This window comes from Oncorhynchus tshawytscha, linkage group LG01 (genome assembly GCF_018296145.1).
Source record: "Oncorhynchus tshawytscha isolate Ot180627B linkage group LG01, Otsh_v2.0, whole genome shotgun sequence".
Taxonomy (NCBI): domain Eukaryota; kingdom Metazoa; phylum Chordata; class Actinopteri; order Salmoniformes; family Salmonidae; genus Oncorhynchus; species Oncorhynchus tshawytscha.
The window spans coordinates 70,657,031-70,778,926 of NC_056429.1; the positions used below are offsets into that span (position 1 = coordinate 70,657,031).

At 43.1% G+C, this 121,896-nt stretch overlaps 4 protein-coding genes across 7 annotated transcripts; 2 read left to right on the forward strand and 2 right to left on the reverse strand.

The window, feature by feature from the left end:
* Nucleotides 1-42,629: 42,629 nt before the first annotated feature.
* LOC112255950 (ribosomal protein S24) lies at nucleotides 42,630-48,989 on the reverse strand. Of its 3 annotated transcripts, XM_024428810.2 has the most exons (7): nucleotides 48,897-48,989; nucleotides 46,899-46,964; nucleotides 46,462-46,671; nucleotides 46,091-46,204; nucleotides 45,714-45,716; nucleotides 44,947-44,966; nucleotides 42,630-42,712 (listed from the first exon to the last, which is right to left on the reverse strand). In XM_024428810.2, exons 1-6 carry the CDS (start codon nucleotides 48,897-48,899, stop codon nucleotides 44,961-44,963), a joined length of 402 nt encoding a protein of 133 aa, XP_024284578.1. In that variant the 5' UTR covers nucleotides 48,900-48,989; the 3' UTR covers nucleotides 42,630-42,712; nucleotides 44,947-44,960. The 3 variants fall into 3 exon arrangements, with proteins under 3 accessions (XP_024284578.1, XP_024284586.1, XP_024284595.1); XM_024428818.2 differs by lacking the exon at nucleotides 45,714-45,716; XM_024428827.2 differs by lacking the exons at nucleotides 44,947-44,966; nucleotides 45,714-45,716.
* Nucleotides 48,990-73,983: 24,994 nt separating this feature from the next.
* Nucleotides 73,984-84,640, reverse strand: eif4ebp2 (eukaryotic translation initiation factor 4E binding protein 2). The gene is made up of 3 exons (XM_024428840.2): nucleotides 84,305-84,640; nucleotides 75,540-75,725; nucleotides 73,984-75,358 (listed from the first exon to the last, which is right to left on the reverse strand). Exons 1-3 carry the CDS (start codon nucleotides 84,441-84,443, stop codon nucleotides 75,327-75,329), a joined length of 357 nt encoding a protein of 118 aa, XP_024284608.1. The 5' UTR covers nucleotides 84,444-84,640; the 3' UTR covers nucleotides 73,984-75,326.
* Nucleotides 84,641-92,697: 8,057 nt separating this feature from the next.
* Nucleotides 92,698-107,919, forward strand: ppa1b (inorganic pyrophosphatase 1b). Its single transcript, XM_024428853.1, has 11 exons — nucleotides 92,698-92,876; nucleotides 93,717-93,781; nucleotides 101,686-101,739; nucleotides 102,620-102,739; nucleotides 103,026-103,112; nucleotides 103,464-103,590; nucleotides 103,918-104,045; nucleotides 106,329-106,414; nucleotides 106,681-106,756; nucleotides 106,944-106,983; nucleotides 107,590-107,919. The coding sequence occupies exons 1-11, from the start codon at nucleotides 92,816-92,818 to the stop codon at nucleotides 107,619-107,621; spliced, it is 876 nt and encodes a 291-aa protein (XP_024284621.1). The 5' UTR covers nucleotides 92,698-92,815; the 3' UTR covers nucleotides 107,622-107,919.
* A 484-nt stretch (nucleotides 107,920-108,403) lies between these two features.
* LOC112255980 (secretion associated, Ras related GTPase 1Ab) lies at nucleotides 108,404-121,531 on the forward strand. 2 transcript variants are annotated; one of them, XM_024428867.1, is made up of 7 exons: nucleotides 108,404-108,505; nucleotides 117,893-117,965; nucleotides 118,528-118,647; nucleotides 118,782-118,847; nucleotides 118,969-119,072; nucleotides 120,467-120,598; nucleotides 121,133-121,531. In XM_024428867.1, exons 2-7 carry the CDS (start codon nucleotides 117,908-117,910, stop codon nucleotides 121,247-121,249), a joined length of 597 nt encoding a protein of 198 aa, XP_024284635.1. In that variant the 5' UTR covers nucleotides 108,404-108,505; nucleotides 117,893-117,907; the 3' UTR covers nucleotides 121,250-121,531. The 2 variants fall into 2 exon arrangements, with proteins under 2 accessions (XP_024284635.1, XP_024284644.1); XM_024428876.2 differs by lacking the exon at nucleotides 108,404-108,505 and adding an exon at nucleotides 110,062-110,413.
* Nucleotides 121,532-121,896: the final 365 nt, after the last annotated feature.

Here is a 121,896-nt window from a genome sequence, read left to right on the forward strand (position 1 = left end):
TCTTGAGCTGCAGTATGCTGATGACTGTGCCCTTGTGGCCCACACTCCGAAGGACCTTCAGTCCATCCTTGTAATGGCTGTGAGGGTCTATAGCAGGATGGGACTGTCTATCAACACCACCAAGACAGAGGTTGTCTGCCAATGGAGATCCAGCACCCCACCCACCATACCTGTCTTCACCATTGAACACAAATCACTGGCAATAGTCCGGTCATTCAAATACCTGGACAGCATCCTCTCGGAAGACTGCAGCATCAACCCCAAAATTCAAAACAGGATCAAGCAAGCCTCAGCTGACCTTGGGAAACTCAGACGCAGGGTCTTCCAAAACAGGGATCGCCACCTCCACACCAAAGTTGCCATTTATCAAGCTGTCTGCATCACCACACTTCTTTACAGCTGGGTCACCTACAGTCGCCACATCAAGCAGCTCGCGCAATTCCACATAGGATGCCAGCAGCGCAACCTGGGAATCACCTGGCCGACCATGTGCCCCATACAGAAATACTGGCTAAGACCAGCTGCAAGAGTATGGAGGCCATTGTCACCCAACACTAACGGCACTGGCTCAGCCATGTCATTAGAATGTCTCAAGAGAGGAGCACAAAGAGACTCAGGAGACATACAGCCATGCCTGCCCACGCCAACACAGACTACACATGCCCCATCTGCAATAAATCTCTGATTGGACTCTACAGCCACCAAATAATTCACTGTAAACTCAGAAGTGGAAGTCATCACCGAACTATACAATGGACTACCATAAACTAAGCTAAGCGTGTGTGTGCTTCTGTCTGTACTGTACTGTACTGTAGGTCCAGATACTGTATTGTCCAACTGTATCATTCCATTTTGTATTTAGTTTCTCCTTCAAAGTGACTGCTGAACTGATAGGATTAGCTAGGTGAAAGCACTCAGGTGGAATGTCATCATGGAGACTCCACTGTAATATATGGTTGTGACTATATTTTGTCTGCAATCCCAGACAGAGCTTTTCACTTATGTTTCTGCATTATGTCTGAATATTGGAAACAGGTGTGCAAAGGAAATTAATCTTTGTAGTAGTTAGGAACGCAAAGAAAAGGTCCACATGAGTAGCCAACAAGAAGGAAGAACCATTCAGCCCTCATCACTGAATGAAACACAGCTCTGGTATCTCTTGCATCGAGTGAATTGGAGCATGTAGCTTTGTATTCTCATTGTAGTGTGTGTGTGAGTTCATACAGCTCTACTCTACCACTCTACCTACCTCATTGTAGTGGAGGTAGAAATCAATAGTTCCTGATCTTCCTGCTAGGTCAGTGTTACTTACATCCATAGAACAAACACCCACCCACCCACACACCTTGGTGTTAAATGATGTGGTAAAGGGTAATGGATAGGAATAAGCACTGTGCTGCCCTCTTTATAGACCTATCGAAGGCTTTCGATACTGTTGACCACTCTTTATTGATTCAAATATTTTCTGTTATCGATATGGATCAGGTGTCATGTAATTGGTTCGAAAATTACTTGACCGACAAGACAAAATGTGTTTCTTCTGATGGTGTTAAGTCAGATTTCCTTGATATTACAAAAGGTGTCCCACAGGGATCGATTTTAGGTCCTGTACTTTTTACTGTCTTCTCTATACAAACAATGTTGGTCTATCTGTCACATCTGCTCCTGCCACGCCCTCTAGTGCTCATCCTGTGTCTCCTTGACCTGCCGCCACTCACCCAGTGCTCTCTCCCTCTTCCAGAGCTCTTCCTATCTCTCTCTCTCTCTGTGTGTGTGTGTGTGTGTGTGCGTGTGTGTGTGTGTGTGTGTGTGTGTGTGTGCGTATGTGATTGTGTGGGCGGAGACAGGTGTGCAGGAGTCAGAGCAGATCCCCACCAGCTGCAACCTGTTCCATAATCAAGACCTCTACAAATACTCAGTCCGGCCACTTCCACACTGCCAGAACGTAATCTCTGCTCATTCTGCCCGCTTTGACTCTGGTCTCCGTCTCCAGTCCGACTTCTCATCAGTCCTGCTACTCTGTCCTGGATTCCCCACTCTACGCTCCCTTGGATTCCCCTCCGGACCTACTTACCCTGTCCCAACACCTCTTGCTCCAGCCTCAACACCTGGTGTCCGACTACCCGACCGAGCTTCCCCTGGCCTGCACTCAATCTTCCCCCCGTGTTTCAATAAATACCTTGGTTACCTCATCCCAGTCTCCTCGTCTGAGTCTGCTCTTGGGTTCATCTGTTCCGCTCTGCGTGACCACATCTGCATTTTTTTTTACATGCACCTGTATGCAGATGACACTGGCTCTATCGGAGCTTCAATCTGCCTTCAATGCCTTTGTTGAACTGAAATGGGTATTTAATGCAGGTAAATCCAAGCATATGTCATTCTCAAAATCACGTACAATTGTATCTGATGATTAATGCATATGTACATTGGATGGTGCCCTCATTGATCGTACCCCCGCTTATCTTTCGAAAAGCATGTTGATGAGTTAGTTAAGAAATTAAGAATTTAAATTGATTTATTTTATAGGAATAGGTCATGCCTTTGATTAAATAGCAGGAAAAAATATTCAGTCTCATTCATACTGGTTATAGACTATGACGATATTGTCTCTATGAATGCAGCTGTCACTGTATTGAAGCCATTGGACACAGTTTATCATAACGCAATACACTTCATTACGGGCGATAGGATCTGTACACATCACTGCATTCTGTATCAGAAAGTAGGCTGACCCTCTGAAGTCACGTAGATTGTTGCATTGCACTCTTTTCGTGTCAAAAACCCTCCTGCATAAACTTACTTCAGTGTTAAATAACAGACAAAGAATATACCAGACCCAGTGTCAGGAATGGCTAACTCTGGAGATCCCTTCCATCTCCACTGAGTTAGGTAAATCTGCTTTTAGTTTTCTTGCACCTTGTGGAATGATCTCCAAAGCTCTATAAAGTTGGATGAATTGGTGCCTCTAGGGCAATTCAAAAGGCTGATTAACCAGGTTTCAATCCAACCCTTTTATACAAGCAATTTTATTTAACCTTTATTTAACTAGGCAAGTCAGTTAAAAACAAATTCTTATTTACAATGATGCCATACCCTGGCCAAACCCTAACCCAGACGACACTGGGCCAATTGTGTGCCTCCCTATGGGACTCCTAATCACGGCCGGTTGTGATTCAGCCTGGAATCTAACCAAGGTCTGTAGTGCCACCTCTAGCACTGAGATGCAGTGTCTTAGACCACTGCGCCACTCGGGAGTAAAGTACATGTCTGATAAAAAATGTTATGACAAGCTTGATGGAAACAGCATATTTAACATTAAACTTTCCAAATATCGGCAAAACTAAATACACTAGACAATGTGGGATCTTTTTGTGTCTGTAAAATTCAAATATTGATATAATAACCGTCATATAAAAGTCAATTTAGTGTCACGCAATGATATGTTGTGTGGTCCTCCCACTACGACTCGGGAAAGCATGCAGTTTATCTTCTTAAAGCATTGTTGGTTAAGGGCTTGTAAGTAAGCATTTCACTGTAAGGTTGAATTCGACGCATGTGACAAATTTGATTTGATTTGAATATACTGTACATTATCACATCAATATTCACATCAATACATGAAAAGCAATACATAATCATAGAAAACAAACACATTCTTCAGGTAAAAGGTCCTCAGTAGCTAGGTTTCCATACAATTGCCAACAGATTTTCATGTGAATATTCTAAAATCTGCATAAAAACCATATGCACAGAGATGTGTTTCCATCAAATTGACTTTTAGTGGATAAAAGGCTGTACATGATGACGTAGTCCACATAAAATTGCTTTTGGGGTTAAATACAGTGTTCTGAATAAAAAATGGGTATTTTTCAACTGATGGTTTTGGCACAACAAATGTTGCGTTATATAGTGATTGTGCCCACTCTGAGTGTGGGTAGTGTATATACATTAAGAGAGTATTATGTGTAAAGGGCAACCAAGCATCGGTTAATATGTCACCAGAATATGACCCTCGATATTAATTGGAAAGGAGCATCAAGCTCATCACAGTGCACTCTCGCCACCCTGTGAAGTTTATCATAACTTATTTAATCTGTTGCCTATTAAGAAGAAACACATGTTAAGTAAAAAAAATAGATAAGTACATTATTATTATTTATTTTTTAATAAACAGCAGCAGTAAAATAACAATAGCAATTGTGAGGCTATATACAGGGGGTCCAGTACGGAGTCAATGTGCTGGGGCACCGGTTAGTCGAGGTAATTGAGGTAATATGTACATGTAGGTAGAGTTATTAAAGTGACTATGCATAGATAATAACAGAGAGATGAAGCAATGTAAAAGAGGGGTCTGGGTAGCCCTTTGATTAGCTGTTCTGGAGTCTTATTGCTTGGGGGGTAGAAGCTGTTTAGAAGCCTTTTGGACCTAGACTTGGTGCTTTGGTACCGCTTGCCATGCAGTAGCAGAGAGAACAGTATATATGACTGGGGTAGCTGGAGTCTTTGACAATTTCTTGGGCCTTCCTCTGACACCGCCTGGTATAGAGGTCCTGGATGGCGGGAAGCTTGGCCCCAGTGATGTACTGGGCCATGTGCACTACTCTCTGTAGTGCCTTGCGGTCGGAGGCCGAGCAGTTGCCATACCAGGTGGTGAAGCTATAGAACCTGTTGAGGATCTGTGGACCCATGCCAAAACTTTTTAGTTTCCTGAGGGGGAGTACACTTTTTCGTGCCCTCTTCAGGACTGTCTTAGTGTGTTTGGACCATGATAGTTGGTTGGTGATGTGGACACCAAGGAACTTGAAGTTCTCAACCTGCTACACTGCAGCCCTGTCGATGAGAATGGTTCGTGCTCGGTCCTCATTTTCCTTAGTCCACAATCATCTCCTTTGTCTTGTTCACGTTGAGGAAGAGGTTGTTCTCCTCGCACCACAAGGCCAGGTCTCTGACCCCCTCCCTATAGGCTGTCTCATCGTTGTTGGTGATCAACTGTTGTCTCATCTGCAAATTTGATGATAGTGTTGGAGTTGTGCCTGGCCATACAGTCATGATTGAAAAGGGAGTACAGGAGGGGACTGAGCACGCACCCCTGAGCGGCCCCCGTGTTGAGGATCAATGTGGCAGATGTGTTGTTACCTACCCTTACCACCTGGGGGTGGCCCATCAGGTTGTTCAGGATCCATTTGCAGAGGGAGGTGTTTAGTCCCAGGGTTCCTAGCTTAATGATAAGCTTTGAGGGCACTATGGTGTTGAATGTTGAGCTTTAGTCAATGAATAGCATTCTCAGATAGGTGTTCCTTTTGTGCAAGAGGGTAAGGGCAGTGTTGAGTACAATAGAGATAGCATGATCTGTTGGGGCGGTATGTACATTGGAGTGGGTCTAGGCTTTCTGGGATAATGGTGTTCATGTGAGCCATGCCAGCTTTTCAAAGCACTTCATGGCTACAGACGTGAGTGCTATGGGTCGGTAGTCATTTAGACAGGTTACTTTAGTGTTCTTGGTCTGGTTGAAACATGTTGGAATTACAGACTCAGCCAGGGACAAGTTCAAAATGTCAGTGAAGATACCTGACAGTTGGTCAGCGCATGCTCGGACTACACGCCCTGGTAATCCATCTGGCCCTGCAGCCTTGTGAATGCTGACCTGCTTAAAAAGTCTTGCTCACATCAGCTACGGAGAGCGTAATCACACAGTCGTCCGGAACAGCTGATTCTCTCATGCATGCTTCAGTGTTACTTTCCTCTTAGCGAGCATAGAAATAATTTAGCTCATCTGGTAGACTTGTGTCACTGTAATAGTTTGCAAGCCCTGCCACATCCGACGAGGGTCGGAGCCGGTGTAGTACGATTCAAAGAGTCCTGTATTGACGCTTTGCCTGTTTGATGGTTCGTCGGGGGGCATAGCGGAATTTCTTATAAGCTTCCGGGTTTGAGTCCCGCTCCTTGAAAGCGGCAGCTCTACCTTTTAGCTCAGTGTGGATGTTGCCTGTAATCCATGGCTTCTGGTTGGGGTATGTACGTACGGTCACTGTGGGGACGACATCATCGATGCACATATTGATGAAGCCAGTGACTGATGTGGTGTACTCCTCAATGCCATCGGAAGAATCCCAGGAAAATATTCCAGTCTGTGCTAGCAAAACAGTCCTGTAGTTTAGCATCTGCTTCATTTGACCACTTTCTTATTGACCGAGTCACTGGTGCTTCCTGCTTTAGTTTTTGTTTGTAAGCAGGAATCAGGAGGATAGAATTGTAGTCAGATTTGCCAAATGGAGGGCGAGGTAGAGCTTTGTACGTGTCTCTGTGTGTGGAGTAACTTCGTGGTTTCCAATTGGTAGTTACAGTCTTGTCTCATCGCTGCAACTCCCGTAAAGACTCGGGAGAGGCGAGAGCCGTGCATCCTCTGAAACACAACCCAACCAAGCCGCACTGCTTCTTGACACAATGCCCACTTAAACCGGATGCCAGCCGCACCAATGCACCAGAGGAAACACCTTACACCTGGCGACCGTGTCAGTGTGCACTGGGCCTGTCCGACCACAGGATTCACTAGTGCACGATAGGACAAGGACATCCCTGCCGGCCAAACCTCCCCCTAACCCTAACGATGCTGGGCCAATTGTACGCCGCCCCATGGGTCTTCCGGACACGGCGGCTGCGACAGAGCCTGGACTCAAATCCAGAATCTCTAGTGGCACAGCTAGCACTGCCTTAGACCACTGTGCCACTCAGGGATTTAAGTTTTCCTGCATTAAAGACCCCGGTCACTAGGAGCGCCGCCTCTGGATGAGCATTTTCCTGTTAACTTATGGCCGTATACAGCTCATTGAGTACGGTCTTAGTGCCAGCATCGGTTTGTGGTGGTATGTAGACAGCTACAAAAAATACAGATTAAAACTATCTTGGTAAATAGTGTGGTCTACAGCTTATCATGAGATACTCTACCTCAGGGTAGCAAAACCTCGAGACTTTCTTAGATTTTCGTGCACCAGCAGTTGATTACAAATATACATACACTACCGTTCAAAAGTTTGGGGTCACTAAGAAGGGTCCTTGTTTTTGAAAGAAAAGCTAGGTTTTGTCAATTAAAATTACAGGCTCAAAATGGCCAGAAACAAATAACTTTCTTCTGAAACTCATCAGTCTATTCTTGTTCTGAGAAATGAAGGTTATTCCATGCAAGAAATTGCCAACAAACTGAAGATCTCGTACAACGCTGTGTACTACTCCCTTCACAGAACAGCGAAAACTGTCTCAGAATAGAAAGAGGAGTGGGAGGCCCCGGTGCACAACTGAGCAAGAGGACAAGTAGATTAGAGTGTCTAGTTTGAGAAACAGACGCCTCACAAGTCCTCGACTGGCAGCTTCATTAAATAGTACCCGCAAAACACCAGTCTCAACGTCAACAGTGAAGAGGCGACTCCGGGATGCTGGCCTTCTAGGCAGAGTTGCAAAGAAAAAGATTAAGTTGTGCAAAAGAACACAGACTCTAGACAGATGAACTCTGCCTATATGGCCAGCATTGTTTTTCCTCATCAATCTACACAAAATACCCCATAATGACAAAGTGAAAAGAGGTTTTTAGAAATGTTTTCAAATGTATAAAAAATGTAAAACAAAAAAACAGTTTTCAGACCCTTTGCTATGGGACTTGAAATGGAGCTCAGGTGCATCCTTTTTCCATTGATCATCCTTGAAATGTTTCTACAACTTGATTGGAGACCACCTGTGGTAAATTGAATGGATTGGACATGATGGCACACACCTGATTATATACGGTCCCACAATTGACAGTGCATATCAGAGCAAAAAATCAAGCCATGAGGTCGAAGGAATTGTACGTAAAATTCTGAGACAGGATTGTGTCAAGGCACAAATCTGGGGAAAGTTACCCCAAAAATTCCTGCAGCATTTAAGGTCCCAAAGAACACAGTGGCCTCCATCATTCTTAAATGGAAGAAGTTTGGAACCAACAAGTCTCTTCCTAGTGTCACGGCTGTCTTCGTCCTCCTCATCTGACGAGGAGAAGCGAGAAGGATCAGAGGACCAATACGCAGCGTGGTAAGTGTTCGTCATTTGAATTGAAACAACTGAACACTACAAAACAACAAAATGACAACCGTGAAGCTAATAAACAATAGTGCTGACACAAACACTACACATAGACAATCACCCACAACCCCCAAGGTGCGGACTCCGGCCGCAAAACCTGAACCTATAGGGGAGGGTCTGGGTAGGCACCTGTCCGCGGTGGCGGCTCTGGCACTGGACGTGGACCCCACTCCACCATAGTCTTAGTCCACCTTAGTAGCATCCTTTGAGCGGCGACCCTCGCCGCCGACCTAGGACTGGCAACCCTGCTAAAGGGCCCCACTGGACTGAGGGGCAGCTCCGGACTGAGGGGCAGCTCATGACTGAGGGGCAGCTCAGGACTGAGGAGCAGCTCAGGACTGAAGGGCTCTGGCAGCTCCTGGCTGACTGACGGCTCTGGCAGGTTCTGGCTGACTGACGGCTCTGGCAGGTCCTGGCTGACTGACGGCTCTGGCAGGTCCTGGCTGACTGACGGCTCTGGCAGGTCCTGGCTGACTGACGGCTCTGGCAGGTCCTGGCTGACTGACGGCTCTGGCAGGTCCTGGTGTTAGGAGGAGGCACCTGAAGGACCGGGCTGTGGGGGAGGAGCTCTGGTGCGCAGCCTTGGCACCACTCCCCCAGGCTGGATAACTAACTCTAGCCCGGACCCTCCAGAGTGCAGGCACAGGTTGAACCGGGCTGCAGGTAAGCACTGGAGATCTAGTGCCTACTACGTGCACCTCTCCCTTAGGCTCCACTCCCATATTTGCCTGGCACGAGCGGAGCACGGGCATAGGACGCACTGCACCCTCCCAGCGCCCCGGAGACACTGCACGCAGAGCCGGCGCAGGATACCCTGGACCGAAACGGCATACCGGCGACCAGACACGGTGAGCAGGCACCATACGCCCTGGCTGGATGCCCACACTCGCATGACACTTTCGGGGGGCTGCCCTATAGCGCACCGGGCTATGGGCACGTACTGGCGACACCATGCGCTTAACCGCATAACACGGTGCTGACCAGTAACGCGCTGCTTATAATAAGAACGAGGACTGAGCTCAGGTCTGCTACCTGGCTTAGCCACACTCCTCGTGTGCTCCCCCCCCCCAAAAAATGTGGGGCTGCCTCTCGTACCTGTCGCGCTGCCGTGCTGCCTCCTCATATCGCCGCCGCTCAGCTTTTGCTGCCTCCAGCTCTGCTTTGGGGTGGCGATATTCCCCAGCCTGTGCCCAGGGTCCTTCTCCGTTCAAAATCTTCTCCCATGTCCAGGAGTCTTGTGATGCTGGCCGCTGCTGCCCGTTACCACACTGCTTGGTCAATTTGTAGTGGGTGATTCTGTCACGGCTGTCTTCGTCCTCCTCATCTGACGAGGAGAAGCGAGAAGGATCAGAGGACCAATACGCAGCGTGGTAAGTGTTCGTCATTTTGATTGAAAAAACTGAACACTACAAAACAACAAAATGACAACCGTGAAGCTAATAAACAATAGTGCTGACACAAACACTACACACAGACAATCACCCACAACCCACAATGACAAAACAGGCTACCTAAATATGGTTCGCAATCAGAGACAATGACTAACACCTGCCTCTGATTGAGAACCATATCAGGCCAAACACAGAAACAGACAAACTACATAGAATGCCCACTCAGATCACACCTTGACCAAACAAAACCTATAAACATACAAAGCAGACTAAGGTCAGAGCGTGACACCTAGAGCTGGCTGCCCTGCCAAACTGAGCAATCGGGGAAGAAGGGCCCTAGTCAGGGAGGTGACCAAGAACACAATGGTCACCCTGACAGAGCTCCAGAGTTCAACAGCCACACCATTCATTACCAGATTCAGCTGAGGTCAAGAGCTTAGGGAATGATTTGTACCAAATACGATGCTCTGAATTATAGAGATGTTCAGGACCAGTTTATTACTGGCCAACCATTCCAAGACAGACTGCAATTTTGTGTTAAGTGTTTCAGTGACTTCATTAGCTGTTGTTGCTGTTGGGTATATGGTTGAATCATCAGCATACATGGAAACACTGCATTGTCCAATGCCAGTGGCAGGTCATTGGTAAAAATAAAAAAAATTGTAGAGGGCCTAGAGAGCTGCTCTGCAGTATACCACATTTTACATGTTTGACATTAGAGAAGCTTCCATTAAAGAAAACCCTTTGAGTTCTTTTAGATAGATAGTTCTTAATCCACAATATGGCAGAGGTTTAAAAGCAATAACACATACGTTTTCTCAACAACAGGTTATGGTCAATAATATCAAAGGCTGCACTGAAATCTAACAGTACAGCTCCCACAATCTTCTTATTATCAATTTCTTTCAACCAATCATCAGTCATTTGTGTCAGTGCAATACATGTTGAGTGCCCTTCTCTATAAGCATGCTGAAAGTCTGTTGTTAATTTGTTTACAGAGAAGTAGCATTGTATTTGGTCAAACACATTTTTTTCCAACAGTTTCCTAAGAGCTGGCAGCAACCTGATAGGTCTGCTGTTAGAACCAGTAAAGTCCGCTTTAGCACTCTTGGGTAGCGGAATTACTTTTGCTTCCCTCCAGGCCTGAGGGGACACACCTTCCTCTAGACTCAGATTAAAGATATGGCAGATAGGAGTGGCCATAGAGTCAGCTACCATCCTCAGTAGCTTTCCATCTAAGTTGTCAATGCAAGTAAGTTTGTCATTATTAATCGACAACACATTTTTTTCCACCTCTCTAACACTAAGTTAACAAAGTTCAAAACTTGTAATGCTTTTCTTCAATTATTATAATTTGTTTGTATACATGAGTACGATGTCTCAATGTTCATTTTTGGCATTTCCTGCCTAAATTTGCCCACTTTGCCAATGATTTTGTGATGAATAAGCCATCTGATTCGATGAAAGATGGAGTAGAATGTGTCTTTCTGCCCATCATTTAATTTAATCTACTCCAAAGATTTTTCTATCATTCTTTATATCATTGATCTTGGTTTCATAATACAATTTATTTTTCTTTTGTTGAGTCTAGTTACATCATTTCTCAATTTGCAGTAAGTCAGCCAGTCATATGTGCAGCGACTTATTAGCCACTCTTTTTGCCCAATCTCTTTCAACCATACCGTTTTTCAATTCCTAATCAATCCATTGAGCCTTAACAGTTCTAACAGTCAGTTTCTTAATTAGCAGGCACATGTTTATCAATAATTGGAAGAAGCTATTTCATAAATTGATCAAGTGCAGCGTTGAATGCTCCTTATTATCAGATGAAACAAATATTTTTTTACATCATCCACATAAGAGTCACAGCAAAATCTTTTGTATGATCTCTTATACACTATTTTAGTCCCAGCTTTTGGAACTTTGGTTTTCCTGGATATAGCCACAATATACATTCAGCAGTTCATTAATAATTTGTGTGTGTGTGTGTGTGTGTGTGTGTGTGTGTGTGTGTGTGTGTGTGTGTGTGTGTGTGTGTGTGTGTGTGTGTGTGTGTGTGTGTGTGTGTGTGTGTGTGTGTGTGTGTGTGTGTGTGTGTGTTGTGTGTGTGTGCTGCAGGTTGAAGCTTTGAACCAATAGGCTTGGCTCTCTCATCCCTTCCAGGCTTTTGGGAGGGAGGGTGGACAAGAGTCATAGCGGATGTAAGCAATGTCTCCATGCGCTCTGGCAGCTTTCATGGCTGGGAAAAGTCCTTCCCTCTTCTGGCGCACAGCTTCAGGATAGTCCTCATTGAGGAAGATATACTGTACATTCCTCTCAAGTTCTTGGCTCTTTCCAGAACAGCTACCTTATCCTTGTGATCATTGCATCAAATGGGTATGGACACAACTTTAGAAGAAAGGTCTACAGTTCTACAGTATTAGTAAAAATGTGATCAATACATGTGGATGATCTTGGACCTGTTGTGTTTGTAAACACCCTGGTAGGTTTATTAATAACCTGAATCAGATTAAAGGCACTGGTTACAGCGAGAAGCTTCCTCTTGAGCAGACACATTGATGAAAACATGTCAATATTCAGTTCCCCAAGAAAGTAGACCTCTGTTTACATCACATAAACTACCAAGCATTTCACACATATTATTTAGATTCTGACTGTTAGCACTTGGTGGCCTATAGCAACACTCCAAAAGACAAGAATTTAGATGTGCCAGGTGAACCTGCAACCACAACACTTCAATAACACTTAACATAAGATCTTCTCTCAACATTACAGGGATATGGCTCAGAATACAGAAAATGCAGCAACACCTCCCCCATAAGCATTCCTGTCTCTCCTATACATGTTATATCCTAGTATTGCTAATGCTGCATCATCAAATTAATTATCTAAGTTAGTCTTAGAAATGGCTAATATATGAATGTTATCTGATGTTAGAAAGTTATTGATTTCACAAAGCTTATTTCTAAGGCTACATATATTCACATGGGCTATTTTCAGCCCTTTCCTGGGTAGCTTATTAGAGATATACATAATATGGAAAAGAGCAAACAAAGCAAGAGTAAAAAATATACATTCAGCAGTCCATTAATCAGTTGGTGTCTATAAGTGTGTGTGTGTGCTGCATGTTGAAGCTTTAAACCCATAGGCCTGGCTCTCTCATCCCTTCCAGGCTTTTGGGAGGGAGGGTGGACAAGAGTCATAGCAGATGTAAGAAATGTCCCCACGCACTCTGGCAGCTTTTATGGCTGGGATAAGTTCTTACCTTTTCTGGTACATAGCTTCAGGATAGTCCTTGTTGAGGAAGATATATGTTCCTCTCAAGTTCTTGGCTCTTTCCAGAACAACTACCTTGTCCTTGAACCTCAGGAACTTGACCACTATCGACCTGGGCCTGACACCTTGGCCAGTGGTGGGTGTTCCAGTTCTGTGGGCGCGCTCAACCTCAATCTTCCTGTGGTCCATCTTCAGACTCCATCCAGGTCTCATGTGAAGATTCTGCAATTCCGTCCACAATCATGTTGTTCCGAGTTTATTGTCCCTCGAGATGACATTGACAGATAAATAAGATTATCATGGATTCACATACAGAACTGATGTCCTCTCTCAATGACTTACAGATTGCTGTCATCTTGCTGTTCTCCTGTTTAAACTCATTGAGCTGACCCTAAGAGATCTACAAACTGTTCTACAGGTCCTGGACCTTTCTGGTCAGGTAGTCCATTCTTTTATTGGTTGACTCCACCAGTAATTGGGCAAAACACTTTAAGCTATTTTCTTGTTGTTGCAACAATTGCTTGTAGAACTCTTTTTGTTTGTTTAAAAGATCCTTCACCTGTGATAGAGACACCACTGTACTCAACAGTACTCCTGTGGCTTTGGTCTTTGTCATGGTAACAATGAAGGTTACGCTGTTACTCCAATCTGTTTCAGACAAGGCAGGTCGCAGAGACGATTGAAAACAACAACAAACAGCAGGGGTCTAGACAGCCACAAGCCTGGGAAAATCCACGGTCCCAGCCACAATGGCTAACAGCGCCATGGGCTGCGTTCAAGCCCCCAAGAAAACCCTGCTAGCTTGATAGACAGCTAAGAGAGCTGCTACATCAAATAGCTCTTCAGACCCAGCCTTGGTCAGCAGGATCACTGGAAAGATAGTAGCGGTCCCAGAAAATGATGCCAACCACATCACGGTATCCAATCATCATTTGCCTCATGCAGCGTGCCACATCTCCTTCGCGTAGAGTTGATCAGGCTGTTGATTGTGGCCTGTGGAATGTTGTCCCACTCCTCTTCAATGGCTGTGCGAAGCTGCTGGATATTTTACATTTAAGTCATTTAGCAGACGCTCTTATCCAGAACGACTTACAGGAGCAATTAGGGTTACGTGCCTTGCTCAAGGGCACATCAACAGATTTTTCACCTAGTCAGCTAGGGGATTTGAACCAGCAACCTTTCAGTTACTAGCCCAACACTTTTAACCGCTAGGTTAGCTGGCAGGAACTGGAACACACTGTTGTGCACGTTGATCCAGAGCATCACAAACTTGCTCAATGGGTTACATGTCTGGTGAGTATGCAGGCCATGGAAAAACTGGACATTTTCAGCTTCCAGGAATTGTGTACAGATCCTTGGGACATGGGGCCGTGCATTATCATACTGAAACATGAGGTGATGACAGTGGATGAATGGCACGACAATGGGCCTCAGGATCTCTTCACGGTATCTCTGTGCATATAAATTACCATCGATAAAATGCAATTGTGTTCGTTGTCCATTGCTTATGCCTGCCCATACCATAACCCCACTGCTACCATGGGGCGTTTCGGTTCACAACATTGACATCAACAAACCACTCACCCACACGACGCCATACACGTGGTCGGAGGTTGTTAGGCCAGTTGGACGTACTGCCAAATTCTCTGAAACGACATTGGAGGCAGTTTATGGTATAGAAATTAACACTATCTGGCAACAGCTCTGGTGGACATTCCTGCAGTCAGCATGCCAATTGCGCGCTCCCTCAAAACATGAGACACCTGTGGCATTGTGCTGTGTGACAAAAATGCACATTTTAGAGTTGCCTTTTATTCTCCCCAGCACAAGGTGCACCTATATAATGATTACGCTGTTTAATCAGCTTCTTGATATGCTCACAATTGTCAGGTGGAAGGATGGATTATTTTGGCAAAGGAGAAATGCTCACTAACAGGGATGTAACAGATGTGTACACATAATAAGATGCGTATGGAACATTTCTGGGATCTTTTATTTCAGCTCTTGAAATATGGGACCAAACACACTACATGTTGCATTTATATTTTTGCTCAGTGTAAAAAAACAACAACACACCCTCCACTGTCTCATCACCACTCAATACTAACAACTGGAGCTTAACATACACCTACTGTGGCCATCTCTATGACACACTCAACAAACTGGGATGTGTGTGGAGAATTAAGTTGGTGTCTAAAGCATTCATAAAAAATATATAAATACAGAAAATAGTGCTAACATTTACAACCAATGATATCCCCCAAAATGATATGCAGTGAATGTCCTTTCCAACATCCAACCAATGAACTCCCCACAGGGAGCAGTGGTGTCAAATAACAAAGTAAAAATACTTTTAAGTACTACTTATGTCGTTTTTTTCCTTCATTATTTGTACTTTACTATTTATATTTTGTCAACTTTTACTTCTACTCCACTACATTCCTAAAGAAAATATTTACATTTTACTCCCATACATTTTCCCTAACACCCAAAAGTACTTGTTACATTTCAAATGCTCAGGCAGGACAGAAATATGGTCCAATTCATGCACCTATCAATATAATGTGTTGACATTCCTACTTCCTCTGATCACTAAACACAAATACTGTGATTGTAAATTATGCCAGAGTTGGACTGTGCCTCTGACTGTCCGTACATTTTAAAAACAATACAATCGTGCCGTCTGGTTTGCTTAATATAATTTGATGTATAGCGTTTACTTTTACTTTGTACTTTTATTTAAGAATGACAATTTAGTACTTTTTCCATCACATTTAAAATAAGATACTTTTAGACTTTTACCCAAGTACAGTAGTATTTTACTGGATGACTTTTACCCAAGTACAGTAGTATTTTACTGGATGACTTTTACCCAAGTACAGTAGTATTTTACTGGATGACTTTTACCCAAGTACAGTAGTATTTTACTGGATGACTTTTACCCAAGTACAGTAGTATTTTACTGGATGACTTTTACCCAAGTACAGTAGTATTTTACTGGATGACTTTCACTTTTTCTTGAATCATTTTCTATTAAGGAATCTTTACTTTTACTCAAGTATGACAACTGGGTACTTTTTCCACCACTGCCAGGGGGTCTCTGTTGTCATTACAATAGAGTGTGGCGAGGTCACGTGACTGCTCTTTGGGTTCAAATACTATTTTCAAATAATTTCAAATTCATTAGCTGCACTTGATTGAGCTTGCCTGGCACAATGGAACCAATTTAATTTCCCAAAAACCCTGTCAAAACCAGCCCATCTGAAACTCCAGGCAGGCTAGAGCAAATGCTCAAAGTATTTGAAAGATTTAGAGTCGTATTTGAAGCCATGTCTGATATAACTATGTATTTGCAGACATGGACATTGCCCGCTGCCCTTGACAACATACTTAATTATCCATCCATCCTGAGACAGGAGCAGAATACTATAGGATGTGAGAGGCAATATGAGCAGATCGGCCTTTTTTATTCATGCCATTCCTCGTTTAATGAATCACTGAGAGATTATGTAACAAATGGCATCCTATACCCTACATAGTGCAATACTTTTGACTAGAGACTCTAGTCAGAAGTAGTTCACTATGTAGGGAATAGGGTGCCAATTTGAACGCAACCTGAGAGATCGCTCACACGGTTGCCATTAATCTAAGATATTTTCCGCAAGTGATTGAAGAGGATAATATGAACAGGAATAGCCAATGAGTGGTGGAGTGAGCTCCAGGTGTGTGTGTGTGTGTAATGATATAATAACACGGTTTTCATATGTGCAGTTTCTATCTTAATTTGATCACTCTCTTGTCGCAGAGAATTTTCCTAAATAGGCTTCTAAATATGTAATTTATTATTCAAAAGCACTGATACCAGCATTTGCATTGCAGTGAGAATTTTAGTTTGAGTAATTTTTTAGCAGAAGCTCTTAACCAGAGAAATTAGAAATTAGGGTAGAGCACCTTGCTCAACACCAACCACATCAACAGATTTTTCACTTAGTCAACTTGTGGATTCAAACCAGTAACCTTTTGATTACTGGCCCAACGCTCTTAACCGCTAGGCTACGTGTCACACTGAGATGTACCTAGTATCTAGTGTATCACAGCTACAGCTACCAAACACACAACGGACTGTCACAATCGACGATTAATATTCAAAACTGTTCAATTATAATTCTGTACATTTTGTTCATAATTAATGTTGTGTTTTGCTCTCCACAGTCAGAAACTATTAACAATTCAATTAAAATTAGATGCCTATGGGCCCTGTTCAAAAGTACAGCAGCACTAAATTGGGAATATGGTTCCATTTGGGACTCTGTATGTCTCCAGAACCAGCTTGAATTAATCATAGTAAAGGAAGCCACACACACACACACACACACACACACACACACACACACACACACACACACACACACACACACACACACACACACACACACACACACAGACACTGACCCACCCCACACACACTACAGGGCAGGGCAGGTTTTTCTCTCTTTACTTTCCTCACATCTGGAGGGTCATATTCTCCGCCTGCCTGCCTGGATCCCACACAACCAGGTAACTGCAATAACAGGAACCAAGAGAGTAGGAACATGTTGTGGGAGTCCCCAGAGAGCCAGAAGGAGTGGGAAGACTTTGGGGGGTGCACCGGGGGTCCTGTTATAGGGGAGCAGTGAGTATGTTTAAAATATATCATGTCTGGAACATGCACAGGAAATTGTGTGTAAGTGTACTAAGGCCTCTAAGCCTATCATACACAAATGCATGCACACAGTGAACAAGCAGGCATACACAACAACCTGGACTCATGGGTAAACGTAACATAGTTAAATGCAAATCCGGGACACAAAATGTACATTTGGTATGGTATTAATTTATGGATGTCCATCAGAATTTTGATATGATATGTTATGAATGCTAATGTTGAGATTCAAACATGCAACCTTTAAGTTGCTAGGCATTCGCGTTATACGTATTAATGGGCATTCTGAGTCTTTTTGGTGACCCGGCTCATTTGGCTCCGTTCTCTCAAGAGAGCCGGCTAATTTGGCTCCCAAATGGCTCTTCGCTCAAAATACTTAAAAATCTACGTAGAACCCAAATATCCAATGTAAAGTCCAAAAGGTATGCTACCATTATGTCAGATCATGAAATGCAGATTAACAATGTTTATACCTGGACAAATTATTAGATGGCTGCAAAAAAATGTTTTTTTTAATTTACACACTGAAAAAAAATCAGCGTGGACCAGATCGCACTCTCCTCGTTATTTATTGTTTCTGTAGTGAGGATTCACACTTTTTAGATATTTTTCTTTTTCTAACTTACCTGTAAAAAAAACATTATTTTGAGCTCAAAAAGCAGTAGTGGCAGAATACAAATCAGGGAGCCAAATGAACAAATGTTTTTAAATGTAATGTTTTATATATATATATATATATATATATATTTATAAGGCCATTTTAAAAAGGTTATTTTCAAACAATGGATGAGCTTTTCTTAGTAATCTACTTGAGAACCATTTAGGGTTCAAGTAAAACCTTTGAATAAGTGAAGCTTTTAGAGAGAGGTTTAGTGCTTTTATATTTAATAATCTCAACCCACCCAATTCATATTCATTATATAGATAGGCACGCATTATTTTGTCTGGTTTAGCGTCCCAGATAAAGTTACATATTTTTTGCTCATATGATTTGAAAAACAAATCATCAGGATTAGGCAGCGCAATAAGTAAGTGAGTAAACTGAGATATGACTAAAGAAATTCATCAGGGAAATATTTCCATAAATAAACAGGTATTTACTTCTCCATGGATGCAGGATCTTGGCTATTTTTACATTTTCTATTGAAATTCATTGTGGAGAGCTTATTTATATATTTTAGGAAATTAATACCAAGTATGTCTACTTCATCATCAGCCCATTTTATAGGTAAACTGCAGGATAATGTAAAAGTTGTATTTTAAAAAAATCCAATACATAATATTGTGCACTTATCATAAGTAGGTTTTAGTCCAGAGAGTACAGAAATTGATCTAGATCTTCAATGAGACATTGCAGGGATCTAGCTTGCGGACTTAATATAAAACTTGAGTCATCGGGATACATGGACACCTTTTTTAAGCTTTGGATTTCTAATCCTCTAATGCTGTTATTGGATCTGATTATAATAGCAAGCATTTCAATGGCCATAAGAAATAGATATGGTGACAGCGGGCACCCTTGTTTAACTCCTCTTGACAATTCAAAATTCTCTGAGAACTAGCCGTTATTTACTATTTTACACCTGGGGTTGCTATATGATTCTTTTTACCCATTTTATAAGAGAGTCACTAAAATCCAGTCTTACTTTATCAAATGCCTTTTCAAAATCTGCTATAAATACCAGGCCTGGCTTCTAGATGTTTCATGATGTTCTATTATTTCTAGTAGTTGTCGTATATTATCTCCAATGTATCGTCCATGTAAAAAACCTGTATGATCAGGATTTGCAATACCTGGTTAAACCCTTTTAATTCTGAGTACTATGCATTTGGCTAGTATTTTTGCATCACAACATTGAAGTGTAAGGGGCCTCCAGTTTTTTAGATAGACTGGATCTTTATATTTGGGTCTTGTTTTAATAATAGGGAAATCAGACCTTCCTGCTGAGTACCTGACAGACTACAATTTCTATAGGAGTAGTTAAAACAATCTAACAATGGAGCTTTTAGTATATCAAAAAAGGCTTGATATACCTGTACCAGTATGCCATCAAGCCCTGGGGTTTTTCCAGACTCAAAGGATTTCATTGCCTCAAAAAGCTCTTCCTCTGTAAGTTTGCCTTCGCAGTGATCTTCCTGTACATTTTTTAATTTTCCATTTTTTCCATTATTTGGAAAGAATTCCTTACCGTAATCTTCACTTGGTGGGAGAGGATGAGACGGAAAAGAGAACATCTGCCTAAAATATTTAGCTTCCTCTTTTAAAATATAATTCGGAGAATCATAGATGACTCCGTCTTCAGTAATGAGTTTCTGCAAATTCTTTTTGTTAGTGTTCCTGTATTGGAGATTCAGGAAGAATTTACTATATTTTTGTAATAGATTACATTAGATCGTTCTTGAATAAGTTCCTCAAGTTCTTTTTATTTTTCTTATAACTTATTTTGTATCTCTGTAGTATCGTTTTTATTGCTACCTAGCTGTACTATTAGTTCATGTATTTCCCCTGTTTGTCTTGTCTCTTTAGCCAGAAACAGCTTTTTTTTAAATTATGGATGAATATTGAATTGAATGACCTCTGAAGGTACATTTAAAGGTATCCCAAACAATATGGGGATTAGCTGAGCCTATATTATACTGGAAAAATTCAGTTGTAAATGATTTAGTCGTAGTTAAAAATAAGTTGTCCTCCGGTAAACTTTGATTAAATTTCCAATATCCCTGTCCACGTGGAAATTCTATAAGAGTTATGTGAAGACCAATTAGATAATGATCCGATCAAATCAAATCAAAGTTTATTTGTCACGTGCGCCGAATACAGTGAAATGCTTACTTACAGGCTCTAACCAATAGTGCGAAAAAAAGGTGTGTGTGTGTGTGTGTGTGTGTAGGTAAGTAAAGAAATAAAACAACAGTAAAAAGACATTTGAAAATAAGAGTAGCAAGGCTATATACAGGCACCGGTTAGTCAGGCTTATTGAGGTAGTATGTACATGTAGGTATGGTTAAAGTGACTATGCATATATGATGAACAGAGAATAGCAGTAGCGTAAAAAGAGGGGTTGGCGGGTGTTGGGACACAATGCAGATAGTCCGGGTAACCATTTGACTACCTGTTCAGGAGTCTTATGGCTTGGAGGTAAAAACTGTTGAGAAGCCCGGTTAGCCAATGTGCGGGAGCACTGGTTGGTTGCACCAATTGAGGTAGTATGTACATGAACGTATAGTAAAAGTCGCTATGCATATAAGATAAACAGAGAATAGCAGCAGCGTAAAAGAGGGGTTGGGGGGAGGCACACAATGCAAACAGTCCAGGTAACCATTTGGCTACCTGTTCAGGAGTCTTATGGCTTGGGGGTAAAAACTGTTGAGAAGCCTTTTTGTCCTAGACTTGGCACTCCGGTACGGCTTGCCATGCGGTAGTAGAGAGAACAGTCTATGACTGGGGTGGCTGGGATCTTTGACAATTTTTAGGGCCTTCCTCTGACACAGCCTGGTGTAGAGGTCCTGGATGGCAGGCAGCTTTGCCCCAGTGATGTACTGGGCTGTACGCACTACCCTCTGAAGTGCCTTGCAGTCGGAGGCCGAGCAATTGCCGTACCAGGAGGTGATGCAACCAACTCCTGGTAAAAATCTTTACACTCTCTTTGGATAATTCATTCCAATCATTTAAAAGTTAACAGCAGGTATTTTGCATGTAAGTTTAAGTATTTTGACCAGTTGCATTCTATCTCCTATTAAAACTTTTTTAACCTTTGATACAAGAAAGAAAGAGACAAGAAAGTAGTCAAGATGACTAGCTTGATTAAGTCTCCTCCATGTACATCTCACTAGGTTTTTTTGTTTTTTGTTTACAAATATCCACTATTTCTAATGTGTCCATAACATTTGTGATTTTCTTAAGGGCACAGTGATGATAGTTTGTAGGGTGATTTCCTTTACGGTCCATTGAGGTACTTAATACTGTGTTGTAGTTTACTACCATAATGATTTGATCATGTGTTGCCTGTAAATTCAATAAATTGGTATAAATATCTTCAAAGAAGAATGGATCATCCTGATTTGGACCATATTGGTTAATGAGCCAAATCTCTTTTTCATCCACTTTCATATTCAAAAAGATCCACCTTCCTTGCAAATCATTCCTGACTATTTGTACATTCAGATCGAAATTTTTGTTAATTAATATCATCACACCTTTTGAGTTTCTTTGTCCATGACAGAAAACTATTTCACCACCCCATTCCTTTTTCCACGCAACTTCATCTTGTCACGGTCGTCCTCCTCTTCATCTGAAGAGGAGAGGCGAGAAGGATCGGAGGACCAAAATGCGGCGTGATATGTGCTCATCATGAATTTTAATAAAGAAAACACTGAACACTACACAAAAACAGTAAACAAAATAACAACCGTGAAGCTAATGCGAGCTGCGCTGAAACAAGCCATCAACATAGACAACTCGTGACAGAATCACCCACCAACCAAGGACCAAGCGGCGTGGTAAAAGACAGCGACGACAGCAGCAGCAACAACAGCGGCCAGCATCACAGGACTCCTGGACATGGGAGGAGATACTGAACGGAGAGGGACCCTGGGCACAGGCTGGGGAATATCGCCGCCCCAAAGCAGAGCTGGAGGCAGCGAAAGCTGAGCGGCGGCGATATGAGGAGGCAGCACGGCAGTGCGACAGGTACGAGAGGCAGCCCCCAAATTTTTTTGGGGGGGCAGACGAGGTGTGGTACTAAGCCAGGTAGCAGACCTGAGCTCACTCCTCGTGCTTATTATAAGCAGCGCATTACTGGTCAGGCACCGTGTTATGCGGTTAAGCGCACGGTGTCGCCAGTACGTGCCCATAGCCCGGTGCGCTATAGGGCAGCCCCCCGAAAGTGCCATGCGAGTGTGAGCATCGAGCTAGGGCGTATGGTGCCTGCTCAGCGGGCCTGGTCGCCGGTACGCAGTTTTGGTCCAGGGTATCCTGCGCTGGCTCTGCGTGCTGTGTCTCTGGGGCGCTGGGAGGGTGCAGTGCGTCCTCTGCCTGCGCTCCGCTCGTGCCGGGCAAATGTGGGAGTGGAGAATAAGGGAGAGGTGCGTGTAGTAAGCACTAAATCTCCCGTGCTTACCCACAGCCCGGTTCAACCTGTGCCTGCACTCTGGAGGGTCCGGGCTAGAGTAGTTGTCCAGCCTGGGGAAGTGGTGCCAAAGTTGCGTACCAGAGCTCCAGTGCTCCCCCACAGCCCGGTCCTTCAGGTGCCTCCTCCTAACACCAAGCCTCCTGAAGGTGGTTCCTGTGGCAGCCCCACGCACCAGGCTGTCTCTCTGTCTCCTCCCTGCAGGTGGTCCTGTCTGTCCGGCGCTGCTGCCGGAGTCTCCCGCCTGTCCGGCGCTGCTGCCGGAGACTCCCGCCTGTCCGGCGCTGCTGCTGGAGCCTCCCGCCTGTCTGGCGCTGCTGCCGGAGCCTCCCGCCTGTCCGGCGCTGCTGCCGGAGCCTCCCGCCTGTCCGGCGCTGCTGCCGGAGCCTCCCGCCTGTCCGGCACTGCTCCCGGAGCCTCCCGCCTGTCCGGCGCTGCTGCCGGAGCCTCCCGCCTGTCCGGCGCTGCTGCCGGAGTCTCCCGCCTGTACGGCGCTGATGCCGGAGTCTCCCGCCTGTCCGGCGCTGCTGCCCAGAGGCGCCAGAGCCCCTCAGCCCAGAGGCGCCAGAGCCCCTGCCCCTCTGTCCAGAGCTTCCCCTCTGTCCAGAGCTTCCGCCCCTCTGTCCAGTGGGGTCATTGAGAAGGGTGGCCCTGGTTAGAAAGCCACGGAGGCGGACAATAAAGCGGACTAAGACTATGGTGAAGTGGGGTCCGCGTCCCGCGCCAGAGCCGCCACCGCGGACAGACGCCCACCCAGACCCTCCCCTATAGGTTAAGGTTTTGCGGCCGGAGTCCGCACCTTTGGGGGGGGAGTACTGTCACGTTCTGACCTTTATTTCCTTTGTTTTTGTATTCCTGTTATTTGGTGGTGTTCATGAGTTTTATTCTCCGGACAATTCTGGTCCTGCTTTGGATTATTCACCCTGTGTGTTGGGTTGACCGTTGTTTTGTGCACCGGAGAATAAACTGTCTAATAATTGAAACCTGCTCTCTGCGCCTGATTCCACCCACCTTAGTAACTCGTGACACATCTAAGGATGTAGAGTAAGTTTCCAGTAAACAGTATATGTTATATTCCTTTTATTTTAGCCACATAAAGACTGATTTTTTAAAATAATCTGCTAAACCGTTACAATTATAACTGGCTATACTTATTTCAACCCTTAACCTAAAACTAGATAATATTCTCAGTCTAAATGAACCATAATTAGTGATTGTAAAGTTACTGCCATCAGAGGTATTTATGACAGTCATAATTAGAGCTTTCAATTGTCTGATATTTAGGATTCAAGAAATAGGTCCTAGCAATATTTGTTTTATTCCCTTGCCTGTTTGCCTGTGAGTCAATGCCACAGATGTTAGAAAATTGAGACAAGATATTATGTGTGTAGCAAATCTGACTAGGTTGATGTGTATGATATTGAATGTTATTTAGTGAGAGTGTGTACGATGTCTGTATAAAAGTAAGACTATAATGTGTGCCTTGCAAATAAATAATAACTCTGCCAATTTGCATGGTTGAGTGTCTGTGTGTAACATGTAGTGCGTATAGCCTTAATATTCATGATGATAATTGTAATCCATATCGTATCACCGTCATTGTTGCATCATAATTACCTTTAACATCATTGAAAAACACATCCCAGCATTTCCATAGCAATTGACGTTTCACATGATCATGAAAGAGACCTTGCATTACTTTTGAGACAGCTTCACTACAGTACAAATGTATTCCGTATAATATGTTATTATTCCCCAATGCTCCTATTCTGATACCTTCCCCTTGCTTTTTGTAAACATAAACTCAGCAAAAAAATAAACGGCCCTTTTTCAGGACCCTGTCGTTCGAAGATAATTTGTAAAAATCCAAGTAATAACCACCACACTACCTGCCACACTACCTGCCAGGCATTCATCGTCGGGTAGCAGGAAGTGTGGTGGTTCATTTCTTTACTATCAAATGAGGAGAGACAAACTTATCACACAAGTCAGAGTTACACTTAAACTAAATCTTTAATAATGAGAGCTTTGCAATAGCAATGACTTGTCAACGATTCACCGGTTCTACTGATCCGTTGAGGGTGGCGAGACAAAAGTACAAAGGTCTTTTATAGCCAAGATACACCCCTTTCAACCTAGATGACGAACAACAGATACATAGAATGGGTCACAAGGTGAGACTTTTTAAATGAGAAAGGAGTATCCCGTATCCAGATAGCATTCGCTATAAATGATCTTTTAGTTTGGTCCCTAAGACGAGGTTCCTATCTCGTTCCTGTTACTCCTAGCACAAAAACACCAACTCGACCAATGGCATAAATCAATTGTCAACTCCAGACACTACCACACATAGGTAAAGACACATTCACATATGAAGACAATGTTCCCTCCTGTCCTCTTCCCTTTCTGATATTCTGCAGAGCACAAGGGACATGTGAAAGACAAGCCTGACCTCTCCCCTCTCTGGGCCCCAGGTGACTGAGCCCCAGCTGAGGGAAGAAGTGCAACTGCCAACACCAGAGTCCGAAGGGATACATTCTAATAACAAGTATATCACATAAGCATATTGTGCAGATAAGACATCTTAATTATCTATGTTACACAAATAATTCTGATTCATTCGCCACAGTAGCCTAGTGGTTAAAGCGTTGGACTTGTAACCGAAAGGTTGCAAGATCGAATCCCCAAGCTGACAAGGTAAAAATCTGTTGTTCTGCCCCTGAACAAGGCAGATAACCCTCTGTTTCTAGGCCGTCACTGAAAATAAGAATTTGTTCTTAACTGACTTGCATAGTAAAATAAAATTGTAAAGGGGTTAAACACTGTTTCCCATGCTTGTTCAATAAACAGTTAATGAACATGGAACAGTTGTTAAGACACTAAAAGCTTACAGACGATAGGTAATTAAAGGTCACAGTTATGAAAACTTAGGACATTAAAGTGGCCTTTCTACTGACTCTGAAAAACACCAAAAGAAAGATGTCCAGGGTCCCTACTCATCTGTGTGAATGTGCCTTGGGCATGCTGCAAGGAGAAATGAGGACAGCAGATGTGGCCAGGGCAATAAATTGCAATGTCTGTACTGTGAGATGCCTAAGACAGGGAGACAGGATGGACTGTTGATCATCCTTACAGTGGCAGACCATGTGTACCAACAACACACAGGATTGATTCATCACACCTGCGGGACTAGTACAGGATGGCAACAACAACTGCCCGAGTTACACCAGGAACACACAATCCCTCCATCAGTGCTCAGGCTGTCCGCAATAGGCTGGACTGAGGGCTTGTAGGCCTGTTGTAAGGCAGGTCCTCACCAGACATCACTGGCAACAACGTCACCTATGGGCACAAACCCACTGTCGCTGGACCAGACAGGACTGACAAAAAGTGCTCTTCACTGATGAGTCGTGGTTTTGTCTCACCGGGTCGGATTCGTGTTGATCGTCGAAGGAATAAGCGTTACACCAAGGCCTGTACTCTGGAACGGGATCGAGGTGGAGGGTCCGTCATGGTCTGGGGCGGTGTGTCACAGCATCATCGGACTGAGCTTGTTGTCATTGCAGGCAATCTCAATGCTGTGTGTTACAGGGAAGACATCCTCCTCCCTCATGTGGTACCCTTCCTGCAGGCTCATCCTGACATGACCCTCCAGCATGACAATGCCACCAACCATACTGCTTGTCATGTGCGTGATTTCCTGCAAGACAGGAATGTCAGTGTTCTGCCATGGCCAGCAAAGAGCCCGGATCTCAATCCAATTGAGCACGTCTGGGACCTGTTGGATCGGAGAGTGAGGGCTAGGGCCATTCCCCCCAGAAATGTCTGTGAACTTGCAGGTGCCGTGGTGGAAGAGTGGGGTAACATCTCACAGCAAGAACTGGCAAATCTGGTGCAGTCCATGAGGAGGAGATGCACTGCAGTACTTAATGCAGCTGGTGGCCACACCAGATACTGACTGTTACTTTTGATTTTGACCCCCCCTTTGTTCAGGGAAACATTATTCCATTTCTGTTAGTCACATGCCTGTGGAACATCTTCAGTTTATGTCTCATTTGTTGAATCTTGTTATGTTCATACAAATATTTACACATGTTAGGTTTCCTGTAAATAAAAGCAGTTGTTAGTGAGGGGACGTTTCTTTTTTTTCTGTGCTTATATAAACATGTAGACAAATACACAAAAAAAGATAGACAAAAAGAAACACATTAAATGATAAAACAGTTCTCGACAATAGAGAAAGAGGTGAGAGGGAGAGAAGAGAAAAGAAAAAAACAGAAGAGAGAGAGAGTGAGAGAAAAGGGCGAGATAAGGTGTGTATGTGTACTGTTTGTATAAGTCTGTATGTGTAAGCGAGCATGTAATTGAGTGCGTGTGTGTTCATATCCACTTCATAGTGTTCAGATATTTTTACAGTTCCCATACTTTCTTTTTTTCGTAATCTGAAGTCCCTGTAGAATTTAGTACATCCATGGTGTTATGAAGCTGTCTCGGAATAGCTGTCCATCTATGAAGAATTTGTCCACAATGAAAAAGGCACGCTTACCCTTCTCCCTTTGTTGCCTTTGTACCGGATACAGTCTCTTACGACGTTTGTTTATCTCCCGTGGAAATTGGTAATTGGTCCCTTTAAGTTCTCTTCCTTTGCTTTTGATCAGCTCCTTTGTTGGTAGTGTTCAAATTTTGCAATGATCGGTCAGGGACCCTTGGTCTTGTGACTCCGAGCTCCAAGTCTGTGTACTTGGTGGAAAATCACCTTCTTTACAGTCTCTATAGGAAGTTTCAAGGCGGATTGCATGAATTCTCTGATCGCGCCCTCTGAATTATTGGATGTGTCCTCGGGAATCCAAGAAAAACAATATTTTCACGCATGCTTTGACTTTGTATGTCTAGTAGCGACTCCTTCATCACCCTATTTTCCCTGAGTAGACAATCTATGTTGAAATCGTGGATTTTTACCTTGGCTGTGAGTGCCATGTTCTCTCCTTGGAGCGTGAGAATTTCACTCGGGCTGAACTACAAACTCCCCCTCAGCCCTGCTACCTCCTCACACACATTTTCCAGTGTTGCATGGATTCCAGCCAGAGCACTAGCCTCTACTTCAATGGTAAGTCAATTGTCCGCGTCAGTAGATTAATCTGTTTTTCTTTTTTTTGTCGGGTTAAAGTTATTTTGTGAGGTAGTCGGATCTTCCATGATGGAGTATGTTATTCCTACAGAGCATAAAGCTGTTGGTATTCGGCGATTTCCCTCAGGATCTTGTTAGTATCCAGGTTGGCTCTTCACTGCAACCAGTTGTTTTACAAAAAGATAACAATGAGTCTTTCCCACGACGACGACAGGTGTCTGTAGTACAGCCAGCGAGCACTGGAGGAATCCACGCAAAAACACGTTTGGTATTCGGATGATAGCGGATTTGTTTGAATCGAAACTAACAAACCGAGTGTTTTACAGCATACAGTGTTCAACTGTGCACTCTGATGATGTATCTTACAATCAATACTCTGTTTCTGAACACCTCTTTCACCGATGCAATTCGGTTCCCAACGTTCACAATAAAGATCAATTCAAAAGTAGCCGTTTGGTTGGGGTGGATGGGTGGGTGTATAACAATCAACCACCCTCCCTCCTTTAGTTTTTACCTTATGTAACCTTCTGTCCATAAAAAATGTAACATATCATACTAATTTGAGGGTCCAGGATTTTTTGTTTACTATGTTACGTCTAGTCAATGATACCAGGCTGTACACACACGTGTATGCACACGCAATCACCATTCCCTGGTGACTGCCCACACACACCTCCCAGTCCATCATACTGTCACTCACATCTGCTGCCTCCTCATTACCACTCCCTCCCTTACTCGATTTCCCTTTCTCCTCCTCCACTACCTCCCTTTTCTACACTCCCTCTCTCCATTCCTTACCCTTCCCTTTCTTCCTTCCCTCAGTTTCCCTTTCTCTTACTCCTCTATTTCCCCTGTTCTCCTCTCCCTAACACACTTTCTCTCTCTTCTGTTGCCTTCCTCCTCCTCCTCCTCCTCCAGCCCTTCATTCCCAATCACTATCCCTCTCTTTCCCCTTCTCCTCCTCTACTTCCCTGTCTCTCCCAACCATATCCTCCCCCTATATCCCCCTCTCACTTCCCACTCCCTTCTCACCCCCTACCTTTGGAAGCACATCCTCCAGAACCTCTGAAGGTAGAATACAAATAACACAGTGCACTACTTTTGAGCAGATAGAACGTAACATTAAAATAACAATTCTCTACTGTTTTAGCTGTTGGCTGAAGCTAGCTGACATACTGTAGCTCAAATCAAATAAAAATGTATTTGTCACATGAGCTGAGTAGAACAGGTGTAGACTTTACCCTGAAATACTTACTTACTAGCCCCTTCCCAACAAAAAGTAAGAAAAAATGAAATAATAACATTAAATAACACTATAAACAAGGAGTGCCGAACAAGGAGTCAACGTGCAAGGCTACGAGGTAGTTGAGGTAATATGTTTGTGTAGGCAGGGGTAAGGTAGCTGCAGGTAGCCTAGTGGTTAGAGCATTAGCCCAGTAACCGAAAGGTTGCTAGATCGAATCCCGGCGCTGACAAGGTAACAATCTGTTGTTCTGCCCCTGAACAAGGCAGTTAACCCACTGTTCCTAGGCCATCATTGTAAATAAGAATTTGTTCTTAACTGACTTCCCTAGTTAAATAAATAAATAAAAAAGTGACTAGGAAATCAGGATAGATAATAAACAGAGTAGCAGCAGCAACATATGTGAAGAGTGTGAAAGTATGTCTGTGGTGTCAATGAGCATATGTAGTGTGTGTGTGTTGGAGTATCAGTATAGTATGTGGGTAGAGTCCAGTGAGTGTGCATAAAGCTGATGCAAGAGAGTCAGTGCAATTGAAAAGAGGGTCAGGGTGGCCGTTTTATGAACTATTCAGCAGTCTTATGACTTGGGGTCGAAGCTGTTCAGGTCCCAGACTTGGAACTCTGGTACCACTTGCCATGAGGTAGCAGAGAGAACAGTCTAGGACTTGGGTGGCTGGAGTTCAGGTGGGCCTTCATGCTTCAGCAAACAAAGGAAAAGGAGGGGTGCTCGACAAAAATCACGAGAATGGCTTACCAAGAAAAACTTCCAAAAGGACTAGTTTGAGGTAATCCATTGTATAGGATTCAAACAGGTGAGTGTCCTGACCATTTCACTTAGCTCCTATTTAAAGCCTCGTGGCTAATTGAGAAACAACAACATAACAAAATTATAACGATAATATGTTTCAAGGTAAATGGCAAATTAATGGACAAAATATAAAGATAAATAGTGTATCTCGTTAATCAATAGGCCATGTCAAAATATACAACGGTGATATTTTGGTGTCCATGAATCCGGAGACACAGAGACCCCAAAAATCAAGGCAACAACATTATAGAAACAAGGACAGTGAAAAATCATTGTTTAGCCCCTTTGGATCCACAGGGTCTAAGGAGTACTGCCAGAATGCCTCTGTTTTAGTTTATGTACGACATGACTTCCTCTTGGTAAAATGTGGATATGTTCTCTGGCTACAAAGCGCATGGAGGAATGTGAACCATGTTTTGCTTTGATGCAGTGGTGCGTAATAGCATAGTCCGTGTTTTTATTTAAAATAGAAGTCTTGGCCTCCTGAGTGGCAGTGCGGTCTAAGGCACTGCATCACAATGCTTGAGGCATCACTACAGACCTGGGTTCGATCCCAGGCTGTGTCACAGCCGACTGTGACCGGGAGTCCCATAGGGCGGTGCACAATTGGCTCAGGGTCATCTGGTTAGGGGAGGGTTTGGCCGGGGATGCTTTACTTGGCTCATTGCTCCCTAGCATGTCCTTGTGGCGGGCCGGGCGCTTGCAGACTGACGGCGGTCATCAGTTGAACTGCGTTTCCTTTGACACATTGGTGCAGCTGGCGGGCGGGTGTTAAGAGCACGGTTTAGCAGGTCATGTTTTGAAGAATGCATGACTCGACCTTCACCTCTTCCAAGCCTGTTTGGGAGTTGCAGCAATGAGACAAGATCGCAATTGGATCACAATTGGATATCATGAAATTGGGGAGAAAAATATAGTCAAATATAAAAATCGCAGCCTTACCTTCTGCAATGCGAAATTTCAATGGGTTAGCGTTGGGCTAGTAACTGGAAGGTTGCGAGTTCAAACCCCCGAGCTGACAAGGTCCAAATCAGTCGTTCTGCCCCTGAACAGGCAGTTAACCCACTGTTCCCTGTTTTTTTAAATGCTTGTTTAGTTTGACCAATATAAGCAGCCCTGCAGATGCAAGGGATTAAAGTGAGCAATAACAAATTAATCTCTGCCTTTTTTTGTTGAGTGCTCCAACTCCTTTTTACCTCGAATTCGTCCTTTTGGAAGTTTTTCTTGGCAAGCCATTCTCATGATTTTTGTCATTGTTGTTGAGCACCCCTCCTTTCCTTTGTTTTTCTTGGTAATCCATTCTCTTGGGTAGCTGGAGTCTTTGACAATTTTACGGCCTTCCTCGAGTGGTATAAAGGTCCTGGATGGCAGGGAGCTCAGCCCCAGTGATGTACTGGGCTGTATGCATTACCCTCTGTAGCACGTTATGGTCGGATGCCAAGCAGGTGCATAACCAAGTGGTGATGCAGCCAATCAAGAAGCTCTGTGCAGCTGTATAGCATTTTGAGGATCTGAGGGCCCATGCCAAATCTTTTCAGCTTCCTGAGAGTGAAGAGGTGTTGTCGTGCCTCCTTCACGACTGTTGGTGTGTCTGCACCATGATAGGTCCTTAGTGAGCAGCATACCACCCTGCAACCCACTGCTGGCTTGCTTCTGAAGCTAAGCAGGGTTGGTCCTGTCAGTCCCTGGATGGGAGACCAGATGCTGCTGGAAGTGGTGTTGGAGGGCTAGTAGGAGGTCTAAAAAAATATCCCAATGCCCCAAGGCAGTGATTGGGAACATTGCCCTGTGTAGGGTGCTGTCTTTCGGATGGGATGTTAAATGGGTGTCCTGACTCTCTGTGGTCACTGAAGATCCCATGGCACTTATTGTAAGAGTAGGGGTGTTAACCCCAGTGTTCAGCCTAAATTATCAATCTGCCTAAATTCCCAAAATGTCACCTAATCATCCTCAGTTACAATTGTCTTATTCATCCCCCTCCTCTCCCCTGTAACTATTCCCCAGGTTGTTGTTGTAAATAAGAAAGTGTTCTTAGACAACTTACCTGGTAAAATAAGGGAAAAACAAAAGTGATGTGGACAGTGAGGAAATTGAAGCTCTCGACCTACTCCACTACAGCCGTGTGGAAGGGGGTGTGATCGGCCTTCTGTTTCCTGTAGTCCACAATTAGCTTCTTTGTCTTGAGAGGTTGTTGGCCTGGCACCACACTGCCAGGTCTCTGACCTCCTCCCTATAGGCTGTCTGTGATCAGGCGTATCATCTGCAAACGTAATGATGGTGTTGAAGTCGTGGTGGGTGAACTGTTAGTACTGGTGTGGACAAAGGACGCATCTCTGAGGGGCCCAGTGTTGAGCGTCAGCACAGTGGATGTGTTGTTGCCTAACCTTGCGGCCTTTCAGGAAGTCCAGGATCCAGCAGAGGGAGGTGTTTTGTCCCAGGGTCCTTAGCTTAGTGATGAGCTTGGAGGGCACTATGGTGTTGAACACTGAGTTGTAGTCAATGAACAGCATTCCCATGTAAGTTTTCCTTTTGTCCAAGTGGGAAAGGGCAGTGTAGAGTGCAAGATTACGTCATCTGTGGATCAGTTGGGTCGGTATGCAAATTGGAGTGGGGGGTCCAGGGAGTCTGGGATGATTGTGTTGATGTGAGCCATGACCAGCCTTTCAAAGCATTTCATGGCTACAGATGTGAGTGCTACGAAGCGATAGTAATTTAGACAGGTTACCTTGGCGTTATTGGGCACAGGGACAATGGTGGTCTGCTTGTAAGATGCAGGTATTACAGACTGGGTCTGGGAGAGGTTGAAAATATCAGTGAAGATCCTTGCCAGCTGGTTAGCACATGTTCTGAGTACACGTCCAGGTAATCAGTCTGGTCCAGCGGCCTTGTCAATGTTAAGCTTTTTAAAAGGTCTTACTCACATCGGCTACGGAGTGCATGATCGCACAGTCATCTGGAACAGTTGGTGCTGTCATTCATGGCTCAGTGTTGCTAACATTGAAGTGAGCATAGAAGGCATTTAGCTCGTCTGGTAGGCTTGTGCCACTGGGCAGCTCGCGGCTGAGTTTCCCTTTGTAATCTGTGATAGTTTGCAAGCCGTGCCACATCCGACGAGCTTTAGAGACGGTGTAGTACGATTCGATCTTAGTCCTGTATTAACGCTTTGCCTGTTTGATGGTTTGTCGGAGGGCGTAGCAGGATTTTTTTATTAGCGTCCAGATTGGTGTGGCGCACCTTGAAACAAAAGCTCTAGTCTTTAGCTCACTGCGGATGTTGCCTATAATCCATGGCTTCTAGTTGGGATATGTGCGTACGGTATTTGTGGGGACGACATCATCGATGCACTTTTTAATTAAGTCGGGGGATTGATGTCTTAAACTCCTCAATGCCATTCGATGAATCCCAGAACATATTCAAGTCTGTGCTAGAAACAGTCCTGTAGCTTCGCATCTGCTTCATCGGACCACTTCTGTATTGAGCTCATCAGTGGTACTTCCTGTTTGAGTTTTTGCTTGTAAGCAGGAATCAGGAGGATACAGTTATGGTCAGATTTACAAAACGGAGGGCGAGGGAGAGCTTTATATGCGTCTCTGTGTATGGAGTAAATGCAGAAATGAGGTAAAACAGATTTCAGTTTCCCTGCATTAAAATCACCAGCCACTAGGAGCGCTGCCTCTGGGTGAACATTTACTTGTTTGTTTATGGCATTACACAGCTTGTTGAGTGAGGTTTTAGTGCCAGCATCGGTTTGTGGTCCCTACAGGTCGTTTTCCTCTCTCCCATTTTCAGAGAGGATAAACTGCAGCCCGATGGCACACGCACACATAAAACAGAGAGAGTGCGAAATTGAGAACGAGAGAAATAGAGAACGAGACAGCGAGAGAGAGCGAGAGAGAGAGAGAGAGAGAGAGAGAGAGCGAGAGAAAAAAAAAAGAGACACACACCACTCACATACATACATACAGACCCACACACACACCGGCCCTGATGGAGGTTGTGAATGATATCTGGCCTGAGGTGCGGTGAGGATGATTAGGATTCACACCAAACTCAGCTTGCCCTCAATAGCAAATCACATCCCTAGTGCTCTGGGGCCACAGAAGAGGGGATCAGCTTACATATCAGCTCCTAGAAACTGCCAGCTGTACTGTACTGAAGAGTATGGCTGCATCTCAAATGGCACCCTTTTACCTATAAAGTGCACAACTTTTGATCATAGCGCTCTGGTCAAAAGTAATGTACTATGTAGAGAATAGTGTACATTTGCGATGCAGAGTATCTGTCTGCTTCTGGGACTGATACTACTGCTGGTGGGACTGATAGGCTGCTGCAGGACTGCAGGATGAGCAGAGATAATCCGTTGACTGAGGGGAACTCAACAGCAGTAGGTTACCTTATTATAAAATACACCACTGCTACACTGTTAAAAATGACTGTTGTCATTTAGCTACAGCCCAAAATATGTGCACTGTTCTGACAAGAGTGACTTTACAATTAATTGTACAATCATTCATGAAATAATTTGTTGGCATCAAGCCTGGCCTGATAAATCCAAGTACATCATGTGTCTAATAAACACACAATGGAAGGATAACAGCTCTATTTAGACACACACCAGCACCTAAGCCACATCCAAAAGAAGTACATTTGACAGATGCCTTTCTCCAACATTGTCTAATGTCTCATGTAGTGAGAGAATGAAGACCTCTGGAAAACATTTTAATGAAACTCTCTCTCTTTATATTGCTTGTGTTCTTTTGGCCCCTGGAGGCCTTTGGCACAGCTCCACCATCTGGTGCTGGGGGCCCAGTGAGGCAGAAAAGAGGCCCAGATGACAGAGGCCATATCCCAGCCCAGACTCCTGCATCAGCCCCTTCTCTACGTCCCTGCACCCCTCTTTCTCTACGTCCCTGCACCCCTCTTTATCTACGTCTCTGCACCCCTCTTTCTCTCTACGTCCCTGCACCCCTCTTTCTCTCTACGTCCCTGCCCCCTCTTTCTCTCTACGTCCCTGCCCCCTCTCTTTCTCTCTACGTCCCTGCCCCCTCTTTCTTTCTCTCTACATCCCTGCCCCCTCTTTTTCTCTACGTCCCTGCCCCCTCTTTCTCTCTACATCCCTGCACCCCCTTTCTCTCTACGTCCCTGCCCCCTCTTTATCTCTACGTCCCTGCACCCCTCTTTCTCTCTACGTCCCTGCCCCCTCCCTTTTTCTCTCTACGTCCCTGCCTCCCCCTCTTTCTCTACGTCCCTGCCCCCTCTTTCTCTCTACGTCCCTGCCCCCTTTCTCTTTCTCTCTCTCTACGTCCCTGCACCCCTCTTTCTCTACGTCCCTGCACCCCTCTTTCTTTCTCTACCCCCTGCTCCCCTCTTTCTCTACGTCCCTGCACCCCTCTTTCTCTACATTCCCTGCACCCCTCTTTCTCTACGTCCCTGCACCCCTCTTTCTCTACGTCCCTGCACCCCTCTTTCTCTCCCTGCACCTCTCTGCCCTGCCCTCTTTCTCTCTACGTCCCTGCACCCCTCTTTCTCTCTATGTCCCTGCACCCCTCTTTCTCTACCTCCCTGCACCCCTCTTTCTCTACCTCCCTGCACCCCTCTTTCTCTACGTCCCTGCACCTCTCTTTCTCTCTATGTCCCTGTACCTCTCTTTCTCTACGTCCCTGCACCCCTCTTTCTCTACGTCCCTGCACCCCTCTTTCTCTACGTCCCCCCTGCACCCCTCTTTCTCTACGTCCCTGCTCCCCTCTTTCTCTACGTCCCTGCTCCCCTCTTCCTCTACGTCCCTGCACCCCTCTTTCTCTACGTCCCTGTACCCCTCTTTCTCTACGTCCCTGCTCCCCTCTTTCTCTACGTCCCTGCACCCCTCTTTCTCTACCTCCCTGCACCCCTCTTTCTCTCTACCTCCCTGTATGCCTCTCTCTCTCTCTCCTGCATCCCTCTCTACCTCTGTACATCCCCCTCTCTCTATCTTTTTTACCAGGGGAGAAGTTAAAGAGCAGTTAGATAGAGGGAGAGAGGGAGGGAGGGACAGACAGCGTGAGACAGAGGGCTGTTTAATATGCAGCACCAGAGAGAGGGATGCAAGGAGAGAGATAGGGAGGGGGAGAGAGAGAGCGGTGCAGGGATGCAGAGGGAGAGAGATGGAGGTAGAGATGAAGAGTGTGAGGTAGTGAGGAAGAGATTGTGCAGGGACAAAAAAGAGACAAAAGCAGGGAGGTAGAGAATGTGAGAAGCAAGGAGAGAAAGAGAGAGAGAGAAAGAGAGAAAGAGAGAGGGAGGGCGGCAGAGACAGAGATATGCTCCTGGGAAAGAGTGACAGAGAAAGGGCTGCTGCCTGACTGGATGGCTGCATAGATGAGCGTCATTTCCCAACGCCATCTGTTACCAGTCCCTGCGCGACCACGCAGTCGTGGGTGAACAGGGAGTACAGGAGGGGACTAAGCACGCACCCCTGAGGGGCCCCTTCACTGGAACTTTCTGTTTGAGCTTTTGCTTGTAAGCAAGAATCAGGAGGATAGAGTTATGGTCAGATTTGCCAAATGGTGGGCGAGGGAGAGCTTTGTATGCGTTTCTGTGTGTGGAGTAAAGGTGATCTAGAGGGTTTTTTTTGCCTTTAGTTGCACACGTGACATGCCGGTAGAAATGAGGTAAGACGGATTTCAGTTTTCCTGCATTAAAATCACTGGCCACTATGAGTGCCGCCTCTAGATGAGCATTTTTTGTTTGGACCTCGCTTTGTGCATGCTGAAACAGGAAAGGGCCTTCCCCAAACTGTTGCCACAAAGTTGGAAGCACAGAATCGTCTAGAATGTCATTGTATACTGATTGTATAAGATTTACCTTCACTGGAACTAAGGAGCCTAGCCTGAACAATGAAAAACAGCCCAGACCATTATTCTTCCACCACCAAACTTTACAGTTGCCACTATTCATTCGGGCAGGTAGCATTCTCCTGGCATCCGCCAAAACCAGATTTGTCCATCGGACTGCCAGATGGTGAAGAGTGATTCATCACTCCAGAGAACGAGTTTCCACTGCTCCAGAGCCCTTGGCGGCGAGCTTTACACCACTCCAGACGACACTTGGCATTGCGCATAGTGATCCTAGGCTTGTGTGCGGCTGCATTTCACTGTTCGTCTACACCTGTTGTTTACGAAGCATGTGACGAATAAAATTAAATGTTTGAGCTGAAAGCTCCACTTATGTCGAACTTCCCACTGCCACACAGGCAGAACACAGCAGAGACACTGTGCATAACTAATGAGTCTACATGTGGTCATGTACTCTCCTTCTATCTCTCCCTCTCTCTATTTGTTCTTTCACTCAGTCTCTCCTGCCTCTCTTCACCCCTTTCTCTCCCTCTTCTCTCTCTCTCTCTTTGTCTTTCTTTGCTTTCTCTCTCTTCATCGTACAGCAGCTCACAGTCTTCACCCACCCACTCAGTGTCAACCCGACGCTGTGATTTAAACAGTGGGCATAACCCAACACTTTAGCAGTACACAGCTGAGATAAATGAAGCTGCCAACCTGTTTGTAGGTCACCCAGTAAGACTAAAGTCTGTGTTGTACTGCCTTGTGGAAAAGCATGTACATACAGAGGTATTACAGTGTTTGATGTAATATTGTGGCTATATAGGAGCATGTTGTTAATGGAATTAGTCTGAGGGAGTAATTTATTGTGTAAAGTGGATGTAAAGATATTTTAAACGGTTGCATGGTCTCCTGTGTTTTCTATGAGTTTGAATTGAGATCCAGGTTTCATATTCATAAAGCATCTTGAGGGGTGATCTAGGATCAGGTCCCCCTGTCCATATAATCATATCACTTATGATCTAAAGGCAAAACTGGTCCTAGATCGAAACTCTTTCTCTGAGACGCTGTATGAACACAGGCCCTGATTTACAGACTTTGTTTAATCTTGGTTGGACAGCATTTATTGAAGATTAGCCCACATAGGGGAAGCCATGGTGACCTACTGGGAATTCTGGGAAGGAAATTCAGTGCTCAGAAAATGTGTCAATGACTGTGCCTCCAAGACACTGTTTCTTCTCTCCACACACACACACAGACACACATTTCTTTTCTCCACACATCTCAGAGGACCAGACAGTAGGGGAGGACACTTTACTTGGAGAGTTGTCTGAATGGCCTACATTCAGAGTTTGTTAAGGCGTGAAAGTGTGTCAAATCCCTGGGTTTGAGACCAAAAATACAACCTTGTGGTTGAGTGCAGTCCCTAGGTGCAATGGTATTATTTTAAAGCCTGCCACCCAAGGATAGGTGTAGGACGATGCAGGTTGATCATGCTGTTGGAAATATACTATCCTCTTGCAACCTTTAGATAACTTGAATAGATTCCATTAGGTCAACATTTAGTTGAGGCACAATGTAAAACTTTTAATTAAGTAAATTGTAGTAACTCTCTTTAGATGGGAAAATACATTTCATATTTCACTAAATAACAATGAGAGAGAGAGAGACCTTGGCCTAAACATCAGCGCCACATGTAACTTCCACAAAGCTGTGAACAATCTGAGAGACAAGGCAGGAAGGGCCTATGGCATCAAAACGGAACACCAACTAATGCATGCAGAGAAGAATTAGGCCGATACCTGCTAATTACCAAAATCCAGAAAAGAGCTGTTAAATTCTACAACCACTTAAAAGGAAGCGATTCCCAAACCTTCCATAACAAAGCCATCACATACAGAGAAATGAACCTAGAGAAGAATCCCCTAAGCAAGCTGGTCCTGGGGCTCTGTTCACAACACAAGCAGACCCCACAGAGCACCAGGACAGCAACACAATTAGACCCAAACAAATCATGAGAAAACAAAAAGATAATTAATTGACACATTGGAAAGAATTAACAAAAAAACTGAGCAAACTAGAATGCTATTTGGCCCTAATCAGAGAGTAGACAGTGGCAGAATACCTGACAACTGTGACTGACCCAAATTTAAGGAAAGCTTTGACTATGTACAGACTCAGTGAGTGTAACAGTATAACCTCGCCCATACCCGGGCGCGAACCAGGGACCCTCTGCACACATCAACAACTGACACCCACGAAGCATCGTTACCCATCGCTCCACAAAAGCCGCGGCCCTTGCAGGGCAAGGGGAAACACTACTTCAAGGTCTCAGAGCAAGTGACGTCACCATTTGAAACACTATTTAGCGCGCACCACCGCTAACTAGCTAGCCGTTTCACATCCGTTACATGAGCATAGCCTTGCTATTGAGAAAAGCCTTCGTAGGCAGACCTGGCTCTCAAGGGAAGACAGGCTATGTGCACACTGCCCACAAAATGAGGTGGAAACTGAGCTAAACTTCCTAACCTCCTGCCATATTAGAGACACATATTTCCCTTAGATTACACAGATCCACAAAGAATTTGAAAACAAACCCAATTTTGATAAACTCCTGCCATCACAGCAGCAAGATTTGTGACCTGTTTCCACAAGAAAAGTGAAGAACAAACACAGAACCCATATTTATGTTTATTTATTTCCCCTTTTGTACTTTAACTATTTGCACATAATATGACATTTGAAATGTCTTTATTATTTTGGAACGTTTTTGAGTGTAATGTTTACTGTAAAAAAATGTATTGTTTATTTCACTTTGGTTTATTATCTATTTGTAACCTTTATTTAACTAGGCAAGTCAGTTAAGAACAAATTCTTATTTACAATGACGGCCTAGGAACAGTGGGTTAAATGCCTTGTTCAGGGGCAGAATGACAGATTTTCACCCTGTCAGCTCGGGGATTCCATCTAGCAACCTTTCGGTTACTGGCCCAACGCTCTAACCACTAGGCTACCTGCTACCCCATTTCACTTGCTTTGGCAATGTAAACATGTGTTTCCCATGCCAATAAAGCCCTTAAATTGACATTGAATTGAATTGAGAGCGAGAGACATTGATCCCCCGGTACTATAATCACTTTATTTAGATTCTCCTTCTCTCTCTCCCAGGGTATTTCAATACAACTTACCACAGAAAGGTCACACTAAAACAAAGGAGATGTGTTCTGTTCCAAAGACTGGCTACGTCCCAAATTGTACCCTTTTCCCTATATAGTGCATTACTTTTGGCCAGAGCTCCAAGTCATTGACAAGGATGATAATCCAAAGCAACGCATCGCTCAATCCAGACAAGTGGCATATTTTCCAATTTACACAATAAACTGAATGAAAACTAAGAGGGACAGACAGGGCGTCAAGTCAAATGACTGCAGTCAGACATTAGAGCGTTACCAATCAGCATTTACACGTCTCACCTCGCTTCTCCTCTTATGTCTGTCTGTTGTGCAGCCGTCACAGACCCAGGGTGCATCTCAAGTCTAGCACGGCTAGCATGGCTTCTTCCCCTCATCTCTTCTCCTTATGGCTTCCTCTCTACTCCATATGGCTTCCTTTCCTCATCTCCTCTCCCTCTGCATTTATCCATGAACAAAGGAATGGTGAAAGCAATATAGTGTAAGCCTACTGGGAAGGAAAGGAGACAAGAGAAGGAGATTAAGGACAGGAGGCAACTTTAGACTATAGAGTGGTACCTCTCCCAAGTGTGTCAAACTGTGGGTGACTGTGCAATTGCTCAATATATTATTGACTGAGGCTTCAGAAAATTGCTGCAGTGACACTGTGGATGTAGGTATTTCTTCGTACCACAACCCTGCCCCCATTCTGTCCTTTCTCTGCTATTCCTGAGGATTGCCATGCATATTGAATCAAGCCTGCCGCTGGGAGGGAGTGTTCGTGTGTGTCTTTTGCAAAAGTATCAACACTTGACAGATAGGGAAAGAGAGCACTCGTGTGGCAACTTCTGTTACTACAACCTGTGCGTGTTGTTATGAACGCTACCCGCTCTACGTTAGTGTTTCTCAATCCATTCCTAGCCTGGCTAGGGTTTGCACATGTATGTGCTAGCCAAGCACTATAATTCAACTCATCGAGGGCTGGGTAAGCAAAAAAACGGATATCCTGTTAGAACCCACAGGAATGGATTGCACACCTCTATTACAAACCACTAAACACAGGAGTTCTACTCGGTCTATGATCAACTCAGTTTGCGCTGCATCTTTTGGCTCGTTCAAATACATTAAAATCCGCTTTGCAAGTGCCTTTGTAACTGGGCCCACACTAGTCTTTGTAAGGTGGATGTTATAACGATAATTATTATGCGCTGCAATCGGTAGTGGGGGCATCTGCTTAGACAATAAACATTGGCTGTATCCCAAATGTAATGCAATGCAAACCTCGGAGGTCCTGAGGGGATATGTGTCACTAACTGCACTGATTATGTGCATATTTGATTAGTGTTTACTGCTATGCTAATGATGAAAGTAAATTCAATGCCTCCAAAGAGAAGTCTATCGGGTCATTCAGAGTCTCATAATGTGGTCTAGCTACACTCAATGTGTGTGGTGCCAGAAGACGTCCAGGGTGCCCTCTCATGTTTAATTAACTGCAGATCATATTCTTCACCTTTTTGTTGAAATTACGAAAATGTAAGTGGTTGGGTGCTGGTTAGAAAATGGTATCCTGTTTTCATAACCTGATTATCAGCGAATCACTCATTTACTTTATGTACTGGTTGATGTATATCGTGTTTGCCAACGTTAGGTGGCGAAGGTCTGGGCGCTCCTGTTTTCATAACTACCCAGTTATACCAAAAACTAGCATCGTTAACCTAGCCTGATATAACAAGATCATGTTCTGTTTCACGTCACGTGTCAAATTTATAAAAAGTGCAGAGATTAAATATAAATGTACAGGTTGAATCTCGTTGACGCATTAGTCTCTGCATCAGTTTGGCTCTGAACACAATAGGGTGTCGCCCAAGGTCAAACAGGTTTTTCGTTTTTCATAACAATGGAGTTTGTCAACAGTGACGGAGGTCTAGGAGCTGGCAAGCTTCCCCCAGGAACGAATAGCAGTGCAATATTGTTTAGCTCGAGGTGGTGGGCCAACATCAGAGGAGATGTCTGCCAGGCCAGCCACACAGAAATCCTATCTGCGAGAGTTGAGTGCCATCAGCGTAAGTTATGAGGCTGAGGTAGTGATAGAAGGACCAGGTGAGTTTGTCGGAGACGATTCAGCGTGAGTTGCAGCAGTAGTCTATCGTAGCACCATTGGTTTGGCTCTGAGCTCACAGTTTTTTTTTGTTTGGACACAATGGAACCCATTAGACAGGGCACTTCATTGAAGTCTTATCATTGTGTGAAAATGCATTAGAAATATTCAGGTCATATGCTCTTAATTAATGTCTACAAATAGAAAAACACAGGACCGGCATATGAGACTATCATCACAGGCAAAACACAACTCACCTCAGTAATTCACCATTTAATGTATTTGGTAACATTGGTATTCACACTGTTTTAATGGGAACACCATCCAACATTATTGAAAGGAGAATATAGCCAGTCAACAATAGACGTCTGGTCAGGAGGCCTTTGATGCAAGATTCGCTAAAATTAAGGGGATGTATTGATTGGTTCTCAAATGTTTTTCTTGTGGGATTTGATAAACCAACAGTTGTGTAATGCAAGGGGCGGTGCGTGGCTGTTTGCGTGAGAAGACAGAAGCAACCATTAAAAGCACAGCCACCAATGACGCATCGTGCCAACTGCATCAAAACAGCCTTTCCAGACTGAAGTCGGGAGGACTTAAGACTTTGGTATGAGGTATACGCCAGACTACCAATATCCCAAAAACAACTTTGAACATAACAATATTCAAGCACACTGCAAATGTAAGTGTACAGATAAACATGTCAAATATACATGTTTTTCAATCCAGGACATCTAGAGGAAATGACAAACATGACAGTAACTTTTTTTCCAAAGTTTTTTTTATTCGATGACAATATACAAGAACATCTTGAGCACGAGGAACATCCCTGATTCTCCAGGCTCACTGTAGGAAAACACAGAGGAAGAGAAGTTAGTTCACCTGCAAACAGAAATACACCATCTACACTTACAACTCTACTCAGGGGGGGGCGCACCTCAACTAGAGGAAGGGGGGTAATTGGGCTGATGGTCCAAAGGGTAATAGTAGAGATGGAGCTCAACCTACATGTTGTTTTTTAAAATAGTAAATGCAGTTAACTGACATTTTCCAGCTCAGTGAGGAATTTATTTAGTATATAGTATATATCAAATGACAGTTGAAGTCAAACTCAAAGTTTTTCACAATTCCTGACATTTAATCAGAGTAAAAATTCCCTGTCTTGGGTCAGTTAGGATCACCACTTTATTTTAAGAATGTGAAATGTCAGAATAAAATAGTAGAGTAATTTATTTTCACTTATTTCATCCCATTCCCAGTGGGTCAGAAGTTTACATACACTCAATTAGTATTCGGTAGCATTGCCTTTAAATTGTTTAACTTGGGTCAAATGTGTCGGGTAGCCTTCCACAAGCTTCCCAGAATAAGTTGGGTGAATTTGAGCCCATTCCTCCTGACAGAGCTGGTGTAACCGAGGCAGGACTGTAGGCCTCCTTGCTCACACGCGCTTCTTCAGTTTTGCCCACAAATTTTCTATAGGATTGATGTCAGGGCTTTGTGATGGCCACTCCAATACCTTGACTTTGTTGTCCTTACGCCATTTTGCCACAACTTTGGAAGTATGCTTGGGGTCATTGTCCATTTGGAAGACCCATTTGCAACCAAGCTTTAACTTCCTGTCTGATGTCTTGAGATGTTGCTTCAATATATCCACATCATTTTCCTTCCTCATGATGCCATCGATTTTGTGAAGTGCACCAGTCCCTCCTGCAACAAAGCACCCCCACAAACTGATGCTGCCACCCCCATTCTTCACGGTGTACTTCGGCTTGCAAGCCTCCCCCTTTTTCCTCCAAACATAGCGATGGTCATTAACAGTTCTATTTTTGTTTCATCTGACCAGAGGACATTTCTCAAAAAAGTACGATGTTTGTCCCCATGTGCAGTTGCAAACCGTAGTCTGGCTTTTCTATGCCGGTTTTGGTGCAGTGGCTTCTTCCATGCTGAGCGGCCTTTCAGGTTATGTCGATATAGGGCTTGTTTTACTGTGGATATAGATACTTTGTACCTGTTTCCTCCAGCATCTTCACAAGAGACAGAACGCATCTCTTTCGCCAGCGGTATGACAGCTGCGTGGTCCCACTGTGTTTATACTTGCGTACTATTGTTTGTACAGATGAACGTGGTACCTTCAGGCGTTTGGAAATTGCTCCCAAGGATGAACTAGACTTGTGGAGGTCTACAATATTTTTTCTGAGGTCTTGGCTGATTTCTTTTGATTTTCACATGATGTCAAGCAAAGAGGCACTGAGTTTGAAGGTAGGCCTTGAAATACATCCACAGGTACACCTCCAATTGACTCAGATTATGTCAATTAGACTATCAGAAGCTTGTAAAGCCATGACAATTTTCTGGAATTTCCCAAGCTGTTTAAAGGCAGTCAACTTAGTGTTTGTAAACTTCTGACCCACTGGAATTGTGATACAGTGAATTATAAGCGAAATAATCAGTCTGTAAACAACTGTTGGGATAATTACTCGCGTCATGCACAAAGTAGATGTCCTAACCGACTTGCCAAAACTATAGTTTGTTAACAAGAAATGTGTGGAGTGGTTGAAAAACAAGTTTTAATGACCCCAACCTACGTGTATATAAACTTCCGACTTCAACTGTATATTGTATTAAATGAAACTAGGAAAAGTCGTATGAGTAGGCATGTGGTTCAGTTGTTTCGCACCGAGACATTGGGCTATAAATTATTATCCTAGACATGCTTTAATTAATAAACAACCACCAAAGGTCACCACTCATAACGCATGTTAGTATAACTGTACTGAGCGTTTGATCAATACATAGTCATAATAAAATAGTTTAATAGGAGAATAAGAATGGTAATCGTTTAGAAGCAATTAAATAGTTTTTTTGTTGATATTATAATATTTGTCAGAGAATAAGTACCACCAGCCAGGGTAGGTTTAGAAGTTTGGGGGATGGAAGATGGGATGAAGTAGTAAGGATGCGTGCTTGTAGATAAGGTTGTTGGAAGACTACAGGTGAGATCTCTACAGGTGAGGTACCAAGAGAAGATTCAATGTGCAATTCAACACAATATAGCACACCATGCCCTGTTTTCTTTATACCTGTAACAGACACCTCATTTCTGTAAACAAAAATCCATGAGGGGCAAAATAAAAGACAAAAGGATGAAGAAAGTAACGTTAAACTCTTGAAATAATTCACACTCCTATACTAGATCTCTGAATGGCATAAGATTTGAGCCATAGATTCATTTAATTCAGTTGGGGCCCATTTCCACCCAGGAAAATAATACAAAGCCAAAACTGAATGCTGAGCACCAGATGCGGACATGTCAATAAATGCACACAAATGCAGCTTCTAGATACGTCCCTCAATACATTCCTGCAGGATTCCTGGGGATGCACATGTGTGTTTTAGCCCAGCACTGAGACTTGATTAGTTGAATTATGCGTGTTAGTGCTGGGCTAAAACAAAAATGTGTACTGCATTGGGGTCCTTTAGGGAATTAATTGAGAAACTGCTCTAGTTCCTAGTCTTTCAGAGATCCACTAGGCAACCTACTGTTGAGTAGGGACCACACTATACGGTTCAACCTGGAATCTAAACCACTATTAGTGCTCAGTTCACACTCGCCAACATTAGTGTCATGAGTTAGAATGAGCAGCTAAGTATCAACTGGTAGGTACCTGAACTGAAACCCAATGTGGATCAACCCAATGTAAATCCACATGTAAAAAGGCACCGTAGCTTTTTTGGTTATATAATGGGAAGATTGGGATGAAGTCTAACAGGATTTAGCTAGGAACATCACTCCTAAGTAGTAGTATCTGCACACAGCAGTTAGTCTACTGATGAAAACAACATTTACCTTCTACAGTCCCGAAGAACAGTAGATAAGAGAAGATGACAATGTATATTAAAACAGTAAGAACGTATAAATAAAGACAGCACTAACAGACTTGGGAAGAAGGAAAGATATGCATGTAATTAATGATTAACTAATACGAAATAAGTTCAACTTGGGGTGCGTTCCAATAGTCTCAAGAAGTTCCCTATTCCCTCCATCTGCAATGATGTGAATTTCGCTTGGGTGAAAGCAGCCATCCAGTATTATGCATTTACCAACTCTGCTGATTTACAGTGCAGATGAAGGAGAATAAATGGAGCTACTGTAAAAATGTGACTATTGAAATGCACCCACCCTTGAACAAGAGGAATGTACCATAGGGAGAATGGCCACATTACCTTTTTGCCAGCAGCGCCCACACTGGCTTTCTTGGTGCCTCGTACTTTCTTCATTCTGTTCTTGCGTTCCTTGCGCTGTTTTCTGGAGGACTTCTTCTTCTCATAGAGACCGTGCTGTGAGAATCGAGAAAACCAAACATTTTAACCAAACAGCACTGCTTCCATTGTGTGTGGGTTATCTTTCCATTAGTCAGTATCAATGTGGGTATCACTGGCAGACAATACTTGATAATGATGGTACTCATAGAAACTATGTACAGACGTGGTGTCATACAAATAGAGAATATTGCCTAAAAACAGCTATATCCATTCAATTGGTGCATTCCACAAGCAAAGCCCCACTTGTTTCCATTTTTCCAGCATCTACTTACCCTGGCCAGTCTGTGCTTGGGCTCGTTTTTCTTAGCGTAGTCGAGAGAGTCATAGACCATGGCGAAGCCCGTCGTCTTGCCGCCACCAAACTGGGTCCTGAAGCCGAAGACGAACACCACGTCAGGGGTGGTCTTGTACATTTTGGCCAGCTTCTCCCGGATCTCAGTCTTGGGGACTGTGGCTTTGCCCGGATGGAGGACATCGACAACCTGGAAGCGGAGACAATGGACAAAAGTTTAAGACCATGCAGCACTAGAAAACTAGCACACTGGTGATCTTGATGCTTCCTAACTTTTAACAGATAATTTAATCAATAGACCATCAGGGCAGATCATGACGGTCTTTTGATCTACTGATAGAGGTCAGCTGAACACTCAGTATGAAGAGATGTTTTGTTTTGGTGGTATACAGTGGTAGGAAAAACATTTAAGCTTACCATTTGCTTCCTCTGAAGCAGCCGGTTTGTCATGAACTTCCGGGTTCTGACTGTCACTGTGTCGTTCTGAAAGTAGACGGGGAACAGAGTTTAGGAACCCTACACACATCTAGATACTATACACACACATAGCAAGACAAGTAGTATACATCAACACAAGTATTTAAACAAAACGTTGGCTTTGTCAGGTAGCAAGTTAGTTGGCAGGCCATAAAGAAAAGTTACTTATTGCATTACAATTACACATCCGATCACAAATCAACTGTTACTCTAAAAGTGAAATGCTTAATTACAGGCCCTTCACAACAATGCAGAGAAAGATGGGAATTTTTTTTTGAAACGTAATAAAAAGGTAAAACAATTAGTAACAATAACGTGGCCATATACACACACAATACCAGCACCGAGTTGATGTGCAAGGGTACGATGCAGTTGAGGTAGATATGTACATATAACTAGGAATTAAGTGACTAGGCAACAGGATAAACAGTGCATGTGACGAGTCAAAAAGGTTAGTGCAGAAAGGGTCAATGCTGATAGTTAAATAGTTTACCTAACAGTTACCCGGACAAACTATTTAGCAGTCTTATGGTTTAAGGTTAGAAGCTGTTCAGGGTCCTGTTAGTTCCAGACTTGGTGCATCGGCACCGCTTGCCATGCGATAACAGATAACAGTCTTTACTTGAGTGGCTGGAGTGACAATTTTTAGGGCCTTGCTCTGACACAGCCTGGTATAGAGGTCCTGGATGAGTCTGGCGGCAGTGATGTACTGGGCTGTACGCACTACACTCTGTAGCGCCTTGTAGTAGGATGCAAAGCAGTTGCCATACCAAGCACTGAAGCAGCCAGTCAAGATGCTCTCAATAGTGCAGCTGTATAACTGAGGATCTGAGGGCCCATGTCAATTCCTTTCAGCCACCTGAGCGGGAAGAGGCTTCTGTCATGCCCTATTTTCAACTGTCTTGGTATGTGGTCCGTGATAGATCCTTAATGATGTGGACAGAGAGGAACTTAAAGCTCTCGACTCGTTACACTACAGCCCAGTCGATATGAATGGGGGAGTGCATGGCCCTCCATTTCCTGTAGTCTACGATCAGCTCGTGTCTAGCTGTTGAGGGAGCTGATATTGACTATCCCTACAGGCTGTCTCATCATTGATCAGGACTACCAGAGTCATGTCATCAAACGTATCATGCCATGCAACAAGAGGTAGCTAGCGAACTACATTACTTGGATTTAGCTACCTACACAAGTAACATTTAGTAGCTAGCTAGATACACGAGTGACACGTCCAATATATACTTTCGAGGAGAAAGTCCTAAACCAAAATCATACCGATAGGTTACTGCATCAATAACTAACATCCTGGCTATCTACTGTAGCCAACCAAGCAAGTTAACTAGCTAAGTTAGCTTCCATCTACTCAAATCATGTAAACGAACCACTTCAAACACCGGAGCACTTCTGGACGGATTGACTACAAGGTACACGACAAAAATCATGCATTTGTGGTAACTTAGCGTTAGTTATCGTGTCGGAACTAGCTAAGTAGTTTCCAGAATCCTAATACGACATTACAAGTGACATACTGTGCCAGGGAGGCTCACTAGCCACAGCAGTCGAGGACACCTTGCTAGCACATACCTTAGCATGTAGCTAGCCATATTGCCTGTGCTGGTCAAATAATAGTATTATACAAGACTGGACAAAACAATGTAGCCGCCAACACATAGTGGTGGAAAATAAGAAGCCATGTGTTACAAAATGATTACTGAATGGCTTGTACAACTGAACAGGTCCAACAGCCGAGCGCTCGTCTAGGCCACCGAAATCCATCAGTTCATAAAAGACTAAAAACTACTTTTACCATTTAAATGTTCTAATATTCCTACAGGGATGGCTTATAAATGTATTTGGACTTCGTGATTTTAACAACGATGAGAGGATGGTGAAGATAAACAAAGAATTTAATTCTAGATTTTATGCCACAAGACTCACCATCTTGACATCAGCCTCTCAGGGACGAGGAAAAGGAGGAAGGACCCGATACCGGCCAACCAAACGCCTGAATGGAAGCCTTGCGACCTGAATACTTGCCTGAATTAAAAGTAAATTCAAATTATTTGAGAGACCACATAGGGAAATAGAACGTGTCGTTTTTGTATTGTTTTATGTATTATTTTGTTCAAGTGTATATGACTTTAGAGCAAACGTCACACAATCAAATACATGCCCATGTAATTTTGGCACATGAATGTATGCAATACAGTATGAATAACATGTTTGTTCATTACAAATATATGAATTGATGGCATTTTATTCATCTAGCAGCAACACAATCATGCCCTTATGCCATTTTTCCAAAAGTAGCGCACCACAGTATTATATAGTATATATGTATGTATAATTTTGTTTATTATTGAACGACGTAAGTATTTTTATTCACATGGCTCATGGAAATGGACGGTAGTAGACAAAACATAGAGCGCAATTTTTGAATTTGTATTTATTAGGGATCCCAAAAGCTGTTGCCAAAGCAGCAGCTTTGCTTCCTGGGGTCCAAACACATTAAGACACTTACAGTACATATAAAACAGTACATCATATAACATTATTACACCACTACATATCTACAATACAAAATGTGTGGAGTGTGTATGCTAGCGCTTGTGTGCGTCGGTACATTTGTGTGCGTCTCTTCACAGTCCCCGCTGTTCCATAATGTGTAATTCCTACCGGTACCGCTAGATGTCAGTAAAGTAATGCCAAAGATTTATTTAACCTTTACTAGGCAAGTCAGTTAAGAACACATTTCTATTTACAATGACGGCCTATCCCGGCCAATCCCTCCCCTAACACGTACGACGCTGGGCCAATTGTGCGCCACCCTATGGGACTCCCGATCACGAGCGGTTGTGATACAGCCCGGGATCAAATCAAATCGTATTAGTCACATGCAGTGAATACAACAGGTGTATTACAGTGAAATGCTTACTTACGAGCCCCTAACCAACAATGCAGTTAAAAATAATAACACGAATAAGAATAATAATTCAAAAGTAACAAGTAATTAAAGAGCAGCAGTAAAATAACAATAGTGAGACTATATACAGGGGGGTACTGGTACAGTGTCAATGTGCGGGGGCACTGGTTAGTTGAGGTAGTTGAGGTAATATGTACATGTAGGTAGTGTTATTAAAGTGACTATGCATAGATGATAACAACAGAGACTAGCAGGAGCGTAAAGGAGGCGGGAGGGGGGGGCAATGCATATAGTCTGGGTAGCCATTTGGTTTGATGTTCAGGAGGCTTATGGCTTGGGCGTAGAAACTGTTTAGAAGCCTCTTGGACCTGGACTTGGCGCTCCGGTACCACTTGCCATGCGTTAGCAGAGAGAATAGTCTATGACTAGGGTGGCTGGAGTCTTTGACAATTTTAGGGCCTTCATCTGACACCGCCTGGTATAGAGGTCCTGGGTGGCAGGAAGCTTGGCCCCAGTGATGTACTGGGTCGTACACACTGGTCTGTAGTAATGCCTCTAGCACTGTGATGCAGTGCCTTAATCCGCTGCGCCACTTGAGTGATACTTTTAAGGAGATGGAAAGCTCCATTTGAATCATATTAATACCCACTGTGGCTCACACGTCACAAACAAGATCTTCTCCTCTGCATAAGATGAAGCTGTGTTTAGCTGTGAGGTACCATTCTCAATCCCACCAGTCTGTGTGCTGGTGGTCTGTACAATACTGTCTCCCAAATTGGCCGCCTCTTGTCGGTCCCTCGGCCTAGTAAAACGGACATGTAGTTTGGACCTGCTGGTGACGTCAAGAGCTCCAACCCTCTGGTGTGGCAGTCGGCAGCACTGGGAGAAGGTGAAGACAAAGTTCTTCTGAACGTTCTCGTTCCTAAAGGCATAGACGATAGGGTTGTTGAAGGAGTTGGAGAAGCTGATGGCCTGGGCGACGGCCATGATAATTTTCACTGTGATGTCGTTGAACCGCTCATCCAGGTAATCTGAGGATGGGAATGATAATGTGGGATTTTAGGTGTGATTGGTGGGTTTTGGTTAGATAACGTGGTATAAGTGAGTCTTGGTTAGATAGGTGGGCTTTGGTTAGATAACGTGGGATAGGTGGGTTTTGGTTACATAACGTGGGATAGGTGGGCTTTGGTTAGATACCGTGGTATAAGTGGGAGAGGTGGGTTTTGGTTAGATAACGTGGGAGAGGTGGGTTTTGGTTAGATAACGTGGTATAAGTGGGAGAGGTGGGTTTTGGTTAGATAACGTGGTATAAGTGAGATAGGTTTGCGTCAAACAACAACATTGACAAATACACTGATTCGGTGAGCGAGTTTATTAGCAAGTGCATTGGCGTTGTCGTACCCACAGCAACTATTAAAACATTCCCAAACCAGAAACCGTGGATTGATGGCAGCATTTGCGCAAAACTGAAAGCGGAACCACTGCTTTTAATCAGGGCAAGGTGACCGGAAACATGACCGAATACAAACAGTGTAGCTACGCCCTCCGCAAGGCAATCAAACAAGCTAAGCGTCAGTATAGAGACAAAGTAGAGTCGCAATTCAACGTCTCAGACACAAGAGGTATGTGGCAGGGTCTACAGTCAATCATGGATTACAAAAAGAAAACCAGCCCTGTCGCGGACCAGGATGTCTTGCTCCCAGACAGACTAAACAACTTCTTTGCTCGCTTTGAGGACAATACAGTACCACTGACATGGCAAGCTATCAAAACCTGCGGACTCTTCTTCACTGCAGCCAACGTGAGTAAAACATTTAAACGTGTTAACCCTCGCAAGGCTGCAGGCCCAGACGGCATCCCCAGCCGCGTCCTCAGAGCATGCGCAGACCAGCTGACTGGTATGTTTACTGACATATTTAATCAAACCTTATCCCAGTCTGCTGTTCCCACATGCTTCAACAGGGACACCATTGTTCCTGTTCCCAAGAAAGCTAAGGTAACTGAGCTAAACGACTACCTCCCCGAAACACTCACTTCCGTCATCATGAAGTGCTTTGAGAGACTAGTCAAGGACCATATCACCTCCACCCTACCTGATACCCTAGACCCACTCCAATTTGCTTACCGCCCCAAAAGGTCCACAGACGACGCAATCGCAACCACACTGCACACTGGCCTAACCCATCTGGACAAGAGGAATACCTATGTGAAAATGCTGTTCATCGACTACAGCTCAGCATTTAACACCATAGTACCCTCCAAAATCGTCATTAAGCTTGAGACCCTGGGTCTCGACCCCGCCCTGTGCAACTGGGTATGGGACTTCCCGACGGGCCGCCCCCAGGGGGTGAGGGTAGGTAACAACATCTCCACCCCGCTGATCCTGAATACTGGGGCCCCACAAGGGTGCTTTCTGAGCCCTCTCCTGTACTCCCTGTTCACTCACGACTGCGTGGCCACGCACGCCTCCAACTAAATCATCAAGTTTGCAGATGACACTACAGTGGTAGACTTTATTACCAACAACGACGAGACGGCCTACAGGGAGGAGGTGAGGGCCCTCGGAGTATGGTGTCAGGAAAATAACCTCACACTCAACGTCAACAAAACAAAGGAGACGATCGTGGACTTCAGGAAACAGCAGAGGGAGCACCCCCCTATCCACATCGACGGGATAGTAGTGGAGAGAGTAGTACGTTTTAAGTTCCTCGGCGTACACATCACGGACAAACTGAATTGGTCCACCCACACAGCGTGGTGAAGAAGGCGCAGCAGTGCTTCTTCAACCTCAGAAGGCTGAAGAAATTCCGCTTGTCACCAAAAGCATTCACAAACTTTTACAGATGCACAATTGAAAGCATCCTGTCGGGCTGTATCACCGCCTGGTACGGCAACTGCTCCGCCCACAACCGTAAGGCTCTCCAGAGGTTAGTGAGGTCTGCACAAAGCATCACCAGGGCAAACTACCTTCCCTCCAGGACACTTACACCACCCGATGTCACGAAGGCCATAAAGATCATCAAGGACAACAACCACCCGAGCCACTACCTGTTCACCCCGGTTATCATCCAGAAGGTGAGGTCAGTACAGTTGCATCAAAGCAGGGACCGACAGGACTGAAAGACAGCTTCTATCTCAAGGCCATCAGACTGTTAAACAGCCACCACTAACATTGAGTGGCTGCTGCCAACATACTGACTCAACTACAGCCACTTTAATAATGTAAAGATTTATGAAAAATGTATCACTAACTACTTTAAACAATGCCACTTAATATAATGTTTACATACCCTACATTACTCATCTTCTATGTATATACTGTACTCTATACCATCTACTGCATCTTGCCATCTTGATGTAATACATGTATCACTAGCCACTTTAAACAATGCCACTTTTATATGTTTACATAACCTACATTACTCATCTCATATGTATATTCTGTCACCGATACCATCTACTGCATCTTGCCTATGCCAATCTGTACCATCACTCATTCATATATTTTTATGTACATATTCTTCATTCCTTTACACTTGTGTGTATAAGGTAGGTGTTTTGAAATTGTTAGGTTAGATTACTCGTTGGTTATTACTGCATTGTTGGAACTAGAAGCACAAGCATTTCGCTACACTCGCATTAACATCTGCTAACCACGTGTATTTGACAAATAAAATTTGATTTGATTTGAGTGGATAGGTGGGATTTGGTTAGATAACATGTTATAAGTGGGAGAGGTGGGTTTTGGTTACATAACATGGTATAAGTGGGATAGGTGGGTTTTGGTTACATAACATGGTATAAGTGGGAGAGGTGGGTTTTGGTTACATAACATGGTATAAGTGGGATAGGTGGGTTTTGGTTACATAACATGGTATAAGTGGGAGAGGTGGGTTTTGGTTAGATAACGTGGTATAAGTGGGAGAGGTGGGTTTTGGTTACATAACATGGTATAAGTGGGAGAGGTGGGTTTTGGTTAGATAACGTGGTATAAGTGGGAGAGGTGGGTTTTGGTTAGATAACGTGGTATAAGTGGGATAGGTGGGTTTTGGTTACATAACATGGTATAAGTGGGAGAGGTGGGTTTTGGTTACATAACATGGTATAAGTGGGAGAGGTGGGTTTTGGTCAGTACAACTCATAAAATAAAGCATTTGTCTTAACTTCTTTCCAGTCTCCCCTATGATGTTTCTTTTCATAACTGCAATAAACAAACAATAGGATGCAAAGTATCCTCTCCATGCTCCCTGGGGCCTCCCTTGGGCCTCCATCTCAGGGTCTCACTTCCAATCACATGAATCCATAATTTAAATCAACTTTCAGATCAACTGAAGGATGCAAAGGAGATAAGTCTGTTATAGCTATTGCTATTGGCTACTCAGACAGACTTTCTGTACTCAGAGAGAATGGGGACCGTGTGGAACGGTGCCCAGCACACAGAGAACAGCACCACAATGGTAATCAGCATCTTGATGGCTCTCTTCTTCCTCCTATCTCCATCACACCAACAAAGAAGACAAGAAACATCAGCTATAATCACATACACAGATTAGGAAATGTTAAAGCAGGGGCAGCGAAATGTTCGTTTCTATCTCCAGCAGTGCAGTAAGTGTCTAACAGTACCATACTAATTTATAAACAAGATATTTATAAATTCCCGAACGAGCAATAGCAGAACAAGCAATGTCCGAGTCCGGAATATAAATATGTGGTGTGTACAGACGGTATGGACAATACGTAAGTAGGAAAAGGTATGTACAGTAGTAGTAGTTATATAGGAGGAGCTATGTCAAGAATACATTATGTACATGTAACCAATTAGCTTAATTTCTCAGAGATCATATTCAATTCCAACAAAATAATGTTGCAGGATTGCTTATATTTTCTGTTTCTAACTACAGAAACAATTTCAGAACAATAAACATTAGGGCGCCGAAGACGTGGACGTCGATGAAAGCACTCCCACGCACCTCTCTGATTCTCACAATGCAGATAGTCCAGTTAACCAATGTGCGGGAGCACTGGTTGGTCGGCCCCATTGAGGTAGTATGTACATGAATGTATAGTTAAAGTGACTATGCATATATGATAAACAGAGAGTAGCAGCAGCGTAAAAAGAGGGGTGAGGGGGTTGGTGGGGGCACACAATGCAAGTAGTCCGGGTAGCCATTTGATTACCTGTTCAGGAGTCTTATGGCTTGGGGGTAAAAACTGTTAAGAAGCCTTTTTGTCCTAGACTTGGCACTCCGGTACCGCTTGCCGTGCGGTAGTAGAGTACAGTCTATGACTGGGGTCTTTGACAATTTTTAGGGCCTTCCTCAGACACCGCCTGGTGTAGAGGTCCTGGATGGCTGGCAGCTTAGCCCCAGTGATGCACTGGACTGTACGCACTACCCTCTGTAGTGATTTGCAGACAGAGGCCGAGCAATTGCCGTACCAGGCAGTGATGCAACCAATCAGGATGCTCTCAATGTTTCAGCTGTAGAACCTTTTGAGGATCTCAGGACCCATGCCAAATCTTTTTAGTTTCCTGAGGGGGAATAGGCTTTGTCGTGCCCTCTTCACGACTGTCTTGGTGTGTTTGGACCATTCTAGTTTGTTGTGGATGTGGACACCAAGGAACTTGAAGCTCTCAACCTGCTCCACTACAGCCCTGTCGATGAGAATGGGGACATGCTCGGTCCTCCTTTTCCTGTAGTCCACAATCATCTCCTTAGTCTTGGTTACGTTGAGGGATAGGTTGTAATTCTGGCACCACACGGCCAGGTCTCTGACCTCCTCCCTATAGCCTGCCTTGTCGTTGTCGGTGATCAGGCCTACCACTGTTGTGTCGTCTGCAAACTTAATGATGGTGTTGGAGTCGTGTCTGGCCATGCAGTCGTGGGTGAACAGGGAGTACAGGAGGTGACTGAGCATGCACCCCTGGGGAGCTCCAGTGTTGAGGATCAGGTGGCAGATGTGTTGCTACCTACCCTCACCACCTGGGGGCGGCCCGTCAGGAAGTCCAGGATCCAGTTGCAGAGGGAGGTGTTTAGTCCCAGGATCCTTAGCTTAGTGATGAGCTTTGAGGGTACTATGGTGTTGAACGCTGAGCTGTAGTCAATGAATAGCATTCTCAAATAAGTGTTCCTTTTGTCCAAGTGGGAAAGGGCAGTGTGGAGTTCAATAGAGATTGCATCATCTGTGAATCTGTTTGGGCAGTATGCAAATTGGAGTGGGTCAAGGGTTTCTGGGATATTGGTGTTGATGTGAGCCATTACCAACCTTTCAAAGCACTTCATGGCTACGGTCTGTAGTCATTTAGGCAGGTTGCCTTTGTGTTCTTGGGCACAGGGACTATGGTGGTCTGCTTGAAACATGTTAGTATTACAGACTCAATCAGGGACATGTTGAAAATATCAGTGAAGACACCTGCCGGTTGGTCAGCACATGCCTGGAGCACACGTCCTGGTAATCCATCTGGCCCTGCATCCTTGTGTATGTTGACCTGTTTAAAGGTCTTACTCACGTCAGCTACGGAGAGCGTGATCACACAGTCGTCCGGAACAGCTGATGCTCTCATGCATGCCTCAGTGTTGCTTGCCTTGAAGCGAGCATAGAAGTGATTTAGCTCTTCTGGTAGGCTCGTGTCACTGGGTAGCTCGCGGCTGTGCATCCCTTTGTAGTCTGTAATAGTTTGCAAGCCCTGCCACATATGATGAGCGTCGGAGCCGGTGTAGTATGATTCAAGCTTAGCCCTGTGTTGACGCTTTGCCTGTTTGATGGTTTGTCGCAGTGCATAGCAGCATTTCTTGTAAGTTTCCAGGTTAGAGTCCCGCTCGTTGAAAGTGGCAGCTCTACCCTTTAGCTCAGTGCGAATGTTGCCTGTAATCCATGGCTTCTGGTTGGGGTATGTACGTACAGTCACTGTGGGGACAACGTCCTCGATGCACTTATTGATGAAGCTAGTGACTGATGTGGTTTATTCCTCAATGCCATCGGAAGTACACCGGAATATGTTCCAGTCTGTGATAGCAAAACAGCAAATCAGGCCTACCACTGTTGTATTGTCAGCAAACATGAGGATTGAGTTGAAGACGTGTGTAGCCACGCAGTCAGAAATGTAGATTCCATGAAAACAAAAATCTGACATTGATTGATTTATCATGATGAGTCCCGTGCTTGTCTCAAAGCAGCGCGATAACACTGTCCCAATCATAACGTAGCTGAAATTATGGTTGACCACACACAGCTATTTCTTTAAAGTATTTAAACCTTTTGGATGGCCTTGTGAGTTTCAGAAAGCAACAATATGATAAATGTCTTCAGTGGTATTAGCCTACTTTTTCCAATATTTTTGTCATTCAGTGATATTCATTTCCACAGTAATTATTGATTTAAGTTGTGGTTAAGAAAACATGCATGAATAGTGGTAGGCTTTGTGAAGTCTTGTGCGAAGCGACATGCCTCACAATGTTAAGAACTGCCACTAGGATGGTAACATCCTAGTAACTGGTGCTGCCTATCAACCATCATTATGAAGCATAAATCTTGTGAATGCGTTGCTTACGCCAGACTTAACTACGACAAGTCTTATTTTTTGGTTGGTACAACAGGTATAAATTCAGATCCCAAAGTCGGACGTAGCTATGCCCGAACTAGCATTAAAGACTAACTTTTTACCCCTAGCTGGTGCAACCTGAAGAAATCAGAGAAACACACATGTACTGCCAGTTCCTTAATATGTTGGATCTATATGTAATAGCAATTAACACTTAGGAGTGACAGACAGAGTGACAACAGAGGAGCACAAGGAGAAGCAAAGACAGGCAGACAGAGTGACAGGCAGACACTAAAACAGACAGACAGAGACAGTGACAGCAGAGAATATATGCAGAGAGAGACGGAAAACAGGGAGGCAACGAAGTGTCCGGTTATAGTGGTGAGATGAACGGAGGAGGACTATGCTTCACCGGTCAATGATACAGTAAAAGTTGAGGAACACTGTACTATAGTGTACTGTCTAAGTTACATATCAGTAGCATTACTGCCTGTGTTACATGTCAGTAGCATTACTGCCTGTGTGTGTAACTAGCATGGGGTGCAGGTGCGCATGAGGTGATGTGGGCTTGTATGGCTAAAATTAGTGACGTATTCCACTTATTTAATTTGCTGTATACAGGGTTATTTTTTTCATTTATTTAGGCAGGGTGGAGTCCTTATTTGAGACTTATTGAAGCGATAGGCCTAAGTCGAGATCATATCCCTGCTGTGTCCCATGCATTACCGGAGACGTATGCGTAAATACGTGAGTATAGCCTATTCCTCTCTCAGTGTGGAGACACTCCAGTTGTGCTACTAGCTCTCCTTGACCACTCCGCTGTATCGCAAGCTGGCATGTTGCATCATCACTCAAGCATCATTAGGCTATAGGTCGTTGATAGGAGAACATTTAACCACTTCATATAACCTAGAACTGCAATGAAATATTGATGATGATGGGATAGAAAGGAGTGGCTATTTAGGGTTCAAGGACGGTGTTATATCCCATCCTGTCTCAGAGCATTTCGTATTATTCTGTATGTAAATCCGAGACACTCCAGTTAGTATGACATGTTATGTTTCATGTGGTATGTATTCATTTGTGGATGTCCATCAATCATTCGATGTGATATGTTACAAATTACAATTCGTAAAATACAGTACCAGTCAAAATATTTGTCCATGAAGGCCTAATTCACTCAGTCTCCTTTGAACAGTTTATGCTGAGATGTGTCTCTTACTTGAACTCTGAGGCTGGTAACTCTAATGAACTTATCCTCTGCAGCAGAGGTAACTCTGGGTCTTCCTTTCCTGTGGCGGTTCTCAGGAGAGCCAGTTCATCATAGCTCTTGATGGTTTTTGCGACTGCACTTGAAGATCCTTTAAATGTTCTCGAAATGTTCAGCATTAACTGACCTTCATGTCTTAAAGTAATGATGGGCTGTTCTTGCCATCCTGGACATGGTCTTTTACCAAATAGGTCTATCTTCTGTATACCACCACTACCTTGTCACAACACAACTTAAAACTTTCACTGGATGTTTCAATAACACTTTTAAAGGGTAGGTAGCATAAATGTAACCAATGCAAAGTTTTCTATTTTTGGAGTTATTACATAAAACCGATCAGAATTCCAAATAAGTCATGTCAGAAAATGTTTTTCTGGGGTGTGATGTAATATGGAGGACCCGGGAAGCCAGCCTATTCCCTTCAACAGAAATAACTTCAAATGTATCACTTCAAATTAAACCAAATCGTTTGCACTCATAACTACTGGTTTCAATATAATTTTCAACCAACTTACAAGCAAATACTTTATGAATTTAATGTTACAAACTTGTAAGGTTGCTAGCCAACTAGCCTGATAATGTTAACCCTACTAGCCTGCTAACTTTAGCCCTACCAGCCTGTTAAACGTTACATTAACACCGAATGAGTCAGACAGTTTCTATCAACACCTAGCTTACAGGTACATTAAAGTAAACCAAAGTTTGAGAAATGCGTAATGCCATCGAACCATATATCAAATAATGTTAGCTATATGCAGGTATCTTAGTCAGCAAGCTAGCCAGCCAGCTAAAAAAAGGCAAGCCAGCAAGCCAGCCGGGTAATGTTAGCTATTTTGCCAACTAATGTTAGCTATTAGCCTAGACAACCAGCACGGCTATGATCGGCATGCTAGAACCAAACTACTGGTGATCAGTTAGATTACAACTAATACAACACAACTGAAACCTAACCGCAGATCATAAGAGCAGAGATTGAGGGGTGGGGCCTGTCATGCCAAATAGTGTCCCCCTGTGCATCACAATGGGATTCGATGAGTTCTAACTACTGTTGCTAGGGCTGTTGCTAGAACTTGCAAAATGCTGACTGGATTATGTAATGAACCAAAGAGTCTGTTGCAATGCTGGTTGCTTGGCTCTATTTTTACCTCGCAGTGGTTGCGAAGGAAGGAGGATGCGGGCAGTTCTAGTTCACCGACAAACACTTTTGCGGTCCTCATATATTTTTAGGCAAGTTAGTTAAAAACACATTCTTATTTACAATGACGGACTACCGGGGAACAGTGGGTTAACTGCCTTGTTCAGTGGCAGAACAACAGATTTTACCTTGTCAGCTGGTGGATTTGAGCCAGCAACCTTTCAGTTACTGGCCCAACGCTCTAACCACTAGGCTACCTGCTGCCCCTATCTACCTATGGGGAAGGATGGCCAGCCACACAGAAGGGTGACTTTTACTAAGGAGGAGAAGGAGGCTGTGCTGACCCGAGATGCCTACTAGCCATTTCGGAGTGAAGCGCATGATTGCCAAAATCAAACTCCGCTTCTTCTGACGGGGAAGTGGACAGCTGGGCAAGTGAAATAACCTTTTTTTATCAATCACATTATATTATATTAGAAATTATTATGATTTCAATGAACGTCATATCAGAGAGCACACAATGTTTCAACATGTCACTTTTTGCTTAAAGGTCAGCACCCTGTCTAGCCTGCCAGCCTGTCTAGCCTGCCAGCCTGTCTAGCCTTTCCAGCCTGTCTAGCCTTTCCAGCCTGTCTAGCCTTTCCAGCCTGTCTAGCCTTTCCACCCTGTCTAGCCTTTCCACCCTGTCTAGCCTTTCCACCCTGTCTAGCCTGCCAGAAGTTTGAGAGGCAAAGACTGTGTCAACAGAGTGATAAGTTGTTTTGTAATGGCTGCTTTATTTGACCACAGCAAAGTTCAATATTATAGAGTGTGTGTGTGTGTGTCAGTATCCTTACAAATATGAAAATGTGCCGACTGTATGACACATAAGGGTTTAAATATTATGGGCGGACCTCATCAGACTCGTCACGAAATCCAGGAATGGCAACAACTGGTGTCTGATGGCGACCGATCACTTTACCAAGTGGGTGGAGGCAATACCCATTAAGGCCAGTAAAGGAAGAGTATGTGCTTAACTCTAAATTCCCTTCTTTAACCCTTAAAAAGGGTGCTTGGAAGCAAAAATAGATTTGTTTTGTATGATACCTACCAAGGACGAGACTGACGAGGCCACCTCCAAGGCGATGGTGGACATCTTCAACACCCACGGTTCTCCTGAGGTCATCTTGAGTGACCGAGGTCATGAACGCTGGAACTAGGTACGGATGTTATAGGTTATATTCTGTCACCAATGGTTTGTTTTATTTATTTTTTTACAATTTTTGTTTTTCCATGGTACATAATCCGACATATTTCAATATCTTACATTGTCAATAGATATCACTTTCCTAACCTCTCCTTCAGGTTTGGTGAATGGACCAACCAGACCCTCAAGATTGCCATGGGCAAGTCCCTTGATTGGTACAAGGAAGGATTGGAGAACAACCTGAAGGTAATTAGCTTTGCACAAAAAGCAGTATCCAGGCCTCCACCCAGTACGGACGGGAACCGCAGCTGTTGACTGAGGTAAACAATGCAATTGTGTATATAATTATTGCATATATTGTATTCTTTAAAATGTGTGATTGACTTAGTGTTGTTGTTTGTCTATTGCTATTTTTGTATAACGTACTTTCAGATCACTGAAACCCCACCTGATGTGGTGAAAGTTGTCGAACCAGATCAGAACGCCTTCGAGGACCACCTTCAGGCACGGACTGAGAAGGATGTGGAAGTTTTTGACCAGGTAAAAATTATTGTCCACTGTCAATTTATTTTCTGACCCGCCAAGAGATATGTAAGAAATGTATTTGTAATATGAAATATAATTGCATTTATTCCTGTTATCAATCAAGGTGAAACTTGAACATGGACAAGGCGCAGGAGGAACATAATGAGAGCTACCGTAGCAGAATCAAGAAGACCAAGTGCTATGACATCCGGGCAAATGACTTGGTTTGGAAAAAGGACGAAAGAAATGCGAGACCTGGGAAACCTTGCTACTCTTTCGCTCCTAGCTGGGGTCACCATCTGTTAAAGTGAATATAAAAAATGATTTGCACACAAAATAACCTGAAGCTAGTACTAGTTTCCCTAACACTGATATTTTTCGATTTGTCTTCCTAGGCTTACCTCGTTGGTGGAAGCCAACAATCTTCTACAGTTGGCGCAGTTGGACGGTCGACCACTGAAAGCACTGACACCCTACACTTCAGTGAAGCCCAATAGACAAAGTATGTTAAGCTGTGGTTGACATTTGATAATGCAAGAAATTGTAGTTATGCTGAGCTTATAAAAAATGTACCTCTTCAATTTACCTCTCCCAATGACTTTAGGACCATCGACTGTCCGAGCCCCCCAGGAGGTATGCAATCCACCAGAACCAGGGAGTTCAGATCAGTCTGATTCTATGTACCCAGAGTCGGAGGGGGACCAGTTTGAGTTAGGCTATACCTTCCAAAAGTGTTGAAATGAAATATATCTCCCATTTAAAACACTGCAATAATCCATCAAATTTTCTCACAGTAAAGTGCAACCTGTGTATTTGCTTGTTTATGTCTCTTTCTCCTACCCTGTTCCCTTTAACTATGCTCCTGTTCTCCAGGATCTAGGGGTTCTGCCCAACACCCAGACGTGGATCCACCTGATGTCCTCCATTACCAACCACCTTCCAACCTTTCATTACATCATCTACAGCTACTGTTGTCATGTTGTCATTATCTGCTAAGAAAGTTGTTTTGCTCTATCATACTGGGCACATAATATGTGAGATACACAGATTAACTAAAAACACTACCATTGCAAACACTCAGAACAAAGCAAGCAGCAGTGCCTGGACTTTGCAGTCTGCCTCTTCAAGTCTCCCTTCTGAGACTGGCTGCCTGTTGAGAACAAGTGACAGGCAGAACCTCCCACCCACACAGCAACCACCTCATCTATTTTCCACACACCAGAATGCAGTATTTTAGTCTACGGTTGCCATGCGAGTGTACAAAAAAAATCTGTGAAAATAAATTAACTGTACCAAAAACTATCAAAGTTTATGTATTAATCTTAAATATTGCCAGGTTTGTTTTCATAGCTGTTTCACAAGGTGTTCATTATAGTAAGTTGTATCCTTTGATGGTATTTGTTTGTTTCACATTATTCATTGTTGTATCCTAGGACCTACAATAGATGAATATATACTCAACCATGAGGGTGTACTAATGAGCTATGCGAGATAGAAAACAAAATCATAATAGAGGACTACTGAAATGATATTATTTCAGTGTAGATAAGGGAAGGGCAGGTTAAAATACAAACATGACAGCCAGACAAGCCAGTGTATGAATCAAATGGATTTGCATATGAATGGAGTGGATATTAGTCGACTTCGTGATCTGTAAGGTAAGTAACTTTAATGTGTCAAGCAGATTACAGGTTCTCTTTGCCATTTCCGAAACGTAGCAACGTTTAAGACATGGATTTCATGTTGTAATGTTAACAAGGTACCCAAAAGTAGTTTGAATTCATATTTTAATTTTATTAGCTAAACAAAACTTGTTTAAACAGCAAAATTGTGGCGGAAATCAGCCTTGTTTGCATAGCGATGATGAAAATAACATCATTTAGGCTGTAATGATCTCCAGAATTTGAATAATCATGTCTTCACACCGTTGATATAGCAACAGACGCTAATAGTTTACCCTGCCGATGTATTTCAAGGCCTACCTTCAAACTCAGTTCCTCTTTGCTTGACATCGTGGGAAAATCAAAAGAAATCAGCCAAGACCTCAGAAAAAAAATTGGGAGACCTCCACAAGTCTGCTTCATCCTTGGGAACAATTTCCATACGCCTGAAGGTACCACGTTCATCTGTACAAACAATAGTATGGAAGTATAAACACCATGGGACCACGCAGCCATCATACCACTCAGGAAGGAGACGTGTTCTGTCTCCTAGAGATGAATGTACTTTGGTGCGAAAAGTGCACATCAATCCCAGAACAACAGCAAAGGACCTTGTGAAGATGCTGGAGGAAACAGGTACAAACGTATCTATATCCACAGTTAAACGAGTCCTGCACATAACCTGAAAGGCCGCTCAGCAAAGAAGAAGCCACTGCTCCAAAACAGCCATAAAAAAGCCAGACTATGGTTTGCAACTGAACATGGGGACAAAGATCGTACTTTTTGGAGAAATGTCCTCTGGTCTGATGAAACAAAAATAGAACTGTTTGGCCATAATGACCATCATTATGTTTGTTGGAAAAAAGGGGAGGCTTGCAAGCCGAAGAACATCATCCCAACCGTGAAGCACAGGGTGGCAGCATCATGTTGTGGGGGTCCTTTGCTGCAGGAGGGACTGGTGCACTTCACAAAATAGATGGCATAATGAGGGAGGAAAATTGTGGATATTTTGAAGCAACATCTCAAGATATTAGTCTAAAACATGGTCACATATGGGTCTTCCAAATGGGATTGACCCCAAGCATACTTCCAAAGTTGTGGCAAAATGGCTTAAGGACAATAAAGTCAAGGTATTGGAGTGGCCATCACAAAGCCCTGACCTCAAGCCTATAGAAGATTTGTGGGCAGAACTGAAAAAGCATGTGCGAGCAAGGAGGCCTACAAACCTGACTCAGTTACACCAGCTCTGTCAGGAGGAATGGGCCAAAATACACCTAACTTTTTGTGGGAAGCTTGTGGGAGGCTACCCGAAACATTTGACCCAAGTTTTAAACAATTTAAAGTCAATGCTACCAAATACTAATTGAGTGTATGTAAACTTCTGACCCACTGGGATTGTGATGTATTTGGCTAAGCTGTACGTACATTTCCGACGTCAACTGTACATGGGACAGCAGCGTTGACTGTGTGAGTGTGTTTGTGTGTGTGAGTTTGTGAGTATGGGCGTATGTGTGTGTGTGAGTGTTTCTATGTGAGAACAGGAGTCTGCATGTGTATAAGGTGTTTGTGTGTGTGAGAGAGAGAGCTTGTGTGTGTGTTTTGTGTAAGTGAGTCTATCTTTGTCCGTTAGTACAGGAATGCAATGACTGTCTGATGGCCTGGAGATAAAAGCTGTTTTTCAGTCTTTCGGTCCCGGCCTTGATGCACCTGTACTGTCTGTCTGCTAAATGGAAGCAGAGTGAACAGACCTTGACTCAGGTGGCGAGGTCGTTGATGATCTTCTTGGCCTTCCTTTGACACTGAGTGGTGGAAATGTCCTGGAGGGCAGGCAGTGTGTCCTCAGTGATGGGTTGGGCTGACAGCACTACCCTCTGGAGAGCCATTCTGTTGAGGGTGGTGTTTGCAGAATCAGTAAGTGGCGCTTTTCAAATGCAATCCATCTATCATTGTAGTGTGCTATCACAGACATAAACACAGTCTCTGGTTTTGAATCAGGTATTGTACATGGATACTGCTAGAGCCTTGTGTGGAGACTCTTAGCCTTGAGAGGCAGTCATAAAGGTTGGGAAGCTTCATCCCAAATGGCACCCTATTCCCTACATAGTGCAATATTTTTGACCTGTCGGCCCTGGTCAAAAGTAGTGCACTGTATAGGGAATAGGGTGCCATTTGGAACACAACCTCAGTGAATGAACTGTCACTCAGAGATAAAAGCTCCTTTATTTCAGAGCTCCTTTGTTCATTTAGTTAATTTAGTCTGGGCCCAAACACTATGCATAAAGCATAAAACATGAATATATTCCTTCTGCTTTAATTGACCTGCACAATAATATAGGCAATATAGATGTGTCTGCAATTCATCATTAGCAGACATCAACGACGACAGCGAAATGTCTCTCTACATTACTTTGTTATGCACTTTGCTGTCTTCAAACCTAGACTAATCATATTTGAAAATATGAAATGTGATATCCCTCCTTCTGCATATGAAAACTATGGAAAGTTTGGGGTTTTAATCAAAAGTTGTCTCGGTCTAGTTGACACTTTGTTGTACACATTTAATAGGATTGTCTGTCTTCGTAGAATGCACTTATTATCTCCACTTGGAGAGTTAGTTTTCAAACTTTACTGATCTAGAATTCTGATAGTGTTTTGTTGTTTGGACAAACCCCAGGGAACCCCAATTTCACTGCATTGATTTTGTCCCCAGTCCTTTCCTATGTGGGCAGACTCCCAGGCATTTATAGATTCAGTTGTTGTGCCAATAATTTTCACTGCGCTTCACAAAACTAGACAACAGTTTAATTTGAAGCTAGAAAACAGTTTCATCAAAATAGAATGAATTTACAATTACCCAACACAGTCATATTGTTGTTTGGTGGCTTTAGAACACTTTTCGTACCCTCTACGGGAGACCACCTGTGTGTGTGTTTGTGTGCCAATGCACTAGTATTCTCAGGCCTTGTCTTAGGGGCCAGGGAAGACCTACTCGTCCGATTATGCCTGTTATAAACAAGGTTTCAGCAGGAGGAAAATAACAATCTGTTTCTTTCTGTAAGATTGGGTGTAATCATAGTCTCATTCCAAATCACCAGATGTGTCTAGTACTGCCTGGTCTCTTAGGGTGGTGAACAACAATAATATTTGGTTTTGTTTTACTTGGAAATGTATGTATAGGAGCCTCAGCGGACTAAAGTAGGCTATGTTCATGTTTTAAAACTTCCTCATCCATCCCAATAGCTCAACCTCTAAAACCAACACACCAACAGTCTTCTACAGTCTTACCACCTTCTCGGCTGCCTATAGCCTACACTTTCACTAATGATTAATTGAGCACTAACCAGCTGTCTAGCTGTGACTGTGAAAATTATTTCAGATCATGAAACAGACATAGCATTATAACTATGTTCGCTCCTTTCATTTTTCAGAACTGATTTATTAATTGGATAGATTGTGGAATGTATTTGAAAATGTAATCTCTGTTAATAAATGTGTAATATTGATTTTATATTTTCTGGATGAGATCAAAGCACAGTGGACCTATGGAGCGGTCGAGGCTGGAAACGTGTAAGTGTGGACTCAAATCTCATTTCACCAGATTAGGTTCATGGTTCGGTCAAATACCTTGTATAAATGTTTTGGTCTTTTAATGATCAAATTGTATTCTAAGCCCCTTTTCCCGGTGAGTTTTTCTCCTGAACGTAGCTTTACAGTACTTGACTGTACAAAGGGAAGCACAGCCAAGAGCTTCCCAGTGACACGAGCCTACCAGACGAGCTAAACTACTTCTATTCTCGTTTCGAGGCAAATAACACTGAAACATGCATGAGCACCAGCTGTTTCGGACGACTGCAGCCGATGTGAGTAAGACCTTCAAACAGGTCAACATTCACACAGCCGCAGGACCAGACGGATTACCAGGACGTGTACTGCGAGCATGCGCTGACCAACTGGCAAGTGTCTTCACTGACATTTTCCCTGTCCGAGTCTGTAATACCAACATGTTTTAAGCAGACCATTATAGTTCCTGTGCCCAAGAACACAAGGTAACTTGCCTAAATGACTACAGACCTGTAGCACTCAGGTCTGTAGCCATGAAGTGCTTTGAAAGGCTGGCCATGGCTCACATCAACACCATTATCCCACAAACCCTAGACCCACTCCAATTTGCATACCACCCTAACAGATCCACAGATGATGCAATCTCTATTGCACTCCACACTGCCCTTTCCCACTTGGACAAAAGGAACACCTACAGTATGTGAGAATGCTATTCATTAACTACAGCTCAGCATTCAACACCATACTACCCTCAAAGCACATCAATAAGCTAAGGACCCTGGAACTAACATGCTGACCACACCGCTCGTGTCGCATGCGTGAGCGTTGCAAAATAAATGTACACATACCTGTTATTGCACCCACACTACTCGTGCGCGCCAACGAGCGTCTGCATTACCAAGCTCTAAAATAGAAGTCAGTACTATTTGTGATGCTGAACCGGTGCAGGTCCTGCCTCTCCCATCTCCTCATTGGTTTATAGAAGCATATACCCACGTGCCATCTCCTCAGTGGTTATACCCATGTCGGGGATTTGAAAGATGAACAGAGGTCGGTCAGTCGGTTGTAGTAATACACCTTATTATGAAAGTTCGATGCCAATCGCCATATAATGTCCAAAGAAGAAAAAGCCTGGAAGGAGGAGGGATGACTAGAAATGATTCTGTTGACCGTTTTAAGTGTGGATTAATTGTCGGAGTAGAGGACCTTCTGCATTTCAGGTAAAATAACAACTCAATGTTTATATCCCAGGACAAATTAGCTAGCAACAGCAAGCTAGCTAAATAGGACAAATTAGCTAGCAACCGCAAGCTAGCTAGCTAATATTGCCATAAATGTTTAATGCTTTTCGACCTGTCCCCAAAATAACATAATTGTTTCGGAGTTTGTTTTGATATTTCAACCTACGTGTCGTGATCGCGTTTGGTGTGGGGTGGACAAAATCAATTTGCGCTCGATGGCGCACGCAGACTTACGCGCCCGTCCGGTTTGGGCATGGTGTAAACACCTCCCTCTGCAACTGGATCCTGGACTTCCTGACGGGCCGCCTCCAGGTGGTAAGGGTAAGTAACAACACATCCACCACGCTGATCCTCAACACAGGGGCCCCTCAGGGGTGCGTGCTCAGTCCAATCCTGTACTCCCTGTTCACTAGGGACTGCATGGCCAGGCACGACTCCAACACCATCATTAAGTTGGCCGATGACATAACAGTGGTAGGCCTGATCACCAACAACGACGAGACCGCCTATAGGGAGGAGGTCAGAGACCTGGCCGTATGGTGTCAGGACAACAACCTCTCCCTCAATGTGATCAAGACTAACGAGATGATTGTGGACTACAGGAAAAGGAGGACTAAGCACGCCCCCATTCTCATCGACGGGGCTGTAGTGGAGCAGGTTGAGAGCTTCAAGTTCCTTGGTGTCCACATCACCAACAAACTAACATGGTCCAAGCACACCAAGACCATTGTGAAGAGGGCACGACAAAACCTATTCCCCCTCAGGAGACTGAAAAGATTTGGCATGGGTCCTCAGATCCTCAAAAGATTATACAGCTGCACCATCGAGAGCATCCTGACTGGTTGCATCACTGCCTGGTATGGCAACTGCTTGACCCCTGACTGTAAGGCACTACAGAGGGTAGTGCGTACGGCCCAGTACATCACTGTACAGGACCTATGTACCAGGCGGCGTCAGAGGAAGGCCCTAAAAGTTGTCAATGACTCCAGCCACCCAAGTCATAGACTAGTATCTCTGGTACCGCACGGCAAGCAGTCCCGGAGCACCAAGTCCAGGTACAAAAGGCTTCTAAACAGCTTCTACCCCCAAGCCATAAGACTCCTGAACATCTAATCAAATGGCTACCTAGACTATTTCATTGCCCACCTCCCCACCCCGTCTTTCATGCCGCTTTTACTCTCTGTTACTATCTTGGGCTCCCGTGTGGCGCAGTGGGCTAATGAGAGGCGCAGTGGGCTAACGAGAGGCACAGTGGTCTAAGACAGTGCATCTCAGTACAAGAGGTGTCACTGCAGTACTTCGTTTGAATCCAGGCTGCATCACATCCGGTTGTGATTGGGAGTCCCATAGGGCGGTGCACAATTGGCCCAGCGTTGTCCGGGTTTGGCCGTCGTTGTAAATAACAATTTGTTCTTAACTGCCTAGTTAAATAAAGGTTACATAAAAAATCTATGCATCGTCACTTTAATACCTCGACTAACCGGTGTCCCCACACATTGACTCTGTACCGGTACCCCCTGTTTATAGTCTCGCTCTTCTTATTTTGCTGCTGCTCTTTAATGATTTGTTAATTTATTTTGGATTGTTATTCATATTTTTTAAACTGCATTGTTGGTTAGGGGCCTGTAAGTAAGCATTTGGATGTTCCCCTGGAGCTAGTTTAGGGGTCTTCCACTGGTAAGCACCTTTTTTAAGGGCACAACAGCAGGAGATGGTATAGGCTATCTGGTATCTGAAACCATCAGTTTTCTGGTTGCCGGCAGTACATAGGCCTGTGGAAAAACTACTTAAAGACTGACACTAGCAAAGCCAGTGCCTGACACAAATGCTGATATCTATGCTTCAGAGTACTGATGTACTTTGTTGTATACTAATCCTGTCTCCATACAGTAGTTATCCCGTTTCAGGTAAGACCCAAATGCAGACTGTGCTGAAGTAACAATGTGTATTACAGCAACAGGGGCAGGCAAACGACAGGTCAAGGCAGGCAGGGGTCGATAATCCAGGGTAGTGAGGCAAAGGTACAGGACGGCGGGCAGGCTCAGGTTCAGGTCAGGCAGAGGTCGGTAATCCAGAGTAGGGGCAAAGGTACAGGGTGCAGGCAGGCAGGCTCAGGGGCAGGCAGGTGGGTTCAGAGTCAGGACAGGCAAGGGTCAAAACCAGGAGGGCGAGAAAAAGAGAGACTCGAAAAAGCAGGAGCTGAGACAAAACGCTGGTTGAATTGCAACAGACAAACAGAGAACACAGGTATAAGTAGCCAGGGGAAAATGGGGAAGATGTGCAAGCACAAGGACAGGTGAAACAGATCAGTGTGTGATAGTCTTCTGTAAAGCCTTATTCTCCCCATGTCTTTTCAACGGGATTAACTAATGATGAATCAGAAAAGGTCAGTTTCTGAATTGCTCAATGACCTTCAGATTTTACGTAGACACACCCATACCCACGCGTTGATCATCATGTTGTTATTGTCAGAGGATGTAAAACAAGAAGAACACCTCAGTGGAAAGATACAATTAAAACATTTGTAACTTCCTGTCATCAAACATCATTTAAAATGACCTCAGTCTTCTCAGGAAAGGCTGACCTGAACTAGCCTACAGTAATTAGGAAATTCAACACCACAATTTTGAGGCTCTCTTCTCTTCATGACTTCCTGTCTTCAAACATTCAAACGTTTTTTTTTTTGTCGTATCCGCCAATCAGCATTCAGGGCTTGCACCACCTGGTTCATAATTAAGCAATAAGTCCTGGGGGGTGGGGTATATGGCCAATAGGGTTAGGGCTGTTCTTATGCACAACGCAACGCAAAGTGCCTGGATACAGCCCTTAGCCGTGGTATATTGGCCATATACCATAAACCCCTGAGGTGCCTTATTACTATTATAAAGTGGTTACAAACGTAATTAGAAGAGTAAAACATTTTGGTGTGTCATACCTGTGGTATATGGTCTGATATACCACGGCTGTCAGACAATCAGCATTCAGGGTTCTAACCACCCAGTTTATAATGCCCATTATAAACTGTGTGGTTTGAGCCCTGAATGCTGATTGACAAAACATGTATTTTTACTGCTCTAACTACGTTGGTAACCAGCTTATAATAGCGGCTAAGGGCTGTATCCAGGCACTACGCGTTGCGTAATGTCTAAGAACAGCCCTTAGCCTTGGTATATTGGCCATATACCACCACCCCCTTGGGCCTTATTACTTAAAAATACAACACCTCCTCAGGCCTTACTGCTTAATCATAACGTGTGTCAATAGACTGTGGGATCCAATGACTTACAAGGTCGTTTGGACAAATCATGATTTCGCAGGTGTTCAAAACATTCAAATTCCGATAGGGGAGGGGATATTTCGCCCATAGACTTGACTGTAACTTGGGAACAGATGGGGGTGGAGCTACCGCCCTGTATCTGTTCCTCATTGTAGTGTCCTTTTCTAACACGTCTTCCCCTAGGACTTAATCTAGCATCTGGCGCAATTACGTAAGATTTTAGTTCTGTGTTTCAGAGATTATGTTGCTACAGACAGTGGCACATGCATGTGCATGCTCACGGCCACATAAAACACACACAGCCACATAAAACACACACACACACAGCCACATAAAACAGACATGCACAAACACACACACAGCAAAATAAAACACACACACGCACATCCACATAAAACACACTCACATCATTTGGATATATAATATATATACAAAAGTATGTGGACCCTTCAAATTAGTGGATTTGACTATTTCAGCCACATCCGTTGCTGACAGGTGTATAAAATCGAGCACACAGCCATATAATCTCCATAGGAAAACATTGGCAGTAGAAGGGCCTTACTGAAGAGCTCAGTGACTTTCAAGGTGGCACTGTCATAGGATGCCACCTTTCCAACAAATGTATGCCCTGCTAAAGCTGCCCTGGTCAACTGTAAGTGCTGTTATTGTGAAGAGGAAACATCTAGGAGCAACAATGGTTCAGCTGCGAAGTGGTAGACGCCACACAAGCTCACTGAGCGGGACCGCCGACTGCTGAAGCGCGCAGTGTGTAAAAAAATGTTTGTCCTCGGTTGCAACACTCACTACCGAGTTCCAAACGGCCTCTGGAAGCAAGGTCAGCACAAGAACTGTTCGTCGGGAGCATTATGAAATGGATTTCCATGGCCGAGCAGCCGCACACAAGCCTAAGATCACCATGTGCAATGCCAAGTGTCAGCTGGAGTGGTGTAAAGCTTGCAGCCATTGGACTCTGGACCAGTGAAAACGCGTTCTCTGGAGTGATGAATCACGCTTCAACATTTGGCAGTCCAACAGACAAATTTGGGTTTGGCGGATGCCAGGAGAACGCTAGCCAGACTGCGAGCCAGGCCTAATTGGTGGAGGAGGAATAATGGTCTGGGGCTGTTTTTCATGGTTTGGGCTACGCCCCTTAGTTCCAGTGATGGTGAATCTTAATGTTACAGCATGACATTCTAGACGATTCTGTGCGTCCAACTTTGTGGCAACAGTTTGGGGAAGGCTCTTTCCTGTTTCAGCATGACAATGCCACCGTGCACAAAGCGAGGTATATACAGTATTGATTTGTTGAGATCGGTGCGGAAGAACTTGACTGGCCTGCACAGAGCCCTAACTTAACCCCATCAAACACCTTTGGGATGAATTGGAAAGCTGAACGCAAGCCAGGCCTAATCACCCAACATCAGTGTCCGACTTCACTAATGCTCTTGTGGCTGAATGTAAGCAAGTCCCCGCAGCAATGTTCCAACATCTAGTGGAAAGCCTTTTCCAGAAGAGTGGAGGCTGTTATAGCAGCAAAGGAGGGACCAACTCTATATTAATGCCCATTATTTTGGACTGAGATGTTCGACGAGCATGTGTCCACATACACTACATGACCAAAAGTTTTTGCTGTACTTGAAACACTTAACATTGCACCCCACCTAGTGGTCAAAACAATATCCTACACCAGGGCTATTCAATAACTGACCCTAGGGCTGGGGAACTACTACCCATATAGCCGTAAGGTGTCATATTTGCAGAGGACTTGTATTACTATTAAAATGTCCGTTATTTAATTATTGGTGTCTTCAAGACAACTGGGAACTAAAAAATGAGGTAAAATCATGACGCCAGTGATCTTCAAACCGGAAAGTCAGAGCTCTAGAAAGAGGCAAGAGTTGCCGACTTTCCGAGTTGGATGACCGTTCAAAATTATTTTTCTTCGTCGGAGCAACATTTTTTTCAAGTTCCCAGTTGTCTTCAACACACTGAAGTCGGAGATTTCCGAGTTCCCAGTCGTTTCGAACGCGACAAACCCAAGCATGTCTGTTTTTCCAGAGGATGATTCGGACGTGATTAAACTGCCCCATGTTAACTCTTTAATTTTTTTTTTTACCGTTATGACTGAAGCCTTGAGGCTTTTCTATGCTGCATCAAAACAACTGGGTACTTGTAAATCTCTGACTTCAAACTTCAGTGCATTCAAGACAAATGAAAACTCCGGGGGAAAAACGAGCTCCGACTGGGACTTTTTCTTTTAACGATCATACAAATTGGAATAGTCGGAAACACAATCTCTAGAGCTCCGACTAGAAGATCACTGACTACCTTGGTTTTTTTTTCTCAGAAAAAGGATCTAAAGAGAAGATTATCTCTGTGACTGTGATTAAAAAAGAAAAGGAAGACTCTTCAATGTATGCAGTGTCCCCAAGCCTGACATTAAACACACCTGGGAAAATAGATTGCAGTATGTGGAGTCTTTCTTTTCTTTTTATTGAACACTGTGTACACTCTAATCTCCAACACCTGCTCAAAGCAACTGGATGTATGGATATTCCTCTCTGTGTTTATCTCGGTCTTTTGGAGGGGTTGGGAATGGGATAAAGCAGAAGACAAATTTGTTGGACATTCATGTACTTTTGTTATCAATGTGATCACAACCATTGTGCAACCATGTGTACAGACAAAACAGGCAGAACAGAATAATCCTCATCATAAGGAACTTTATTGATCTTGCTGTAACAGTGTCCACTGGCATTGAAATTTCTCGAAAAAAATGAAGATAATTCAAATTAGAACAGCAGTTAGGTTTGTAGTTTCAAATCTCTTTTGCGACAAAATACAAACCATTCATGTAGCTAATTCAAATGTATTTAGTCATTATCAGATTATGTATAACATTTAGAATAGCCTGAAATAATGTATAAATTCATTTTCTCCTTTCATTTTGCAAATCTATCAAACCATCACCACAAACGGAAAGCCAAAGTTTTCCAAATGGTAAATCTTCATAAAATCCTTTACCAGAAAGACCCAAAACGCAACATAAAGTCAGGCTTGTATTGGTGATGGATAGATATTCAAGGCTTGGAATGATGATGAAATTCTCAGCTAATCAGAATTTAATCAGTCACATCATCCCTTATGAGTTTAATTGCTGGTAACTAACGGACTACAAAACAGGCAGGTAAGAGCATATCCAGTATTTTGTTTTTTATGAACATTTTACCCAAACAATGACAAAGGTTCTGAAAAGGACAAGTAATATCAATCTAAGGCCAGTACTTTGCTCTACAAAGTAGTACAAGTAGTAGATGTTGTACAGTTTCTTAGGCCCCATTATAAAATGTCTAAAGCAGTAAAGACAGCTTTGTTAACAGTGTGCTCTGGCATTAAGGACACATACAGAAATACAGAATGGTCCGTTTAGATTACTGCATTGACTTGGGCGTCTACATTTTGTTAATGGTTAAGAATATCTCTGGTTACCTTTAGACCCTTTTCCTTGTTGTGTGGCTGAAGTACATACAATACATATACGGCAGTTGGTAACCCTGAGACCTATTCAAATAGACCTGCAGAGTCTTCCGCTAGGTCTCAGGGTAAGCCATAGCCTGGTAGCCCAGTCAGTTTGTATTGTAGCCAACTCCTCTTTTTGTTGTTTCATTGTCATGCCAAACTATGGCTTGACAACGATAGATGAGTTGGCAACAACACATGCAGGCTACATTCCAATATCCACACTACCATACCACTTAGGATGCATGTCAAATACATTGCTTCATTCTAAGTGGTATGCTAGCATGGACATTGAAACAGAGCCACAGTATGGGGCCAAGTTGGCCGTACAGTTAACGTATTACATGGTATAGTTTATCTGTTTATACATCACACCCAGTGACGGCGAGACAGAGAGCGAAAGAAGATGGCTGCTGTGAGTGATGTGAGAGCTCACAACATTGGTTTCTACAAGCCAAGCCACTGGCACACAGCACAGGAACCAGGTTTGTTTCTTCTTCTGTTGTTCCGGTGTGGTTCCTCAGGTGAGGTCAGATGTCCATCTCAAACTGAGCATCCTCACCTTTAAAACACAAGAACACAAATACAATGTCATCTGTACTCTAAAGCAAGGGGTGTAATACCTTTGTTATTACTAATTTGACTCAGGGGTTCCATGATAAAACATGGTTGACATGGACTACAGAGAGAGAGCATGTTGTATGGCATGACAACAGTAGTCAGAGGATATGGCACCCACTGACCGGTGGCTGTCTTGCCATGACTGTTGTGGGGTTTGATGTGGTTGTTGGCCTCGTTCCTTCTGTTCTCGGTCAGGACGTTGAGGCTGGTCACCCCGGGGATGATGGGCAGGTGGGCCGGGGGGGTCTGGGCGATGGGGGAGTTACGCCGGTCCAATAGGAACTTACGGTCATAGATGATCCTGGTCCCTATGATAGAGGAGAGTGATTATTTAATAACATCTTTGATATATTAGTTACAACCATTGAATGTATAGAAATGCAGTAACAACAGATATATTACAAACCTGCTTTAAAGAACTGGCAAACCATCATGTCGATAATAACATGCTGATTATATTGCATCGGTTACTTTATGTGTAGATTGAGTCGTTGTCGTTTCCTTCAACTTACAATGTTGTTCATTTATATGAAACATGCAATAGTGAAGCACTGTGCAGCAGTGCAAAAATAGGCAAATCAAGGTCAAATTTCATTCATCTGTTTTCTTGTTTTTGCAAATGTCATCATTACAATGGTGGCAGCAAACAAACAAAATGATGCACCAATTCACTAATCTGTGAATCGAAATGGGAATAGCATAAACCTGTTTAGTTCGTTACATATTTACTGTAAATACCCATTTTAATCAAAAGATGGCGTGTCATGTACAACATGGCCTAGGCATCTACATCAGATGCTGGGATAATTGTTTACAGTATCGTCACAGTATCGCCAAAAAAAAGCTGTAAACAAAAAGCAGAGGCCTTAGCTTTCTATAAACATTATTTCAATAAAAGTGCAATATTTGGGGCGTCAGGGTAGCCTAGTCGTTAGAGCGTTGGACGAGTAACCGGAAGGATGCAAGTTCAAATCCCCGAGCTCACAAGGTACAAATCTGTCGTTCTGCCCCTGAACAGGCAGTTAACCCACTTTTCCTAGGCCGTCAATGAAAATAAGAATTTGTTCTTAAGAGACTCCCACGCTGAGGTCTGTCCAACGCTGGTCCGACCAAGCTGACTCCACACTCCAAGACTGCTTCCATCACGTGGACTGGGATATGTTTCGTATTGCGTCAGATAACAATATTGACGAATACGCTGATTCGGTGTGCGAGTTCATTAGAACGTGCGTTGAAGATGTCGTTCCCATAGCAACGATTAAAACATTCCCTAACCAGAAACCGTGGATTGATGGCAGCATTCGCGTGAAACTGAAAGCGCGAACCACTGCTTTTAATCAGGGCAAGGTGACTGGTAACATGACCGAATACAAACAGTGCAGCTATTCCCTCCGCAAGGCTATCAAACAAGCTAAGCGTCAGTACAGAGACAAAGTAGAATCTCAATTCAACGGCTCAGACACAAGAGGCATGTGGCAGGGTCTACAGTCAATCACGGACTACAAGAAGAAATCCAGCCCAGTCACGGACCAGGATGTCTTGCTCCCAGTCAGACTAAATAACTTTTTTGCCCGCTTTGAGGACAATACAGTGCCACTGACACGGCCTGCAACGAAAACATGCGGACTCTCCTTCACTGCAGCCGAGGTGAGTAAGACATTTAAACGTGTTAACCCTCGCAAGGCTGCAGGCCCAGACGGCGTCACCAGCCGCGCCCTCAGAGCATGCGCAGACCAGCTGGCCGGTGTGTTTATGGACATATTCAATCAATCCCTATACCAGTCTGCTGTTCCCACATGCTTCAAGAGGGCCACCATTGTTCCTGTTCCCAAGAAAGCTAAGGTAACTGAGCTAAACGACTACCGCCCCGTAGCACTCACTTCCGTCATCATGAAGTGCTTTGAGAGACTAGTCAAGGACCATATCACCTCCACCCTACCTGACACCCTAGACCCACTCCAATTTGCTTACCGCCCAAATAGGTCGACAGACGATGCAATCTCAACCACACTGCACACTGCCCTAACCCATCTGGACAAGAGGAATACCTATGTGAGAATGCTGTTCATCGACTACAGCTCGGCATTCAACACCATAGTACCCTCCAAGCTCGTCATCAAGCTCGAGACCCTGGGTCTCGACCCCGCCCTGTGCAACTGGGTACTGGACTTCCTGACGGGCCGCCCCCAGGTGGTGAGGGTAGGCAACAACATCTCCACCCCGCTGATCCTCAACACTGGGGCCCCACAAGGGTGCGTTCTGAGCCCTCTCCTGTACCCACTGTTCACCCACGACTGCGTGGCCACGCACGCCTCCAACTCAATCATCAAGTTTGCGGACGACACAACAGTGGTAGGCTTGATTACCAACAACGACGAGACGGCCTACAGGGAGGAGGTGAGGGCCCTCGGAGTGTGGTGTCAGGAAAATAACCTCACACTCAACGTCAACAAAACTAAGGAGATGATTGTGGACTTCAGGAAACAGCAGAGGGAACACCCCCTATCCACATCGATGGAACAGTAGTGGAGAGGGTAGCAAGTTTTAAGTTCCTCGGCATACACATCACAGACAAACTGAATTGGTCCACTCACACAGACAGCATCGTGAAGAAGGCGCAGCAGCACCTCTTCAACCTCAGGAGGCTGAAGAAATTCAGCTTGTCACCAAAAGCACTCACAAACTTCTACAGATGCACAATCGAGAGCATCCTGGCGGGCTGTATCACCGCCTGGTACGGCAACTGCTCCGCCCACAACCGTAAGGCTCTCCAGAGGGTAGTGAGGTCTGCACAACGCATCACCGGGGGCAAACTACCTGCCCTCCAGGACACCTACACCACCCAATGTTACAGGAAGGCCATAAAGATCATCAAGGACATCAACCACCCGAGCCACTGCCTGTTCACCCCGCTATCATCCAGAAGGCGAGGTCAGTACAGGTGCATCAAAGCTGGGACCGAGAGACTGAAAAATAGCTTCTATCTCAAGGCCATCAGACTGTTAAACAGCCACCACTAACATTGAGTGGCTGCTGCCAACACACTGACACTGACTCAACTCCAGCCACTTTAACAATGGGAATTGATGGGAAATGATGTAAAATATATCACTAGCCACTTTAAACAATGCTACCTTATATAATGTTACTTACCCTACATTATTCATCTCATATGCATACGTATATACTGTACTCTATATCATCGACTGCATCCTTATGTAATACATGTATCACTAGCCACTTTAACTATGCCACTTTGTTTACATACTCATCTCATATGTATATACTGTACTCGATACCATCTACTGTATCTTGCCTATGCTCCTCTGTACCATCACTCATTCATATATCCTTATGTACATATTCTTTATCCCCTTACACTGTGTATAAGACAGTAGTTTTGGAATTGTTAGTTAGATTACTTGTTGGTTATTACTGCATTGTCGGAACTAGAAGCACAAGCATTTCGCTACACTCGCATTAACATCTGCTAACCATGTGTATGTGACAAATAAAATTTGATTTGATTTGCCTAGTTAAATAAAGGTAAAATAAAACATGTTTTACTTAAATGCAAAAGCACTATCTAAGAAATTTAATTCAGATACAAACCAGCCATGCATGTATGAATACATTGTAACTACCTACAGTGCCTTCAGAAAGTATTCACACCCCTTCACTTTTTCCACATTTTGTTGTGTTACTACGGAAGTCCAGGGAGATCATCTGATTTTTTTTTTTTAAATACCCCCGTTATGTTGAGATCCCAACTTATTTATCTCATGATCAAGACATCACAAAAGTTGTTTTTGTCAAGATCACAAGATTAACTCTATAAATAGGAATAGACACATTGATGATAGATTGACAGTATGGCTGAGGAGGCAGAGCCCATGATGCATCAGCGCATGTTTTTATTGATTGCTACACTAAGGGATGGTACATTTCATCCTAACACCATGCTTTATTTGTGTTTGGCGCTCATTATCAGTTTATAAGTTACAATGTTAACAAGCTAAATGTCCCTTATCTTGAGCCAAGAGCTCATGGGGCATTTAAGCCTTCATGGGGCAATTAAGCCCTAAATGATGCCTAACAGGCAGCCCTGTCTCCCAGGCTGTATGCCACCCCCAAGACCACAGCCAACCGCATGGAAGCAACAATGCAGCTAACTTGGTTAGTCTTGTGAGTGAGCTGCATTATCTAAATGATCAAGACGGGGTGCTCTCTATTTCTGACAGGCTGATCAGATTCATTAGAAGCCTCAGAGGCTGATAAGTCAGGATGCTACCTAGTAGGCTGTCTGCAAGGAGCCTTACACATGAAACAGCCTACAAGGCAGTATCCTGACATCAGCCTCTGAGGCTGCTATTGAATCTGATCAGCCTGCCAGGAATAGAGCTCATGCCCTGGATCAGATATGCATATGGCTATAAAGCACTTTCACAGCTAATCTACAATAAGCCTTGCCTATAAAAACAGCCTATAAGGCAGCTTCCTGGCTGAAATTTAATCGGATAAGCCTGTCAGGAATGGAGCTCACCCAATGTAAATATTACCCACAAACATGAAGCATCCCTTATAATTATACACATATCAGTCATGCAAGCTAACAACTAGCATAGAGAACAAGCTAGCTACAGTGGGGCAAAAAAGTATTTAGTCAGCCACCAATTGTACAAGTTCTCCCACTTAAAAAGATGAGAGAGGCCTGTAATTTTCATCATAGGTACACTTCAACTATGACAGACAAAATGAGAAAAAAAATCCAGAAAATCACATTGTAGGATCTTTAATGAATTTATTGGCTGACTAAATAATTTTTTGCCCCACTGTATCAAGACTATCTAGCTAGCTCACAATACTAGCCAGGTTAGCTCTGTAGTTCCTTGCATGCGATTGACTGTGGTCTTGGGGGCGGCACGCAGCTTGGGAGACAGTGCTGCCTGTCAGGTATCATTCAGGGCTCAAATGCCCCACATTGCACTCAACAAAGCCATAGGGCTCCTTGATGAAGTTGTTATTTTGCATCTGAACAAATTAATGGATGATGCGTGGTACTTTTGATTATCTTGTGATCTCGACAAAACAACTTTTGTTATGTAGTGATCATAAGATAAATGCGGTGTGATCGACATAACGAGGGAACAATTTTTTAAATTAATTTGTCCTTGCTGGCCTTCCGCGTGTTACAGTCTGAATTTAAAATGGATTAAAATGAGATTTTGTGTCACTGGCCTACATACAAGACCCCATAATGTCAAAGTGGAAATATGTTGTAAGAATTTTTTACTAATTAATAAACAATGAAATGTTGTGAGTCAATAAGTACTCTTTGTTATGGCAAGCCTAAATAAGTTCAGGAGTAAACACGTCCTTAACAAGTCCCATATTAAGTTGCATGGACTCACTCTGTGTGCAATAATAGTGTTTAGCATGATTTTTGAATGACTACCTAATTTCTGTACCCCACACATGACATTTTCTGTAAGGTAAAAAAAAAAAGCTTTTATGAACTAACGATTGCACTTGACTCTTTTCCCCCTTACTAGCGCTGACTTTGCTGATAGCTACTTTATTGAGGAACATTTTTACTTACTATCACTGAGATTCTCCCACTTAGCTGTCTTAAGATTAATGCACTGTAAGTCGCTCTGGATAACAGCATCTGCTAAATGACTAAAAATGTAAAAAGGTCCTGAGTCAAGCATTTCAACCACAAAGACCACGGGGGTTTTCCAATGCCTTACAAAAGACACCTATTGGTAGATAGGTGAATATTTTTGTTGTTGTTGCAAACATAGACTATCACTTTGAGCATGACGAAGTTATTAATTCCACTTTGGATAGTGTATCAATACAGGCAGTCATGACAAAGATACAGGCGTCCTTCCTAACTCAGTTGCCGGAGAGGAAAGAACAAGCTCAGGGATTTCACCAGTGGTGACTTTTAAACAGTAAGAGTTTAATGGTTGTGATAGGATAAAACTGAGGATGGATCAACAACATTGTAGTTACTCCACAATAATAACCTAAATGACAGAGTGAAAAGAAGGAAGCTTGTACAGAATTTTTTAAATTCCAAAACATGCTTCCTGTTTGTAATAAGGCACTAAAGTAAAACTGCAAAAAAAGGTGGCAAAGAAATTAACTTTGTCTTGAATAAAAAGCGTTATGTTTGGGGCAAATCCGAATACGTCACTGAGTACCACTTCATATTTTCAAGCATGGTGGTGGCTGCATCATGTTATGGGTGTGAATGTCATCGACAAGGACTAGGGAGTTTTTTAAATGATAAAAATAAATGGAATAGAGCTTAGCACAGGCAAAATCCTAGAAGAAAACCTGTTTCAGTGTGCTTTCCAACAAACACAGAGACCATTGTTCCTGTTCCCAAGAAAGCTAAGGTAACTGAGCCAAACGACTACCGCCCCGTAGCACTCACATCTGTCATCATGAAGTGCTTTGAGAGACTAGTCAAGGACCATATCACCTCCACCCTACCTGACACCCTTGACCCACTCCAATTTGCTTACCGCCCAAATAGGTCCACAGACGATGCAATCTCAACCACACTGCACACTGCCCTAACCCATCTGGACAAGAGGAATACCTATGTGAGAATGCTGTTCATCGACTACAGCTCGGCATTCAACACCATAGTACCCTCCAAGCTCGTCATCAAGCTCGAGACCCTGGGTCTCGACCCCGCCCTGTGCAACTGGGTACTGGACTTCCTGACGGGCCGCCCCCAGGTGGTGAGGGTAGGCAACAACATCTCCACCCCGTTGATCCTCAACACTGGGGCCCCACAAGGGTGCGTTCTGAGCCCTCTCCTGTACTCCCTGTTCACCCACGACTGCGTGGCCACGCACGCCTCCAACTCAATCATCAAGTTTGCGGACGACACAACAGTGGTAGGCTTGATTACCAACAACGACGAGACGGCCTACAGGGAGGAGGTGAGGGCCCTCGGAGTGTGGTGTCAGGAAAATAACCTCACACTCAACGTCAACAAAACTAAGGAGATGATTGTGGACTTCAGGAAACAGCAGAGGGAACACCCCCATCCACATCGATGGGACAGTAGTGGAGAGGGTAGCAAGTTTTAAGTTCCTCGGCATACACATCACAGACAAACTGAATTGGTCCACTCACACAGACAGCATCGTGAGGAAGGCGCAGCAGCGCCTCTTCAACCTCAGGAGGCTGAAGAAATTCGGCTTGTCACCAAAAGCACTCACAAACTTCTACAGATGTACAATCGAGAGCATCCTGGCGGGCTGTATCACCGCCTGGTATGGCAACCGCACCGCCCTCAACCGTAAGGCTCTCCAGAGGGTAGTGAGGTCTGCACAACGCATCACCGGGGGCAAACTACCTGCCCTCCAGGACACCTACACCACCCAATGTTACAGGAAGGCCATAAAGATCATCAAGGACATCAACCACCCGAGCCACTGCCTGTTCACCCCGCTGTCATCCAGAAGGCGAGGTCAGTACAGGTGCATCAAAGCTGGGACCGAGAGACTGAAAAACAGCTTCTATCTCAAGGCCATCAGACTGTTAAACAGCCACCACTAACATTGAGTGGCTACTGCCAACACACTGTCAATGACACGGACTCTACTCCAGCCACTTTAATCATGGGAATTGATGGGAAATGATGTAAATATATCACTAGCCACTTTAAACAATGCTACCTTATATAATGTTACTAACCCTACATTATTCATCTCATATGCATACGTAGATACTGTACTCTATATCATCGACTGCATCCTTATGTAATACATGTATCACTAGCCACTTTAACTATGCCACTTGGTTTACATACTCATCTCATATGTATATACTGTACTCGATATCATCTACTGTATCTTGCCTATGCTGCTCTGTACCATCACTCATTCATATATCCTTATGTACATATTCTTTATCCCCTTACACTGTGTATAAGACAGTAGTTTTTTTGGAATTGATGGTTAGATTACTTGTTCGTTATTACTGCATTGTCGGAACTAGAAGCACAAGCATTTCGCTACACTCGCATTAACATCTGCTAACCATGTGCATGTGACAAATAAAATTTGATTTGATTTGAGAGACAAATTCACCTTTCAGCAGGACAATAACTTAAAACACAAGGCCAAATATACACTGGAGTTGCTTACCAAGACGACATTGTATGTTCCTGAGTGGCCTAGTTAAGGTTTTGGACTTAAATCAGCTTAAAAATCCATGGCAAGACATACAAATGGCTGTCTAACGATGATCATCAACCAACTTGACAGAGCTTGAAGAATTTGCAAATATTTTACAATCTGGTTGTGTAAAGCTCTTAGAGACTTACCCTGGAAGACACACAGCTATAAATCGGTGCCTAAGGTGATTCTAACATGTTTTGACTCAGGGGGTTGAAATCTTATGTAATGAATATATATTAGTTTTATTTTTCATTATAATATGTATATATAGTTATTTTTTATATTCGAAATTGAATTCCACTTTAACAGAGTATTTTGTGTGGATCGTTGACGAAAAATTACATTGAAATCCATTTTAATCTCACCTTGTAACAATTATATTTGAAACAGGCAAGGTGATTGAATACGTTCTGAAGGCACTGTAATAAATAACATATTGCATTGTTACAAATGTAGCCACCATGATTCAGAATCATTGCGTTGAACACCAACCAATCACATTGCCAAAGGTGACGGCAGAGTCCGGGCAAACCTTTGTTTTTGAACGCTTGGGGATGCCTTGGCATGCTAGCTACTGTAGGCCACAATGCACGACAGTACATAGCGAAATGACGACAGTTGCTGAAACACACATCATATCAGTAATAAGGTACAATTTATCGCTTCGGGCTGATTTTTACCTCCCGGAGTAGTTGAAAATAAAGTGCCACCAGGGGTGGTGCAATAATCATGAGGTAGCTGCGTTCTATCGTTGATCAACACCGTCCTGGTTGGAATGGCCCTGCTTTCGCTAAGCTGACGACTGGTAGACGACGACATTTCACCCCCGGTTTAGTGACTGGTCAGACGGTGTTGCAATCTGTAGATGGTTGATGCCTAACCTGACGGACGGTGGAACCCAGGACCTTTTCCCTTTCTATCTTATCTCTTCCCAAGGCTTTCTTGTCGCTCCTCTCTTCCTCCCAGCCGTCAGTACATCCCCACTCCCTCCGCCAGGCAGGAAAAACAACAACACAAGCAGACCGGATATGACAGCCACCACACGTGTTTAGAAAGAAAAATATTATATTAAAAAAAAAAAAAAGTTATTTGATGTAGGTTGAGGCCATATAGACCATGGTTCGCCAACTGGCGGCCCGCAGGTGATTTTATTGGGCCCCCAAAGTATATATATATATACAAATAAAAATAAATTGGGGGGGGGGGTAAAAGACTGTAAAAACATCAGCAAATCAGCTTCAAGTGATTTTAAGTTTGGAAATCTGTTCTAAAATATTCCCACACATAATAGAGAGATATATGTCAAGTGAGACATCTGTGGCATTGTGTTGTGTGACAAACTGCACATTTCTGGGATATTTTATTTCAGCTCATGAAACATGGCACCACGACTTTACATGTTGGGTTTATATTTTTGTTCAGTGTAGTTGATGATTCTTGCCATAGACTGTAAAAATAATTGTTGAGGCAAAGTGCATCTTCTTCTCTGGTTCAGGGCAATGTTGCTTTACCGTAGCACGTGATCTACATTTAACAAACTAAAGTCTGATTTATGGCAGAAGAAGAACGCAGAGTTTTAGTGGATTCATATGTTATCAAGATAGAACATATCATGATATCTCCCATATTGAAGAAAATGTACAATATAATGGGTTGGAGACCTAACTTATATTCAGCTGGTTTGCAAAAAGCCTATGGTTACATGCATACAATAATGCTATTATTGTGGATAGCAGGGGCATAACTTTCACTGGGGAAAGGAGGGACATGTACCCCCCACATTCTAAAATTGCATTTTTGTCCTGGTAGTGTAGGCTGTTTGGAGTGTTTATCCTACGGGATAAAAAATAAATAATAATGTCCCCCCCACTTCTAAAACCAAAGTTACGCCCTTGGTGGATAGTCCGATTAATATAATAGTTTGATTAAAATGTTTACATGCTTTCCCGAATAATTATGTTTCCATGGACACATCTGAAATCAGGCTACCTGATGGCACTTTGATGAATGCAGAAAATAATCAACTCAAATGAACGTTCTACCACAGCGACCATATTATTTTTGGGAGGCATATTTTATTCCGAGTTCAGACATAGACGTAGTTTTCGCATAGAAACGTTATACAACGCATACATTCAGTTGTTCTGAACTAATTTCATTCACGCTAAAGAGGGAGGCTCGCTCGGTTGGTGCTAGCACATGCACCGATGGAACGCATGTCCTAATAGATCAGAAAACCAGGCAGGTGTTTTGTGCTTACTTCAATTGAGATTTTACGCCGATTAAGATAAACAGAGTATGGTGTTTATATTACTATTGAATAAAATGCCTACTTTCAAAATCAGTTTAATGTCTAGTTATTACTGTGCATGTAAACATACTCATTGATAAACTCTTACAAATGAACTGCAGTATCAGTACTTACACACTAATAATTCAATATAGATATTTTTATAAATAATGTTTTGTTACATTTAACTGCCGGAAATGCTGTTATCGGGGTCTCCACCGGCTGTAGTGGAGCTGGTCAAGAGGTTTAAATTCCTCGGGGTCCACATCACTAAGAAATTAACATGGTCCACATACACCAACACTGTCGTAAAGAAGGCAAGACAACACCTCTTCCCCCTCAGGAGGCTGAAAAGATTTGGCATGGATGGGCCCTCAGATCCTCAAAAAGTTCTAAAGCTGGACCATAGAGAGCATCTTGACTGGCTGCATCACCGCTTGGTTTGGCAACTGCTTAGCATCTGACCGCAAGGCACTACAGAGTGTAGAGTGTACAGGCCAGTACATCACTGGGGCCGAGCTCCCTGTCATCCAGGACCTCTATACCAGGCGGTCTCAGAGGAAGGGCCTAAAAATGTTGAATGATTCCAGCCACCCAAGTCAGAGACTGTTCTCTCTGGTGTCGCACAGCAAGCAGTACCGAAGCACCAAGTCTGGAACCAATAGGACCCGACCCTGAACTTCTACCCCCGAGCCATAAGAATACTAAATAGTTAACCAAATAGCAAATAGCCAATAGATGCATTGACCCTCTTTGCATTAACTATTTTTACTCATCACATATGCTGCTGCTACTGTTTAGTATCTATCCTGTTGCCTAGTCACTTTACCTCTACCTATATGTTCATATTTACCTCAATCACCTCGTACCCTGCACATCGACTCGGTACAGGTACCCCATGTAAAGCCAAGCTATCATCAAAGACCATACAATATGAAGATAGGCAGAAACTGCTTCTCCAATAGAAATCCCCAATCACGCTTGTTGGCTATGTAATGGTGAAGTTGGCAAGCTAAGCTCATGTGCAGAAACACTTCATCAGGTCTAATGGTTGCCTCGCGTTGATCTGAGCATATGCAGGCCCTCAAATCAAAGGCACTCCTTCCATATAAAGTTGTTTTTGAAGAAATTCAAACATGTCAGTTTGTCATTTTCATGAAGTTGGAGTCATACCATGTTAAATTACTGAAGAGAAAATGAACAAATAAGGAATCATTTTTCACTTCTCTCATTGACTTCTTAAACCCCAAATCGGTATAGGGACAAAGTGGAGTCACAATTCAACGGCTCAGACACTAGAAGAATGTGGCAGGGTCTATAGGCAATCACGGACTACAAAAAGAAAATCAGCCATGTCACAGCTCCCTCCTATTTAAACGAGTTAACCCTCGCAAGGCGGCCGGCCCAGACGGCATCCCTAGCCACATCCTCAGATGTGTTTGAGAGACAAGTCAAGGGTCATATCACCTCCACCTTACCTGCCACCCTAGACCCACTTAAATTTGCAAACCACCCCAATAGGTCCACAGACGATGCAATCGCCATCACACTGCACACTGCCCTATCCATCTGAACAAGAGGAATACCTATGTAAGAATGCTGTTCATTGACTACAGCTCAGCATTCAACTCCATAGTACCCTCCAAGCTCATCATTAAGCTTGATGCCCTGGGTCTCAACCCACAGGCCGCCCCCAGGGGGTGAAGGTAGGTAACAACATCTCCACATGGGGCGGCCCATCTCCACTTCGCTGATCCTCAACACTGGGGTCCCACAAGGGTGGGTGCTCAGCCCCCTCCTACACTCCCTGTTCACCCATGACTGCGTGGCCATGCACGCCTCCAACTCAATCATCAAGTTTGCAGACGACACAACAGTAGTGGGCTTGATTACCAACAACGACGAGACAGCCTATAAGGAGGAAGTGAGGGCACTCAGAGTGTGGTGTCAGGAAAACAACCTCTCACTCAATATCAACAAAACAAAGGAGATGATCGTGGACTTCAGGAAACAGCAGAGGGAGCACCCCCCTATCCACATCGACGGGACAGCATTGGAGAAGGGCGGCAAGTTTTCAGTTCCTTGGCATACACATCACAGACCAAGTGAAATTGTCCACCCACATAGACAGTGTGGTGAAGAATTCACAACAGCACCTCTTCAACCTCAGGAGGCTGAAGTTTGTCACCTAGAACCCTCACCATTTTTTACAGATGCACAATTGCGAGCATCCTGTCGGGCTGTATCACCACCTGGTACGGCAACTGCACCACCCACAACCGCAGGGCTCTCCAGAGGGTGGTGCGGTCTGCACAACGCTTCACCGGGGGCAAACTACCTGCTCTCCAGGACACCTACTGCACCCGTTGTCACAGGAAAGCCAAAAAGATCATCAAGGACAACAACCACCCGAGCCACTGCCTGTTCACCCCACTATCATCCAGAAGGTGAGGTCAGTACAGGTGCATCAAAGCTGGGGCCGAGAGACTGAAAAATAGCTTCTATCTCAAGGCCATCAGACTGTTAAACAGCCGTCACTCACACAGAGAGGCTGCCTACATACAGACTTGAAATAAATTGGCCACTTTAATAAATAGATCACTAGACACTTTAACAATGCCACATTAATAATGTTTACATATCTTGCATTACTCATCCCATATGTATATACTGTATTTTTATACCATCTATTGCATCTAGCCTATTCCACTCGGTCATCGCTCATCCATATATTTAAATGTATATATTATCATTCCATCCATTTACTTAGATTTGTGTGTATTAGGTAGTTGTTGTGGAATTGTTAGATTACTTGTTAGATATTACTGCACTGTCGGAACTAGAAGCACAAGCATTTCACTACACTCGCAATAACATCTGCTAACCATGTAATGTATCAAGGCGCTGGAGAAGATGGCTGACGTTTTATGTGCTCCTAACCAACTGTATTTTTTTGTTTGTTTTTTTGCGTTGTTTAAAAAAATATGTAATTCTTCTGTATATAATGTTGCTGCTACCATCTCTTATGACAGAAAATAACTTCTGGACATCAGAACAGCAATTAGTCACCACAAACTGGCAGAAGCTTTCTTTCCTTTAACGAGTCCAACGAGCCCGACGTGAAGGACATACTGCTTCCTGGAAACAGGCCCAAATCCACGTTATTTGCATGAAGAGAAGACGGAGAAAAAGAGGACGGAGGTCGGGCTGCCTTCTGAGAATTCGTAGGCGATCGAATAAATCCCCACTGCCTTCTGTTCTACTAGCTAACTTGCAATCATTGGAAAATCAAATTTACGCTCTACGAGGAAGATTAAACTACCAACGGGACATTAAAATCTGTAATAACATATGCTTCACAGAGTTGTGGTTGAACGACGACATTATCAACATACAGCTGGCTGGTTATACGCTGTATCGGCAGGATAGAACAGTGGCATCTGGTAAGACAAGGGGCGGCGGACTATGTATATTTGTAAACAACAGCTGGTGGACAAAATCTAAGGAAGTCTAAAGGTTTTGCCCACCTGAGGAAGCTGTAGACCACACTATCTACCTAGAGAGTTTTACCTAGAGAGTTTTCATCTGTATTTTTCATAGCTGTCGACATACCACAACAGACCGATGCTGGCACTAAGACCGCACTCATTCCCCCATAAGCAAACAGGAAAACGTTCATCCAGATGCGGCGCTCCTAGGGGTCGGGGACTTTAATGCAGGGAAACTTAAATCTGTTTTACCAAATTTCTATCAGCATGTTAAATGTGCATCCAAAGGGAAAAAACTCCAGACCACCTTAGACCTCTAGACCACCCTAGACCACTCTAGACCTCTCCACACACAGAGACGAGTACAAAGCTCGCCCTCCATTTGGCAAATCTGACCATGATTCTATCCTTCTGATTCCTGTTTACAAGCAAAAATTAAAGAAGGAAGCACCAGTGACTCGGTCAATAGAAAAGTGGTCAGATGAAGCAGATGCTAAACTACAGGACTGTTTTGCTAGCACAGACTGGAATATTTTCTGGGATTCTTCCAATGTCATTGAGGAGTCCCCACAGTGACTGTACGTACATATCCCAACCAGAAGCCATGGATTACATTCGCACTGAGCTAAAAGGTAGAGCTGCCACTTTCAAAGAGGCGGACTCTAACCCGGAAGCTTGTAAGAAATCGTGCTATACCCTTCAACAAAGCATCAAACAGGCAAAGTGTCAATACAGGACTAAGATCGACTCGTACTACACCGGCTCCGATGCTCGTCAGATGTGGCAGGGCTTGCAAACTCTTACAGACTACAAAGGGAAGCACAGCCGCGAGCTGCCCAGTGACAACGAGCCTACCAGACAAGCTAAATTACTTCTATGCTCGCTTCAAGGCAAGTAACATTGAAAAATGCATAAGAGCATCAGCTGTTCTGCATGACCGTGTGATCACGCTTTCCGTAGATGTGAGTAAGATCTTTAAACAGGTCAACATTCACAAGGCCGCAGGGCCAGATGGATTACCGGGATGTGTATTCCGAGCATGAACTGACCAACTGGCAAGTGTCTTCACTGACATTTTCAACCTCTCCCTGTCTGAGTCTGTAATACCAACATGTTTCAAGCAGACCACCATAGTCCCTGTGCCCAAGAACACTAAGGTAACCTGCCTAAATGACTACCGACTCGTAGCACTCACGTCTGTAACCATGAAATGCTTTGAAAGACTGGTCATGGCTCACATCAACACCATTATCCCAGAAACCCTAGACCCACTCCAATTTGCATACCGCCCTAACAGATCCACAGATGATGCAATCTCTATTGCACTCCACATTGCCCTTTCCCACCTGGACAAAAGGAACACCTATGTGAGAATGCTATTCATTGTCTACAGTTCAGCGTTCAACACCATAGTGCCCTCAAAGCTCATCAATAAGCTAAGCACCCTGGGCCTAAACACCGCCCTCTGCAACTGGATCCTGGACTTCCTGACGGTCCGCCCCCAGGTGGTAAGGGTAGGTAACAACACATCCGCCATGCTGATCCTCAACACAGGGGCCCCTCAGGGGTGCGTGCTCAGTCCCCTCCTGTACTCCCTGTTCACCCATGACTGCACGGCCAGGCACGACTCCAACACCATCATTAAGTTTGCTGACAACACAACAGTGGTAGGCCTGATCACCGACAATGACGAGACAGCTTATAGGGAGGAGGTCAGAGACCTGGCCATGTGGTGCCAGGACAACAACCTCTCCCTCAACGTGATCAAGACAAAGGAGATGATTGTGGAATACAGGAAAAGGAGGACCGAGCATGCCCCCCTTCTCATCGACAGGGTTGTAGTGGAGCAGGTTGAGAGCTTCCAGTTCCTTAGTGTCCACATCACCTACAAACTAACATGGTCTAAGCACACCAAGACAGTCGTGAAGAGGGCACAACAAAACCTATTGCCCCTCAGGAGACTGAAAAGATTTGGCATGGGTCCTCAGATCCTCAATAGGTTCTAAAGATGCACCATCAAGAGCATCCTGACTTGTTGCATCACTGCCTGGTTTGGCAACTGCTCAGCCTCCGACCACATGGCACTACAGAGGGTAGTGCGTACGGCCCAGTACATCACTGGAGCCGTGCTTCCTGCCATCCAGGACCTCTATACCTGGCTGTGTCAGAGGAAGGCCCTAAAAATTGTCAAAGACTCCAGCCACCCTGGTCATAGACTAGTCTCTCTACTACCGCACGGCAAGCAGTACGGGAGCGCCAAGTCTAGGTCCAAGAGGCTTGTAAACAGCTTCTACCCCCAAGCCGTAAGACTTCTGAACATCTAATCAAATGGCTACCCAGACTATTTGCATTGCCCCCTCCCCTTTTACTCCGCTGCTACTCTCTGTTAATATCTATGCATAGTCACTTTAATAACTCTACCTACATGTACATATTACCTCAATTACCTCAACTAACCGGTGCCCCTGCACATTGACTCTGTACCGGTACCCCCTGTATATAGTTTCACTTTGTTATTTTACTGCTGTTCTTTAAATTCTTGTTTCTTTCATTTATTTTATTTCTTATTCTTATTTGTATTATTAAACTGCATTGTTGGTTAGGGGCATGTAAGTAAGCATTACACTACACCTGTTGTATTTGGCGCAAGTGATTTGATCCTGGCCTGGTCTGTTTGGTCTGCCAGATGTCTTGCGATGTTGCACCAAACAATTGGCCCAGCATCGTCCTGGGTTTATTCTTAACTGACTTGCCTAGTTAAATAAAGGTAACGTTTTGAGTGTGGCAACTCAGAACCTCAGTTAAAGTTTGCATGTGTTTTTTTGTGTAGCGCTTCCTAATGGTTCATTGATACTTTCCAAGTGGTAAACCCAGACCTTTCTTCAACGAGTTTCCAGTTAATAATCACAGAGTTTCTGACTTCCGAGTTGTCTTGAACGTTGCATCAGGGATGATAGAAGAGTTTCCCACTAGTAACTATCAGTTGGAGGGGCATTTAAGTGGATTTTTCAGTCGTTAAGTGGACTTCCCACTCGGTTAAGAACACAGCATAACATTTTGTTTGTGATGCTGCGTTAATAGGCAACTCAGATGTGCTAGTCAGAAATAGGAAACGCAGAATGGGAAACTCGTTGTAGAAATATAATACCCACTTGAAAGGTATCAGAATCAACCAAATAGAAAGCTCAAAGTAAATAACTAGGTTTATTTTAACTCGGAGGTTCTGAATTTTGATAGCCCGTGAACACTCCATCATGCGTTTATGATTATTCATTATGCGCAGTTGCAGCACACTTTCTAAGCTTTCTGTCTAGAAATGCGCATGTGCAATACAGTTCTAGGTGGATTTATTTGCAACACTCAGTACACTAGCCATCACTGCATCCTCGGCAAGAGCCCAACACAGACTAAACATGAGCTTCACAGTCGAAGAGAGGGGAAACCCCAATACATTGAGCTACCGTTTGTTTTTCAGTAAGTGTGGTCCACATTTGAATGAAAATATAGCTTAAACTAGCTTAGTTAATAGCTAGCTATAATACGGCAAGGGTCGAGTCCATTGTGGATTTGCCGGTTTACTAGTGGGATCGGGCCCCACCTCCCACGTGTCACTTATTTATTAATTTTGCGTTGGTTTTATACTCCTAATGTCAAGTTCAAGTGTAGATTTCACAGGTATTTGCACGTAGTTAGCATCGTTGAGTATATGCATACATCAGCGCTTTGACCTTTGCTCCCCATTTGAGTTGAGCAGACATACAGTAACTAGCAATTGCATGGACCAGTTTTGCCGGTTTGCTGGACATGAATATGACTTACCGGTATCAAGATCCAATTCAGCTGTTTTAGTGTGTTAAAGTTACCCTGTCATTGTGGTATTTCTGACATTAGTTAGCTAGTCTTTTTGGGATTCCACACCAGCAACCTCGATAATATTAGTTAGCTAGTCTTGTTGGGATACGACACCAGTAACCTCGATAAAATCATATTTTAGCTACTGTACGTGTGGGTTACGCCCAGTTTCAGTTTCTAAGATCAAGACTAGGCATTAAGACCTGTCAAACAAAAGGTGTTTCTCATGTAACCAGTGTTAGCCTGAATGTATCATTGTTCAAAATGTGATGTAGCAGTCTTTCATATTTGTTGCGTACAGTGCAGCCTTTATGATTGCGCATTTAAATTACCATTACACTGGGGGTTAATTGTATCATGTGTAAGTGGTTGATTTCTTACTTTCATACATTTACACACACTAAACTTAAAGGTCACTCATAATCTCCCATTCTCATGATGTATGTTGTCTGTTCTCTTTAGAAAATGCTGATGGAAAGTATGTCTCCCCATTCCATGACATACCTATGTATGCTGATGAGAGCCAGGTATGTCACCTTTATCCTGCTACAACGCCCCATTACATATCACACACACACTGAATGGAGATGGGATATCAATTCAACTGCTTCTTTATAGAAAGATACCCACTTAGTCTAACTTTTGACTCATTGTTAAATCTGCAATATTACACTTTTTGGGTGACCTGAACAAATGCACATAGAAATGTGAGTTGTAGATATGTCATTCTCATTGAAAGCAAATCTAAGAAGTGGTATATGTTTTTATGTTCTCTATTTCTATGCTTCTCATTCTTAAGTTTAATTTTTGCATATTTTACTTTTGGTTTTGTACACCAGCTCAAGCAAACATTAAGTGGTGCAGCGGTCCAAGGCACTGCATCTCCGTGCTAGATGCGTCACTACAGACCCTAGTTTGATTCCAGGCTGTATCACAACCGGCCGTGATTGGGAGTCCCATAGGATGGCGCACAATTGGCCCAGCGTCATCCGGGTTAAAGGAATAGATGTATGGAAAGCAAATTAGCTATTTGGGCAGATTTGTTGCCATTCAAGACCGTTTTGCGTGGCTGATTGGGCTGCACTACGAGTCGATACTAAGCTGGCGGGGTGTTGTGCTTCCTAATGGGTAACATTATTATTGTGTCGCCGGCAGTAGCTACGTGGAATTGTATTTCAAGTAGGATAGCGGAGTACACAAGAAATAACTAATATTGATACTAGGGTTGCAAAGGGTCGGAAACTTTCCGGTAAATTTTCCATGGGAAGTTAAGCCTGGGAATTTTGCTTAAATTCATCAAAAAGGTTAGCTTATAACAGTGATGCTATTTTGTGAGATACACATAAGGCAATTCTAGGTCTTGTGGCATATTTTCCCCAATTCAATGGAATTGCAACCCTCTGCATGCACAGTGCATTCTTCCATCACATGTACAGCTGATTCTCAAGGTCTTGCACACTAATTGAGATGCTTTGAGCCCACACTACTACACTGTCTGAGCCAATGACTACATGCTTTCTGGTAAGTTTTGATTACAATACTGTGTGGGCTGAATATACACTGCTCAAAAAAATAAAGGGAACACTTAAACAACACAATGTAACTCCAAGTCAATCACACTTCTGTGAAATCAAACTGTCCACTTAAGAAGCAACACTGATTGACAATAAATTTCACATGCTGTTGTGCAAATGGAATAGACAACAGATGGAAATTATAGGCAATTAGCAAGACACCCCCAATAAGGGAGTGGTTCTGTAGGTGGGGACCACAGACCACTTCTCAGTTCCTATGCTTCCTGGCTGATGTTTTGGTCACTTTTGAATGCTGGCGGTGCTTTCACTCTAGTGGTAGCATGAGACGGAGTCTACAACTCACACAAGTGGCTCAAGTAGTGCAGCTCATCCAGGATGGGACATCAATGCAAGCTGTGGCAAGAAGGTTTGCTGTGTCTGTCAGCGTAGTGTCCAGAGCATGGAGGCGCTACCAGGAGACAGGCCAGTACATCAGGAGACGTGGAGGAGGCCGCAGGAGGGCAACAACCCAGCAGCAGGACTGCTACCTCCGCCTTTGTGCAAGGAGGAGCACTGCCAGAGCCCTGCAAAATGACCTCCAGCAGGCCACAAATGTGCATGTGTCTGCTCAAACGGTCAGAAACAGACTCCATGAGGGTGGAATGAGGGCCCGATGTCCACAGGTGGGGGTTGTGCTTACAGCCCAACACCGTGCAGGACGTTTGGCATTTGCCAGAGAACACCAAGATTGGCAAATTCGCCACTGGCGCCCTGTGCTCTTCAGATGAAAGCAGGTTCACACTGAGCACATGACAGAGTCTGCAGACGCTGTGGAGAACGTTCTGCTGCCTGCAACATCATCCAGCATGACCGGTTTGGCGGTGGGTCAGTCATGGTGTGGGGTGACATTTATTTGGGGGGCCGCACAGCCCTCCATGTGCTCGCCAGAGGTAGCCTGACTGCCATTAGGTACCGAGGTGAGATCCTCATAACCCTTGTGAGACCATATGCTGGTGCTGTTGGCCCTGGGTTCCTCCTAATGCAAGACAATGCTAGACCTCATGTGGCTGGAGTGTGTCAGCAGTTCCTGCAAGAGGAAGGCATTGATGCTATGGACTGGCCCGCCCGTTCCCCAGACCTGAATCCAATTGAGCACATCTGGGACATCATGTCTCGCTCCATCCACCAACGCCCCGTTGCACCACAGACTGTCCAGGAGTTGGCGGATGCTTTAGTCCAGGCCTGGAGGAGATCCCTCAGGAGACCATCCGCCACCTCATCAGGAGCATCCCCAGGCGTTGTAGGGAGGTCATACAGGCACGTGGAGGCCACACACACTACTGAGCCTCATTTTGACTTGTTTTAAGGACATTACATCAAAGTTGGATCAGCCTGTAGTGTGGTTTTCCACTTTAATTTTGAGTGTGACTCCAAATCCAGACCTCCATGGGTTGATAAATTTGATTTCCATTGATAATTTTTACGTGAATTTTGTTGTCAGCACATTCAACTATGTAAAGAAAAAAGTATTTAATAAGAATATTTCATTCATTCAGATCTAGGATGTGTTATTTTAGTGTTCCCTTTATTTTTTTGAGCAGTGTATTTTATGACATACATTATTTTTTTAAACTAGTAAATAGTAGCCTACAGCAAAGTGTGTTTTTAAATCATTTCTAACTTGTTAACAATTTCTGCAAGTTAGTTTTTGCTACCATGTGGGTTTTAACTTGCTTGTGCCTGCTAACTGAGTGTTAATTCACCGGTTTCCATACATGTTTCATTTTAAAACATGTATCTTACAAAGGAGTTATTTAATCTAACTGCTTAACTATTTATCTGTACATGGAATTGTATTTTTTATTTTTACAATTATATAATCTTTACAGGAAAATGCCATGGGCACTCTGATGTGTGGAGACATTTCACTGCAGCTAATGTAGAAGGAAAAGCTGTGTACATTTGCAAATACTGTGCCAAATCATATGTGAAGAATGCAACAAAGATGCAGATTCAACTGGCCAAGTGCATAAAGTCCCTCAGCGCTTTCAACAAACAACCTCTGACAAAAGTCCTTCTACTTCATTTGAGGTGAAAAGGATGAATCAGATACCTTATCGATAGTAACAGCTCATGGTCCTCCTGAAATCAGAAGTTTTTTTGACACAATGGAGGAACATAGTCAGAGAAATGCTGATGAATGTCTTGCTCAAGCTGTGAATGCAACTGGTTCAACTCTGATGCTCACAGGCAATGTGTATTGGAAGAGATTTCTGAATGTTCTCTGCCCAGCATACACCCCTCCAACCAGACATGCTTTATCTACTCATTTGCTGGATGCAGAGATCAAGTGAAGGTCATGCAAATCATAGAGAAAGCAGACTGTATTGCAATCATCTCTGATGGGTGATCAAATGTTCGTGGGCAAGGAATAATTAACTACATCTCCACTCCTCAACCAGTATTTTACAAGAGCAGACACAAGGGACAACAGACGCACAGGCCTCTATATTGCAGATGAGCTGAAGGCAGTCATCAATGACCTTGGACCACAGAAGGTATTTGCACTGGTGGCAGACAATGCTGCAAACATGAAGGCTGCTTGGTCTAAAGTGGAGGAGTCCTGCCCTCACATCACATCCATTGGCTGTGCTGCTCATGCATTAAATCTGTTCCTCAAGGACATCATGGCACTGAAAACAATGGATACAGTCTACAGGAGAGCCAAGGACATGGTTAGGTATGTGAAGGGTCATCAAGTTATAGCAGCAATCTACCTCACCAAGCAAAGTGAGAAGAATAAGAGCACCAAATTGAAGCTGCTCAGCAACACCTGTTGGGGTGGTGTTGTCATCATGTTTGACAGTCTCCTGGAGGGGAAGGAGTGTCTCCAAGAAATGGCCATATCACAGTCTGCCGATATGGACAGCCCCATCAAGAGGATCCTCCTGGATGATGTGTTTTGGGAGAGAGTGGTAAGTAGCCTGAAACTCCTGAAACCTATAGCAGTATCCATTGCACATCCTGTCTTATCTTCAGACTCTGCTTGCAGATGTAAGATAAGAAATCCGCATTGCCCTGCCCACTTCACTGTTGCTCCAAGCAGAGGAAACTTCAGTTCTGAAATACATCAAAAAGCGTGAAGACTTCTGCCTGCAGTCCTGCGTACATTTTGGACCCCAAGTATCCTGGCAAGAGCATCCTGTCTGGTGCAGAGATCAGCCATGCCTATGGTGTCCTCACTACAGTGTCTCGCCACCTTGGCCTGGATGAGGGCAGGATTCTTGGCAGTCTGGCAGAGTACACTTCCAAGCAAGGGCTTTGGGATGTAGATGCAATATTGCAGTCGTGCCAACATATCTCATCAGCCACCTGGTGGAAGGGACTTTGTGGATCTGAGGCTTTTTCCCCTGTTGCCTTCAAATCCCACAAACCATCAGCCGCCTCAGAGCGCAACTGGTCCTTGTTTGGGAACACACACCAAAGCACGCAACAGGCTGACCAATACAAGGGTTGAAATGGCCCTATCACAGTCTGCCGGTATGGACAGCCCCATCAATAGGATCCTCCTGGATGATGTATTTTGGGAGAGAGTGGTAAGCAGCCTGAAACCTATAGAAGTAGCCATTGCACAGATTGAGTGAGACAATGCCATCCTGTATGATGTTCAGACTCTGCTTGCAGATGTAAGAGAATAAATCTGTACTGTCCTGACCACTTCACTGTCGCTCCAAGCAGAGGAAACTGCAGGCTTGAAAAATTGGTGGCCATCTGGGCTAATTTGACCCTTTTTGAGCCTGACAACAAGCCATCCTCAACAAAGTTGGATAGTGAAGATGATGCCTCAGAGTCTGATGTTCAAGAGGTGGACATTGAGGAGGTCTAGGGAGAAGTCATGGAAGCCTGAGAGGGAGACAACCAAAGCTTTAGTTTCTAGACTATCATTTTACAGATGTATGTTGGAAACGTTTTTGGGAAATGCGATGGATCATTGGGGATCATTCAATGTTCCCTTTTGTTCAATGTGAACATTCATCTCATTTAATCAAAAAATTCGTAACTAAATTGTTTTTTGACTTCTATTGGAAGGATTTGAATCATTTGCAATTATGTCTACTTATGATAAGGTTAAAGGTTTATGTTTCTGTCTCCATATGATATGGTAAATATATCCAATGCAAAAAACATATACATTTAAATGGTATTAATTTGCATATATTTCCATTAATTCCCACAAAGTTTCCAGCTCTGAATATTCCCCAAAATGTTCAACCCTATTGATAACCATCTAGATGTCACCTTGGTTACATGCATGCATACATAGTCAACTACTCAATGGTGAGGGCCTGAACAGCAATAATACAGTAACCACATCGGGACTCAGTGCCCTATGCTCCCGCTCGACGAGTACCTAATAGCCAATATCATGGTGACAGTCATAGTAAGCACACACATGCAACGCATGAAACAACAGTACACCCATCATCAATAATTCTAATAACTAATAAAGTCATCAGTTTTATAACAGAAAATATACAATTATGTGTGAAACTAACAGTAAAATATGACTCGTCCTCGGACTTAAAAACAGAAGTCCTGACTCTCATGGTACGGTAGTTCAATATATAGTAGTTGCCTGGGGAGAAAACTACTGGTGGGGAGTCGACTCCAAGTATCAAATCCCTGACTCCTTGCCCGTCGACTCCTATTTCTGTGTGTCAAGCTTCGACTCTTAAGATTCTGTATTTTTTGCAACGCAGAAAACAATTTTCCGTGGTCTACTTGGAGAACACAAACTCATCTTTCACAGCAAAGAAAGACCGAGCTAGCGAGGGGAGAGATGGGAGGGGCACAGCCAGGCATGTCGGCCACCAGGCAGACATTCAGAACAGTGCATTGGTAATCAAAAGATGTAGGCTATAGGCTATCGCAATGCTGTATTTTGCAATTTCTTGGATTTCAAGGTCTTGAGCAAGTTCACTTAAGTAGGGGCTATCAGTGAGTATGCTGAGCTATTCTACACTTAACAGACCAAAAACAGAACACATACTAGAGTTTTTCATAGCGAACAGAAAGGGGAGCAGGTGAGTGAGTTCGGATCGGGGCAGGCAGAGAGACTGTCAGAACCGTGAGCACAGGCTATACCAGTGGTTCCCAACTTTTTTTGGTTACTGTACCACTAACTGAATTTTGCTCTGCCCGGAGTACCCCTGAAGTACCCCCTCATGTACATTTTACCAGTAAGCCTATGGTCTCATGAGTTCAAGTACCCCCTGCGGATAGGACAAGTACTCCCAGGGCAGGGGTCCTAGAACCACTGGGCTATACTGTATCTTAGTAATCTGTATGTATCATCCCATAAGATATCGCTTAAATAGTATTTATATATTCAAACAAAATGGGCCTTTCTATAGGCAAATGGGCAGCATCATGCTCATGTCAGTCCTCTTGAACACATTGGCTTCCTAGTAGGACTGCAATATATGAGATGGTGTGTATGTGTGCGCGTATTCGTTTCTGCGTGTTTTGGGAGTCGAGCAAGAGTCGACTCCTGCGACTACCTACAGAAGTCAGAGCCGACACCAAAAATCCTGAAGTCATTCACCACAAAAACATCTCACTCAAAACCGTCGAACCTATAGCAGAGCGGTTTCGATACACCCACTCGCCCATACACCAATCAAAATGAAATGAAAATATATTTCACAGCGGTTTAGATGGTACAGTGACTCTACACCAGGTATTCCCACCTGGGTACGGGGGTACGCCAAGTAAAAATGTGATTCCATTTCTATTTTCCAACAATGCTATACATTTGGGTGAGGTTTTCTCGCCTGAGTAGTCTCGTTTCACTGCCTAAAATGAAGCCATCTAGTGTTCAGCGAAATAACAACACAATGTCAAATACAGGTAGCTTAGTCAAATTTTTATTTAACCAGGTAAGCTAGTTGAGAACAAGTTCTCATTTACAACTGCGACTGTGCCAAGATAAAGAAAAGCAGTGCGACACAAACAGAGTTACACATGGAATAAACAAGCGTACAGTCAATAACACAATAGAGAAAAAAAAGAGTATATACAGTGTGTGCAAATGGCGTGAGGAGGTAAGGCAATAAATAGGCCATAGTAGCAAAGTAATTACAATTTAGGAGATTAACACTGGAGTGATAGATGAGCAGATGATGATGTGCAAGTAGAAATACTGGTGAAAAAGAACAGAAAAGTAAATAAAAACAATATGGGGATGAGGTAGGTGGGCAATTTGGGTGGGCTATTTACAGATGGACTATGTACAGCTGCAGCGATCGGTTAGCTGCTCAAATAGCTGATGTTTAAAGTTAGTGAGGGAAATTTGAGTCTCCAGCTTCAGCGATTTTTGCAATTCGTTCCAGTCACTGGCCGCAGAGAACTGGAAGGAATTATTTAAGGAGTTAAAGGAGTTATTTAAGATACTCTTTGAAGAGGTAGGGTTTCAGATGTTTTCAGGGCAGGAACAGGGACTCTGCTGTCCTAGCTTCAAGGGGAAGCTAGTTCCAACATTAGGGTGCCAGGAAGAGCTTGGACTGGGCTGAGCGGGAGCTGCCCTTCCGTAGGGGTGGGAGGGCCAAGAGACCAGAGGTTGCAGAACGTAGTGCTCGGGTTGGGGTGTAGGGTTTGAGCATAGCCTGGAGATAGGGAGGGGCACTACCTCTTGCTGCTCTGTTGGCAAGTATCATGGTCTTGTAGTGGATGCAAACTTTGTCTGGTAGCCAGTGGAGTGCGGAGGAGGGGGGTGACATGGGAGAACTTGAAGGTTGAACACCAAGCGGTCTGCAGTGTTCTGGATGAGTTGCAGGGGTTTGATGGCACAAGTGGGGAGCTCAGTGAACAAACATCTTTGTTTACTACTAATGCTTTCTTGCTTTCTTCTTTTTCAGAACATTTTCCATGTGGTTGTTGAAGTACCAAGATGGACAAATGCAAAGATGGAGGTAGGTTCACCTTGATTGATTTTATTAGCCAGTTAAAAACAATACATAGTGTCTTCAGAAAGTATACAGCCTTATTCTAATATTGATCAAATATTTTTCCTCATCAATCTACACACAATACCCCATAATGACAATGTGAAAGCAGGTTTTTAGAATGTTTTGCAAATGTATTAAAAATAAAAAACGTACCTTATTTACATAAGTATTCAGACTCTTTGCTATGAGACTCGAAATTGATCTCCGGTGCATCCTGTTTCCAATGATCATCCTTGAGATCTTTCTACCACTTGATTAGAGTCCACCTGTGGTAAATTCAATTGATTGGACACGATTTGGAAAGGCACACACCTGTCTATATAAGGTCCAACAGTTGACAGTGCATGTCAGAGCAAAAACCAAGCCATGAGGTCGAAGGAATTGTCCGTAGATCTCTGATCCAGGATTGTGTCGAGGCACAGATCTGGGGAAGGGTACCAAAACATTTCTGCAGCATTAAAGGTCCCCAAGAACACAGTGGCCTCCAACATTCTTAAATGGAAGAAGTTTGGAACCACCAAGCCTTCCTAGAGCTGGCCGCCCGGTCAAACTGGGCAATCGGGGGAGAAGGGTCTTAGTCAGGGAGGTGACTAAGAACCCGATGGTCACTCTGACAGAGCTCTAGAGTTCCTGTGTGGAGATGGGAGACAACCATCTCTGCAGCACTCCACCAATCAGGCCTTTATGGTAGAGTGACCAGATGGAAGCCACTCCTCAGGAAAAGGCAACCTGCTTGGAGTTTGCCAAAAGGCACTTAAAGACGTGAGAAACAAGATTCTCTTGCTAGTCAAGCAAAATAAGACACAAAAGATAATTCAATAATGTTTGGCTTTTCTACTTCCAGATTGCAACCAAAGATCCCCTGAACCCGATCAAGCAGGATGTGAAGAAGGGGAACCTGCGTTACGTCGCCAATGTTTTCCCCCACAAAGGCTACATCTGGAACTATGGAGCAATACCTCAGGTCAGACAGTCACCAAACTGCACATTGTCTGAAATGCAAGTACAGGCTTGCGACTGTACATTTACAAGACTTTTGGCATTCCAACATAATCCTTGTAGTGTGTCACTGTTTCTGCATTCAAACATTACGATGCAGACTAATACGTTTGTAGAAGCAGACCCACGATACATGTCCAAATCAATTCATTGATCACCTAGAGTTGAAATGGCCATGATTGCCAAGTTCTCTGTCATATGAACTAAATATCACAATCTCTTTTGACTGTGGTATTTCTCTTTCTCGGTAGACTTGGGAGGATCCCGGGCACAAAGATGAAGACACTGACTGCTGTGGTGACAATGACCCCATCGACGTCTGTGAAATCGGTACCAAGGTACAGCACTTTATCCTCTAACTACTATTAACCTTTGGAGCCGTTTTTAAGATCTTGATATTGTTTCTTCCATTCAATCTCTGCCATTCCTACATGCTTAAGGTGTCATTCAAAGCAGCTTTTCGTCACCTAAGCAAGGTGTCCAATTTCGAGAAAGTATGCCCGCCAATTTAGCTGGGTTTGTTACATCATCAGCTTCCTGTACAGATGTTGTGTTATGAGCTTTGTTTATGGTTGCGTGATGAAATGCACTTTCCTTCAGCATGTGATCTGCTTTCTGACCATGATTGAAAGTGACCAATATCTTACTTTTCTATGCTGTACTGATCATGAATCTGCCTCCTCCTCCAGGTGTGTTCACGTGGGGACGTGATCAAGGTGAAGGTACTGGGGGTTTTGGCCATGATCGACGAGGGGGAGACGGACTGGAAGGTCATAGCCATCAACGTGGAGGACCCTGAAGCTAAGGACCTGAATAGTAAGCATTGGAGGAGCTAGATGTGGACTAAACAGAGAATCCCTAATATAACAGGCCATTCCTTAATAGTGCCCATTTAGCCAAGTCACTGCATATAGTAGTATTGGAATATGATTGCTCAAGTGAAGAATGCAGTGATTGAACAATCCCCCCCCCACCCCCAAGTATGTATTCCTATTGCCACAGTCATATGCAAGTGAAGAATGCAATGCATCTGTTTTCCCAAATGTGGGTGTGTGGCTGCGTGCATGTGTGTCTACTCCTATTGCCACAAGTCTTCCCCCCACTCCTTTTCCCTCACCGGTCACCCTATCCTGTGAACCTCAGACATCGGTGACATCCAGAGGCTGAAGCCAGGTTACTTGGAGGCCACCGTGGACTGGTTCAGGAGGTACAAGGTACCAGATGGGAAACCAGAGAACCAGTTTGCCTTCAATGGAGAGTTCAAAGACAAGGTATCCATCTTGTACCCCATACACAGGAGTTTGTGTTCTGTAAACTTTTGGCCCGAGCCAGAATGGCTCATCTCCTGTTTCTGTAGTATTTAAGGTATTGTAGCCTTGACGTTATCACAGCCTTGTTACAGTAGCTACATCCATCCTCATCAACATACTTTTCATTTATCTATTTACCTTGTACCATATCCACCCTCATCTAAAACAGATTTTTCAATCTAGATACAGTTGAAGTCGGGAAGTTTACATACACCTTAGCCAAATGATTTAAACTCAGTTTTTCACAATTCCTGACATTTAATCCTAGTAAAAATTCCCTGTCTTGGGTCAGTTAGGATCACCACTTTATTTTGAGAATGTGAAATGTCAGAATAATAGTAGAGTGATTTTATTTCAGCTTTTATTTCTTTCATAACATTCCGAGTGGGTCAGAAGTTTACATACACTCAATTAGTATTTGGTAGCATTGCCTTTAAATTGTTTAACAAATGTTTCAGGTAGCCTTCCACAAGCTTCCCATAATAAGTTGGGTGAATTTTGGCCCATTCCTCCTGACAGAGCTGGCGTAACTGAGTCAGGTTTGTAGGCCTCCTTGCTCACACACGCTTTTTCAGTTTTGCCCACAATTCTTCTATAGGCTTGAGGTCAGGGCTTTGTGATGGCCACTCCAATACCTTGACTTTGTTGTCCTTATGCCATTTTGCAAGTATGCTTGGCGTCATTGTCCATTTGGAAGACCCATTTGCGACCAAGCTTTAACTTCCTGACTAATGTCTTGATGTTGCTTCAATATATCCACATAATTTTCCTCCCTCATGATGCCATCTATTCTAAGTGCACCAGTCCCTCCTGCAGCAAAGCACCCCCACAACATGATGCTGCCACCCCCATGCTTCACGGTTGGGATGGTGTTCTTTGGCTTGCAAGCCTCCCCCTTTTTCCTCCAAACATAACAATGGTCATTATGGCCAAACAGTTCTATTTTTGTTTCATCAAACCAGAGGACATTTCTCCAAAAAGTACAACCTTCGTCCCCCATGTGCAGTTGCAAACTGTAGTCTGGCTTTTTAATGGCGGTTTTGGAACAGTACGCTTCTTCCTTACTGAGCGGCCTTTTAGGTTATGTCGATATAGGACTCATTTTACTGTGGATATAGATACGTTTGTACCTGTTTCCTCCAGCATCTTCACAAGGTCCTTTGCTGCTGTTCTGGGATTGATTTGCACTTTTCGCATCAAAGTTCGTTCATCTCTAGGAGACAGAATGCGTCTCCTTCCTGAGCGTTATGACGGTTGCGTGGTCCCATGGTGTTTATACTTACGTACTATTGTTTGTACAGATGAAAGTGGTACCTTCAGGCGTTTGGAAATGGCTCCCAAGGATGAATCAGACTTGTGGAGGTCTACAATTTATTTTCTGAGGTCTTAGCTGATTTCTTTTGATTTTCCCATGATTTCAAGCAAAGAGGCACTGAGTTTGAAGGTAGGCCTTGAAATACATCCACAGGTACACCTCCAATTGACTCAAATGATGTCAATTAGCCTATCAGCAGCTTCTAAAACCATGACATCTTTTTCTGGAATTTTCCAAGCTGTTTAAAGGCACAGTCAACTTAGTGTATGTAAACTTCTGACCCACTGGAATTGTGATATAAGTGAAATAATCTGTCTGTTAACAATTGTTGTAAAAATTACTTGTCCTAACTGACTTGCCAAAACTAACGTTTTGTTAACAAGAATGTTGTGTAGTGGTTGAAAAACTAGTTGTAATGACTCCAACCTAAGTGTATGTAAACTTCCGACTTCAACTGTTCATGGATAGCTGTTTAGCCTGAATGTCAGTCTGTCTGCTATAGCCATGTTGCGTTGTTGAATGCAAGTAAAGTCCGGTACCAAGGCTAGATTGCGTTCGCCAGATAGAGGCAAATTCAGTTTGTTGCACAAGAACTGACATTTTTTTAGCAAGACCCATAGGGTTGTATTATTCTGTTGCAACATAGTATGTCCCTGAGGATGAGAACCTTTTTACAATATACAGTGTCCAATGAAGTTCAATACAGGCTTGTTTTAAAGTGATCGGTTCAGCTAAAATACAGAAATGCGAAGTGCTGGTTTCACGGACATAGATGAAGACTATCCTGGACTAAAATGCATTCACATTTGGGATTCTCCATGTGAGTTTGCATTTTCCAGGAGTAGGCTTTATCTGTGTCCGGAAAACCACCCCAAACTGGATGTTTCCTTGCCCTACAACAACCTCAGCTCTGTGTTTCCCCTTCTCAGGAATTTGCCATTGAGACAATCAAGAGCACCCATGGCTTCTGGAAGGCACTTATCTCACAGAAGACCAACTCTGGAGGACTCAACTGGTGAGGAGAGCATACACGATTTGCAATCCTCGTACAGTAAAATACCTCTAAAACTGGCATGTTACAGTCCCATCATCTTAAAATCATTACTGTAAATTAGATCAATCTTTAAAGGCCCAATCCGTAATTCCAACATGTAGGCCCCGCCACTTAATTTGTGAAATTAGACTTCTGAAGAACTATAGCAACAAGCAAGAACTTGTTTGAATCTGAATACAAAATGAATGAATACCTGACTAATGTGACCTTTTTCTCCAATCCTGCAGTAAAAACACGTGTGTGTCGGCTGGCGACAGCCCCTTCTGCTGCTCCACGGACGAGGCCAAGGCTGTCATAAAAGGGGTCAGTACCGTCTGCTTCTCTATGGCTAGTTTCTAGAACTTCAGGTTCGGGTCAGACCAGTCTCCTTTATGTGCCGTGCTCCTACATGACTCTGCTGTGGTCAAACATGTCTAGCATATACATTTATAAATTGCTCAATCAGACCATCCAAATATGTGTATTTTATTTATGTTTGTATTTTTTTTAGACAACCCCTTGTGGAACCGAAGATCCTATCCCCTGCTCAGGTAAGTCTCTTTGAAATCATTTTGACCTCAAGATTGTGAAACGTTTACTATGAATCTACTTTGTTTTATTGAATATTATGAAAATGTGTTGGACGGGCGCTGATAATGCAATTGTTATTTGGTTAATTCTGCCTATTTGCTTGTACATATAATAAAAACAGATCTAAATGAATCAACAAAAATGAAATAACTCCCATAGTTAATAATGATCCTTGCTATGATCATATATTTACGTATTGGATCCTGCCTTGACTCTGATATTTATTTGACATATTGGAAACCTTCAACTCTTTATGGTCACTTTATGACCAACCTGGAATGATAGGAAAGGACTGCATGGTTGTACACACATTTTATTTTATGACGGTCAATTCCATTGCTATTCAGGAAGTAAGCTAAGATTCCAATGACATTTTTCGTCAGTGGGGAATATTAGAATTTTAGTTTACTTCTTGAATTGAAATGGAATTGACCCAATGGATTCATGTGAATTCACTGGGGTGGCAGGTAGCCTAGTGGTTAGAGCGTTGGACTAGTAACCGAAAGGTTGCAAGAAAAACTTGACTTACTCTGTACACATCTAATCATGTGATTTTCTATTTCCAGTGGATAAATGGTTCTACTATGAGAAGGAGTAACTTTAAGATGAAGACTCAATGGACCAGTGTCTCACCTGTTTAGCAAGTGTACTTGAAGATCATAGACTTAACGACAGTTAGGGGTGTGGCTGCGAAAGAATAGACTCTTCTCCATACTCTGAAGATAAGAGAAGATGGGGCTAAAAGAGTGAAATAATGTCTGAGGAAATGTGTTGTTACTGTTATTTAACAAACGTCTCATTGGAGATGTGCTGTCGAACAGATAGTACTGGTAGTGTGCTTCCTATAGCTAGCAACTCGTAATTCATTTAATAAAGCTTTATCTGTAAAACAAAAATACTATGATTGTTTTGTTGGATAATGTAAAAAAAAAACAATTTGATTTTGTCTGACATTATTTTGTAGGAAGTTGTACTCTGTTACCCAGCTGACATTTAGATGAGGGCTGATTTGGTTACCCTTTGCTTGTATGTTGTGTTCTACTGCCATCTAGCGGCCGTTTTCTATACCAAGGCGCTCAGGAATTGTCATTTTATTTTTTTAACCTTTATTTAACTAGGCAAGTAAGTTAAGAACAAATTATTATTTACGATGACGGCCAAATCCTCCCCTAACCCGGACGACGCTGGGGCAATTGTGCGCCGCCCTATGTAACATTCTCTACATAGTGGTGCGACTATAAATTGCCATTCGTGTATTTTTAGATTAGAAAAATATATAAACTGTGTTTTGATGTGAGATTCTGAGTTCCTTGTCTTAGAAAATCAAATGATAAAGCTATGGGATCGTAATTTTACATGACGCCTGTCCCAATAGCAGTTGTTACGCAGTTCCGGTAAACTCAAATTATTTTTGGACCAGTCATTCACGGGAAAAAAGCCTTGACCAAAAGTAACCGGACGTGTTAGAGCCACGGACACAAGGTAAATGATCAAATTTTTGCCATCGGTTCCATGAAAATCAACGTTACACACGTGTTTATCAGACCAGTATGTTTTGAGTTTGATCAATTGGAGTGGGTTGTTTTGCGACCTTTTCTGCCTCGGCTTGTTTCTTGTTTACACTGATGTTTATTCTAGCAACGCTGATGTTGCAAGTTTACAGTCACCTGCTTCCAGACTGGATTACTCTATGGTGTCAACAACAGTAGGCCTATAGCTATAGTCAATAACAAATCTTACTCCAACAACCTTGCGTTTTATCATAGCCGGGCAGATATAGGTAAACTCTAGAATTAGTTGTTGCATTCCTTAAGGTCACTGTCATGATATTCACACAGCAAGTTAGTAGACACTATCAAGAATGTGACGTGTGTATCAGTCAGTCATGGCTGCCCCAGAGGTATCAAATGTCATCTGTAGCCACAATTTGTTCTTGCTGGACTATTTTTATAGACAGTCTGACTGCTATGATCAGTAACCCAGCTCCCGGTTAGTGTGAATGGGTGACAGTTGTCTACCTGCACTATATATACAAATGTATGTGGACACCCCATCAAATTAGTGGATTAGGCTATTTCAGCCACATTTGTTGCTGACAGGTGTATAGAATTGAGCACACTGCCATACAATCTCCATAGACAAACACAGCCACAAAGTGGTAGGCCACACAAACTCACAGAATAGGACCACTGAGTGCTGAAGCATGTAAAAATTGTCAGTCCTTGGTTGCAACACTCACTACAGAGTTCCAAACTGCCTCTGGACACAAACTGTTCCTCAGGAGCTTCATGAAATGAGTTTCCATGGCTGAGAAGCTGCACACAAGCCTAAGATCACCATGCACAATGCAGAGACTGTCAACAAATACAGCAAAGCGATGCTGTTTTTATTAGTGAGCTCATGTTTAAGTACTTACTCAGCACTGTCAACACTTTTATAAGACATAAAATGTGTGTTCTTCCTATTTCCACTCAGCGTTGCACTGCAGCAGCAATGAGTGTGTAGGAAAGTGGCTTGTGTTATTAGTGGCTTGGGGAGTTTATGTCAAGGAATATTTCACTTTCTCTCTTTCATAGGAGTAACATGAATTTGTGCATGTGGCAGAAGTAATGCCATGTGACTCGAGTTTCACCATCAGCTGGAAGATGGTGGCCCTTTTTGGTCAGTGTCAGTGGAGGAAAGGGAGAGTAGACTGACCTTCAGATATGTAGGCACCATCAGCCCAGAAAAATACAATTATTTAAATATATGCTCATGTGGTGGAGTCTAGGAATATGGCTTTCCAAGACTACTGTGAGCCAGGTGACATCACTGCCGGTGTTGTGCCGAAAATCTCCCCCCTGCCAGAATCCCCCTCCTCTAATTTCCTAGAGTCAAATACTTTCTATAGAACAAATGGGGGGTTCGCCCAGGGCGCCATACAAGCTAGAACCGCCACATACACTTGAAACAAATAGCCAAACCGAAAACTGCAGACAAAAATGCGTTCTGCTATTAAGATCAGTGAAATGTAGGCAAAATTTACAACGGAGTGGAGAGCAGAAGTCTCAACTCGCAAGCAAGTAGCAGCAATGAAGATCGCGAAGGGGGGAGAATTCTGACAGGGGGTGATTTTCGGCACAACACCTGTTCTAAAAAGGTTCCCGGGAGAGATGGCGCGAGGGAGTGCGCAGGCAAGTGTATTGTAAAAGGAGGAGAGAAAGAACGATAACGAGTAGAGAGGAGCCGAATTCAGAAAGTAACGTACGTCTGAGTATCGTTGGAGAAAGAGGACGTGCTAGTTCTGGAAGAGATTTGTTCCATACCACCGAGTGACTGTCTTTTTCGCCAGAGTGATGTTAGCTGTCTAACGTTACCCACCGGAGTGATGGACATCAAATAATTGTTACCGTGAGTTGAAGTGATTTAACGTTCTAAAATATTCCCTGGAAGTAATTGAACTTTCTGTTTATGACCTGAAAGAAGAGGAAATCTAAAGTTGGGGACTTTTCAGTTGTTTGACATTACATAGTAACGTTAGTGGAAGGATAAGAAGGGACAACTAATACTGAACATTTAGGCCTAATTAGCCATTCAACGGAGCATAATATTACCGTGACAACGTTGCAGACTAACGTAAACTCACGTATACTCGTACATCGCCTTGGTCCGTACAATTGCCCTTATTTTAGCGCCCCAAAAACTCCAGATCAACTGTAATGTCAATACCATTGTAAAGCACAATTTCTCCCCTTTCCAACAAAATAAATGACATGACCTAAACGCTGCCCGTTTCTGCATAATTCAAGCAGGCAAATTGAAAATGGCGGGTTGGGAAGCGAAACTAATGCGTGATGGTGAGGAGATGTCCTGTGGGAAAATTGCTTTTTTTTCACTCAATCTGTCCAATTTATCGCCTCTAAAATGTAAATAAAACACTATAAAGAGTTTATATGTGTCATTACATACCTATTTGAAGGTTTGTATCGAATTCTAATCGGGTTTTTAGAGCGGTGCTAAAGTGATCTTAGAAGTAAACAGCGGCTTTGAGAATGATGATGACGCAAAAAATGACTAGGTATCCCACCCTTACCCCGTCACTGTCCATTTTTTCTTTCAAAAGAATGAGAGAAGTGCTACACCTGGTTGAGAGAGATTGTAAGACAGATATAGTTGCTTTATGCATGCTGTACGTTACGACATGACACGCCACGATGTAAAGGAGGGCCCGTTTTTTAAAACTTTTCTCCAATACTATAGAGCAATTACCATGTCGATCAACACTTAGATAGAAACATAGTTCACACCCCCGATTTTGAAGTCAACACAGTCGCTACAGTCCCATTAGTTTTCTTTGTAGCCTCGTTTGAATGTTGCAGTTGTGCACATTTGTAAGGAATGGGGTGAGTTTACGTTACTTCTATTAGACCTCATACAGACCCCATGAACACAGTAACGGGTGTCATTCGTTATTTTAGTTTGTTAGTGGGATATCTGATATAGTGTCTTCAAGCTAGGCTAACCTTGCACGTGAGGTAGGTTACCGTAGGTTATTCTGTGCTATTTTGCCAGTTGTGTTTCCTTAAAACTGGTAATATAGTCTCATTATTTTAAAGCAGAACTATCTTTATATTACTACTGCCTTGGGGTAAGGGGTCTAACCTGTCATAGGTATTGGGATGTATTGCGGGTGGATGCACCATGTTATTAACCATGTAATCTGAGGGGCTGCATACAGTGAGTTATTTGTATGTTTTTCACCCTATACTATTAGGAAAAGTTCCACTACTAAGGTTGCACATTTTGGGGAATATTCAGGTGGAAACTTTACGTGGGAATATGCAAATTAATATTAATACCATTTAAATGTAGATGTTGTTTTGCATTGGATATATTTACCATATCATATGGAGATAGAAACATAAACCTTTTACCTTATAATAACTAGACATAATTGCAAATGATTAAATCCTATGAATAGAAAAAAAACAACAACAATTAGTTACAAATTGAACTTTAATTAAATGAGTTGACTCTTCACATGGGAGGATTTCACTGAACAACAAAACATTTCCAACATACATCTGTAAAATGATAGTGTAGAAACTAAAGCTTTGGTTGTCTTCCTCTCAGGCTTCCATGACTTCTCCCTGGACCTCCTCAATGTCCACCTCTTGAACATCAGACTCTGATGCCTCGTCTTCACTATCACTTTCCAACCTCCAACATCCAACAGGATGGCGTTGTCTCCCTCAATCTGTGCAATGGCTACTGCTATAGGGTTCAGGAGTTTCAGGCTGCTTACCACTCTCCCAAAATAAATAACCCAGGAGGATCCTCTTGATGGGGATGTCCATATCGGCAGACTGTGATATGGCCATTTCTTGGAGAAACTCCTTCCCCTCAAGGAGACTGTCAAACATGATGACAACTCCACCCAACAGGTGTTACTGGGCAGCTTCAATGTGGTGCTCTTATTCTTCTCACTTTGCTTGGTGAGGTAGATTGCAGCAATAACTTGACGACCCTTCACATACCTAACCATTTCCTTGGCTCTCCTGTAGACTGTATCCATTGTTTTCAGTGTCATGATGTCATTGAGGAGCAGAGTCAATGCATGAGCAGCACAGCCAATGGGTGTGATGTGAGGGCAGGACTCCTCCACTTTAGACCAAGCAGCCTTCATGTTTGCAGCATTGTCTGTCACCAGTGTAAATACCTTCTGTGGTCCAAGGTCATTGATGGCTGCCTTCAGCTCATCTGCAATGTAGAGACCTGTGTGTCTGTTGTCCCTTGTGCCTGTGCTCTTGTAGAATACTGGTTGAGGGGTGGAGATGATGTAGTTAATTATTCCTTGCCCACGAACATTCGACCACCCATCAGAGATGATTGCAATACAGTCTGCTTTCTCTATGATTTGCTTGACCTTCACTTGAACTCTGTTGAACTTTGCATCCAGCAAATGAGTAGATAAAGCATGTCTGGTTGGGGGGGTGTATGCTGGACAGAGAACATTCAGAAATCTCTTCCAATACACATAGCCTGTGAGCATCAGAGGTGAACCAGTTGCATACACAGCTCGAGCAAGACATTCATCAGCATTTCTCTGACTACGTTCCTCCATTGTGTCAAAAGAAATTCTTATTCCAGGAGGACCATGAGCTGTTGCTAACGATAAGGTGTCTGATTCACCATTTTCACCTCGAATAGAGGGATTTGGCACAATATTTTCAAATGTACACAGCTTTTCCATCTACATTAGCTGCAGTGAAATGTCTCCCACATTAGATAGTGCATGTGGCATTTTCATGTAAAAATTGTTTTAAAAAAAAACAAATACAATTCCATGTACAGATAAATACTTAAGCAGTTAGATTAAACAACTCCTTTGTAAGATACATATTTTAAAATGAAACATGTATGGAAACAGGTGAATTAACACTCAGTTAGCAGGCTCAAGCAAGCTAAACCCACATGGTAGCAAAAACTAACTAGCAGAAAATGTTAACAAGTTAGAAATGATTTAAACACACTTTGCTGTAGGCTGCTATTTACTAGTTAATAAAAAATTATGTATGTCATATACAATACTGTATATTCACCCCACACAGTATTGTAATCAAAACTTACCAGAAAGCATGTACTCCTTAGCTCAGACAGTGTAGTAGTGTGGGCTCAAAGCATCTCATTAGTGTGCAAGACCTTGAAAATCAGCTGTACATGTGATGGAAGAAGGCACTGTGCATGCAGAGGGTTGCAATTCCATTGAATTGGGGGATAGTTTAACCAAAATATGCCACAATACCTAGAATTTCCTTATGTGTATCTCACATAATAGGTTCACTGTTCCTGAAATTTACCGGAAAGTTTCTGATTCTTTGCAACCCTAGTCACTACTACTAAATACCGTGGTGAAGTTAAATGTGTTCGGCAACAGAGACACAGGTCAGTTTGTTGCTCAACCTCCCAAGGCTGATCTGAGGAAAACCCTACAAAAACGTGTATTTCCTATCTGTTACACTCACTCAGCTGTGCTTCACAAGTAATACAACAACAGATCTGTTAATGGTGTGATCATATAGCCTACCTCAAATGTTGAAATATAATTTTAAAAGATTGGTCAAGAACAACAATGCATTGGCAGGGAAATTAAAGCAAAGCCAATATGCGGTGATAATGTATTGGGCCTATAGCTTACAGCACAAACTTCATTGTTACTGTACTGATTTAAATTGGTTAGTGTTGCATAGGCTTTTTTTTTTAAAAGTCATGTTAAAAAAAATCTTAATGGTAGATCGAGGCTTGCATTTTGACTCAAAGTGATCTTGACTCAGAAAAGGTTGGTGTCCTCTGTTCTAGAGTTTTCCCTGTAAACACTATCAATGGTTTCTCTTTACTGTGGCAATTGTGATCGAATCAATGCAATATTAGCCACTTTCAATGCAACATACAACTATGCAAGAGATTTTGTTGTTGGCAGAACGCATCGGAGTAGGATTCTATTGAGTTGACATGCACTACTCAGCCCTTACTCTACACAGACTGTGTTTACAGAATGAGCGGTCGTGAGTAAATTCGCTTGATTTGAGATCAAAGTGATGTATGTAGCCACATAGCCACGTGTGCACATTTTGTTCATATCCTTTGCTAGTTAGTGAGATATTAGCCCAGTGAAAGATAATTTGTAGTCAGCAATAGGGCTGTGATTGCTTCCTACAAGAGCACAAAACGTATACATTTCTAGACCTCTTTGAAAAGCGAGTCAAATATAATTTGCCAATATAATTAGTCTGATTCTCTGTAATAATAGTATGGGAATAATAATGAATTTTATTTTGTAAAGTGTTGTTTTTTTTTCTTAAAAGTCTCATGGTATATAGGCCTACATTGAACACCACACATTGGCTGCTTCTGTAGGCTGAATGGTAGAACAGCTATTTCCATGTTAAAATGTAATGGGATGCATTTTCTCCATTGTTTTTGATGGTAGGCGTACATTATGATTAAACTATTTGAAGTGGCCATGTAGGCCACTGTGGCTAACTTAAAGTGGGTACAGCCTCACTGGTCACAGTAAACGCACGCTGGAAGTTGCACAGAAATTTCACAAGTCATTGAAATTTGCTCTCATCAGACCTGAAATCTGCTCAGTACCCAAACAATTAGTGGGAACATTGGTTGTAATACCCATGAAACCTAGCGGTCAAACAGAGAAATGGTTTCAATTGTTTTTTCCACCATAAAATAAGGTCTGTGTTTTGTGTAGGCTTACCCTGGCATGACGTTTTGATATACGTGCAAATCTCTCTAGGACAAGGTGACTTAATATCTTCACCTGTATTTGCCACCCCAAAAATGAAATGCTAATGTGGCTATCATAAAGAACTACAAATGCCATGATGATCTGGATGAGCAAACCAAATCGAGGCAAATGTAAGAATCTCTGGATTAACTATCTAATGTTAGCTACATTTAGCAATTAATAAATTGGCTACATTTCTTTAAATAGACAATTCTGTGAGCTGTCTTGTGCAAGTTTTAAATTGACACTACCTGCTAGCAAAGGTGTCAGCTAGAGATGAAGTGCAGGAGCTGCAGATTTGTAGTCTTGCATGATGTCTACTTTGATGCTAATTAGCATTTTAGAATCTGAGTGAATAGCTGAATATATTGATTAGAGGTCATGGCCGATGAATTAGGGCCGATTTCAAGTTTTCATAACAATTGGTAATCGGCATTTTTGGACACCGATTTATGGCCGATTACATTGCAATCCACGAGGAGACTGAGTGGCAGACTGACCACCTGTTACGCGAGTGCAGCAAGGAGCCAAGGTAATGTGCTAGCTAGCATTAAACGTATCTTATGAAAAACAATCAATCTTAACATAATCACTAGTTAACTACACATGGTTGATGATGTTACTAGTTTAACTAGCTTGTCCTGTGTTGCATATAATCAATGCGGTGCCTGTTAATTTATCTTCGAATCACAGCCTACTCCGCCAAACGGGTGATGATTTAACAAAAGCGCATTTGCAAAAAAGCACAATCGTTGCACCAATGTACCTAACCATAAACATCAATGCTTTTCTTAAAATCAATACACAAGTATATTCTTTTTAAACCTGCAAATTTAGTTAAAAGAAATCCATGTTAGCAGACGATATTAACTAGGGAAATTGTGTCACTTCTCTTGCGTTCAGTGCAAGCAGAGTCAGGGTATATGCAGCAGTTTGGGCTGCCAGGCTCATTGCGAACTGTGTGAAGACCATTTCTTCCTAGCAAAGACCGTAATTCATTTGCCAGAATTTTATATAATTATGACATAACATTGAAGGTTGTGCAATGTAACAGCAATATTTAGACTTAGGGTTGCCACCCGTTTGATAAAATCCAAAACGGTTCCATATTTCACTGAAAGAATAAATGTTTTGTTTTCGAAATTATAGTTTCCGGATTTTACCATATTAATGACCAAAGGCTCGTATTTCTGTTTGTTAATTATATTAGAATTAAGTCTATGATTTGATATTTGATAGAGCAGTCTGACTGAGCGGTGGTAGGCAGCAGCAGGCTCGTAAGCATTCATTCAAACAGCACTTTCCTGTGTTTGCCAGCAGCTCTTCGCAATGCTTGAAGCACAGCGCTGTTTATGACTTCAAGCCTATTAAGTCCCGAGATTAGGTTGGCAATACTATAGTGCCTATAAGAACATCCAATAGTCAAAGGTATATTAAATACAATTGGTAGAGAGAGAAATAGTCCTATAATTCCTATAATAACTACAACCTAAAACTTAACTGAGAATATTGAAGACTCATGTTAAAAGGAACCACCAGCTTTCATATGTTCTCATGTTCTGAGCAAGGAACTTAAACGTTAGCTTTCTTACATGGCACATATTGCACTTTTACTTTCTTCTCCAACACTTTGTTTTTGCATTATTTACACCAAATTGAACATGTTTCATTATTTATTTGAGGCTAAATAGATTTTATTTGTGTATTATATTAAGTTAAAATAAGTGTTCATTCAGTATTGTTGTAATTGTCATTATTACAAAGATACAGTGCCTTGCGAAAGTATTCGGCCCCATTGAACTTTGCGACCTTTTGCCACATTTCAGGCTTCAAACATAAAGATATAAAACTGTATTTTTTTGTGAAGAATCAACAACAAGTGGGACACAATCATGAAGTGGAACGACATTTATTGGATATTTCAAACTTTTTTAACAAATCAAAAACTGAAAAATTGGGCGTGGCCAATTGTGTTGGGCTGGCATGGTTACATGTGGTCTGCGGTTATAAGGCCAGTTGGAGGTACTGCCAAATTTTCTAAAACGATGTTGGAGGCGGCTTATGATAATTCAATGTTAATTTCTATATCTGGCAACAGTTCTGGTGGACATTCCTACAGTCAGCATGCCAATTGCACGGTCCCTCAAAACTTGAGACATCTGTGGCATTGTGTTGTGTGACAACTGCACATTTTAGTGGCCCCAGCACTAGGTTCACCTGTGTAATGATCATGCTGTTTAATCAGCTTCTTGATATACCACACCTGTCAGGTGGCTGGATTATCTTGGCAAAGGAGAAATGTAAACAAATTTGTGCACAAAATTTGAGAGAAATTCAGTGCATATGGAAAATGTCTGGGAAACTTGGCACTTTACTTGCTCTTTCACAAATAAAATGTGTAGTATATGGGTAGAGCCAGAAGCAATGTGTAGAGGCAATATGTCTAACTTTCTCTTGCGTGGCAGAGTTGTAGTTGGCCCTTGTCTGTTCTCTAATGAATGAAGCTGAGTATAGTTAAGAGTTAAGTACCGTCAGGATTTTCATTAACACTGTAAGTGACTGTTTGTTATTTAACCTTTCTGTTTCAGGTGAAGATAACAGACATGTCGTTTATATTTAACTGGATCTACAGAGGCCTCAGTGGTGTGCTGCAGTTACTAGGTACAGTGCATTTAAGCTATAAGCCTAGAGGAAGTGTGGTATTTGGCCAATATACCACGGCTAAGGGCTGTTCTTATGCATGACGCAACGGGGAGTGCCTACATTCAACCCTTAGCCGTAGTATATTGGCCATAAATCACAAAGCCCTGAGGTGCCTTATTGCTATTATAAACTGGTTACCAACTTAATTAGAGCAGTAAAAATACATGTTTTGTTATACCCACGGTATACAGTCTCATATACCACTGCTGTCAGCCAATCAGCATTCAGGGCTCGAACCACCCAGTTTATAATACAATTTAAACCATTCAATCATTCAAACTAACTACTGAAGAAAGATGAATTACATACTGAAGAGTGATCAACTTTATTTCTGAGTGTATCTGTAGCGTTTGACTCATGCTGTACCAATAACTGTGTTTTCTTTCTCAAGCACATTCCTAACCTAATCATATTATGGTCAAATCAGCTATTCAATCCCATGTCGTATTGTCAGCATCATATTTTCCTACATTAAATTTGATGGTAAATAGACTGTCTCTTCGCTTGTATCTCCCTCCAGGTTTGTATAAGAAGTCTGGGAAGCTGGTGTTCCTTGGTTTGGACAATGCTGGGAAAACAACACTACTGCACATGCTCAGAGATGACCGACTGGGACAGCATGTGCCAACCCTACATCCCAGTAAGGCAAAGGAGGTTCAGACACCTTTTGCTTACTTACCTATGGCTGTCCATCGTTCTCTTTTAAGTGCTCTTATTGAATGACCTTTGTCTGGAGTTCCTAGAGTAGTCTATTTGTCTGCCTCTGTCCCACAGCATCAGAAGAGTTAACCATTGCTGGGATGACATTCACAACATTTGATCTTGGTGGTCACACACAAGGTACACATTTGAACTCAAACTTGGTTAACTTATGGTTAAGTCTTGAAATCTTCAGGTGATACTAAGGCTTAAGTGACAAGTCACTTGCGATCAATGAAACTGCTTTGATTATCACTCACAGCCAGAAGAATCTGGAAGAACTACCTCCCAGCTATAAATGGTATAGTCTACCTGGTGGATTGCGCAGACCATGAGAGACTACAAGAAGCCAAAATTGAACTGGATGTAAGCAACCCCCAACACAATTCTAGATGGTAGTAGTAAATAAGCAGTATACAGTATCTTACACCCAGTAGTTATTGTATGGCTAAATGCTAATCAATACACCATTGCTTTTCACTGATGAGTAGGGCATTAATCTTTAAGTCTATTGACGCACCCGTGCATCAACTTAATGAACATAATACAAAAATCCTGATCGAAATCCATCAGTTTAAAAGCTGCAATATGTAACTTTTTGGGCAACCCCTGAAAAAGTTACATAGAAATTTGAGTGGTAGATCTGTCACTCGTTGAAAACAAGTCTAAGAAACGGTAGATCTGTTCTATGTGTGCTATTTCAAATCAAATCAAACTTTATTTGTCACATGCGCTGACTACAACAACTACAAGCATTACCGTGAAATGCTTACTTACAAGCCCTTGACCAACAATGCAGTTAAAGGAAGAGTTAAGAAAATATTTACCAAATGAACAAGTTGTTGTTTTTTTTTAAATGAAAAAAAGTTACACAATTTTAAATAACAAGACTATATACAGGAGGTACAGGTTAGTCAAGGTAATTTGTACATGTAGGTAAAGTGACTATGCATAGATAATAAACAGCGAGTAGCCGCAAATGTGTCAATAGTCCGGGTGGCCATTTGATTAATTGTTCAGCAGTCTTATGGCTTGGTGTCAAGAAGCTGTTAAAGAGCCATTTGGTCCTAGACTTGGTACTCCGGTACCCCTTGCTGTGCGGTATCAGAGAGAACCGTCTATGACTTGGGTGACTAGAGTCTTTGACAATTTTTGGGCTTTCCTCTGACACCACCTATACTTTATACGGTGGAAAGTGGCAGCATTACAGAGCTGTTTGTCATACCAGGAGACATCCCGAAAATAGGTCTCGTCACGAAAACGTCTGTAGCGTCTGAAAGGTTTGGCCTACTAACTAATATGACCACTCTATGGAAAGATGACATTCTCACGAACACGACCCCCACAAGTGTCACAGAACTAGTCTCAAGGTAACCAATACAAATTAATGGAGGTAGTTTTAAGCCAACAAAAATAAGCGGTTAAATATGTGTCTAAAACAACAAATATTTGTGAGCTTTCTTATATCTCCTAGATATAGGACAGACAGCTTATTCCTTGTTATTTATTTTTTGACTGTCTTTTTTTGCCATTTATGCATGTCTTATTCAATGCGTTTCTAAGGGCAATAGTAGTAAAGGCCAAATGTAAATATTTTATAGGATATTTTTTTTACAATTACTTTTATACCTAAAGGGGTCCTAAAATTCCAACTGAAATAGCTAACGGATCCATGGTATGACCATCTTTAAACAATATCACATAAAACCTTAGTAGAACTTTTAGAGGTTTAACTGGCCCTCTACATTCTCCCTCTCCAGGCGCTGTTAACAGATGAGACCATCTACAATGTGCCTGTACTTATCCTCGGGAATAAGATCGACCGCCAAGAGGCAATCAGTGAAGACGCACTCCGAGGGATGTTCGGACTCATTGGACACACTACCGGAAAGGTGAGGAGGAGAGGGGCTTACTGTTGAATGCACACAACATCATTTACCCTCTAGAGCAGCAGCCTCCAGAGCAACTGACATCGGATAGTACCATCATACTAAGAAGTAAAGAAAAAAGGAAACAAAACATAAAGCAGTCCTAATGTTGAAAAAAACAGCATTATGTTGTCACATTTGGTTTATTTTGAAAGCACACAATCGACACTATTTTCCATACGTGTTTTAATAGGTTTTTGAAGGACCAGAGTTAAGTCTGCTTTGTATTTTCCTATTTGCCAAGTAAATCTGGTATCATAGTATTCCAATACTGGTATTGTGAGAACACTACTACAGAGCTAGGCAATTGGGTCTAGTATTGACAATGACTAAATGTGGATGACAAATGACTGATTTAGAGTACAGTTAGGATCCACTTCATTGTAGTAGTTTATTATGGTAACTCTGTAGTCTCACATTGACTCCAATGCAAAGGAAAAGGTTGGATTGGAGGGTAATCTTTACTTGTCTCTTCTGCCTATGTGTTTCTCTTCTTAGGGCAATGTGTCACTGAAGGAGCTGAACCTGAGGCCCATGGAGATCTTCATGTGTAGTGTTCTGAAGAGGCAGGGATACGGAGATGGTTTCCGCTGGCTCTCACAGTACATTGACTGATCGATCCATCACTATTTCTCTTACTAGATTCACACTACAGCCAACTCAACTTACTGGGTGGGCTAGATTATTTCAAATAAAATGGTCATTTCCAGCATGGTTCAAACAACTATGATGGATGTGTAACAAGTTCAGGTCAGCCAAGTACACAAGAGGACAGTCATGCCTCACGAATCTACCAGCTGGAAAAGCTATTAACTGCTAGCGTGCTATATTTATTGTAATTTTTACATTTGAGAAAGTGTGGCCTCAATAAGTAAATATATTTTTATTGATACAGTATTTATACTCTTGTGTTTTGGACATATTTCTTTGGGTTCAAACAGTGTTGAAATATGAAAATGTTTAATAGTAGAATAGTAAAATCTATTAATAATTGGTACACCCTTTTATAGTCTGAGCCCTATGTAGTGAATTCAAACTTCAAAACCAATATTGTGTAGTTTACACGTTGCGTCATTTTCAATAATGATCTGTTACTTTCTGAAAGTACTGTGGTGGTGGGCATTTTGAATCATACCTCACGTGATGTCAGTCAAACAGTTTTATTATTACAGTATTATTTCTCCTCCCACTTATGATGAAGTTACAGGGTAGGACATGTCATCGCTTTGAACCAGTTCGTAACCATGGTTTATTTTTAAGTT

Coding starts and splice junctions, on each gene's coding strand:
- LOC112255950 (XM_024428810.2), bottom strand. Junction 46,672..46,898: donor TGCTTCAGAGGAAGCAAATG/GTAAGCTTAAAT, acceptor CTCCGCTTCCAG/GTTGTCGATGTCCTCCATCC. Junction 46,205..46,461: donor CCAAGCACAGACTGGCCAGG/GTAAGTAGATGC, acceptor CGATTCTCACAG/CACGGTCTCTATGAGAAGAA.
- ppa1b (XM_024428853.1), top strand. CDS start 92,816: ATGAGCTTCACAGTCGAAGAGAGGGGAAACCCCAATACATTGAGCTAC. Junction 103,591..103,917: donor TGAAGCTAAGGACCTGAATA/GTAAGCATTGGA, acceptor TGTGAACCTCAG/ACATCGGTGACATCCAGAGG. Junction 106,984..107,589: donor AGATCCTATCCCCTGCTCAG/GTAAGTCTCTTT, acceptor TTCTATTTCCAG/TGGATAAATGGTTCTACTAT.
- eif4ebp2 (XM_024428840.2), bottom strand. CDS start 84,443: ATGTCGTCGTCTACCAGTCGTCAGCTTAGCGAAAGCAGGGCCATTCCA. Junction 75,726..84,304: donor ATTTTCAACTACTCCGGGAG/GTAAAAATCAGC, acceptor CCTCTATCATAG/GGACCAGGATCATCTATGAC. Junction 75,359..75,539: donor TCATGGCAAGACAGCCACCG/GTCAGTGGGTGC, acceptor TGTGTTTTAAAG/GTGAGGATGCTCAGTTTGAG.
- LOC112255980 (XM_024428867.1), top strand. CDS start 117,908: ATGTCGTTTATATTTAACTGGATCTACAGAGGCCTCAGTGGTGTGCTG. Junction 117,966..118,527: donor TGGTGTGCTGCAGTTACTAG/GTACAGTGCATT, acceptor ATCTCCCTCCAG/GTTTGTATAAGAAGTCTGGG. Junction 118,648..118,781: donor TGTGCCAACCCTACATCCCA/GTAAGGCAAAGG, acceptor TCTGTCCCACAG/CATCAGAAGAGTTAACCATT.